Here is a 144,179-nt window from a genome sequence, read left to right as displayed (position 1 = left end):
ATATAGTAATTATCATCGTAAACTGGATACTGATTCTTGAACTTCAGATGATTCAAGGCTTTGCAGGATTAATGGTATACACAACACACCAGTCTCTAATCTCCTATGTGTAATTTAGGGCTGAAAATGCTTTTTTTTTTGGTGAGGAAGATTGGCCCTGAACTAACACCTGTTGCCAATCTTCCTCTTTTTGCTTGAGGAAGAGTCCCCCTGAGCTAACATCTGTGTCCGTCTTCCTCTATTTTGTGTGTGGGACGCTGCCACAGCATGGCTTGATGAGTGGTGTAGGTCTGCGCCAGGGATCCGAACCCACAAACCCCTGGCTGCTGAAGTGGAGCGCCCTGAACTTAACCACTATGCCACCGGGCCAGTCCCTGAAAATGCTTTTTTAACTGTTAAAAGAAATCAATCTGCGCTTGTCCTCCAAGGGAAGATGTTTGTCTCAGTTTACCAATGAAGAATGGCTTCAAGATTTGGCTTTTTTGGTTGACATTACAGCTCATCTAAATACTGCAAATATTTCTTTACAGGAGCATTCACAAGGAATGCCACATTTGTATGATTCACTTCTCTCATTTCTAGTAAATATATGTTTTGGGCAAACATTTTTTTTGGTGAGGAATAATCTAGATCACTTTTAAATGCTGAAGTTGGTTTCCAGAAATGAAAATTATGGCCTTAACTTCATTTTCTTTGATTTTTACACTTTATGAAAATGAACTAACATTTCTCAACTGATGGCAATAATGTGAATGGATAGCTACAAATAAAAGTACTAAAAACTAAATATTATAACACCAGAGCACCAGAATTCTTCAAATGCCCTTGAATTACCCCATTACCCTAAATTCAAAACTCACTATGCAAAAATTTCATCTTTGAAAGTGCCTGTGTTTAAGTGGAGTTGTTTTCTCTTATGAAGTCAGTTAAAAAAACACTGCTCTTAGTTCAAGGATTCAGGGCTGAATTCTGTATTACACATTACATGCAACTTTACATTGACGTTTTGGTATAGGGGAAAGGGTGTAATGTTTGTGGTTTTAGATTAAATGTGTTATGAGCTACAATGAAAATTTAATAATTAAGTGTTCCTATCTTTTAATTTGTATTTTTTCAGTTTCAAATTTATAATCTCTGCTATCATAAATGCTTATATTATGTTACATGCCTAAATAATAGTTCATTAAAAATAATGTTTGATTCTATTTCTCACACTTGAATTTTCTTTTATCTTGATCACTTCAACTATTTATGTTACTGGCTTGTCCTCTATGGCTATATGAGTTTGTGACCCTTGTTGTAGGTGAAAGGTAAAATCTTAGCTATATCCTTAGGGAAGATGCCTATGAAAATATAGTGATCACATCATTCTAATTAATTTTACACTGTTTCCGCTTTTCATTAATTTAGGCACTACACATATTTTCACGGTGGTTTGTTTCATGGTGGCAGTTTCAAGAAGTGAAAATTGAAAATTTCTGCTTATTTATTGCAACATTGTAAGTACATGTTAGACAGCCCAGGATCATGTAATAAGATGTTTTCCCTTCGCCCTTCTCACACCCACTGCAGAATCTTCAGTGAGAATTCCCTGTGAAAGCATCAGGGCGAAGCATTAAAACAAAACAAAACAAAACAAAACAAAAACATAAGCTTTGATAGCATCAGAGGGTCCACCCAGACTCTGTTTAGACATGTAATTCAGTTCAGGTGAGGAATCAGAGGCTCTACTTTGTTTTGTAATAACTCTTGAGTTTCTGTTGTTGCCTCATTGAAATTCTTTGGTTTGGGGACAGATGTCTGCCGTCTGTGAGAAGCTGCCTGGTACTCCCTCTCCCTGGCAGTGCTATCCTCACCCTGGCTCGGATGCAGCTATGGCTCTGCCTTCTCAATTGCTTGCTGTGTGTGCCTTTTCATAGATTTTCAGACCTTGAAGACTCTCTAGTAAAGCTTGCGACCATGGAAAAGAATTTTTTTTCTAAAGTTCCTCAACTAGCCTGAGAAAAAGAGAACAACAGAAAATGTTTTCCTAAATATGAAATAATTTATAGCTACTGAATTGTCACTGTTAATATATCCTTTTCCTCCTTAAAGTTCGGTGTCTATTTGGGTGTTTAAATTGTAATTTTGCTGAATGTTTGGAAACAATATTTAAAGAAGTGACAATGTCAAGGTGTGAAAAGGCAACTCTCCACTCTTCACGTTTCTCCTTGCTCCCTTTTGATCCTTCTTTGGGGTCAGATAGGTATAATGGGAGTTAACGTTTCTGAATATGCTCTTCAGTGGTTCTCGTGTGGTCCCTGTGCCAGCAGTTCCCAGAATTGACTGGGAGCTTGTTGGAAATGCAAAATCTTGGGCTCCATCCCAGATCTACAGAATGAGAAACTCTTGGGGAGTAGGATGGGCCACAGCCTAGGTTTTAACAAATGCTTCAGGTGATTATGAGGTACGCTGAAGTTTGAGAACCACTGCTCTATATTACTTGAATTGTACCTGTCTTAGATTTGTACATGGAAATCTATAAAAGTTTTCAAACTCCTTTAGTGTCTCCCTGCTTTTCTTTCATTGCTTTAGGGGTCTAGGATAAAGTATATATTGTGATGAACTGCAAACCTTTATCTCAGCTGGCTGGGACTTTTGGTAGTTACAGTCAGTTAACTGCCTTAAATGACAACTACTAGTTGTTGAGGTAATGGGTGAGACAGAGATGCCTTGGGCACTTTCAGAAGTTAGTTAGATCTGGCATCCCAGGAGCTACTGATCAGAGGGAACCTAGTTTTGAAATGTGGCCAATAGCAATTATTCTCATCTTGGTTACTTAGTGTAAGTAATCCACTGGAGGAAAAAAAAGTCTGAGTATATAACTTTGTATGTGAAATTGTGTGTTCAATTTTTTTTATTGTGGTGTAATAAACATAACATGAATTTACCATTTTAACCATTTTTATGTATACAGTTCAGTGGCATTTAGCCCATTCACATTGTTGTGCAACCATCACTATTATTCATCTCCAGGACTTTTCCACCATTCCAAATTGAAATTCAATATCTATTAAACAATAACTTAATAGCCTTCCCCATCATAGCCCCAAATAACTGCTATTCTACTTTCTTTATCTATGAATTTGACTATTCTAATTTCCTCATATAAGTGGATCATATAATTTTTGTCCTTTTGTGTCTGGCTTATTTCACTTAGTATAATGTCTTCAAAGTTCATCAATATTGTAGCATGTATCAGAATTTCATACTTTTATTATTGAGGTCAAAATAGTTTATAACATTGTGAAGTTTCAGTTGTACATTATTATTTGTCAGTAACCATATAAATGTGCCCTTTCACCCCTTGTGCCTAGCTCCCAACCCCCTTCCCATCTGGTAACCGATAAACTGTTCTCTTTGTCTGTGTGTTAGTTTATCTTCCACATATGAGTGAAATCGTATGGCATTTGTCTTTCTCTGTCTGGCTTATTTCGTTTAACATAATACCCTCAAGGTCCATCCATGTTGTTGCGAATGGGACAATTTTGTCTTTTTTTACGGCTGAGTAGTATTCCATTGTGTGTGTGTGTGTGTGTGTGTGTGTGTGTGTATACACACCACATCTTTATCCAATCATCAGTCAATGGACACTTGGGTTGCTTCCAATTCTTGGCTATAGTGAATAATGCTGCAATGAACATAGGGGTGCATAAGTCTCTTTGAATTGTTGATTTCAAGTTCTTTGGATGAATACTCAGTAGTGGGATAGGTCATATGGCATTTCTATTTTTAATTTTTTGAGAAATCTCCATACTGTTTTCCATAGTGGCTGCACCAGTTTGCATTCCCACCAGCAGTGTCTGAGGGTTCCCTTTTCTCCTCATCCTCTACAACATTTTTTATTTTTTGTCTTGGTGATTATAGCCATTCTAACGCATGTAAGGTGATATCTTAGTGTAGTTTTGATTTGCATTTCCCTGATGATTAGTGATGTTGAACATCTTTTCATGTGCCTGTTGGCCATCTGTATATCTTCTTTGGAAAAATGTCTGTTCATATCTGCCCATTTTTTCATCAGGTTGTTTGTTTTTTGTTGTTGAGTTGTGTGAGTTCTTTATCTATTTTGGAGATTAAACCCTTGTCAGATATATGATTTGCAAATATTTTCTCCCAGTTGGTGGGTTGTCTTTTCATTTTGTTCCTGGTTTCCTTTGCCTTGTAGATGCTCTTTAGTCTGATGAAGTCCCACTTGTTTGTTTTTTCTTTTGTTTCCCTTGTCTGAGTAGACACGGTATTCGAAAAGATCCTTCTAAGACTGATGTCAACGAGTATACTGCCTATATTTTCTTCTAGGAATTTTATGGTTTCAGGTCTTACCTTCAAGTCTTTGATCCATTTTGAGTTAATTTTTGTGTATGGCAAAAGATGATGGTCTACTTTCATTCTTTTGCATGTGGCTGTCCAGTTTTCCCAACACCATTTATTGAAGAGACTTTCCTTTCTCCATTGTTATGTTCTTAGCTCCTTTGTCAAAGATTAGCTGTCCGTAGATGTGTGGTTTTATTTCTTGGCTTTCAATTCTGTTCCATTGATCTGTGTGTCTGTTTTTGTACCAGTACTGTGCTGTTTTGGGTACTATAGCTTTGTAGTATGTTTTGAAGTCAGGGATTATGATGCCTCCAGCTTTGTTCTTCTTTTTTTTTTTAATTTTATTTATTTATTTTTTTCCCCAAAGCCCCAGTAGATAGTTGTATGTCCAGCTGCACATCCTTCTAGTTGCTGTATGTGGGACACGGCCTCAGCATGGCTGGAGAAGTGGTGCATCGGTGCACGCCCGGGATCTGAACCCTGGCGGACAGTAGTGGAGTGCGCGCACTTAACCGCTAAGCCACGGGGCTGGCCCCCAGCTTTGTTCTTTTTTTCCCAGGATTGCTTTAGTTATTCGGGGTCTTTTGTTGCCCCACATGAATTTTGGAATTCTTTGTTCTATTTCTGTGAAGAATGTCATTGGGATTCTGATTGGGACTGCATTGAATCTGTAGATTGCTTTAGGTAGTATGGACATTTATTCTTCCAATCCATATGCATGGAATATATTTCCATTTCTTTATGTCATTATTGATTCCTTTCAATAATGTGTTATAGTTTTCATTGTATAGGTCTTTCACCTCCTTGGTTAAATTTATTCCTAGATATTTTATTCTTTTTGTTTCGATTGTAAATGGGATTGTATTCTTGAGTTCTCTTTCTATTAGTTTGTTATTAGAGTATAGAAATGCCACTGATTTTTCTAAGTTGATTTTGTACCCTGCAACTTTGCTGTAGTTGTTGATTATTTCTAATAGTTTTCTCATCAATTCTTTAGGGTTTTCTATATTATAAAATCATGTCATGGGCAAAGAGGGAGAGTTTCACTTTTTCCTTGCCCATTTGAATTCTTTTTATTCCTTTTTCTTTCCTAATTGCTCTGACCAAAACCTCCAGTACTATGTTGAATACTAGTGGCAAGAGTGGGCACCCTTGTCTTGTTCCTGTCCTCAGAGGGATGGCTTTTAGTTTTTCGCTGTTGAGGATAATGTTGGCTGTGGGTTTGTCATATATGGCCTTTATTCTGTTGAGGTACTTCCCTCTATGCCCATTTTATTTAGAGTTTTTATCATAAATGGATGTTAGATCTTGTCAAATGCTTTCTTTGCATCTATTGAGATGATCATGTGGTTTTTATTCCTCTTTTTGTTAATGTGGGGTATCACATTGATTGATTTGCAGATGTTGAACCATCCCTGTGTCTCTGGTATAAATCTCATTTGATCATTGTGTATGATCTTTTTAATGTATTGCTGTATTTGGTTTGCCAATATTTTTTGAGGATTTTTACATCTATGTTCATCAGCGATATTGGAGTATAATTTTCCTTCTTTGTGTTGTCCTTGTCTGGCTTTGGGATCAGGGTGATCTTGGCCTCGTAGAATGTGTTAGGAAGTGTTCTGTCTTCTTCAATTTTTTTGAATAGTTTGAGAAGGATAGGTATTAAATCTTCTTTGAATGTTTGGAATAATTCTCCAGAGAAGCCATTTGTCTTAGACTTTTATTTTTTGGGAAGTTTTTGATTGCTGTTTCAATCTCTTTACTTGTGATTGGTCTATTCAGATTCTCTGTTTCTTCTTGGTTCAGTTTTGGGAGGTTGTATGAGTCTTAAGAATTTATCCATTTCTTCTAGATTGTCCAGTTTGTTGGCATATAGTTTTTCATAGTATTCTCTGATAATCCTTTGTATTTCTGTGGTATGTGTTGTAATTTCTCCTCTTTCATTTCTAATTTTATTTATTTGAGGCTTCTCTCTTTTTTTCTTAGTGAGTCTGGCTAAGAGTTTGTCAATTTTGTTTATCTTCTCAAAGAACCAGCTCTTAGTTTCATTGATCCTTTCTACTGTTTTGTTGGCTTCTATTGCATTTAGTTCTGCTCTAATTTTTATTATTTCTCTCCTTCCGCTGACTTTGGGCTTTGTTTGTTCTTATTTTTCTAATTCTGTTAGGTGTAGTTTAAGATTGCTTATTTGAGGGCCGGCCCATGGCTTGGCGGTTGGGTGCTCGTGCTCTCCAGCTGGCGGCCCGGGTTTGGTTCCGGGTGCGCACCAAGGCACTGCTTCTCCCGCCATGCTGAGGCTGAGTCCCACATACAGCAACTAGAAGGATGTGCAGCTATGACATACAACTATATACTGGGACTTTGGGGGGAAAAAAATAAATAAATAAAATCTTTAAAAAAAAAAAAAGATTGCTTATTTGAGATTTTTCTTGTTTGTTAACGTGAGCCTGTATTGCTATAATTTCCCTCTTAGGACTGCTTTTGCTGCATCCCATATGAGTTGGTATGATGTGTTTTCATTCTCATTTGTCTCTAGATACTTTTTGATTTCTCCTTTAATTTCTTCACTGATCCATTGATTGTTCAGTAGCATGCTGTTTAGTCTCCGCATATTTATCACTTTCCCAGCTTTTTTCTTGTAGTTGATTTCTTGTTTCATAGCATTATGGTCAGAAAAGGTGCTTGATATGATTTCAATATTCTTAAATTTATTGAGGCTTGCCTTGTTTCCAAACATGTGGTCTATCCTTGAGAATGTTCCATGTGCACTTGAGAAGAATGTGTATTCTGCTGTTTGGGGATGGAGTGTTCTATATATATCTATTAAGTCCATCTGGTGTAGTTTTTCATTTAAATCCACTATTTCCTTATTGACTTTCTGTCTGGATGATCAATCCATTGATGTAAGTGGGGTGTTAAGGTCCTCTACTATTATTGTGTTGGTGTTAATATCACCTTTTAGATTTGTTAATAGTTGCTTTATGTACATTGGTGCTCCTTTGTTGAGTGCATATATATTTATAAGTGTTATGTCTTCTTGGTGGAGTGTCTCTTGTATCATTATATACTGACCCTCTTTGTCTCTCATTACCTGTTTTGTCTTGAAGTCTACCCTTTCTGATATAAGTATGGCAACATCTGCTTTGTTTTATTTGCTGTTAGCTTAGAGTATCGTCTTCCATCCCTTCACTCTGAGCCTGTGTTTGCCTTTAGAGCTGGGATGTGTTTCCTGGAGGCAGCATATTGTTGGGTCTTGTTTTTTAATTCATCCCACCACTCTGTGTCTTTTGATTGGAGAATTCAATCCACTTACATTTAGAGTGATTATTGATATATGAGGGCTTAATGCTGCCATGTAATCACTCATTTTCCAGTTCTTCTGCATTTCTCTTGTTTCTCATCTTGTATATTTTGGACTACCAATTCAGTTTAGTAGTTTTCTATGATGGTTTTCTTAGTTTTCTCTTTATTTATCATTTGTGTCTCTATTCTGATTATTTGTCTAGTGATTACCATGAGGTTTGTATAAAAAATCTCATAGATGAAATAGTCTATTTTCTCATAGCCTCTTATTTCCTTAGACTAAGCCAATTCCATTCCTTTCCTCTTCCCCTTCTAAGTTATTATTGTCACAATTATTCCATCTTGTGTTGTGAGTTTGTGGTTAAAGTGATGAGATTATATTTATTTTTGATGCTTTCTTTCCCTTTATCTTTAATGTTGTAATTGTTTGCTAATCTGTTCTGATAGAGATTTTCTGATTTTGTCTACCTATTTATCTCCTTGTTCAAGGCTTTGTAATCCCTTTCTTTGTTTTTCAGGCATGAGGGCCTTCTTGAGCATTTCTTGTACGGGGGTGGGTGGGTCTTGTGGCAGTGAACTCCCTTAGCTTTTGTTTGTCTGGGAAAGTTTTCATTTCTCCATCATGTTTGAAGGATATTTTCGCTGGACAGAGTATTCTTGGCTGAAAGTTTTTGTCTTTCAGAATTTTGAATATATCTTTCCACTCTCTCCCAGCCTGTAAGGCTTCTGCTGAGAAATCTGCTGAAAGCCTGATAGACGTTCCTTTGTAAGTTATTTTCTTCTGCCTTGTTGCCCTTAATATTTTTTCTTTGTCATTGACTTTTGCTAGCTTTACTACTATATGCCTTGGAGAAGGTCTTTTTACATTGATATAATTAGGAGTTCTATTTTTATTTTTATTTTATTTTATTATTTTTGTGAGGAAGATCAGCCCTGAGCTAATATCCGTGCCATCCTTCTCTTTTTGCTGAGGAAGACTGGCCCTGGGCTAACATCCATGCCCATCTTCCTCTACTTTATATGGGATGCCACTACAGCATGGCCTGACAAGTGGTGCATCAGTGTGCGCCCGGGATCCGAACCTGGGCCATCAGCAGCAGAGCATGCACATTTAACCACTATGCCACTGGGCCGGCCCCTAATTAGGAGTTCTAATAGCTTCTTGCACATGTATTTCCAGCTCCTTCCCCAGGTTTGGGAAGTTCTCTGCTATTATTTCTTTGAATAAGCTTTCTGCTCCATTCTCTTTCTCTTCTCCCTCTGGAATACCTGTAATCCTTATTTGCATTTCCTAATTGAATCGGATATTTCTTGGAGAATTTCTGCATTTCTTTTTAGTCTTATTTCTCTCTCCTCCTCCACCTGAAGTATTTCTATATTTCTGTCCTCCAGACTGCTGATTCTCTCCTCCATAATATCAGCTCTATTATTCGGGGAATCCATATTTTTCTTTATCTCCTCCATTGTGTTTTTCATCTCCAACATTTCTGATTGTTTTTCTTTATAGTTTCAATCCTTTTTGTGAAGAAGTTCCTGATTTCATTGAACTGTCTATCTGCATTTTCTTGTAACTCGCTGAGTTTTTTTATGATAGCTATTTTGAATTCTCTGTCATTTAGATTATAAATTTCTGTGCCTTCAGGATTGACTTCTGGGCACTTGTCATTTTCCTTCTGGTCTGGAGTATTAATATACTTTTTCATACTATTTGATGGTGTGGTTTTGTGCCTCCACATAATGATAGTATGTGGTCGCAGATTCCACCTGCCGCCACTGGGTGGGGGCCAAGAGCTGTATATTCTGAGCCCACTGTGATCCCTGGTTCACTCGCTCACAGCTGCTGCTTTTCTATCGTATGTACCAGTGCTCTGGCCAACCAGCTGAGCTGGAGCGCTGGGCAGGGGGTGGGGTGCTTTCTTTTGCCTGCTTGATCCTGGGGGCGTTTTCACTTTACCCTTGCTATCTGCTCTCCTGGGGTGCTGGCTTGATGAAGACACCCCAACAATAGCTTAGCCACCTCTGTGTGGGGCTTTCCCATGGGCTGTGAGGGAACTTGGAGTGTGAAGGTGTTTCTGCAGAAGGCCACCTCTCCCCGCTCTCCTCTCAGAGCCATATGAGGTCCCACACCCTGGATCGCTGCTGTTGGGGGAGGGAGAGGAGATCCTCTTACTTCCTTCCACTTCCTTGGGGGGGGGTCCAGCACCTCTACCTTCAGACGTATGACTGCCTGGGTCTCTCAGACGTCTTTTGTGTTGTGTGAATGTCCTCTGTTGGTATACGAATGTCCTTTTTGTTGGATCTTAGAGGGGAGAGTCTAAGGGAAGAGCTCACTCCACCATGATGCTGACATCACTCTCCCAGGATTTCATACTTTTTAAAGGCTGAATAAAATTCTATTGTAAGTATATACCACATTTTCTTTATCCATTCATCTGTGGGTACACATTTGAGTTGTTTCTACCTTTTGGCTATTGTGAATAATGCTGCTGTTACTGCACAAAATTGGGATTCACTTGCCTGATGCCTGTAAACAGCCAATTAATTACAACATCAGCCTTTGGGAAAAAAAGATCAGCTTTATTCTGTGAGATTGACCTGAAGGGAGACAGGATGTGTGCCTTCAGATCTGTCTCCATGATTCAGGATTTGGGGTGAAATTTAAGAGGTTAGGGAGAACAGGCTGGCATGCGGAAGTGCTGGTGGGACAGGTTTTGATTGGTGGGCTTCAAGAATTTATGGTAAGGTTTTAAACATTTATGACAGTGTTCTAAACATTTATGATAGGCTTCTAAACATCTTTGATGAGGTGGGCAAGGAATTTTAACATCATATCTTCCTAAATGAGGGACCCCTTGCTTCTGATAAGAGTCTAACTTTCAAGTTCTGGTTGTGTTCAAGTCCTTGGGTTCTGTGGGAAGGAGAATCTTTGGTTCCATGGTCATTTAAGGTCAAGCTTTCTTCTTTTGTGTATGCACGGCTGCGTGAGTTTGCAGATTTTCTGCAAGGCAATTCTTAATCACTCTGTTGATAAGAGATGGAGTCAGTTGAACTGGCCCCAGAGGGCCCACAGTTACAAATCTCCCCTTTTTGTTGTTCATTCCTCATTCTTGAGGGACATAGGGTGACGACTACTTTAGCTTCTTCCTACTGATAAGGGGCAGAGGTTGTTCCATCTCGTTGAACCAGTCTCTTAGTAAGACAGTGATACAGGTGGGCTCCCAAATTTAGGCCTATATTGTGTAAGCAAGTAGCCAGGTATTTAATAAGAAGCATTTCCAGAGAAACAAAAAGAAAAATGAGGTTACTGCTTGGAGCAAATTATAAACCAGTTTCTGAAGCCAGGGGGCAACTGGTCAAAAAGATTTCAAGATGTCAGTGTTGAAGCATCTTTTGCCATTTGAAATGTCTCTGATGATGTCATCGGGTGTTCAGGTATCTTTCTGAGTGGCTTAAACAGCAACAGACATGAATCTCTCTTAAGTTTATATCAAGTTGTCCAGCTTCAGTTTGTAGGGCTTCAGGAAAAAGGGCCAGTTTAGTTCTCAGTGATTCCAAATGAAAATGATAGAAAAAAATTGGAAATGTTAGTTTGGAGATTTGTAGCCAGGTATTTCAGGAGACTAGAATTCAGGATCTGGTCCAGTTTACAGATAGACGACAAAACCTCAAAGACAATTAACAGAACTAGAATCTAATATCTATGCATGTGTACTATAGTTTCTATTGAAACATAATTTTTTTCTCTAAAACCACCCTCATTTTTACCAAAGATAGCCAAATTAAGACTCATTCGTTTGCAAAATAAGTCTAGTTTCAATAAACTTGGCCCAACTATTTACATGAGTACAGCAAGAATAGCAATTGATTATATAGGCTCTTTCAAATCTGCTTTGCAGAACTTTTCATATGGAATCTCAGATTGAAATTTAAAGGCCTCTTGAGGCCAGGAAAACCAACCCAAGGACTAGTCCTCAGACTCCGCCTGCAATACCTGCAGATTTGGGTGAATTCCTCTCTTTTCGAGGTCCCCAAAATATGCTGAGGTTCTTTGTACCTGCCAGGGAAATTACCTTATTTATTCAGCTGGTAAGGTTGCTCAGAACCCTGTAAGCAAGGCCAATATTTCCATGTGGCTTTATTCCATAAAGTCACATTTGTTCCTCAAAAGCTGTCTTATCATATCTGAGTCTGCATATTTCTCTCAAATATGACATTCCACATTGGAATGTCATATATCAATATCATTGATATATTATCAATGCTTTGGTAATATAACCAGTGTTTCCAATTGTGTCATTTTATAAGGAAAACAGATTCTTATTGAACTTATGCAAATAACAATATTACCATGAAAACAGTACTCACTCACTAAGAGTTTCCAAATTCTGTAAGGATCAGGTAGGGAGAAAAAGATAAATGTTTCAATTCTGCTTACAAAGGTATAATTTACCAAATTGCTATAAGTTATAGTTAGCTTAAGAAAAAGAGAAAAAGGTTTCCTTAAATCTGGAAAAAAAAACATTAAAAATCAGCAATATCTCAAATAGAAAGTCAGAAAAATTATAATCATCCTCATCAGTTCATTCAGTCCTGTGTAATCAATTCTTGATCTTAATCTTCCACTAGTAGTTTTATGAGGCCATCAGTTTCTCCATTATTGTTGTGTAATTTCTTACCCAGCACAGTTTTATAATCTGAAAGTTTACCAGAAACCTGTGTTCTAGAGCAAGTGTCAGAGTCCTTTCTATGAATCTCTCTGAGGGCGAAATACATCTGCAAAAACATCAGAGTAAAACAACTATCTGCAAATGACAAAAGATTCAAAAAGGGCAATTGACGAGGAAACTTGGCTATTTCTGTCACATACAACACTTCAAGATAATAACTGGAATTATGGCTGACAACCAAAACAGATGAGAATTTTAGGAATGTTATGTAATTTTTAAAACACTTATATCAATGACATTTACCCACATAATATCATAGGTGCCTATGAAACAATGCTTAGTTATCCATTTAACTGAAGTGACAACAGAAGATGTTAAGGCAAACAGAAAATTAAACAAATATTTTGAAACCTTTGTTTCTTTAGTAGAGAGACCTTAGCTTTTTGAGCATAGGAAATTATTTTGACAAAACATAAAACTTCTGTCTTTTAGGTAGACTTGCTCAAAGGTAAAGAAAAATCTTTTATAATCTCTTTACCAAGAGCAAACTAAAAGTTCAAGAAAATTATCCTTCTTAAGAAAGAGAAAACCAAATTCTAATTTTTACACCAGGTTACTTTTTATATTTAAGCTCGTTTACTTAATTAAATTCATTTTAATCTTAGCCAACTTGATCATGCACAGAATTCTTTCCTTAGGTTTCCTCTTCCACAAACCTTCTGTAACTTTCTTTTTTACATTCAAAATTTTTCCCATACCTTCTTTCTTCTCTTCTAGTACTCTAGGACAAATTTATCTTTCTTAACAAAACAAACAAAAATATCTCTTATTTATACCTTCTTTACTGAAAGCATACATCTTACTTTCCTTGAATACAAAGATGTTTTCCTTATTAATTTTTAGTAGCTTTAATCACATATATGAATTAGAATTTTTAACCCTTACAGACCTTAATTTTTAGTGAAAACTAAGAAGTGATTATGAACTGTCTTTTACATTAGCATTCCAAATACTTTTCATGAAATTTCTAGAAACACACTATTTCATCATAAAATTTTTAATAAAATACAAGACGTGTTTACTAATAGACCCAAACATCTTTTAGTTTCTCTGTAATAAGAAGCCAAAAGTAGATAAACTTAGACATGTTTAGTGATAGTGTTTCAGTATTTTATCTTATTTGAAAATGACCCAGATATTCAGTGAATTTTTTATCATTTAATTTCACCTAGCAAAACTTCAAAGTTTCAAGTTACCAGAGAGTTATCTTAAATATACATGCCGTAACACATAATTATTGTTAAAAAGTTCACCCAATGCTTTTATCTTTTTCACATCTATTTAGTTTACTCATTCCCAATAATTATTTAGATTGCCTACAAAACTTTATGAGACATTAGGCAAAACTGGCCATCATTTTAAGTTGTTATTTTTGCTAACCAGTTTTGTAATAGAGATAACATCAGCTTATTTGACCAATAAATGTAGAATAAAAGCTGCATGTCTACATGATATCCAATGCTGATAACTCTGAAGACATGTCCATTTTAATGAAACCAACAATCTTAAATAAGCTTTCATTTACCAAAGATTAATTTTATCATGTTAACTTGAAAGACATTTGGATTAGTTGCTATTACCTTTAGAAATAATTTATATAAGCACTTACTAATTAAGCAAATTGAATAGAGCTCTTTAGAAAGTATACCATCCAGAGGTAAGACATCACACACACACACACACACATATATGTATAGAGACACACATACACAGTGACTCCACAGCTATTGTTTTAAAATTACTGCTATGAATCAGGTACAGTGATACAAGGCTCCCTGGTTATGAATCCAAATTTTGTTTTAAGCTTTTTAACTAATAAGAAGACACCTAAGATGCTAGATTTTTGGTGAGGGTGCTCTTATGGCAATTTTTCTTTCCTTTTTTCCTTTTTTGTCCTTCAGTCTTAGGAATTGGTGACGGGATTAGATAATTCCTGGAAAGTTTGCAAGCTCTTTGAGATAAGGGAAATGGGTGGAGTCTGAACTGCCTCTAGAGCTGCATTTCTAGTCTTGGAAGGATTTTTTAAGGACAATTGTTCTTAATTCCTCAGAAATTGGGCTGTAATTTAAATGACATTATCGCTTGATCTATGTGTCCAACTACATTACAAAGGCACAGAGAAACCATTCAAGTTTTCTCCAAGATGGAGTTTCTGGAGCATATTTGCCTTATCAGTTTCTAACATCCCAATATCTACAAGCATTTGGAGAGAAATGAGAGGCTTTGGGATTGGAAAAAGTACAAGTGAACTTTGAATCACCTTCTAGAGCCATACCTCTGGCCTTGCAGGGATTTGCAAGATAAAGGTGGTTCTTTCCAGTTCCCCAAAGAACTGGATTACAGTCTGAATGATAAAGGAAATTGAGCCACCCTTTTAGCTACATTTTTACAATTTAGAAGTTTTTCCAATTTAAGGATCCATCCTCTGACCATTGACAAGTAGGATCTAAATGGTGACTCAAGCTAATAAGCATTTATGGCTTAACTTTAGGTGTCCTAAAGAGAGCAAAAGAAGCAGTCCTCACAAGATCCAGAAAGTTCACTCCCAAAAATAGTCCAAGAAAGCAAAGGCTGCTGCTGCCCAGGCAGTAGTGCACTAACAAGTGATGAAGGTTGAGACAATAAAGGCCCCCGATGGGCTGGGACCCATCCTGACAAACTCCCCTGAGAGCTGATACAGCCAGACAAAGAGAGTACATCTCGGAACCCCAGTCTACTCGACTGGCTGCCAGGATGCATGCCAGTACCTGCGTCCTCCAGATGGTGGAGACAAAAAAAGTCACAAAGCCAAGCTAACAAGACAAAAGAAAAAACCTCATGTTATATGCACATTACCAGCTTTAGCTAAGCCTTGGGTTTCTCAGAGCCCAGGAGGGAGGTGCTGTGGGGTTGGGGATCATGTGTGCTTTACAGAGTACCTCGTTGCATGGACATTTTCTTGAAGTTGGCAGGGGACTTATCATCTACCCCATTCCATGACCAACCTATCCTATTACAGGAGTCTTCTTGAGGTGGCGAGTGCCCTAGTGGCGCTTAACTGCTCAACCCATGCCCACCAATTTTGCAGCCTTTTTTGGCTTCCAAGATGTCCCTTAGGAATAGCTTCCACCTTATGTGCGTGCTCCATAGGCAGGCCCTACAGCAAAGTTTACTAAGAGCTGCCCAGACAACAGGCTTATGGAGATGTCTGCGTCTTGCCCTATGATTTTTTTCCTTTTAATGACAAATGACGCAAAAGATGGAGACAAGGAAAAATAGTGACCATTTCTGGGAGAAGAAGGATTAATAAACCAATGAGTACTCAAACCAAATTTCTCAGAGTTGCTGAATGATCCATCATTTGGCCATTTTCTCCAGAGTTTAAAGAATATTGTGGACATGCAGTGTTATAAAAGAATATCACCTTTTCCTGTTTCATGGGCTTGTAGCTAAGAGTTGCCCAGTTTGGGAGAATGGCCTACAGGGCTACAGGTGGGGATCAAATTAGTGTTTCCCATTGTTTCAGAATTTAGACACAGCCGATCAAAAGCACATTGATACTGCAGCTGGAACCAGATCTTGAAAATTTTGGGCATCCCTGAACCAAGACCCTCACAATGATGGGAAAACCAAGGCTTCCTTCTAATGGCCAATGTAACTCTCCTGAGGCTGATGGCAGTTTGGTAGGACCCTTAGCCATAAACGGGAGTGTACCCTGCATTTCTGCCCAACCATCTCTGACTGCAAAACGGAGTGCAACTGCATTTTCGCCCAACTGTATTTTGGGAACACCCCCAACGTGACGATTACCAAGCCAAGCCCTCAGGACACAAAACAAGCTTGGTAAGATTCTGCAGTTCTTTGTAAACATTTACAACTTCTGGAACCTTTAGGTTTTAAACAATTATGCCAGAAGGTGGCAAGCTTGACTCTTTAAAAAATTTCTCTATTACCTGGCTCTTAAAAAGGAGCCCCAAAATGGCCACTGTAATTTTAAATAATCTCAGGTTATTTTGCCAGCTGCTTACAGTTATCCCCATTTTAAGGAGCTTTTCCCAAGGTGGCCGCAACAAACAAGGTAATTTCTAAAGAGAGTTTGTTACAGTCACTGAGAAACTCAGTCCCCGAACAGCCAATTTTTAACAAATAAAACATTCAGACATAGACAAACATGGACAGACACAGAAATCCAATACCCTGGTACTCTAACTCTGGGACCCTACCCCAGAGCTCAGGACCCTAACCCAATCCTTTGAGTGCCCCAGCAGCTGTAACCCTTTTATATTGTCTCCCTTGGATCCACATTCCTAGCCTTGGGACTTTAACCTAGCAAAAATATCACCAGGGGGGCCTCTAACCCACCATCCTGATGAGATCTTATACAATTTTAGCCAGGCATGTTTTAATGAGGTCATTCACCCCAAAGACATGTGATCCTAGACCTGTTTTCTTCTCCCAAAAGGAAAAAAAAAAAAACGCCTTGGGGCCTGGAGCACCACAGCAGGGAAATGGGAATCGGATCAGTCAAGCCTCTAGACAAAATTGTCTAGGCAGCTGCTTAGAGTTGATGAAAAGACCCCACACCCCACTGGGCGTTCCAGAGTCTCAGGCGAGTGGTCACAGGACCTTGTCCCTTCGTGGTCGCCAATTTGTTACCACACAAAGTTGGGGTTCATTTGCCCGATGTGCATCAACAGCCAATTAATTATGGCACCAGCCTTTGGGAAAAAAGATCAACTTTATTCTGTGAGATTGACATGAAGGGAGAGGGGGTGTGTGCTCTCAGATCTCTCTCCCTGATTCAGGATTTGGGGCAAAATTTAAGAGGTGAGGGAGAACAGGCTGGCACGTGGAAGCGCTGGTGGGGTATGTTTTGATCGTTGGGCTTCAAGCATTTATAGTAAGGTTTTAAACATTTATGACAGGGTTCTAAACATTTATGATGAGGTTCTAAACTTTTATGATAGGGTTCTAAACATTTTTGATGAGGTGGGGAAGGAATTTTAACACCAGATCTTCCTGAATGAGGGACCCCTTGCTTCTGATCAGAGTCCAACTTTCGAGTTCCAGCTGTTTCCCGGTCCTTGGGTTCCGTGGGAGGGAGGATCCTTGGTTCCATGGTCATTTCAGGTCAAGATTTCTTCTGCACATGCTCTGGCTATGTGACTTTGCAGATTTTCTGAAAGGCAATTCTTAATCTCTCTGTTGATAAGAGATAAGGTCGGTTGAACTGGTCCTGGAGGGCCCACGGTTACACTGCTATCTATGAACATTGGTGTACAAATATCTGTTCGTGTCCCTGCTTTCAATTCTTTGGGGTATATACCTAGAAATGGAATTGCTAGATTATATGGTAATCCTATGTTTAGTTTTTTGAGGAACCTCCATATTGTTTTCCACAGTAATTGTGCCATTTTACATTTTTACCAGTAATACACAAAGATTCCAATTTTTCCACATCCTCACCAGCACTTGTTATTTTCTGTTTTTTTGATAATGGCTGTCCTAATGTGTGTGAAGCAGTGTCTTATTGTGGTGTTGGTTTGTATTTCCCTAATGATTAGTGATGTTGAGCACTTGTGCTTATTGGTCAACTGTATATCTTCTTTGGAGAAATGTCTATTCAAGTCCTTTGCCAATTATTTTAATTAGGTTGTTTACTTTTTGGTTTTTGAGTTGTAGGAGTTCTTTATATATTCTGGATATTAAATTTATTTATTTATTTTTTTATTTTTATTTTTATTTTTTTTTTAATTTTTTGTTTATTGCAGTAACATTGGTTTATAACATTGTAAAAATTTCAGGTGTACATCATTGTACTTCTATTTCTGCATAAATTACATTATGTTCACCACCAAAACACTAATTACAACCCATCACCACACACATGTACCGAATTATCCCTTTCACCCTCCTCCCTCCCCCCTTCCCCTCTGGTAACCACCAATCTATTCTGGATATTAATACCTCATCAGATATACAATTTGTAAATATTTTCTCCAATTTTTTGGGTTGCCTTTTTACTTTATTGATACTATCTTTTGATGCACAAAAGTTTTTAATTTTGATGAAGTCCAATTTATATGTTTTTTCTTTTGTTGCCTATGCATTGAATATGTAGATCACTTTGGGTATTACTGACATTTTAGCAATATTAATTCTTCTGATCCATTTATTTGTTGAGTATTATTTATCATGAAAGGATGCTGAATTTTGTCAAGTACTTTTTCTGCATCAGTTGAGATGATCACGTGGTTTTCCTCTCCAACTCATTTTATGAAGCTAGTATTATCTTGATACCAAAACTAGACAAAGAATGAAAAAAAAAAGTACAGACCCATATTCATCATGAATATAGGTGCAAAATCCTTAACAAAATATTCACAAATAGAATTCAGCAAGATATAAAAATAATTATACACCATGACCAAGTGGGTTTATTCTGGGGGTGCAAGGCTGGTTTAATATCTGAGAATTAATCAACATAATCCACCATATTAACAGGATAAAGAAGAAAAGTCACACAGTCATATTAATTGATGTAGAAAAAACACTTGACAAAATTTAACATCCATTCATGACAAAGACTCTCAAAACATAGGAAAAAAGGAGAACTTTCTCAACTTGGTAAAAAGCATGTACAAAAAATCTACAACTGAAATCATACTTACTGATGAAAGACTGAATGTTTTCTTTTTCAGAGTGGGAACAAAAACAGTGGTAGAAGTTATAGCAGAGAATGAAAGGCATACAGATCAGAGAGGAAGAAATAAAACTGTCCCTATTTGCAGATGACATCATTGTCTTCATAAAAAATCCCAGGTCATCAACAGAAAAACTCCTAGAACTAATGCATGAGTTCAACAAGGTTGGAGGATACAAGAAAAACATACAAAAATCAATTGTATTTCTGAATACTAGCAGTGAACATGTGGACACCAAAGTTAAAAATACAATACACTCCAAAAAAATGAAATACTTGGGTATAAATCTAACAAAAATTGTACAGGACTTGAATGCTGAAAACTATACAATGCTGATGAAAGAAATCAAAGATGATCTAAATACTTCTTTGGAGAGAAATACTGTGTATTGGAAGACTCTATGTAGTGAAGATGTTCATTCTCCCCAAATTGATATATAAGTTTATAATGCAATTCCTATCAAAATCTCAGCAATATTTTTGTAGCTATAGACAAGATTGTGCTAAAGTTTGTATGGAAAGGCAGAGTAACTAGAATAGCTACAACAGGACCAGCCCCATGGTCTAGTAGTTAAGTTCGGTGTGCTCCGCTTCGGCAGGCCAGGTTCAGTTCCTGGGCACAGACCTACACCACTCGTTGGCGGCCATGCTGTGGTGGTGACCCACGTACAAAATAGAGGAAGATTGGCACAGATGTTAGCTCAGGGTGAATCTTCCTCAGCAAAAAAGAAAAAAATTTTAAAAAATTAGAATAGCTACAGCAATTTTGAAGTAGAATAATAAAACGGGAGGAGTCAGCCTACCTGATTTCAAGACTTACTGTATATAGCTGCAGTAATCAAGGCTGTTGGTATTGGGGGAAGGATAGACACATAGATAAATGGGACAGAATGGAGAACCCAGATTCAGACCTACACAAATATACCCAACTGATTTTTGACAAAGATGCAAAAACAATTCAATGGAGGAAAGATAGCTTTTTCAACAAATGGTGCTAGAGAAATTGAATACCCACTGGCAAAAATATGAACTATAGCCCAAATCTCACATCTTATACAAAAATTAACTCAAAATGGATCACAGACATTTAAACGTAAAATTTTAAACTATAAAACTTTTAGAAAAAAACATATGAGAAAATGTTCAGGATCTAGGGCTAGACAAAAAGTTGTTAGAATTAAAACCAAAAGCACAGTCTGTGAAAGGAAACATTGATAAATTGGAATTCATCAAAATTAAAACTTCTGCTCTGCCAAAGACCTTGTTAAGAGGATAAAAAGAGAAACTACATACTGGGAGAAAACATTTGCAAACCACATGTCTGACAAAGGACTAGTATTTAGAATATATAAAGAACTTTCAAAACTCAATAGTTAAACAAAAACCAATCAAATTAGAAAATGGGCAAAGACACGAGGAGACATTTCAACAAAGAGAATTTACAGATGGCAAGTAAGCACATGAAAAGGATGTTTAACATTATTAGCCATTAGGGACGTGCAAATTAAAACCACAGTGAGATATCACTATACAATTATTAGAATGGCTAAAATATAAAATTTTGAAAATACCAAATACTGACAAGGATGCTGAGAAACTGGATCACTCATACTTTGCTTGTAGAAATGTAAAATGGTACAGCCACTCTGGAAAACAACTTGGCAGTTTCTTATAAAACTAACCATGCAGTTACCATCCAACCCAGCAATAGCACTCAAGCATTTATTTATCCTAGAGAAATGAAAACTTTTGTTTACACAAAAACCTGTATACCAATGTTCCTATCAGCTGTATTTATAATAGCCAAAGACTGGCATCAGCCTAGATGTTTTTCAAAGGGTGAATATTTAAACTATGGTACATCCATACTATGGAACACTATTCAGCAATAAAAAGGACTGAAGTATTGATACATGCAACAACCTAGGTGGATTACCAGACAATTATGCTAATTGAAAAAAGCCAATCCCAAAAGGTTACATACCATATGATTCCATTTATATAACATTCTTGAAGTGACAAAATTATAGAAATGATGAACAAATTAGTGGTTGTCGCATGTTATGATGGAGGCGAGTGCAAGAGGGAAGTGGATATGGCTATAAAAGGGCGATGCAAGGGATCCTTATGGTGATGGAAATGCTCTGTGTTTTGACTGTATTGATGCCAATATCCTGGTTGTGATATTGTACTATAGTTCTGTAAGATGTTACCATTAGGAAAAACTGGATAAAGATACAAGAGACATCTCAGTATTATTTCTTACAACTACATGTGAATCTATAATTATGAAAAGTTTAATTCAAAAATTTTCCATAATTGAATTCAGCAAAGTAGCAGCATATAAAGTCAACACACAAAATCAGTTGCATTTCTATATGTGAACAGTGAACAATTTGAAAAGGAAATTACAAAAACAATTACATTTACAATAGCATCAAAAAGAATACAATACTTAGAATTAACTCAACCAAGGAGGTGAAAGACTTGTACAATGAAAACTGCAAAACATTACTGAGAGAAATTAAAGACATAAATAAATGAAAACACACCCCATGTTCATAGTTTGGAAGACTTAATATTGTTAAAATGTCATTACTACCTAAAATGATCTACACATTTAATGCAATCCCTAACAAAATGCCAGTGATGTTTTTTGCAGAAATAGAAAAACCCATCCTAAAATTCATGTGGAATTACAAGGGACTCCACATAGCCAAAATAATCTTGAAGAAGAACAAAACTGGAGGATTCACACTTCCTAATTTCAACATTTACTACAAAGCTATATAATCAAAACAGTGTGGTATTGGCATAAAGACAGACATATAGACCAATGGAATAGAGAGCCCAGAAATAAACCCTTGCACATATGGTCAAATGATTTTTGACAAGGGTGCCAAGACCATTCAATAGGGAAAGGACAATCTTTTTAACAATCGATGTTGGGAAAACTGGATATCTACATGCAAAAGAAGGAAGTTGGGGGGCTGGCCCTGTGGTGTAGCAGTTAAGTTCGCGTGCTCCGCTTCAGCGGCCTGGGGTTCGCAGGTTCGGATCCTGGGCGCGGACGGACGCACCACTTGTCAAGCCATGCTGTGGCGGCGTCCCATATAAAGTAGAGGAAGATGGGCATGGATGTTAGCCCAGGGCCAGTCTTCCTCAGCAAAAAGAGGAGGATTGGCATCGGATGTTAGGTCAGGTCTAATCTTCCTCACAAAAAAAACCCAAAAAACCCCACAAAGAATGAAGTTAGACCCTTACCTACCACCGTATACAAAACTTAACTCAAAATGGATCAAGGACCTAAAAGTAAGACCTAAAAAAATAAAACTCATAGAAGAAAATCGATGGCAAAAGCTTCATGACATTGGATTTGGCATTGATTTCTTGGATGTGACACCAAAAGCACAGATAACAAAAGAAAAAATAGACAACTTGGTCTTTGTGAAAATTTTTACAACTTGTGCATCAAAAGACACTATCAATAGAGTGAAAAAGCAATCCACAGAATGGGATAAAATGTTTGCAAATCATATATCTGATAAGGGATTAATATCCAGAATATATAGAGAAATAACACTCAACAACCAAAAACAAACAACCCATTTCAGAAATGGGCAGGGGCCGGCCCCATGGCATAGCGGTTAAGTGTGCACGCTCTGCTGCTGGCGGCCCGGGTTCAGATCCCGGGTGCGCACCGATGCACCGCTTGTCAGGCCATGCTGTGGCGACGCCCCATATAAAAGAGGAAGATGGGCACAGATGTTAGCCCAGGGCCAGTCTTTCTCAGCAAAAAGAGGAGGATTGGCATGGATATTAGCTCAGGGCTGATCTTCCTCACAAAAAAAAAAAAAAAGAAATGGACAAAAGACTTAAATAGGGCCGGCCCCGTGGCTTAACGGTTAAGTGGGCGTGCTCCGCTACCGGCGGCCCGGGTTCGGATCCCGGGCGCACACCGACGCACCACTTGTCCGGCCATGCTGAGGCTGCGTCCCACATACAGCAACTAGAAGGATGTGCAGCTATGACATACAACTATCTACTGGGGCTTTGGGGGAAAAATAAATAAATAAAATTATTAAAAAAAAAGACTTAAATAATATTATTTCTCCAAAGAAGATGCATGAATGGCCAATAAGCACATGAAAAGATGCTCAACATCACTAATCATTAGGGACATGTAAATCAAAACTATTATGAGGTACCACCTCCCACCCATTAGGATGGCTACTACCAAAAAACAGAAAACAACAAGTGTTCGTGAGGATGTAGAGAAACTGGAACCCTTGTGCACTGTTGGTGGGAATGTAAAATGGTACAGCCACTGTGGTAAACAGTATGGTGTTTCCTCAAAAAAAATTTTTTTTAATTACCATATGATCTAGCAATTCCACTTCTGAGTATATACCTAAAAGAATTGAAAGCAGAGTCTTGAAGAGATATTTGTTCATAGCAGCATTATTCGCAGTAGCTAAAATGTGGAAGCAACCCAAGTGTCCATCAACAGATGAAGGGATAAGCAAAATGTGGTATATACATACAATGGAATATTATTCCTCCTTAAAAAGGAAGGAAATTCTGTGTATGCTACAACCTGGATGAAGCTTGAGGACGTTATGCTAAGTGAAATAAGCCAGTCACAAAACAGCAAATACTGTATGATTCCACTTATGTGAAGTACTTAGAGTAGTTAAAATCATAAAGACAGAGAGTAGAATGGTGGTTGCCAGGGCCTACGGGGAGGGGAGAATGAAGAATTCTTGTTTAATAGGAATAGAGTTTCAGTTCTACAAGATGAAAAGAGTTAAGGGGATGCATGGTGGTGATTGTTGCACAACATTGTGAATGTATTTAATATCACTGAACTGTACATCTAAAAATGGTTAAGATGGTAAAGTTTATGTTATGTGTATTTTACCACAATAAAAACAGGAAAAAAATTCCATAAAGAAGGATTTAGGTCCAGATGGCTTCATTGAGGAATTCTTCCAAACATTTAAGGAAAGAATAACACTAATCTTTCACAAACTTTTCCAAATAATAGAAAAAAACAGGAATATTCCCCAACTTATTTGATGAGGCCAGCATGACCCTGATACCAAAACCTGTCAAAGGCATTTTGGTAAAATTACATACCTGCAAAACATAGGAACATAGATGGAAACTTTGGAACATAGATGCAGAATCCCAAATAAATATTAGTAAACCAGATCTAGGAATATGTAAAATAGAAAATAAATCATGAATTGGTGTTCCAATTAACACCAAGGAATGCTAAGTTGATTTAACATTAGTAAATCAATTAGTGTAATGTTCCATATCAATAGAGTAAAGGAGAAAAATCATATGACCATCTTGATAGTCAGGAAGTACATTTGATGAAATTGAATATCCATTGATGAAAAAGTTCTTAGCAACTAAGAAATAGAACTTCCTTGATCAAATCAAAGGGATATACAAAAAAAACCCTGCAACAAACATCATACTTAATGTTGAAATATTGAAAGCTTTCCTGTTGAGATTGGGAATGAGACAATAATGCTCCCTATTACCCATGTGTTCAGCATTGTACTAGTGATCCTAACCTGTGCAGTAAACAAGAAAACAGAAAACCCTAAACTGTGCTAAGGGTTGGGAAGGAAGAAATAAAACTGTGATTACCATAGATCAAATGACTGTGTATATAGAAAATGCAAAAGCATCTAGAGATAAATTATTGGAATTACTAAGTAAATTTAGCAAGGTTGTTGGATTCAAGGCCAGTATACAAAAATCAATTGCTTTTCCGTATTGCTGCAACAAGCAAATAAATTTTGAAATAAGATAGTATTTTCAAAAGCATAAGAAATATTAAATACCTAGGAATACATCTACCATAACATATGTACTGTCTATGCAGAAAATTACAGAAGGTTATTGTGAGAAATTAAAGAGTGTCTGATAGAACCGTAAACCGAACCCTAATTCTAAACCTAACCCCAATCCACACCCTTACCCTAACCCTTACCCTAACTGAACCCAAACCCTAAGCCGAACCCTAACCCAAATCCTAACCCAAAACTGAACCCTAGCCTGAACTCTAACCCGAACTGTAACCCTAACCTGAACCTGAAACCAAACCATAAGGGTGACCTGAACCTTAACCCTAATGTGAACCCAACCCTAACCCTAACCTGAACCCCAACCCTAATCCTATTGCTAACCCTAACGTGAACCCTAACCTTTACCCTACCCCGAACGCTAACCCTTACCCTAACCCTAACGCGAAACCTAAGCCTAACCTTAACCCTAACCCAAAGCCAACATTAACCACGAACTGAACCCAAACCCTAACCGTATCCTTAAGACTAACCTGAACCCTAAACCTTACCCTAACACGAACGCTAAACCTAACCCTGACCCTAACCATAAAGGCTAACCCTAACCCTAAAAATAAATAAATAAATAAATAAAAATAAAATAAAGAGTGTCTGATAAATGGAGGGATATACCATGTTTATGGATTGGAAATCTCAACATTGTAAGGATTTCACTTCTTATCAAACTGATCTATTGACTCAATGCAATCATAACCCAAAGTCCAATCAGTTTTTTTGAGAACCTGACAAGCCAATTCTAAAATGTATATGGAAATGCAAAGGGCCTAGAATAGGCCAGACCATTTTGAACATGAGAGGACTAGCTGTATTGGATATTAAGACTTTATACTATAAAGTTGTAGTTATTAAGAAAGTGGAATGTTAATGGAAGGGTAGAAAAATTGACCAATAGAATAGAGAGCCCAGAAAGAGACTCACATATATCTGGACACTTGATATACGACAAAATTGACCCTAAAGAGAAGAGAGGAAAAGACTAATTTTTTTCAGTAAATGGTGCTGAGACAATAAGATATTATTATTTTAAAAAGAAAGAAAGAGGGGCCGGCCCCGTGGCTTAGCGGTTAAGTGCGCGCGCTCCGCTGCTGGCGGCCCGGGTTCGGATCCCGGGCACGCACCGACGCACCGCTTCTCCGGCCATGCTGAGGCCGCGTCCCACATACGGCAACTGGAAGGACATGCAGCTATGACATGCAACTATCTGCTGGGGCTTTGGGGGAAAAAATAAATAAATAAATAAAATTATAAAAAAAAAAAAAAAGAAAGAAAGATACAAAATAAACAAACCAAAACTTGAACAAAGCTGACACTATTAAAAAAATTAGTTCCAGGTAGCTTGTAGTTTTGAATGTGAACAGCAAAACAATAAAGTTCCTATGTGATAATATAGGAGATATCTTCATACCCTTTGTGTAGTAAAAGACTGTTTAATAGGATGCAAATAACACTAATTGTAAAGAGAAATACAGATAAATTGGACTACCTTAGATTCAAAATATCCTGTTCATCAAAAGGCACCATTAAGACAGTATAAAACACAAGCCACAGTGAGGGAAGAAATGTTAATATTTGAAAAACTCTAACAGATAATACTAAACATTAGAATATAGAAAGAAGGTTGGCCCCGTGGCTTAGTGGTTAAGTGCTTGCGCTCCGCTACTGGTGGCCCGGGTTTGGATCCCGGGTGTGCACCGACACACCGCTTCTCCGGCCACGCTGAGGCGGCGTCCCACATACAGCAACTAGAAGGATGTGCAACTGTGACATACAACTATCTGCTGGGGCTTTGGGGAAAAAAAAAGGAGGAGGATTGGCAATAGATGTTAGCTCAGAGCCGGTCTTCCTCAGCAAAAAGAGGAGGGTTGGCATGGATGTTAGCTCAGGGCTGATCTTCCTCAATAAAAAAAAAAAAAAAAGAATGTAGAAAGAATTTCTATAAGTCAATAAGAAAAAAGTAGACAATCCAAAAGAAAAATGGGCAAGAGACTTAAACAGGACTTCAGAAAAGCTATCCAAATAGCCAATAAATGTACAAAAATTGCTTAGCTTTGTTAGTAAGTAGGGAAATACAAATTAAAACCTTAATGAGAAATCAATACACATTCACCAGAGTGGCTAAAATGAAAAAGACAGAACTCCAAGTGTTAGTAAGGGTGTAGAGAAACAGGAACTCTCAGAAACTACTGGTAGGGTATAAACTGGTAGAAAGCACTTTGGAAAGATGATTTGGCATTATCTACTAAAGTTGACCATATGCATACTCTTTGACCCAGAATTTTTTATATTAGGGTTTTATATTATATTTTGTTTATATTTGTTTTATATTAGGGTAATCAACCATTCCAGTTTTCCTGGGACTGAGGGGATTTCCCTGGACATGGGAGTTGTAGTGCTAAAGCTGGGAAAGTCCTAGGCCAACTAGGGGGACATTTGGTCTCCTAGTCTATACTCAACAGAAACACATGCACCTGTACACAAGGAAACATGCCCAAGAATGTTCAGAATATCATTATAATAGTTCCAAACTGGAAACAACCCACATGTTCTCCAACAATAGAACAGATAAATTACAGTCTGTTCAAACAATGGAATATTATACAGCAATAAAAATGAACCATGAAAATGTAACTATATAGATGAATTTCACAAACATAATATTGAGTGAAAGAAGCTATATACAAAAGAATACATGCTGTATGATTCTATTTATATAAAGTTCAAAAAATAGAGAAACTAAAATGTTTAGGAATGCAAAATTAGGTGGTAAAACTGAAATGAAAAGCAGGGAAGTAATTATCGTAATAGTCAGGATAGTGGGCCTTTGAAGGGCGGGGGGTAAGGGGGATGTTTTTGAGAAAAGGCGTAGATGGTCTTTGCAATGTTTAATTTCTTTTTTTTTTCCCCCTGGGAAAGAGTTGCCCTGAGCTAACATCTGTTGTCAATCTTCCTCTTTTTTTTTTCCTTCCCAAAGCCCCAGTACATAGTTGTATATTCTAGTTGTAGGTCTTTCTAGTTCTTATGTGAGCCACCACCACAGCATGGCTACTGACAGACAAGTGGTGTGGTTCCACACCTGGGAACCAAACCTGGGCATCTGAAGCGTAGCACACCAAAATTTAACCACTAGGCAATCAGGGCTGGCTCTGCAATGTTTAATTTCTTGACCTGCGTGAGGTATATAGATATTTACTTTGTCATGAATGATTAAGTTTGTACATTTTTGTTTTGTGGTTTTTTTCCTGTATGTATGTCAAGTTTCTCAAAGAGCCCCTCCTCCTTCCTTCCTTCCTTCTTTCCTTCCCTCAGAATTATTAGAGAGCAACAATAAAAAGAAATTATTGGGGCCAGCTCCATGGCATAGTGGTTAAGTGCACGCACTCTGCTGCTGGTGGCCTGGGTTCAGATCCCTGGAGCACACCGATGCACCCCTTGTCAGGCCATGCTGTGGCGGCATCCCATATAAAGTGGAGGAAGCCCATCTGCCCACACAGATGTTAGCCCAGGGCCAGTCTTCCTCAGCAAAAAGAGGAGGATTGGCATGGATGTTAGCTCAGGGCTGATCTTCCTCACACACACACAAAAAAATATTGCTCACCAGGAATACTGTGGTAGTATTCTCTCACTGGTATCCTCACATAAACTATTGTGATCCTTCAAGCCATTCTCCACAAGATAGCTAGAATGATCTTCTCAAAGTATACATCTAATTATGATACTCTTTGGCTTGAAATCCTTCCACAAAGACTGGTTAAATAAAGTCTAGGTTATCTCCATAAGTGAAATATTCTGTAGTCGTTAAAAAGAACGAGGTAGAGGGGCCGGCCCGGTGGTGCAAGCAGTTGGGTGCGTGCGCTCTGCTGTGGCGGCCCGGGGTTCGCCGGTTCGGATCCCGGGCACCCACCAACGCACTGCTTGGCAAGCCATGCTGTGGCGGCATTCCATGTAGAGTGGAGGAAGATGGGCAAGGATGTTAGCCCAGGGCCAGTCTTCCTCAGCAAAAAGAGGAGGATTGGCGTGGGTGTTCGCTCAGGGCTGATCTTCCTCACAAAAAAAATAAAAATAAAAAATAAAAAATGGTAGAGGAATAGATACAGTGGAATTTCATCATATATTCAAGTTACTCAAAATCAACAAATTCATTTGGGTAAAATGAAGAAAAATGTATATTATTAAATAGCGGTAGGGGACTGCCCTTCCCTTTTTTCCCACTTTGTGAGTGTGTAGTCCATCCCATAAGAGTCTATGGAAATAGTCTGCCAACAATTTTAAGGGTTTTACTGATCATTTATAGAAAAGAGTTAAGCATAATTCAGGAGACCAGACAAGTGAACAGTAGTGGTTTTCTTAACTATCAAGCAGAACAATTTGTTTAAGAGAGTGTCTCATATATTGCAGGATTTTTAGCATATTTGGCATTCAACCATTAACTGACAGTCGTAGTTTCTGAGTTACTGGGTCAAACGAAGAACTGCCCCTACAGATCTTCAAACATCACTGGGCGGGGCAGGGGCTAGGAGTATACTGTCTCAGGTTGAGAATGCTAGAGGAAAAAAACAGAAATAATATAGGGTCAGAGAGAAAGCTGAGTGAAGAAGAATTAAGAGGACTGACAACCTGGTCTTTAGGATTGGTTGCACAAAGAACTGTATGTGTATGCTGTATTTGAATAAGAAATTAAGAGCTTTTCAAAGATTATTTTGACCATAAGCAAGGCAGGAAAGCAGGTAAGATGGGTGCTCAAGTCCTATCTGGGGTTTTAAGTTGGGCTCTCAGTTGCCAGTAGCAGGGAGCTGCCAGGAAGTGGACATGTGCCTTTAGGACTCCTCAGTCTTCCCCTCCGACCCTCACCCTGAAGTGTTCCCCTGGGATCTGCACTTGCCTTATCTCCCCCGGGCCAGCCTCTCTCTCCTCCCTCCCAAAGGAGGGGAAGGGGAAATGAGAGGGGAGACCAGCCCTGAGGTGAGGAAATAGGATGTGACTAATTTAGGAATTGTGAGGTGAGGCAATGTCTTACTGGATTAGACTAAGAAAACCCAGAATGAATTTAGCATAAAGAACTGTCTTAAAACTGTAATAACTGTGAAAAGTTAGACAGACTTCCTCTCAGCAGCCGCTTGGCTAGACAGTGTTCCTTAGACAGCTTTTGGGCATAGCCAGCCTTGGTCTAGCACATCAGTAATAGACTGGATTGTGCCCAGTTTTGGTCACCACACTTTAAAAAAGATGTAGAAAAATTCAGGAGCCCACAGAAGGTAACCAAAATAATCAAAAGCAGAGAAAATATCAGCCCTAAAATTGTCATTGGAATTCTTTCTGGAGCCCAGACCAGAGGCCTTTCAAGTTTTCAGTAGTAGTACTATAAAAGACCACAAGATGGCAAAAGAACTCTAAAATGACTTTTTTTTTAAACCTGGGTTTGGGAGAGGCAATTATCAGGTAAGATGTTCCCTGATGAAAACAAGGAAAAGAAAGTTTAAAAATGTCTATATTTCAAAACTTATGGAATGATCAAAATACTTGCTCTGGCAAACTTTTGCAATGCTTGCTTATTGATTATGTGAAGGATTTCATACATGTTAAAGAGCAATACTGTGGTATCATTTATATGTGGAATCTAAAAAAACCCTCATACTCATAGAAATAGAGAGCAGAAAAGTGGTTGCCAGCAGCTGGGGGGTGGGGGATATAGGGAGAGGTTGGTAAAAGGGTACAAACTTTCATCTAGAAGATGAATAAGTTCTGAGGAGCTAATGTAAACCATGGTGACTATAGTTGATAACACTGTATTATATAATGGAAAATTGCTAAGAGAGTAGAACTTAAATATTCTCACCAAAAAAAGTATATGTGTGTGTGTGTGTGTGTGTATCTAATATATATATAGTTAATTAACACATCCATCACCATATTTATATATATATGAAGCCACATGTTGAGATGGCAGTGTTGCAAGAAGATGGAGCCACTCGCAGCCAGGGACACTGTGTGACTACTTGGGACAGAACCCCTTTACCAAACTGCATTGCACATGTAGCACAAGCAAAAAATGAACCTTTGTTGTGTTAATCTAAAATATATATAGACACACACATACATATATATATATAAATATGTGAGGTGATGGATGTGTTAATTAACTAGATGGGAGGATTCCCTTCACAATTTATACGTATATCAAATCATCACAATGTACACTTTAAAGATCTTACAATTTTATTTGTCAATTATACCTCAATAAAGTTGGAAAAAAAAGCAATATTGGCAAATGAGTGAGATATTTGTCTCTCAGACTTTAACAGACATGAATTTTTCCTCCTTAGCTTTCTGCCCTCTTTTTCTCTGTCTCCCGACCTCTGTCCTTCTGTGTCCTTCCACCAAGACGTTATAATGTGAGGAAAGCCATATAAAGTAGTGGTTAGGGGCGTGAGTGTGGAGCCCTACTGCTTGAGCTCAGATAGAGACTGCCAGTTGTTAACTGTGTGACATTTAGCAGATTATTTAACTCTGTGCTTTGGTTTCTTTTTCTGTAAAATAGGGATAATAATAGTACTCACTTCATTGGATTATTCTCAGGATTAAATGAATCCATATGTGTAAAAGCACTTAGAACAATGCCTGGCATGTAAAAATGTTAAATTTCTATGGAATTAAAGTTTCAAATATTTTCTATTCATTTATGGAGTTACTTTGTTTTAATTGATTAAGCAGATGAGTGAGCTGTTTGAGGATTTTCTTTTTTCTTTTCTTTTTTTTTTTTGCTGAGGAAGATTTGCCCTGAGCTAACATCTGTGCCAACCTCCCTCTATTTTGTATGTGGTCCAATGCCACAGAATGCCCATCGATGAGTGGTATAGGTCCTCGCCCAGGAACCAAACCCGGGTCACCAAAGTGGAGTGTGCCAAACTTAACATTTAGACCACCCGGGCTGGGCCTGAGGATTTTCTCTTGTTAAAAAAAAAACTACCGGAGTCAGCCCTGATGGCCTAGTGGTTACGAGTTAGGCGTGCTCTGCTTTGGAGGCCTGGGTTTGGTTTCCCTGTGCAGAACCACACCACTCATCTGTCAGTTGCCGTGCTGTGGCGGTGGCTCACGTAGAAGAACCAGAAGAACTTACAACTATACACAACTATGAACTGGGGCTTTCCGGGGTGGGGGGGAAGGAAGAAAAAAGGAGGAGGATTGGCTACAGATATTAGCTTAGGGTGAATCTTCCTCAGCCAAAATTTAATAGCTTTTTTTTTCTGTCAATCATTTCCCTATTTCCCACCCTTTTATTAGTAACCGGAGAGATGGCAGGGATTTTGTTTGTTTATATGGAGGATTTTTATTAGAGGGTATATGGTTGTTATGTTCCCAGAAAATGAAACAAGAAAAAAAAAGAAAAGAAAGAAAGATTAAAGCAGGATAGATTTTTATTTTATAAATATTTGCTGTCTGTGTAGAAGAAAGACCTTTTCAATAATCAAGAGTTTTGGGGTTTTTTTGCTGAGGAAGATTTTGCCCTGAGCCAACATCCATTGCCAGTCCTCCTCTTTTTTTGCTTGAGGAAGATTAGCCCTGAGCTAACATCTGTGCCAGTCTTCCTCTATTTTTTTGTATATGGGACACCTCCTCAGCATGGCTGATAAGTGGAGTATGTCCTTGACCGGGATCTGAACTTGTGAACCCCGGCCACCGAAGTGGAGTGCACAGAACCTTAACCACTTGGTCACGGGGCCGGGCCCAAGAAGATTTTTTTTAAAGGATACTGTGCTTTACTTATTTAACCATTTCAGAATCGTATTAAAAATATCTGCTAATGAAATTGAAACTTGTACATTCATTCTTTAGAAAACAAAAGAGGAGGTTATTTATTTTAAAATAAAATACTTCAAGTATCCAAAAGATGATATATATATTTGTATGGTAAATATATATTTGTATGATAAAATTAATGTACTTACCACTCAGTTGAATAAATAGAACATTAATAATACCTTTGACGCCTCATCTACCCCTGCTGATCCCATGCCCCTCCCTGAACTTTCCCCATTCCGACTTTTTGATTTCTTAATTTCTTACATTAAAAAATATTTTCCCATTGATGAACATATTCATAAACCACATATTGCTGAGATTTGTATGTTTGAAAACTTTACATGAACAGAATCATATTATAGGTATTCTTCTGCAACTTGCTTTTTTTGTCAGCATTAAATTCCTGACACTCATCCATGTAGATACATTTAGCTGGAGTTCCTTCATTTTAACTACTGTGTAGTATTCTATTTTGTGAATATACCATTTATTTTGCCATTCTTCTGTCAATGAAGAATGGTATTAAAATCAAGAAGACTTTTAATTTTCTATTAAAAATCAGTGCTGGTACGACCATTTTGTACCTATTTCCTGGTAACATAACATTTAAGAGTTTTTCTAGGCTACATGCTTAGAAGGGTAGTGCTGGAAAGCTACAAATAGTTTTCCAAGGTGATCATTATCCACATACCTTCCCATCAGCAGTGTACAAGAGATAATGTTACTCCATAGCCCCACCATCAAGAAGCCCCATTTGGGGCCGGCCCAGTGGCTTAGCGGTTAAGTGCGGGCGCTCTGCTGCTGGCGGCCCAGGCCCGAATCCGGGGTGCTCACCGACGCACCGCTTCTCCGGCCATGCTGAGGCCGTGTCCCACATACAGCAGCTAGAAGGATGTGCAGCTATGATGTACAACTACCTACTGGGGCTTTGGGGGCGGGGGAATAAATAAATAAAATCTTAAAAAAAAAAAAAAAGGCCAGCCCGGTGGCTTAGCGGTTAAGTGCCCGCGCTCCGCTGCTGGCGGGCCGGGTTCGGATCCGGGCGCGCACCGACGCACCGCTTCTCCGGCCATGCTGAGTCCGCGTCCCACATACAGCAACTAGAAGGATGTGCAGCTATGACATATAACTGTCTACTGGGGCTTTGGGGGGGGGAAATAAATAAATAAAAAATTTAAAAAAAAAAAAAAGAAGCCCCATTTGGCTTCTTAGGTTTTGCATGGTGTATACAAAATGGTCTCTACTCCAGTCACTCTGGCCTCCTTCGTGTTCCTTAGGACCTTTGCACTTAAACTCTCCTCTGCCTGCAATGTTCTCCCACCTGATATCCCCATGGTTTGCTCTTTCACCTCCTTCAGGCCTTTACTCAATTGTCAGTTTCTCTGTGACACCTTCCCGGAAGTCCATCTCTTTAAAAATTTGGCACACAGCTTCTGCACTCCCCATCTCCCTTCACTGCTTTACTTTTCTCCATAGCACTCATTACCACTGCCTTTCCCCATGGGAACCTAAACTCCACAAGGGGAGGGATTTTGTATTTCCTGTTCACAGTTGCATCCCTAGAGCTTAGAGCACTACCTTGCACATAGTAGACTTTAATAGATACTTGTTGACTGAATGGAATGAATCTCATTGAGGTTTCATTTGCATTTTCTTGATTATTAATGAGATTGAGCAGATTTCTATTGGCTATTTATATTTCACCATCTGTGAAATGCCTCATCATATCTTTTGCTCATTTTTCTTTTTTTTTTTTTGAAGAGGAAGATTGGCCCTGAGCTAACATCTGTTGCCAATCTTCCTCTTTTTGCTTGAAGAAGATTGTCCCTGAGCTAACATCTGTGCCAATCTCTATTTTTTATGTGAGATGCCACCACAGCATGGCTTGGTGAGTGGTGTGTAGGTCCGTGCCCGGGATCCAAGCCCACAAACCCTGGGCCACTGAAGCAGAGCGTGTGAACTTAACCACTATGCCAGCCCAATTGTATTGGGCCAGCCCCAATATAGTCATACATTTTGATCTATGCTAATCTGATAGGGAAGGTATGATATCTTTTTTTTTTTTTTTAAGATTTTATTTATTTATTTTTCCCCCAACGCCCCAGTAGATAGTTGTCTGTCATAGCTGCACATCCTTCCAGTTGCTGTACGTGGGACGCGGCCTCAGCATGGCCAGAGAAGCGGTATGTCGGTGCGATCCCGGGATCCGAACCCGGGCCGCCAGCAGCAGAGCGCACGCACTTAACTGCCAAGCCACGGGGCCGGCCAAAGGTATGATATCTTCATGTAGTTTCAGCTTACATTTTCTTATGAGTCAAGTTGAGCATCTTTTCATATGCTTGACAGCAATTTGTACTTCTTTTTTCTCACATCCTTTACCCATTCTACTGAATTATTTTTTTTTCCTTATTGATTTGTAGGTGCTATATAGGGGAACTAGTCCTTTGTAATATGAGTTACAAATATTTTCCTAGATACATTTACCCTTTGGTAATGTTTTTCACACTTTCTGATTTTTTGAATTTTTTTTTGTAAATTCTTTCTTTCCTTGGTGCTAGTATGTAGTTGTGATAAGTGCCAGGCCAGAAAAAAATACAAATTTAGCATGTGGGAGAGATTGTATTTTCAAAGAATCTTTATGTTACTTTGGCAATCTTGAGTCAAAACTTGAGGGCTCTTATTTGATATATGATCTGTGTTTCAGGTAAAATTTTAAATCTGAGAACTGTATCCTGACATGCACATAAATTTTTAAAAGTTTGCTTTGGCACGAGGAAAAAACCGTGGTCATTGTAAAACAAATAAGAACGTAGAAGTAAAAATAAACAGGAAAAAAACCCCTCAATCTCTCCCACTGTTAACACCAGGCTTTTTATGACATATATGTTTGGATATATAATTACATATATGTATATTTTTCCTGGTAAAAATGGGAACATACTATAAATACTTTAAACTTTTTCAGTTGATCTTACAAATCTAAAAATATTTGCTGAATAATATTCTATCATATGGATATAAAACAATTGTGTGGTTTGTTCTCATTTCTGCAAGCTCACCCTTTTCTTCACAGTCATTAAGTATTGCCTATTCTCGACACTTGGCCTTGACTATCTTCTCTTCCCACTCAGTATCTCCCCAGGTAATCTCATGGATGGCTCACAGCTTCTATTTTTAGATATATGCCAGTGACTTCCAAATTTACATCTTATAAGCCTCTTCTGAGCCCCAGCCTAGGTATCTAACTGCTTCTTTATCAGTTCTGCTTGTGTCAAAAACACCTCAAACTCTACACATCCATGCTAGACAGAACTAATGAATCCTCCCTCCCCCAAACCTGGCAGTTTTCTAGGGTTTCCTATCCAAGTGAATGGTAAGATCATCTGTCCCACAGAGTAAGCCATAATCTTAGGAGTCACCTTGATACATCCTTCACCTCTCCCCCATATCTACTGTATTACCAAATCATACCAATTTTTCCTTCTAAATATCTCAAGTCTTTCTATTTCTTAGTGTCTTCACTGCCAACATCTTAGTCTATGCTATGATCTTTGGCCAGACCAACTGGTTTCCTGCACCCAGTCACGTCCCCATCTCATAAATTCTCTATACCAATGCTTCTCAGAGTATGTGTGGTGAAGAAATAGTTTTTAAAAATTTCCAATCTGTCATAGGCCAATATTTTTGTAAAACACAATAAAAATAAATTACTAGAAAAAAATGAAATAAAAAACAAAGATATACAAAATACAAGCCTCATATTTTTATTAGATTTAACAGACGTAAAACTGCTCTGTCAAACTGGTATAAAAGTTTCTGAACATGCTCAATTTTTGCACTTAACTTGTTGTGTACTGTTGTATCCCCAGTGCAGAGGACAATTCCTGGCATATAGAAGACGCTTAATAGATATTTGTGAAATGAAAGACAAAACTTTGGCAATTTAGGGACATTCAAGTTGTTTCCAGTGCGGTTCAAATACCACATGAATATATTTGTAGTTAAGTCTTCATTTCTTTAGGATTCATTCCTAGATATAGAATTGCTATATCCGGGGTAGAGACATTTTTTAGAAAGGTTTTTGTTAAGCTAAATTGCCTTCCAGAAAGATTATATCCCCATCAATATTGAATGTGCAGGCTCATTTCTGTTCCTTAGGAATAGGCCTCTTTCTCTGTTAAGCTCCTTCATTCAATTTAACTGCTTGAGTCTTGACCTCTGTCTTGGGGCATCTTTGAGATGGGGAGGCACAGCTTATCTTCCCCTTGTCCCCAGTCTGCATCCCGGAGACTGGTTCATTACCGCTTGGTATCTGCCTTAGTCTCACCTAGAGTAGTTTGGGGTGGGGCGGGAAGAGGCATGCGGGACCTTGGCCCTTCAGGCTGTCCCAGTTCTTTGGGTCTTCCTGGATCCTACTCAGATCTCCCATTGTGTCTCCTTCTTTAATTTAGCTTGCGGCAGAAATTTTGGCTTTTGCAACCTAGTAAGGATGGTGATTTTCTGACTCACCCATTTTGGAATTACTGTCTGTAGACCATAAAGGTACCTCTTTGCAAGGCTCTATGGTATTTCCTATTTGCTTTCAGATGGACCAATTTGATGGAAGCTTGTTCTTTCTTGCAAGAATTCGATGTCAGAAGTAGCCAATTATATGACTTCAGATACTTTTTTGACTTTGAGATTAAAAAAACACCAATTCAAACAAATAAATTTATTGTCTTGCATAACTGGAAGTCCAGTGGTAGAGTGGGCTTCAACCTGGTAAAGATCAGCAATGGCTCACTTATGTCATTATAGACCCAGGTTTATTCCTCTCTTCATTCTACTATTCTCAACAGAGTCATCCACCTAGGGCTGGCTTCTTGTGGTGGTAAGAGAGCTGCCAGTAAATGTAGAGGACAGAGACTTCCTTGGTGATGTCTTGGAGTAGAGGTGGAGAGGGGCCCTTCACTGAAATGAAATAAATCTTTTCTCTTAGTCTGATTAGACCAACTTAGGTCATGTGTTCACATCTAAAATGTTTCTAAAAGTCTCTAAAGCTTTAGGTTTGATTGGCACAAAGTCCGTGATCCAAGTTACAGCAGTTTAACCAGCTCTTTTATAACCACAGAATAAGGATTGTTACCTCCCAGCTAGGGATAGAGGGATCCTCATGGCATTCCATATTTTAAGGTCTATCATTGCCATCCCTCCTCTTGTCTGTTATCAATTTATACATTAGTGAGGACTCTGGTTTGCAAGTGACAAATACCTAACTCACACTGGCTTAAGGAAAATGAGAATTTATTGATACATGGAACTGAAAAGGCTATGGAATAGTCTAGCTTTGGGCATGGCTGGATATAAGGGCTCAAGTGATATCATCCATATCCTTCTTTTCTCTCTAACAGGTTTTCTCCATTTAGTAGTCTTGAGGTCACCAGAAGCCCAAGACTCACATCTTATCACCTTAGCAACCTTGGCAGAAAGAGATTGATTCTCTGATAACTCAGACAGGAAAGATTCTGATTGGCTACATTCTCATTCCTGAATCAGTTACTGTGGCCATGGGAATGGAATATTCTGATTGGTCAGGTCTGGGTCACGTGTTTGTTATGTCAGGGGAGGCAGATCAGCCACACCTAAAGTACTTAAAAGTAGCTCCCCTCTGATTCTATATGTAGAAAACCCTAAAGAACTCACCAAAAAACTGTTAGAAATAATCAACGAATACAGTAAAGTTGCAGGGTACAAAATCAATGTACAAAAATCAGTTGCATTTCTATACACTAATTATGAACCAGCAGAAAGAGCAATCAAGCATACAATCCCATTTACAATTGCAACAAAAAGAACAAAATACCTAGGAATAAATTTAGCCAAGGAGGTGAAAAACCTATACACTGAAAACTATAAGACATTACTGAAAGAAATCAAAGAAGACATGAAGAAATGGAAAGATATTCCATGCTCATGGATTTGGAAAATAAACTTAGTTAAAATGTCCATATTACCTAAAGCAATCTACAGATTCAATGCAATCCCAATCAGAATTCCAGAGACATTCTTCACAGAAATAGAACAAAGAATCCTAAAATTTATATGGAAGAACATAAGACTCTGAATAGCCAAAGCAATCCTGAGAAAAAAGAACAAAGCTGGAGGTATCACACTCCCTGAATTCAAAATATACCACAAAGTTATAGTAATCAAAACAGCATGGTGCTGACAGAGAAACAGACACATGATCAATGGAACAGAATTGAGAGTCCAGAAATAAAACCACACGTCTATGGACAGCTAATCTTTGACAAAGGAGCCAAGAACATAGAATGGAGAAAGGAAAGTCTCTTCAATAAGTAGTGGTGGGGGGGCCAGCCCCGTGGCGTAGCAGTTAAGTGCATGTGCTCCACTGCTGGCGGCCCGGGTTCGGATCCTGGGCGTGCACCGATTCACCACTTGTCAGGCCATGCTGTAGCGGCATCCCATGTAAAAAGTGGGGGAAGATGGGCACAGATGTTAGCCCAGGGCCAGTCTTCCTCAGCAAAAAAAAGAGGAGGATTGGCACAGATGTTAACTCAAGGCTGATCTTCCTCATACACACACAAAAAAATAGTGTTAGGAAAACTAGACAGCCACATGCAAAAGAATGAAAGTAGACCATTATCTCACACCATACACAAAAATGAACTCAAAATGGATTAAAGACTTGAATGTAAGACCTGAAACCATAAAACCCTTAGAAGAAAATATAAGCAGTGTGCTCTTTGACACTGATCTTAGCAGTATCTTTTCGAATACCATGTCTGCTCAGGCCAGGGAAACAAAAGAAAAAATATACAAATGGGACTACATCAGACTAAAAAGCTTCTGTATGGCAAAGGAAACCATCAACAAAATGAAAAGACAACCCATCAACTGGGAGAAAATATTTGCAAATCATATATCGGACAAGGGGTTAATTTCCCAAATATATAAAGAACTCATATAACTCAGCAACAAAAAAATGAACAACCTGATCAAAAAATGGGCAGAGGATATGAAGAGACATTTTGCAAAGAAGATATACAGATGGCCAACAGGCACATGACAAGATATTCAACATCATTAATCATTAGGGAAATGCAAATCAAAACTACAATGAGATATCACCTGACTCCCATCAGAATGGCTATAATTAACGACAAAAAATAACAAGTGTTGGAGAGGATGTGGAGAAAAGAGAACTCGCATACACTGCTGGTGGGAATGCAAACTGGTGCAGACAATATGGAAAACAGTTTGGAGATTTCTCAAAAACTTAAAAATAGAAATACCATATGATCCAGCTATCCTGCTACTGGGTATTTATCCAAAGAGCATGAAATCAATAATTCAAAAAGATTTATTCACCTCTATGTTCATTGCAGCACTGTTCACAATAGCCAAGACTTGCAAGCAACCCAAGTGTCCAACAATGGATGAATGGATAAAGAAGATGTGGTATGTATATTATATATATATATTTATATATATATATACATATAACATTATATATAATATACACAGACACACAATGGAATACTACTCAGCCATAAAAAAGACAAAATTATACCATTTGCCACAACATGGACGGGCCTTGAGGGTGTTATGCTAAGTGAAATGAGTCAGACAGAAAAAGACAAATACCGTATGATTTCACTCATATGTGGAAGATAAACAAACACACACATAGATAAGGAGAACAGATTAGTGGTTACCAGAGGGCAAGGAGGTAGGGAGAGGGCCAAAGTGGTAAAGGGGCACATGTGTATGGTGATGGATAAAAACTAGACTATTGGTGGTGAACATGATGCAGTCTATATAGAAACTGAAATATAATAATGTACACCTGAAATTTACACAATGTTATAAGCCAATATAACCTCAATAAAATAATTTTTTAAAAAAAGTAATTCCCCTCTGGAAAAGTGTTTGGTTACTGAAAGAAGGGAGGACAAATGCTGAGAAGGCAAAAATAACAGCTGCTCACTATAACGGTATTTTAGCAATTCAAAAGAGGTTAATTTGGCTAGAGCAGTAGCTCTCAAATTGTGGTCCCCAGACCTACTGAATCAGAAACTCTGGGGGTGGGGCCAGCAATCTGTGTTTTAATAAAACAACACGTGATGCAGGATGAAGTTTTAGAACCAGTGATCAAGAGGTTTCCCTCAGGGGCTATGGAAGTGCGATGGAACTAGCAATTGATTCTGGGTATAGGGGAAGTTTCTTAGGGAGTTGGAATCTAATTTGGGCCCTAAAGGAGGAGTGGACCTCACCGTGTGAAGAAGTTCCTATTTATTTCTTATTCTCCAGCTTCCTACTCTTCTCTTTCATTGAAGCCTGGCTAATGCCAATTTACCGTATTTATTATGCCTCTTGAGCCACTATATCTCAGCTTTTCTTTCTCCGTTTTGTTTTTCTCTCTTCTCGGATTCAAACCCTAGGCATCCTTGAAGGTTCAGCTTGAGCCTTCCTCTCTTCCAAAAAATCTTACCTGATAATCTCAATTCTCACACACTTATTAATTCCTTATATACCAAGTACTATGGTAAGTACTAGAGTTGCATAAATGAATTATATTATCTGGTTTAAAGGATATTTGCATATTCTTTAAGATGCCATCAGAATGCCCTCTAAAAAAAGTTTACATATTCATCAACATTGTGAGACTACTTGTTCCCCACATCCTCACCACCACTAGATACTATCAGTCTTTCTCATTTTTGCCAATCTGATAAGTGAACAATATCTTGTTGCTCTTTTAATTTGCATTCCTTTGATTACTAATAAATTTGAACATCTTTATTGGCTATTTCCGTTTCTTTTTCTATAACTTGCTTGTTAATATTTGTCTTAGTTTGGGCTGCTATAACAGAATATCAGAGAATGAGTGACTTATAAACAACAAAAATTTGTATTTCACAGTTCTGCGGGCTGGAAGTCCAAGATCATGGTGCTAACGTGGTCGGATCTGGTGAGATTCCTCTTCTGGGTTGCAGACTGCCGTCTTCTTATTGTGTCCTCATATGGTAGAAAGAGAGCTAGAAAGAGCTCTCTGGGGTCTCTTTTGTAAGAGCATTTATCCCATTCATGAGGGCTCCGCTCTCATAAACTAATTACCTCCCAACAGTCCCACCTTCTAATATCGTCACATTAGGGGTTAGGATTTCAACTTACGAATTTTGGGGGAGGGGGACACAAATATTTAGTCCATAACAATATTCTAAGCCCATTAGTTTTTATTTCTTAGATTATCATACAGAAAAATTGATTTTTCTTTTGTTTTACCATTCTTTGCATTTTAACACATATATAGGTTTTTTTGTTTTTTGTTTTTTTTGTGTGAGGAAGATCAGCCCTGAGCTAACATCTGCCAATCCTCCTCTTTTTTGCTGAGGAAGATTGGCCCCGGGCTAACATCCGTGCCCATCTTCCTCCACTTTATATGGGACGATGCCACAGCATGGCTTGACAAGTGGTGCATCGGTGCACGCCGGGGTTCCGAACCCCACGCCGCCACAGCTGAGCACGCGTGCTTAACCACTAAGCTGCTGGGCCGGCCCCCATATGTAGGTTTTTATAACCACCACCATAATCAGAATAAAGAACAGTTTCATCATCAGAAAAACTCCCTTGTGCTAACCCTTTGTAGTCACACTTTCCCTCTACCCATAGCTCCTGGCTACTACTGATCTACTCTCCATCACTATAGTTTTATGGGTTTGAGAGTGTCATATAAATGGAATCATATAGTATGTAACCTCTTAAGACTGGATTTTTTCACCCAGCATAATGTCTTGAGATTCATCCAAGTTGTTGCATGTATCAGTAATTTGTTCCTTTTTATTGCTGAGTAGTGTACCAAAGTTTGTTTATCCATTCACCCTTTGAAGGACATTTGGGTTGTTTCCAGTTTGGGGCTATGACAAATAAACCTGCTATGGACATTTGTGTACAGGTTTTTGTGTGAACATAAGTTTTTGTTTCTCTAGAGTAGTTACTCAAGAGTGGGATTGTTGGGTTATACAGTAAATGCATGTTTAACTTTATAAGCAAATGCCAAACCATTTTCTAGAGTGTCTGTACCATTTTGCATTCCCACCAGCAATGTATCATATTACCCTACTGCCTTTGCCATAGCTAACTAAATTAGGGCTAAGTGCCTTAGCTAAAAGGCACATTATGTTAACCAGGCCAGTGACTTATGAGTGGACTAGTATGAGATCTCTGCCAAAAAGGGGACAAAGGGACCCAAACAAATTTGAATTTGAGACTCTCAAAAAAGAAGTGAAGCAGAAGCCAAAATTAGAGGTAAAGCAGAAACCTAGAAATCCTGAGTCACCTGTATGGTAGACTAATTAAAGTAGAGAAAACAGTTGCCTGTTTCAGAGGGAGTGAGGGGATGACTAAGTCAGCAGAGCTGCTGCTGGGTCATGAATGATGAAAAGTTCATATTCCATTGCTCTTTGAAAACTGGCTTCCAGCAGCTGAGCTGGAGCCTAGTACTTTTTTCTTTTCTATGAGCCTTAAAGTAAACTCTCATTAGTTATGGAAGGAACCTTTAATATAAATCCTTTATTGAAATATAATTCATATACCATACAATTCATCCATTGAAAGTGTACCATTCAGTGGTTTTGGCATATTCACAGAGTTGTACAGCCATCAATATTGTACCACAATCAATAATAGAAACATTTTCATCACTCCAAAAAGAAACTCCATACCATGCCGCTAGTCAATCAACCTTTCTTATCTTGGGGACCAGGTGTAGTTCCTGCTTATATCTGAGTAACAGGTTTCCATTCCCTGCAAGTCTACAAAAGTATTCCAACAAGACAGTTACAACTTACTGCAGGAACCAGGTATCAACCTACCCTCTTGAAATTACAAAGCCTACCTCCCACATGTGGTTGTTCATTCTGTTCCCGAGTACAACTCCCATAGGGCCATGAGGTGTGTGAGGTTCTCCTCCCCTAGGCTGTAAGTATGTGTGACAAAAAACTGCCATCAATCTCATTTTTCCAGTGTTGGGTGTCATGTGTTCAGCCATGCCCATAATCCTAGAGTAGGAGTCCCACCCTCAGTAATGCAGTGAATAGGAGGAAATTAAAACAAGGTATCCAATAGCAGATTTGATCAGGAAGAAGAAAGAATCAACACACTGAAAATAGTTAATTGAGATTATCTAGTCTGGGGAGCAGAAAGAAAAAAGAATGAAGAAAAATGAATGAAGCCTAAGAGACATGTGGGACACCATCACACATACCAACATTTGTATAACAGGAATTCCAGAGGGAGGCGAGAGAGAAAACAGGGCAGAAAGACTTTTTGAAGAAATAATATACAAAGACTTCCCAAATTTGGTGAAAGATGTGAAACTACACATCTGAAAGGTTCAATGAACTACAAGAAGGATAAATTCAAAGAGATCCATGTGCAGGCACTATATAGTCAAATTGTTGGAAGACAAAGACAAGGAGAGAATCTTGAAAGCAGCAATAGAGAAGGGACTTATCTTGTACAAGGGAGTCTCAATAACACTGATGGCCAATTTCTCTTCAGAAACCATGTTGGCCAGAAGGCAATGGGATGAGATATTTAAAACGCTAAAAGAAAAAAATTGTCAGCCAAGAATTCTATATCTGGTAAAACTATCCTTCAAGAATGAACAAAAACCCCTCTCCTTTGATCTCTGTCACCACAGTCATCACCACTGCTGCCACCTCCCAGGAAGAGAGAAAGTGGCAGAAGAGCCCACGTCGCCTGTCATCCAAGTCCTCCAGCTGCACTGCCCAAAAGAGTGTAAGATGTTTGCCTGCACCAAGCTTGCCTGCACCTCCGCTCTGATCCGAGCTGAATCCAGAATTCCATCTAGACCAATTTCTGCATCAGTGTTATCTTGACTGGAGAGGGCTCTGTAGTATTTAATGGGGCCCAGAATGGTGTGTCTCAGCTAATCCAATGGGAGTTTTAGACCAGTGAAATCAGCAGAGGCATTGATACTGCTGCCAAATTTATTGGTGCAGGTGCTGCAACAGTAGGAGTAGCTGGTTCTGGTGCCAGTATTGGAACAGTCTTTGGCAGCATTATCATTGGTTGTGCCAGAAAGCCTTCACTGAAGCAGCAGCTGCTCTCATATGCTGTCCTTGGATTTGCCTTATCTGAAGCCATGGGTCTCTTTTGTTTGATGGTTGCTTTCTTGATTTTGTTTGCCATGTAACAGAAATTATTCCTTGAAGTGTTGTCATTCTTATTAATTAAGGATGTAATTCTATGTATTTTACTGTGACTCTGAAAACTATAGTGTTGGCATCATGGAAATGTACATTATTTCCAAAGTCATTTCATTAAAGATGAAAACTTTAAAAAAACAAATGAAGGAGAAATTCATATTTTCCCAGATAAATAAAAACTGGGGGAATTTGTTATTAGTAGACCTGCCACATAAGAAATGCTAATAGAAATCCTTCAGGGTAAAATGAAAGTACACTAGACAGTAACTCAAAGCTATATGAAGAAATAAAGAAACAATGGTAAAGGTACCTAGATAGGTAAATATAAAAGCCAGTATTATTGCTAGTTTGGTTTATAACAGTTTTTTTCCTATATGATTTAAAAAACAAATGCATAAAGCAATAATTGTAAATTTATATTAATGGGCACACATTGAATAAAAATGTAGTTTGTAATAATACCAATAAAAGAAAGGTGGAGCTGTAAAGAAGAGAGATTTTGTATATTATTAACACTGAGTTGGTATAAAGTCTATTTTGTCTAATATTAGTATAGCTACTCCTGTTTTTTTGTGTTTGTTTTGGGCGGAATGGTTTATTTACTTCAGGTCTGTTGAGAGAGTCAAAGTGTGTGTTTGGAGATGTGTTCAGATGAGTAGGTGGGGTGGAAAGACATGGCTGTTGCTTGTAGAGGTGTCATTTGGAAAGGGTTGGAAGAGAAGAGAAGAGGAATTTTCTGGCCCAGACTATTGCTTAATGATTTTAAAGAGATTATCTCCTAAGAAAAAGTATGTAAGGAAATAGGTCTAAGAAAGACCAAGTCCTTCTCTACAAAAGTATGAATTTAACACCTTTCACAGAAAGAAAATCATAACAAAGGGTAAAATAAAATGTTTCATCCAGTTTTTTAGTATATTTATTTACTTGATATATGTTTTCCCATTCTTGCACTTTCAACCTATTTTTGTCTTTGAGTCTAAAATGTGTGTCCTGTTGACAATATATAGTTGGACATGTGTTTTTATCAAGTCTAACAATCTCTGCTTTTTGATTGGATTCTTCAGTCCATTCACATTTAGTGTGATTATTGATATGGTTGGATTTATGTCTGCCATTTTACTTTTCATTTTCTGTTCATCTCATGACTTTTCCCCTCTATTCCTCCTTTATTGCTTTCTTTTGCATTGTGAATATTTTTCTAATGCATCATCTTAGTTCTTTTAATGATTTTTTTTAAATTTCCACTTCAGTTTATTTTTTATTTTTATTTTTGTGAAGAAGATCCGCCCTGAGCTAACATCCATGCCAATCCTCCCCTTTTTGCTGAGGAAGACTGGCCCTGAGCTAACATTCATGCCAATCTTCCTCCACTTTATGTGGGACGCTGCCATAGCATGGCCTGACAAGTGGTGCATAGGTGCACGCCCAGGATCCGAACCCGGGCTGCCAGCAGTGGAGTGCAGGCACTTAACCACTACGCCACGGGGCCGGCCCAATGATTTTTTTCATTATATAGATATTTTTGAATTATTTTCTTAGTTGTTGCTCTAGAGTTTACCATATACATCTTAACTTTTCAAAATCCATTTTAGATTTATACTAACTTAATTATAGTGATATTTAAAAGCATGATTATGGTATAGCTCTATTGCCTCTTCCCCTTTTGGGCACTATTTTTTTTTAACACATATTACTTGATGTATGGTACAAACCCAAAAATATATTGTTATAAATATTACTTTATATAATTTTATGTCTTCTAAAGAAGCTGAGAGAAGAAGAGCAAGTATATATTTATAGAGTTTGTTATAGTAACCTTCTTATTTACCATTTTTGGTTCTCTTCATTTGTTCCTGTGTTTTCAAGTTACCACCTGGTGTCCTTACCTCACTGCAATACAGATTTGCTCCCACTCACCTCCTTTGTGTTATTATTGTCAAATGGATTACATCTCTATGCATTACATGCCAACAATACAATTATATACCTGTTGTTTTTTAAGTTCCTTTTTAAAATCACTTAACAGAAGAAAGGAGATGAAATATGCACTCATGTTGTCTTTCATAATTGCTTTTACTTGTGTCTTTATTTTTTATAAGGATTTGAGTTACTGTGTGCAGTCTCTTATTTTCCACCTTAAGAACTTTCTTTCGGGGCTGGCCTGGTGGCGCAAGTGGTTGGGTGCGTGCGCTCCTCTGCGGCAGCCCGGGGTTCGCCGGTTCGGATCCCAGGCACGCACCGACGCACTGCTTGTCGAGCCATGCTGTGGCAGCGTCCCATGTAAAGTAGAGGAAGATGGGCATAGGTGTTAGCTCAGGGCCAATCTTCCTCACTAAAAAGAGGAGATCAGCATCAGATGTTAGCTCAGGGCTGATAAAAAAAAAGAACTTTCTTTAGCATTTCTTGTAAGATAGATCTTCTTGCAACAAATTCTCTCAGTTTTTGTTCATCTGGAATGTGTTTATTTCACTTTCATTTTTGAAAGATAGATTTGCTAGATAGAAGATTCTTGGTTGACAACTTCTTTCTTTCAGCACTTTGAATATCATTCTACTGCCTTCTGGCCTCCATTGTTTCTGATTAGAAATCAGTATGTATGAGTCATTTTTCTCTTGCTGCTTGCAAAATCCTCTTTGTCTTTCAGCACTTTTACTATAATATGTTTGTGTGTGGGTCTCTTTGTGTTTATATTACTTGGTTGAGCTTCTTGGATGTGTAGGTTAATGGTTTTCATCAAATTTGGGAAGTATTTGGCCATTATTTATTCAAATTTTTTCTGCTCTTTTCCTCTCTCCTCTCCTTCTGGTACTTCCACTCTCCATATGTTGATGCACTTAATGGTATACCACATTTCTCGGAGGCTCTGTTAACATTTCTCCATTCTTTTTTCTGTATGTTCTTTGGGTTGCATAATCTCCATTGGTCTATCTTCAAGATAGCCGATTCTTTCTTCTGCCAGTTCAAATCTATTGTTGAACCCCCTCTAGTAAACTTGTCATTTTAGTTACTGTACTTTTTACTGCCACAATGTCTATGTGGTCGATTTTAAAAATTATTTCTCTCTCTTTATTGATATTCTCTATTTATTGCAACATTGTCATACCTTCATTTACTTCTTTTAGCATGATTTTCTTTAGTTCTTTCAAGATATTTATAATGGTTATTATGAAGTTTTTGTCTGGTAAATCCAATATCTGGGGCCTCTCACAGGCAGTTTCTGTTGCCTATCTTTTTTCCTATGTATGAGTCACACGTTCCTGTTTCTTTGTATGTCTTGTGATTTTTTTTTGTTGAAAACTGGACATTTTAGGTAATATATTGTAGCAAATGTGGATAATGATTATCTCCCTCCCCTGGGGCTTGTTTTTATTGTTGTTTGCTTGTTTATTTGTTTAATGACTTGACTGAACTATTTTCTTGAAGCCTATTGCCCCTGCAATGAGCAGCCTCTGTTCTTGCTCCTCCAAGGTTGTAGCCTTGGATGTGCACAAGTCACTCTGGGATGACAGTGTTTTAGCAGGGCTCTTTTTCACTGTCTCTTTCCTTGATCTCTCTGTTAAGCTATCTGCCTCTGTTTGTATCACCCCTTGCTTTTAGGCTATATATATATATATATATATTTTTTTTTTTTGTGAGGAGGACCAGCCCTGAGCTAACATCCAATGCCAATCCTCCTCTTTTTTTTGCTGAGGAAGACTGGCCCTGGGCTAACATCCATGCCCATCTTCCTCCACTTTATATGGGACGCCACCACAGCATGGCTTAACAAGCGGTGCGTCGGTGCACACCCAGGATCCGAACCGGCGAACCCCGGGCCGCCACAGCGGAATGTGTGCACTTAACCGCTTGTGCCACTGGGCCGGCCCCATTTTAGGCTATATTAATTGCATGCTGATTGCCCTGTTGCTTCTAACCATGCCCTGAGGCATAAATTTCTCCACAGTCTGATCCAATTAAATTTGGACTCCTTTGCTTGCGTAGTTTTTTTTGTGTGTGTGAGGAAGAGCAGCCTTGAGCTAACATCTGCCAATCCTCCTCATTTTGCTGAGGAAGACTGACCCTGGGCTAACATCCATGCCTATCTTCCTCTGCTTTATATGGGATGCCCCCACAGCATGGCTTGACAAGCAGTGCGTCAGTGCGCGCCCAGGACCCGAACCTGCAAACCCCCGGCTGCTGAAGCAGAGCACGCGCACTTAACCGCTTGCCCCATCAGGCCGGCCCCTGCTTGGGTATTTAAGACCAATCTCTGACATTTGTTCTGTCCTCAGGAGACTCTTTTAGCTTTTTCTTTCCCTGATTCTCTCTTTTAAACCTGCTGGCCTACAATTTAGCTTGTTGGTATCATGAAACTATCAGCTTCCTCTTAATTTCTTATCCAATTTTTCCATTGTTTCTGAGATCACCCTTAGGCTTGAACTTCCCTATACTCTGTTTTAAATAAAGTTATTTCCTCTGAGGAGAGCTTAAGAGCTCTCTATTGTTATGGCCTGCCTCTTTCCTTGGCCAAAATCTCTGAGCCACTGCTCCAGAGCTGGTGTTGGGGACAGTGGCCCACTTCTTTTGGAATGACGACCCTGGTTTATGAGCAGGACTCTGGGTAGGGGTAGTAGCCTCTGGTCTTCTTGACTTGCCTCTCCTCGAGTTGAACCTCTGCCCTGCCAATATGTTGGGACAAGGCCAATCAGGGTCATAGTATTTTTGGCCTGCTTTATCTGGGATTGAGCCTCCACCTTATGAGTGTGGGCTGGGTATAAGAAGGGAGCCCTTAACTTCTCTGCTGCACTTCCCTGAAATTTAGCCTCTATAACATGGAACTGGGAGGGAAAAGTAATGTTGATGGCCTATATTTCTGGATGGATACCATATTCTTTGGGAGCTAGGGGAAGGGGGAGCCCCATCTTATTATCAATACCAACTGGAGTAGAGCTTCCATCACACTGAACTTGGTGGTGGTGAGCAAGCAGGTTTTGGCTCAAGTGCCACAGATTCTCACTGTTCTTACTGAGATTTAGTAGATTTTCTTGAATAAATGTTTCTTCATTTGCTGTATGCCCTTAGGACAATTTATAGAGACTTTAAATGGTTGTTTTTTAGTAATAATTTTCACCAGTATGGTTAATTCACTGGGGAGTGTGTCTATAGAACTCTGCATGCTTCTATTCTCAAAGTGAATCTTTCTCTTGAATTGCTTTTATAGCTAGTATGTAGACTCTATACATAGTGCTATAGCAGTAAGGAGTTCATCCGATGAAAATCCTGAAGGTAAAGGATTATTCTCATTTTATGCTTGAGGAAGCTATTAATATTGCTTAAATTAGAGTTCAAGTCAAAATTCTATTGTTTCTAAATCCCAGGTCATTGTTCACTGATTAATATATCATGCTTTTGATTTGTATTTTTAATGAATTGGGACCCTAATCGTCAGATAACAAGTGCATTAGTTATGCAGTGCTGCATAAAAAATTACCCCAAAACTTAATGGCTCAAAACAACAATATATATTTTTATCCTTACCATTACTATGGGTCAGGAGTTCAGCACTGACTTAGCTAGGCAGTCCTTGCTCAGCGTCCCTCATGAGATTGCTTTTAAGATATTGACTTAAGCTGCAGTCATTTGAAGGCTTAACTGAGGCTGGAGGTTCTGTCTCCAGAGTAGCTCACTGCAATGGCTGCCAGTTTGGTGATGTTGTTAGCATGAGTGAAGTCGGGTACCTGCAGGTTACTGTAAATATTAAGATTACCTTTTGACCTTGTTCCCAACACAGACATAAATGAAAAGAAGTTAATCTTGTCAATTTGCTATTTTTTTGTCAAGGGTTACAAGGATTTATGAGCTGGTTTTACACAAGAAAAAGAATGCCTTCAAGGATCACCAGATAACCAGCCCCCAGCTGCTGTTGACGCCCAGAAGTCAGATTGCCCAGGGGCTTATCATGAGTGAAAGAAACACGGATTACCCCTTTGTTTCTATGAAACTCCCCCTGCCAAGCCCCTTAGCTCTCTAAAACACCCTGCTCTCTTCTCTTGTGAAGGTGGATTTGAGAGACCTATTGTCCCACCTACTCATTTTGGCTAATTTGAATAAACTTTTCTCCATCTCCAAGCACCCGATGTCTCAGTGATTGGCTTATTGTGCATCTGGCACACGAACTTGAGATTAAGAGGTTCAGTATCAGGAGGTCTTAATTCCTCCCCTTATGGGCTTCTCAACAGGCTGTTTGGATGTACTCATGGATGGCAGCTAGCTTTCTCTAGTGTGAGTAATCCAAGAAAGAGAAAGGTGCGTCAGGCAGAAGCTATCCTTTTTCTGATCTAGCCTTGGAAGTCACACAGCATCACTTCCACCACATTCTGTACATTAGAAACAATTTGCTTGGGGGCCAGCCTGGTGGCATAATAGTAAAGTTTGCACGCTCCACTTTGGCGGCCCAGGGTTCGCAGGTTTGCATCCCAGCTGCGGACCTACACACTACTCATCAAGCCATGCTGTGACGGTGTCCCACATATGAACTGAAGGAAGATTGGCACAGATGTTAGCTCAGAGACAATCTTCCTCAAGCAAAAAGAGGAAGGTTGGCAACAGATGTTAGCTCAGGGCCAATCTTCTTCACCACCTCCCCCCAAAAGGAAACAATTTGCTAAGTCTGCCCTACATTCAAGGAGAGTGGAATTAGGCTCCACCTTATGAAGTGAAATGAATCAAAGAATTCGTGGACATATTTAGAAACCACATTTACTAGAAGAGGCAAACTGATTTCTGGTCACCATTGCGCTAGCTTTGATAAAAACTCAAAAAAATAACTGCTTGTTCTTGAGTTAGTTTCTGAACTTATATATATTATACCTGCGTACACCTTACAGTCTGGCACAAATGCTGCAAAATTCAAGTATTAGTAAGAATCAGGTTTGCTTGATGTTTATGTTCTTTTTCAGGACATGAAATGGCTGTGGGATTTCCCAAACTTTCATCATGCCGTGTGTCTTTCCCAATAGGTAGATTTGGATTCTAAAGACAGCAGGGGAGCAATAGTTGTCCCCAAATCCTATTTATTAGGACACTTGCACTTGAGATAAAATGATGATGGGATTCTTTATGTGACTGAGACAAAGCCTCATTTATGTGAACAAATCACAGGAAAAAGTTTGTAATGACTATTCTTTTTTCTAATACTTTCAGGTATTAAGCTGTGACTGTGCTGAGCAGGCAGAAGCTGAGCTCTGGATAGAGCTGCTCGGTACTTTTTATCTGGCCAATCAGAAAACAGAATGGGTAAAAGAAGAGGATGGGGAATTGTGGAATAGACTGATGGCAAGAAGAGGATGTAGGTAGGATAGCTTTTCTTCTGTCAAGAATATTGACATTTTTAGATGGGAATGAAAATTTCTGTAAGTGCTCCTAGGAGACTGGAAGACATAAAAGCTTGGATATAGTAGCATGGATATAGTAGACTCTAAGATAAAGAAAATATTTTTCTTAGGAATGCCATAAATATTAATGAGCATCTTTCAGTTTACAGGAGATTTCCAGACTCACATTTTATGGGAAAGCTAATCTAGTCTCCTCTCATCCCCCTTTGTAGTTGTGAGACACTGAAATCCAGTGAGGTTCATATCACAGCAGGGGCTAGAAAGGTAACTCTTGTGATTCCTAATCCAGTGTTTTATTCAATGTTCTATATTGCCTTAAGTGGCTTATAAGGCTTTGCATGCTCTGGTCCTTTGCTACTTTGCCATCCTCATCTTGTCCTTCCTCTACATCACTCCACCTCAAAGGAGCTGGCCTTCTTATTATTCTTCCAACACACCCAACATGCTCCTTTTCTAGGGCCTTTGCACTTGATGTGGCCTCTAGCACAAAGCTCTTCTTCCAGATATCTGTATGACTTTCCTCCGTCTTCTTTTATATCTCTGCTCAGATGTCACCGCATCAGAGAGGACTTCCCTAACTATCTAAAGCATTACCCAGCCCTTGCTTCATCATTTTCCTCTTATTTGCGTTATTTTGTTACCACATTACATATTTCTTTGTTTATGGTTTTTTTCCACTAAAATGTAAATTGCACAAAAGCAGGTACTTGATTTTTGTTGACTGCCGTATCTTCTAGCGCTTAGAATAGTGGTGCAGAGTAAGTATTCAATGTAATGTGAGTCCAATTATGTCACTCCTTTGCTCAAAACCTTCCCAGCTCATTCACAGTAAAAACCAAAGCCCTGAAAATGGCCAATGTTATGGACTGAATTGTGTCCCCCTGCACCCAATTCATATGTTGAGGTCATTCAGAAACCTGATTGAAGTGTGTGAATAAGCACTGGAGATATCTGGGAGGAAGAGTATTCCAGGCAGAGTGAACATAAAATACAAAAGCTCTGAGGTGAAAGCCACCTTGGCGTACTTGAGAAACAGCAAGAAGACCAGAGGCTGCAACAGCATGAGTGAGAGCGGACGCAGGAGACGAGGTGAGGGAACCAGGAATACTTACAGGCTGTATTAGTCTGCTCGGGCCGCCAGAACGAAACACCACAGGCGTGGCTTAAACAACAGGAATTTATTTTCTCCCAGTTCTGGAGGCTGGAAGTCCAAGATCAAGGTGTGGACAGGTTTGGTCTCTCCTGAGGCTTCTCTCCTTGGCTTGCAGTTGGCCATCTTCTTGCTGTGCCCTCACATGGGCTTTTCCCTATGCACACCATCCCTGGTGTCTCTCCCTCTTCTTATAAGGACACCAGTCATGTTGGATTAGGGCCCACCCATCTGACCTCATTTAACTGTAATGACCTCTTTAAAGGCCCTATCTCCAAATACATTCTGAGACATACTGGGGGTTAAGAAGCTGCCTTCTTAGTGATTCTTTCTTGACCATCCTGTCTAAATTGCAGCTTCTGTCACCTCCTCATTCACTGTGATGTTGCTTTGTTTTTCTCCATAGCACTTATCACCATCAGGCATATTGTCTATTTACTTGTTTATTGTCTGTCCCCTCCATCAAGGCTGTACATGCCATGAGGGCAGGACTTAGTGTTGCCTTGCAATTTGTCACTGACTCTTTGGTACCCAGAAGAGTTCCTGGCACAGAGTAGGTCCTGAAGTAATATTTATTGGATCAGTTGATGAATGAACAAATGGTCCTGACCCATGGGTGGACACATAGATCGGTAAGACGGACTAGACGGTCCATAAATCCATTTCTCACATGGAAACTTAATAATTTGCTGTTATTTGTTTTTTAAAGGGAAGAGGCATTTCAATGAAGGGGGGGAAAGAATGATTTACTTAATATCTGGAAACTTCATTACTGACAATACATTTGGAAGAAAACAAAGATCCGTACTTCATATCACAAAAATAAGTTTTAGATTAATTAAATGTATCACTAAAAAATAAAATTATGTACAAAAATTTAGAAAGCTTAGGAAAATTTTTGTATAATTTCTGGGTGTGTATGCTTCTGGGGGGTGGAGTGAGGCTTCTTAGTTAAAAAAAGGACTCTCAGGAGTCAGAAAAAATTGACAAATTTGATTACATTTACAATTTATAATGCTAAAGACATTAAAAAAAATCAACGGGGAGAAACCAATTGCAAAATATTTGACAAAGGGTTAATATTGCTAATATGAATATGTTAATATTGCTTATATTTACTAAGAACTATCTCCTGATTAAAAAAGAGACAATCAGCTCATTAGAAATATAAGCAAAGAATATTAAAAAGTTTTTTTGTGTGTGAGGAAGATTCACTCTGAGCTAACATCCGTTGCCAGTCCCCCTCTTTTTTTGCTTGAGGAAGATTAGCCCTGAGCTAACATCTGTGCCAGGCTGCCTCTATTTTGTACGTGGGTCACCACCACAACATGGCTTGAAGAGTGGAGTATGTCCATGCCCAGGATCCAAACCTGTGAACCCGGGCCACTGAAATGTAGCCTGTCAGACTTAACCCCTATACCATGGGGCCAGCCCCTAAAAGGTTTTTTAAAAGGAGGAAATGCACATGACCAGTAGATATGAAAAGATGCTCAACAATTTCATACACACACACACACACACACACACACACACTAATTTTTACCCATTAGGGTCATTCATTCTTTCATCAAATATACACTGATTTTCTACTGTGTGCCAAGTATCATTCCAGGTATTGGAGATAAAGCAGTGAAGAAAACAAATAAATATCCCTGACATCATGGAACTCATGTTCTAGTGGAGAGTGATAGATAACAAATAAGTTATATGGTATGTTAGAAGGTGATAAGTGCTGCAGAAATAAAGCCACATTAGGGAGCAACATAAGAGGTTGCTTTGCCCAACTCTAGGGAAATGAATTTGAAAACCTTGGATGCTCTTCTAGGAGAATATAAATTACAAAAATGATTGTGGAGGAGAGAGAGAAATTCTAATCAAATTATATATCATAAAATATTTAGAGAAAGCTGTTCAAGAGCAGCCCATAGAAATAAAGCACCAGACAAGATATTTCAAAGGTGAATTCTACCAAAGCTTTAAAGAAAAGACAAATCCAATGATATTTAAATTATTTCAGAGTTTGGAGAAAGAAGTGAGGTTGTGGAGAAATGGTCATTCTCCTACATATTTGGTGGAAGTGGGAATTTGTGTAAGCTCTTTGGAAAGTATTCTGACAATATCTATTAAAATTAAATATATATACACACATATATATTTTTAATGTATTTATATACATATATTGTGTATATATATATACATATATCCTTTAATCTAGCAGTCTCACTATTGGTATTCTAGCCTTTAGAAATAAAAATATCATTTGGTAAGGCTGTTTGCATATGGCAATGTTTGTAGTATCAAAAAGACTGAAAAAAACTTCAGCCTTCAACAACAGGTTGAATAATTGAGGATGGAGCCATACTATGAATATTATGCAACTGTTAACAAGAGAGGATATATGTGGTTCACTTGGAGAAATGTCAGTAATCAGAAAAGCAAATAGCAGGTTAATGTGTACATTTTTGGAAAAAAAGAATAAAGAACATTTCCCCCCATTACTTGCAAATAACATGTTTATGTATATTTGTATGAATCTAAAGAAATGTGTGGAAGGAAACACATCAAGCTTTAACATTGGTTATTTGGAGCTTTGGGAGAGCTTGTTGGCTCTTTGTTGTTTTTGACTTGTTGCCTTTAGCAAGATTTTTAGTTTGAAATGAAAATCCGATAAGATAGATTTTATAACAGGCTTTTCTTTCAGCCTTTTCTATGCTTATTTTAATGTGAATACAAGAAATACATCTGCTCGGGTGCTAGGTAAAGTTGATGCATGAGACTCAAGGTAGATGGAGTGGTATCTGTAAGGGAGGACTTGTGAGTTTTACCAGATTTTGCCGAATGATTGTGTTTTTATGCTTATATAGTAGAGTAACCTTGAGAAGTTACTCAAGTTTTCAACCTAAGGGTTTTCATCAGTAAGATGAGGGCTAAAAATATTTACCACACAGGTAGGTATTTTTATTGTGAAATGACATATGAAAGGATTTTCAGCGTTAAGTTTTTAGCTCAATAGGGTTTAACTGAATTCTAATTTCCTGATATTTTGAGTGGCTATGACATAGATCACATGATTGCTATAGGGATGCAAAAAAGAAAACAAAACAAAAGGCGAGAGGGTAAAATCTTAACGGGCAAAAATCTTAACCATACAAAGTATTATGATATCAAGTGCCAGATGAATACTATCTATTTTAATGTATTATTGAAGGCAAAAATGATCAGGGAAGACTTCATGGAGGAGGCGAGACAATACAGGTCTTACGGATGTGCATGACTTGAATAGGACCGGCAGGAAACAGGCAGAGGCACTGATGCGGGTGCCTGAGTTTTGCGGTAGACGCCTGGAACGCCACCCGCGAGAGCGCCCTCTCCCGGAACCAAACTCCTCTGGCCCTTTCTCGTGCCTCCGGGCGAGCGCGGTGCCGGCGGTACGCAGGCGCCGGGAGTCGACGAGGGCTCGCAAAGGCTCGACAGGCGCGCATGCGTGTAGCTCCCTGGAGGCGGTAGCTTCTTCGGCATCGAGACTGGAGGCTGAGTGCTAAACTGTGTGGGGCGCAAATGCGATCCGGCTGTTAGTCGGGTAGGCATAGGTAGGACCGCTGCCTGGTGGGGAGTAGGGGGCTGGAAGGCGGGAGCCCATAGCGTGGGGGTCCCGAGCCTTTCCTGAGAGATCCGGGCCGACTATTGTATCTGTGTCGCAGCGGCTGCGCACAAAATGGCGGCGGGCAGACGGCGGGGGCGGGAGGAGCTTGGGGGACCCCCGGGATGGGAAGGGACGCTCGGCTGCCCCGCCACCGCGTCGGTTTACCTCACCGCCCCAGAGGGCCGGGTCGGGCACCGGTGTGGACCCTGCTCCAGGAAGAGCCGCCGACGCCGCTGCACCGGGCCAGGACCGAGAGCAGCCCTCGGCAGGGCCGTGGCGGCCCCTTCCCCATCGGCGCGGGCTGCCGAGGCCGCCGGGCCTGACGGAGGAAGCGGTGGTGAGGGAGCGCCCGTTCCCGTCGGGCCTCGAAGAGGCGGCGGAGCTTGAGCTGAGCCGTTTGGCAGGCGACGTTGTGCACGAAGCGTGGCGAGAAGAGCGTATTTGTGTTTGGGGCTGGGGAAGGGGGAGTGTTAGGATCCAGCGGCGTCTGCTGGTCCGTGTGTCCTGTGCCTGCCTTGTGCGGGGGGTGAAAAAAGCAAAGAAAATGCCACTTCTGTGCGGGATATGGAGGGCTCGTAAATGGCTCTGCTGCTTGCTTGCAGATTCCTCCGAGGAATCGCGAAGACGATCAGTAGTGATTTATTTTTGTGTGATGCCTAGCTGGGGCCCCGTTCTGTTAAAGGTGGGGGGAGAATGTAAACCACGTACATGAATCCTTGAGGACGTTTGAAACGGATCTTTTGTTGTGCGAGCTAATTGCGAATGAGGGAGACTTACTCCCAAAATCTTTACTTGAACTAGACAACGAAGGCTGCTCTAATGTTAATTTTTCTTAACCTGAAAATTTGCTTTTAGGAGAAATTTTGGGGGAAAAAATACTATTTTAATCTGAAGGAGTTCTGAAGAAAAACTTGTTACCGGGATCCGGCGATTTATGTTGGTTCAAATTCTTTTTCTAACCGGCTCTGGAATGGTGCAGAAAATATTTTCTTCAGTTTTTTTCCTCATTTGTTGTAAAGGGTTAACTTATTTTTCAGGGATGATGCCTGGTTCAGATTTGCGATTAAAATTGATGCACTGGAAACAGAAATTTACAAAAAAAGTGATGAGTTTAGTGAAGCTTATACAGAAAAATAAACGCGTAATTTACATTATTTCAGCATAGCTTTAAATTTTGTTGACTGTTAGGCATTCTAAACGTAGTGGTCTTTTGTTGCATTCTTTTTTTTTTTAATTTGACAGCATTTCATATACACTTTATTTTGTATCCTCATACTCTGTAATATGCACTTTTAAATAATTAAATGGACTCCAACATGTTAATACACTAAAATGTGCTGGGCCATTCCCTTCTTGGTGGTTTGTGTTGGAACCAAGTAAGGATAAAGATAAAACAATTGGAAGAAATCACAAAATCTTATTCGTTTTTGTTAACTAGTTTTCAGAGTGTGTTTATTCATGTCACACATATCTATTATCTTGAATATTGGATATATTTTAGTTTTGTAATCTCTTGTATTTTGTTAGGGAGGGTGTATACAGCAGATACTCTGGTTTAAAAAACACTCCTTAACCTCAGTGATGGCTGTGTACTTCGTGCCTGTCTTAAAGATTTTCTCCTGGGTGCTCTTAAGAAGGTGATGTCTGGAAATTTTGTTTTTATGTAGTGACAGAAAATGAGAGACAAATAGTTTAGTGGAAAGAGAATAGGCTTTGAAATCAGAAGATCTGGATTTGAATCCCTGTTTTCCTCTTACTGTGTGTGGGAGGTTTGGGGTAAGTTATTTTAGTCTCTCTGAACTTTTGTTTTCTTATCTGTAAAATGGTGATAATACTGCTTCTTGCTTGGGCTTGTTGTGAGGATTAAGTGAGACAATGTGTAGAAAGCTCCTATCCCTTGGCACATACTAGGTGTTTAATAAATGTTAACTGTTACCTTTATTACAAATTTTTAAGTGCTTAGGCAGCCATCTTTTGATAGAAAATTGTAACCTGTGGATACTCCCTTAGAGGAGTTGGCCTTAGAAGAGGCTCAAAGGAATTTAGATTAAATTGATAGAATTGTGGAGCTGAAAGATCATCTAATCTTTCCTTAAAATATTATGTGCATCTATAAACTTTATAAATGCCTCTCTTGTAGTACTTATCGAAATATTGTAACCATTTATTTATAGGATTGTTAATGTTTGTCTTTGTATCTGTCCCAGTGCCTGGTATGTATGAGATGCGTATGTTGAGTGAATGAACTCAGCTGGTAGTTGCCAGAGCCTGGATAAGAATACAGGCCCTTGGAGTCCAAATCATGATCTTTCTATTGTGGTTTAATGTATACTGGTCAAGGTTTGAATGAATCTGTCTCATTAATTCTTAATAAAGTGCTTTATATACTAAGAAACAGTGCTTACGGTATGGATACCCAGTAACATAGTTTGGGCTGTTTTGCAAAGGAAACAGGAGCTACTGGATGTTGAAATGTGGTGGTTTAGAGATCCTCTAAACTGAAAGTAATTATATTTGTGCTTAAAGCCAATAAGCCCCTGTTTGTACCCAACTTTACCTACTCTTTCCTTGCTTCAGCTTTATTTACTGTAGTCTGAAATTTGTGGTTGAAAATGGAAGGAACATAGGCATATGGAAGATAAGAGAATAATGGAAAGGAAGAAGGGTGAGGAAAAGTTGAGGTGTCGAAATAAAACACAGAGCTATACTAATGATCAGCGAGGGTCAAGAGTAACAAGGGATTTGTTTGAAAAGAAAAAAGTTCAGGGAGTATAGGAAAAAGTTAAGGTATACATATTTTGATATTCTCTTAGTGGTTACCTTGGGATACATATATTTTGGATTATTTTTCAACTCTTTTGAACCCCTTAGATACCAAAACATATTTATTCTTCCAGTCTTTTAAAAATTTCTATACTTTTTTTGTGCTTTATTTCTACATTCTTCATTTTATTAAACTTGCAACTAATTTCCCTGTTGATGAGTGAATGTTGCCAACTTTCTTTTCTTTTGAGTTTCTTGACTTTAAAAAAATTATTATTATGGAAAATTTTAAACATACACAAAAGCAGAGAGTATTATATAATGATTGACCCATGTACCTGTCACCAGCTTCAACAATTACAAGCTAATGGTCAATTTGGTCTTCTGCCCCCTACTCTATATTGTTTTTAAGCAAATCCCATATATCATTCATTAATTTATAGGTCAAAATTTTTCTATAAAATATTTAGAGAAAAACATATGCTTATCACTCCTAAAATAATAATTCCTTAATGTCAGATAGTATTCACATTTCCCCAATTGTCTCATATACCACCCACGTACGTGTGTGTATACCTATATTAATTTAATTTGTATTTCTTCTGCAGTAATGAAATTTTCAGAAATTACCCAAGTCAGAATAAAAGGAGCATACACCTACCTGCTTCTTAAGTAAAGCATTTTGTTTATTATCTAACATTTTTTGAGTATTTTGAGTTAGGTGTAATTTTAATTAATTGTCACATCAACATTCTGAAGTGAGTACTGTTTTTATTCCCATTTTTCATATGAGGAAACTGAGGCTTGAGTTAACCAGCTTGCTCAGGGTCACATTTTTACCAAGCAGCAGGACCAGAGTTAAAACACTGAATGTAGGGTCCAAGTGCTTGAAAAACACTATGCTACTTTATCGTTAAATTTTACTTATGGGAGTTAACCAATTTTGCATGAAGTCATTCACTGGCACCTCTCCTTGCAGGGTGGGTATCCTCAGATCAGTGGAAATTTCGCCAAAGATGAGATTATTATGGGTTGCATAGTAGGCTGACTAAGTCAATAGTTAGGGAGTAAACATGATGCAGGAAAAGAAGAGCCAAATCCAAAAATGTGTTTAAGGCTCATGCTCTTTATCATTTTGCAGGTTTTCTGCCTGTTGCCATGCTTATAGTCCTTTTTTTAACGTAGTAAATAACGAAGAAGTTCAGTAGTCTGGTGTTAGACTTAAAGGGTTGGGCCATTAACTATTTCTCAATGGGTGAAAGCTGTGGCAGACAGGAAAATTCCTTGTCTCCTCTTTCCCTTCCCTCTATCCTTCTACACACACACACACCCACACACCCACACCACACACACACACACACCTATTTTTTTTCCTGATCTATTTGAGAGTAAGGTGCTCCTTTACCCTAGTTTATTTCCTAAGAATAGGATATTTTCCTTTGTAGTCATAGTACAGTTATCAACCTCAGTAAATTTAACATTGATAAAATTCTTTAATCTACTGTATTCTGATTTTGTTGACCCAATAATGTTTTTTTCCCCTCCAGTACAGTCAGTCTAGGATCAGACAGTTGCATTTAGTTGTCATGCCTCTTTAGTGTTCTTTGCTCTGGAACGTTTCTGTAACCTTTATCTTTTGTGAAGTTGACATTTTTGAAGAATAGATTTTTTTTTTTTAATAGAACATTTCTTATGTGGAATTTGTCTGATGTTTCCTCTTGATTAGATTCAAATTATGTGTGTCCCTGGCCAGAAAAAATCACGTAAGTGATGCTGTCCCCCTATGGTATCAGATCTGGAGGTGCATGATGTCCTTCTGCCCCTTATGGATGATATTATGTTTGATAACATATTTGGTCAAAATGTTTTGATTTTTTTTTTTCCCTCTTGAACTAATTGATTTGTGGAGAGACATTTTAAGACCATGTGAGTGTCCTACTCCTCATCAAAATTTCCCTCTAGATTTAACATGCACAGGTAATTTTTGTCTGAATTATGTCTGAATTTGTCTGAATTTTGTCTGTATTATGATGGTTACAAAATAATGATTTTCTGACTCAGCAGTCCCTCTATATTTACATTGATTGATTGGTATGGTCCTGTTTTTTTCAGTGGTTTATAATTTATTACTGTTCAGTTGTTTCTTGCTTTCTCATATTTCATATTTATGTATCTTCCACAGCAAGGTGCCTGGTTCCCAGTGCTATCAACACATTTACTTATTGGTTCAATCCTGTGATATATCTAAAGTAATTAAGAATTGCTTCACCCATACCACTACAAAAAAACAACAAACTACTCAAAAGAGTAAGAATTTATTTGTAGTTCTCTCCTTTCTCCTAGCTCCACCCAAGCTGGATATCTAAATCAAATAGTGGGTTCATAAATTAGTTGCATTAGTTTTCTTTTTCCCTTTCAGAGATTATGGTATTCATTTGGAAAACGACTGAATTAGTTTGCTTTCAGTTTTAGATTTTTTTCCCTTCTTCCCATCCTCGTTTTAACTTAAAAAAAAAACTTAAATCATTGCTATATTGGGTTGTTAATGCATGGTTCTCATGGTGATTTGTTCCTGGTGTTGTGCATTAGCAAGTTGATCTTTCATTATTTTTTCAAATCTGAAATCATAATGTTTGTCAGTCCTTTCAGGTAGGTGAAGTTTGTTGATACCCTTCCTGATACCAAATAATGTTTCTAATTGTCTGCTTATTTTTTCTTTCTGTTTGACAATTTCCTTGAGGTACCCACATTTTGGCATTTTAACATCCAGTGATCCTCTCTATCCATACTTGTGGCACCTTCAGAATTATGACTTGCATGTCTTTTGTGAGACATGAGGGGACAAAACTAATGGTAGAAAGGAGTTGTCTGAGTGGATCTATCTAGATCCTAGAAGTGATTAGCAGGTTGAGTGCCAAACTGAGGAAAGCACAGAATGACAGGTACTCCCTCTTGTATTGATGGGCCAGTGTAATACCTGCCTTAGGTGCGAAAGTGATTTTATATATTCTGAGACAAACAGTTGCTCTAACAAAGCAGTGCCAAATGAGGTATGTGGTTATATATCTAGAAAAATAATGGTGGTTTTTTCCTTTATGGTATAGAAAACTGTTTTTATTCTTTTTGACATGTCGTAAGGGTGATTTTTCTTTCTTTTTGGGGAGTAGTAATGAACATGTATTACTTTTTTTATAATGAGAAAAAACAAAGCTATAAAATAAATTTTAATTTAATGTATCTAGAACACAGCATGGAAAGAACACCTAGAAGAGCTGTAGGTGCTAGTTGTGATCTTACCGCTTAGTTCTAAGGCTTTACTTAATCTGTAAACGGGGATTTCCTTCCTCACAGGGTTGTTGTGAGGCTTAAATGAGATAATGAATATTAAATTACATGAAGTGCTGTATTCACGTGTGGGGTTTGATATAAATCTTTTCATTATAAATCTAATGGAGCCATTATGATCTGGCTAATTTTTGATGATGCTTTTAGAGTTTTAGATTATAGATTTCTTTACCAATATCTATAAAGAAAACTGAGAGACTTCATCAAAATAACGGGCAGTTCTTGATTTGTCCATGGTAGTGGACATCTCAGAAATAACTCATGGGATCGAATGGCAGTATCTTTTTAATCCATCAAGCCATTTCTTCACATCTGCCTCAAAAGCTCAGTTTCTAGGTGCTTGTAAAAGAATTTTTATGGTTGACATTTTATTGAATATTTCTTGTTTCAGAATGGCATGTTTTAGTTCTTAAAAGGACATAGAAAAGAGTTTTTAACTGCTCCTTGTCAAAATAATAAAAATTTCTTCAGGAGTTTAGAATGTTTTGTGACCATTAAACATTCTGGTTTTGAAAAATATTAAACATAGGAAAATAAAATGTTAATTGAAAATAGTATAGTTCTAATTTCATACAGTAAAGTTTGATGTACCCTCCTCCCCTTCTCATCCATGTGTGCAGGCACATACACAGAACTAGAAGAAATTATATCAAAATATTCACACTAAGTGATAATTTTATTGGTTTTATTGGTAAGGATTTAATTTACCACTTTTTATTGTTTTCTATATCAAGCATATATTATTTATATAATCAGGAATAAGAATTTATTTTAAAGGGTTAATGTTATTTAATTGCAGTTGTTTTCAAAGGAGTTAATAATTAAGAAATCAGGTTTCAACTCAGATTTTTCCAAGTTAGTTTAATGATTTCGTAAGTTGGATATCTTTAAATTCCTCTTGGTGAATGAACCTTTTTATGGCCAGAGCTCCTGGAGTTAAATGAAAAAGGCTTTATAATGGCTGTCTTTGTTTGTTTTCCAGGTGTTAATGCCAAATTTACCCTTGTGTTCCTGGTTCCTGTTTCTTATCACATTGTTTTCAGGTTATATCGGTATCACTCTCAAAAGACAGAGGGTTTATTTTCTTTGGTGTGACATAAGCTAATTCTTTTTTTGTGTGTGTGTGAGGAGGATCAGCCCCGAGCTAACATCCATGCTAATCCTCCTCTTTTTGCTGAGGAAGACCGACTCTGAGCTAACATCTATTGCCAATCTTCCTCCTTTTTTTTCCCCCCAAAGCCCCAGTAGATAGTTGTATGTCATAGTTGCACATCCTTCTAGTTGCTGTGTGTGGGACACGGCCTCAGCATGGCCAGAGAAGCGGTGTGTCGGTGCGCGCCCGGTATCCGAACCCGGGCCCCCAGTAGCGGAGCACGTGCACTTAACCGCTAAGCCATGGGGCCGGCCCTTCCTAATTCTTAATCAGAGGTTTCTTATCAAGAACCCTTTGCTTGTTTTGCTTAATTTTACCTTCATTTCACAAATTAGTTTTTTCCACCAAAAGGTATAATGAAACAGAGAGTGAAATATAAAACTATTTAATCACGGATAAGTCAGTTAAGTCAAGTGGAAAGGAACAGTGTAAGGAATAATAAACTAAAATGAGATGTTAGGCTTAAATCTGCATTTATTATTTTATATAGCCTGTTAATCACAGCAAATTAGCTGATTTTGTCTTTTGTTAGACCTTGGTGTGATAATGTTAGATTAGATTGAGAAATATGAACTATTTTTTTTATACCCCCCCCATTTCATTTTCTGGTAAAAATCTCATACTTAATATTTAGCATTTCCACTCTTTGTTTTGGAAATGTTCAGACATGTAAAAACGTAGAGAGGAAAGGTAATAAATCTAATGGACCTGTCACTCAGCCTCCACAACAAATATTTTTGCCAGTCCTGCTTTATGAAACTTCCCTCACCCACTGCTCACCTCAGACACACACCCTTTTTTTTAGATTATTTTAAAGAAAATCCCAAATTCATCATTCCACTGTGAAAGTACTTTAGTCTATAACATTTGACTCTTTATGTCAGTGCATCAATGAATTTGTGCACATAAGTGTAGATTTTCAGTTAATATTAGCCAAGGAAAAAGTGTAATGTTACACTGGCGCATACTGTTGTGCAGTTGAGGAGCTTACTTTTTTCTGGTCTCTTTGCATTTTGAGTTTTCTTTTTTTTTTAAGATTTTTGCACTAGTAGAAATTATCGCTTCAAAACACTAACAGCTGACTTGTTGGATTTCTTTTATCTCTGGGTTTCCAGAGCACCTATTATATTGTAGTTCTTCCAGGGCAGGTTTTATTTTCTAGATATTTAACTGTTATTCTTGTGAATCTGTTTATTTTATTTTATTTTATTTTATTTTAATTATTTTATTTTTGAGGTAGAGAGGCCCTGCACTAACGTCTGTTGCCAGTCTTCCTCCTTTTCTTTTTTTTCTCCCCAAAGCCCCAGTACATAGTTGTGTATCATAGTTGTAGAGTTGTAGCTCTTCTCTGTGGGACACCACCTCATCATGGCTTGATGAGCAGTGAGTAGGTCTGTGCCCAGCATCTGAACCGGTGAACCCTGGGCTGCCGAAGGGGAATGCGTGAACTTAACTGCTGAACTGCTGTGCCACCGGGCAGGCCCCTGTGAATCTGTTAAGAGAGAAAGAGGTTGTGTGTGAATTGGAATAGGAATTATTTTTATGATTTCTATTGTTGCTCATCTCTTATCCTTTTTTTCCTCCCTAAATTTAACTACCCTATCCTTTGCAGAGGCAGAGATTTAAAAAATATTGATGCTCAGGAGTGTGATCTGCCTGAAAAGCCGCTGCTCAATGAAAGAGTGAGGAGAGGGCGAGTAGAACTAACATTTATTGGGCTGCTCTTTTGCCAGACATTATACATGTTTATATTTTATCTAACTCAGTTCTTAACAATAATCCAAGGAGGAAGATACTTTTCCCATTTTATAGATGTGGAAACTGACGTTCAGAGTTTTGAGTAGCTTATCCAAGATCTCAGTTGTAAATGGCGAATCTGATATATTTCACACCCTTCTCCTCTGGTATAAAGAGATATATTACTAGCTTAGAAATGAGTTTGAAACATTGCATATGTTATTTACTGCATTTATTGAGTTGTGTTAGATTAATAACTTAATGTGTGCCATAGGAGATAATCAACGAGATTCTTGTGGGGTGGGCCTTGGAAAAAATCTTGAGGAATGGGTTTGATTCAGAGAGAGAGGAGTATTCTAGGTAGTGGGGTGTGAATAAAGAGTGGAAGCAAGAATGTGTTGGAAGAGGTAAGGAGATAGCAAATAGACCAATTTTGCTGTAACAAAAGATGTTAGTTGAGTATTAGCTAGTAAGATGCGAAAGGTAGATAGGTATCAGGTTATACCTTAAATGCCAGTTTGATGAATTTGGATAATATCTTAGAGGCGGCAGTAAAGTGAAGATTTTTATGTAGAGGAGTGGTACTAAAAGAAGTGTTTTAAGGATATTTATCAGTTAGTGATAGAATGAATGGGGATGGAGGTCAGCTGTGGTGTAAAGTGATGAGGGCTAGTAATAGTGTGGGGATGGTGGTGAGAGGAAAAAGAAAAGTACATATTGGAGATACTGACAGGACTACATAGAATTTTATGATTAGTTGGAGATGGAGAATAAAATATTTTTGAACCTTTTTGACTAATGCTGTAGAGAGCAGAGGATTGCAAATGGATAATTTTTGGAGAAAGTTCAAAAGTCAGTAAAAACAGTAGCTAATAGTTGGCATAAGGTTCCTATCAAATATTTTTTTTCTATCTTCACACATGATTTTATCAGATGGTCCTGAGGTTACCAAATATTCAAAGGTTTTAACTGAAGCTATATCTTATCTTGGTCCAGAATTTTATAGCTTTGTCAGAAATAAGCAGTCAGTAGGTTTATTCATTTATGATTTTTAAAATCATTCCAGGGCCGGCCCCGTGGCTTAGTGGTTAAGTGTGCGCACTCCGCTGCCGGCGGCCCGGGTTCGGATCCCGGGTGCGCGCCGACGCACCGCTCCTCTGGCCATGCTGAGGCCGCGTCCCACATACAGCAACTAGAAGGATGTGCAGCTATGACAGAAAACTATCTACTGGAGCTTTGGGGGGAAAATAAATAAATAAAATCTTTAAAATCATTCCAGCGCAGCTGTCTTATTACAGTATTTTATTCAGAAACTTTAACCGAGCCTATTCTAAATTTTCTAAAATTTGATAAACACGTGTTTAGTAAGACCTTGTTATCTGAAATCTCACTTCTCCCAGTTCCCTCAAAACTCTAGAAGATACTCATCCTACAGAACTCAACTCATGCATTACCTCTTCCAGAAATAAATCTTTTTCTATGTTAGCATTGTCATAATACTGACAAACTACTGCAGTTGCTTTGCTTTTTATTGCTAGATTGCTTGCACTTGGCTATAAGAATCGTGTTTTAGTCGACTTTAAAACTCTAGGGACTAGCATAATGACTGTCATGTTAGAATCTCAAAAAATGTTTAGTAAATTGAATGAATGATTTTGAACTTATTCCTTTCCACTAAAATCAAAAACGGGGGGAAAAAAGAGATCTATAGGGATAAAGAAACAACCTCTGAGAACTTTTTGACCACAACAACTGAATACCTCCTCACCCCATCTTCCAATGGCAGGCAGGATTTGGACAATTTTCTAAGAAGTGTTTTAGTGTTTTCTAACTTACTGACATTGCCTTTTAAATGCTTCTCTCCACCAAAGAACCAAAACAACAACAACAACAAAAGGTGAGATGTACAGTAGTGATAGCAGCAAAAAGCGTCAGGCTTGTGGCATTGTAGGAGAGTAGTAGCTAAAAATTGGATAGGGGTAGAGAAGTACATAGGGAGTTATCACAGCCACCTAAATTTAGGCCTTGAAGACCTAGATTCTGAAACCCCTGAATAGGATTTGTTAACCTTTTTGGGTCATAGGCCTTTTAAAAAAATTAGATGACAGTTTCTCTCAGTTTGAATTTACTATTCCCTGCCTTCCCCCAACCCCCAAACAAAACAAAACAAAACACTTTTCTGGAGTATTGTTCCATCTCCTGGTTTCAACATTAACAACTTTTTGTCTCCAAATTCTGAAGCTCCTCTCCAACCCAGAAAGAGCTTTATCTTTTCTATGGTTCCTAATCCTAGCCATTAAAAGCCTTTCAATAGTGTTCTGTGTCTGAAAAAAATTCATTTAGAACCTCATTTTTTTTTTTTTTTTTAATCTTAAGCTGTCTTTCTCCTTAAGGCGGTAGATGCTGTATATTCCATGGCTGGGAGAATAAGAAAAATGAAAAACTCAAAATTTTTTGCTGAGTCACGTATTAGGAAGTATTTGTTTTAAAAACATCTAATTGAAATGTAAAGGATTAGCTTTTCAGCTACTAGGAAACTCAGTTATCCAGAAAATGGCATATTCTTTAATGGTTGTGGATAATAAAGATTATATTTACTGTATCAAGCATTTGTTTTGAGTATAAGTTTTCCCCACTAAAAGAAAGTAGAGCGTTCTGTGAAACATTTTGTAAGCCGGAATGGGGTACAGCGAAGGAGCAATTACCATTAATTTATATGGGGAAATCTTTTGAACATTCCAAGACCCAAAAAATAACCTGCCCACGTTAAGTTGAGATAAGGCCAAATGCTCACAAACACAGTTCAAGTTGTGGTGGCTTGATGCTGAGATGCTAAGTGTAATTCCCAGGAGGGAGCTTGGCGGCGCCCCGTTTGCTGCTCGGGATGCTCGCTGCATAACAAACGCTGAACATTATTTTTGCTTTTCGCCTTTTTTTCATAAAATCAAAAATCTTCGGATTTCTTTCAGTAAGTGAAAACATACTAATTTTAATGTAGGTCTTCTGTAAAAGTGAACTGGTGTAAAGTGAACTTTTGGATAGTGGGGGAAACCTGTATCTGGCTATCATTTGTTACCTTGATTGTATAAATTCTGTGATATTAACAGTGTTTAAAAATTATTGCTAAATCAATGAATGCCATTGTTGGTGAAACCCCTGGGGTTTCTTTACTTCTAGTAGAAGATTTGGAGTACCTAGGACTCTTACGTTTTGACTCTATTATATTTCCTATTTTGGGGTTAGAAACCAGCTTGACTTTCGACATAGGTGATGGTAATACTGTTTACATATGTAATACTATTGTACAGGCATTTTGGCTTTAATCAGCATTTTATATTTTGCCCTTATGCTAATTTAAAACGTGAAAGTAATTTGAAGGGTTTTTTAATCCACTAGTTCTTATCCTTTGGGTATATCCTACCAGGGATGTATAATACCATTCCTTTTTACACCTGCAAAATATGGATATACCATAGTTTATTCAACCAGTTTCCAGTCTCTGCAAACCCTCTTAATTACAGAGCCCTGAAAAGGGAAACTTCCAGGAGGTTTGTAACTGTATTTTATCATTTTGGTTTCTCTAGTTTTTATGAGATACTAGCTCCATCTTAAAAACTGCGGGAAAGGGTCTGTTCTGGCTTAATTACTTTGCTCGTTCCCCACCCAGAACAGCAATGTCAATTATTTGTAAAATGGATGAATAACAGCTGCATTTGAAGTTACTTTCTGATATATTTATTGCTAAGAAGACAGCTTCTCTAAGTATTTTAGGAGTACTTAGCATTTTTTTAAAGATATCCTAAATGACCTAGTATTTGATTTTGGAATTTTTTCCCCATAAATTGATTGAGAAGGCTATAAATTCCTAGCTTCTGTTAGGTGTTAGCATTTGCATTAAGTAGTTTTACTCTGGGGTGTCATTGATAGGGCTGAAGTTTAAACAAGAGAAAGTGGAGAAAAGTTAAGGGACAAAGAAAGAAAAGGATGCTGATGGTGGGACTTGCCTCCCCTCAAGTTAGAAAGCTTGAAATATAAATACAAGCTTCGTTTTAGTCAAAACATTTTATTTGGAGTGAATTTGAATGATAGTTGGTAAGAAGATTAAACAGTACCTGTCCTAAATGATTAAAAATGTGCTTACATTTTTAAAATAAAAAGGAAAATTATGCAAATAAAATATGAATATGCTCCTTAAATTTCCTTCACAAAGAAAATACAAGATTACCTAAAAAACTTTTTTTAACCATTGAAGATACGTTATTTGACGTATATATTGTAAGCAGACTTTTCATTTTAAAAAATGTCGGTTCTTAACAGTGCCCAACGTTGTGTTTCATGCTTCGAATTTAAAATTCACGTCATTGTAATGAGAATAGACCTGCACACAGTTGAATGCATATATAGTAAAGTAATTTATCATAATTCCTCTTTTAGTGATAATACTTGGAAGAACTACCTTGTTAGAAACTTCTCTACCAGGATTAGAAATGATATGGTAGCATAAGAAGGGGTTTGATGATTTTGTGTTAGTGGATTACTGTCTGAAAATGTTACTAAATACAAACTAAAATGAGATAAAATATACTAGACTTTAAAGCCTGAAATTCAGAAGGAATCTTGGGGTAAAAGTTAGGAGAAATTGTTGGCTTAAAGTTCATCAGGATTAAAGAAATTTGTTCTCAGAAAGGAGATTAGTGGAAGAGACCTATTGAAAGAGTGACATTTGCTTATAATGATGGATTTTCCAGGCTATACATGCCAAGAGAGAAACTTAGTTACCTCTAGCTAGCAGGTTCTGGAATTAGAATGCTTAATAAATAACCTTGGCTGAACAGGCCTCTAACTTGTCTTATTAAGAGAGAAGGGAAAGAGATCTCTTTGGGAGAGCCAGGGCTGTTAACTTATTACTCTGTCCTCATTATATTAGATGGCACAATGGTCATTATATTAGATTGCACAGTGGGACTAACCATATAGGAGGTCTAGGGTGATTTTTTTTTTGACGCTCCTAAAAAAATGCAAACTAGCCAAACCTCTGCTTGTTGGTTAAATTCCTTCATTAGAAAAAGGACTTTTTGGCTCGGCCCCGTGGCTTGGCAGTTGGGTGCGTGCGCTCCGCTGCTGGTGGCCCGGGTTCGGAACCCGGGTGCACACCGAGGCACCGCTTCTCCGGCCATGCTGAGGCCGAGTCCCACATACAGCAACTAGAAGGATGTGCAGCTATGACATATAACTATCTACTGGGGCTTTGGGGGGAAAAAAATGGATAAATAAAACCTTCAAAAAAAAAAAGAAAGAAAGAAAGAAAAAGGGCTTTTAATTCTTCTCTTCATGTATGTTTTAGACTGTTCTGTGAAAGACTGGTGTCTTTTCAGGACTGATATTCAGTGACTGTACATCAATACAGATGTGCCATTTGTTAAAATATGGAAATAGTTCTGCCCTGATTAGTAAGTAGCTGCTGCCTCAAGGGTGGACCTCCACTTCCCCCACTCGTCTAGTTCCTCCCTGAGGACTGCCCCGCCACCACCTTGTGTTGTAGCATAAGCTTATGGGGGTAGAGGAAGGAGGGGCTCAGGACCCTACTTGTACACTATAAAGCATAAGTTACTGTTCTGATTGTTAATTGCTTGTGCTTTACCAGTTACTAAATATTTCACATATCACCCCATTTTCTTCATATGCTTGAAGAAAAACTCAAGTTTGGGAAGTACAAAATGAAAAAGAGTTTTTTGATAAACAACAGGGCATCTCAGCCTTTGATATGCACTAGAAATTGTACCCCTCTGTTAGGTAGCAAGTGCATCCATTTCAAACTTTCTTGACCAGGGAACTCTTGTAGAAGACCTGGAATCTTACAGGACACTAGTTTCTGCAGAATGCAGTTTGTGAAGGGCTGCTCTCTTGCGTTCTATAAACGTATACTTATATCCATGTAAGGCAGTGCTAGGCACATTAGGAAATACCTAGATAGGTTTTTGCCTTTAAATAACTTAAAACATAGATACCTCCAATTGATACTTGTTCACAATTCCATGTGGTAATTAGATGACTAATTGAAATCTGTTCTCTTTTGGTTTTATTATGGGAGAGAAACAGTATTTGGAAGAGTTTGTGTTCCTGAAGTTGTGAGAGAAGTCTTCACCAAATAAGAAAAATGGTGCAGAGTTTGAGTAACTAGATGACAAACTGTTTACAGAAGCAATGATTGTCTTTAAGAACTGGGTAAAGATGCTTGTTCTTGGAAATATTTTTATTTTGTAGAAGGTAGACACAGTTTCATATGATTTATGATTGTTTAAAAAGACTTGGAGTTTGTTATAAATGAACATTATTTACAGAGAATTTGATTATCATTGTTCAGTAAACTTGTGTCTGCTGCTTGTATCTGGTGAATCAGAAGTATATGTGATTTTTGTTGTGTTTTTGTGTTTCATTCTAATTTGAAAATTAATAATCTATGTGTGTTAACAATGAAGACTTTGGATGTGATCATTCAAATAGCTTAACAAATATTTGAGGGTATTTTGAGTAGAAGTAGAGTTATATGGTTGGGAGATAAGACAATAGTGAACATATGCCTTTAATTGACGCTAGATTGTTGAAAAAGACCACACGTATGAACACAAAAACCTAAGATAGTCAAAGGTATGAGTCCCCAGATGGTACAAGCAGCAAATAAAAAAGTTTGTTGCGAGACGCCCTCTGGGCCTCAGTGCTCAAGAAGGTTTAATGGAGGCTGACCTTGAAGGATGAGTAAAATCAAATAAGTCAGGTCCAGACTAAGCTTGTTTCGTTTGTTTGTTTTGATTGGAAGAGATAAAGGGAGGTGGGAAGAGAAGAACAGGAGCAAAGCCTAGCTGGAATAAGTGCTTGGTAAAATTAGAAAGGTAGAGATTGGCTAGATTGGTTGGACCTTAAACGTAAAGCAAAGAAGTAAAGGGAATGAGATACTTGTGGATTTTCCAACAGAGGAGTGATGTGGTAAAAATGCCATTTTGAGGAGATTAAATGTTGTGGCAGCATGCAAGATGGTTGGAAGGGAGAGTGTTAGGCAAATAAAGCCCATTTCTCAGCCAAATTAACATTTCACTAACATTATGTATAAATAAAGAAAAAAATATGTAGTAGAGTTCTGGATGAGATTGTAGCTTGCACCAGAAAGTGATGATCAGCAAATAGGATCCGTAGTATGGGTTTCCCGAGTATGGGTAGATGCCTCAAGGCCTCAGGTTTCCCATCCTGCATTTCTATCCAGTATAAAAGTAGGGACCTGGTAGAAAGCATAAGTGTAGTCTGTGTTCTTTTTTTTTTGTTTGTTTAAACTGGGAGAGGGAAGACAAGTTGTGTGGCTGCTGACCTTGGTCCTGAATGATAGCTAAAGTACTATTTCTCTTAGAAGTGGTTTGAAATGAGTTGTACTGCACTCTCATGGGCTGGACAGCAACCAGTTTTAACTAATACAATGCCTGAGAACTGCAAGATGATCTTACTCATTATTAGTGGTTAAGAGCATGGATTGTGGGGCCAAATTACCTTAAGTGTAAATCTTTGCCCAGCCACTTGTTATCTGTGTAAGTTACTTAACTTCTCTGTGCCTTAGTGTCCTCTTTTGTAAAACTGCACATACCTCAGGGGATTTTTGGGAGAATTAAATGGATCAATCCATGTGAAGCACTTAGAATAGTCATTGGCACGTGGACAATACTCTATGAAGTTAATCGTTGTTATCCATATATATTTGTCTGTACTCTCACTATAGTGGGAATCCAAGAGAAAGGTGACTGGTTTTGTTATGTATTATGTTGTATGTTATAATCAGTTCCATGCTGCTGCACACTCTTTTGTCAGACTCTGTACTCAAGTTATTGGTGACAGATTTTTGTTTTAAAAGAAACAACTGTTTAACAACAGAAACCTAAGCATACTCTAATTGCCATATGGAATTTATTAGATGTGATTCCAAGGAAGACTGTGTCTTGGAGAAATGGGTCTTGTAAAATTTTAGTCTTACAGTTCCTGTTTTCATTGTATGTACATCTGATAACATGCATATCATCTCTAACTAGTTTAATGCCTTCCGTCTTTTTTTCCAGTATTAAAACATGAATAAATCCCCAGTGTTTTTCAAGATTATTTAAAGGGAGTTGTAATTACCACTCAGCACCTAAGACAGCACCTAGTACAACACAGTTTACGTGAACTCTGGCTTGAGGTTTGAGGTTTGTGTTCTGGATTCGAGAAAGAAGAGGAAGTTTTGGGGAAAGTTTAAAATCCTCGTAAACACTTACTCTAAAAGTATATGAAATGCAGAATGGTTTCATGGCTTTTTTTCAAAATGTTTTACACTGGCTGTAGAACCCACTTCATGAAGTAGTTTGAGTTAAAATGATCTAATATTTGTGTTTTAACTTTCAGCTTTGTGTTATTCTTGGAAAATTTCGCACCACTTGTGAATTCCTTGAACCTGGGCATTGCAAACCCACTTCTGTTGGGCCCATCTCCTTTGCACTTTGCTCAGATTAAGACTCAGTTGGCTCTTCAGCAGCTGAATGCCGTTGCCTCACATAGTTCAACACCACCTTATACTTTATTAAATCAGGCTTTCTTGAAAATAGCCATGTCGAGACCCAGGTTTAATCCACGAGGAAACTTTCCACTTCAGAGACCACGAGCACCTAACCCTTCTGGGATGAGGCCTCCAGGACCATTTATGAGGCCTGGATCTATGGGTCTTCCAAGATTTTACCCAGCAGGGAGAGCCCGTGGAATCCCACACAGATTTGCTGGCCATGAATCTTATCAGAACATGGGACCACAGAGAATGAATGTTCAGGTAACTCAACACCGAACTGATCCAAGATTGACCAAAGAAAAATTGGATTTTCATGAAGCACAACAAAAGAAGGGGAAGCCTCATGGTAGCCGGTGGGATGATGAGCCTCATATATCTGCGTCAGTGGGAGTGAAGCAGAGTTCTGTAACACAGGTTACAGAGCAGAGTCCGAAAGTGCAGAGCCGCTATACAAAAGAGAGTGCCTCAAGTATCTTAGCAAGTTTTGGATTATCTAATGAAGACTTAGAAGAACTCAGTCGCTATCCTGATGAACAGCTAACTCCTGAAAATATGCCATTAATTTTGAGGGATATAAGGATGCGAAAAGTGGGGCGTCGATTACCTAATTTACCTTCTCAGAGCAGAAATAAAGAAACGCTTGGTAGTGAGGCAGTTTCAAGTAATGTGATTGATTATGGGCATGCAAGCAAATATGGCTACACAGAAGATCCACTTGAAGTACGTATTTATGATCCTGAAATTCCTACTGATGAGGTCAAGAATGAATTTCGGTCACAGCAGAGCATTTCTGCATCTGTTCCCACCCCAAATGTGATATGTAATTCTATGTTTCCTGTTGAAGATGTGTTTCGACAGATGGACTTCCCCAGTGAGTCCTCCAATAATCAGTCCTTTTTCCCAGTTGAGAGTGGAACCAAGATGTCAGGCTTACACATTTCAGGCGGACAGTCAGTCCTTGAACCTGTAAAATCTGTCAGCCAATCCATTAGCCAAACAGTTAACCAGACTATGAGTCAGTCTCTCATTCCTCCTTCGATGAACCAGCAACCTTTTTCACCAGAATTAATTTCAGCTGTAAGCCAACAAGAGCGGATGCCACGTGAACCTGTGATTAATTCATCTAATGTACACGGATCAGGAGGAAGTAAAAAGAATTACCAGTCAGAGGCTGACATTCCCATTCAGTCTCCTTTTGGGATTGTGAAAGCATCATGGTTACCAAAGTTTTCTCATGCTGATGCCCAGAAGATGAAGAGACTTCCAACTCCTTCTATGATGAATGATTATTATGCAGCATCTCCGAGAATATTTCCACATTTGTGTTCTCTGTGTAACGTAGAATGTAGTCATTTGAAGGTGAGTGTTTTTAAAGATCACTGTATAATGATACTCAGCGCCCAAGTTTCCTCTAAATTCTCATTTATGAGAATGAGAATATGTATGCTGGTGTTAACGAGGCATTCAGAAATGACAGAAATTAATTTCAGTTGCAACATCAATGCTTACTTGTAATCTCAGTAGCCCTGGCCTAAGTACTGAATTGAGTGTTAGGCTTTCTGTGTTCCTGTAACTGGGTGTACCACACGGTTTGTCCATTTAGTTTGAACTTTTGATTAGTTACCCCAGAAAATTGATGCAACATAAATTTACATAACAAAATTTATATATAACAAACATAAAAGTTATATAACATAAACTATGTACTTATAAAAGTGTCATGTGAGTCACCTTTATTTAAGAGAATCTGTTAGTATAAAAATATAAAAAGTTGGAATAAAATATTTGTACTGCACACTTTTAAGAGACAATATATTGTAGCTTTACACGTCTTGTCTTGGGCTAAAAGACGGTTAATGTCAATTTAAATATTTTCTAACTCTATCTGTACTAGAATTTTTAGTGTTTCCTTAGAAGCAGCTTCTTAAAGTAATCCATAGCAAAATTATTTTGGGACCAGCTGTGAGCTCAGAGAATAAAGTGTAAAATGCTAAAACTTTAGAGAAAAAAATCTCTTAAAAATAAAGAAGCCCTAGGGTACCTTCATAGTTAGTATAGTTAGAAGGAAGTATTTTACAGAGGTGCTGAAGAGTAACGTAGAATATACTGTTTGATAGCAGTCATTGGTGGATTTGAGTAGTACTTTCCAAGTATGTTTTATTTATTATATATGTTTGTAAACCATGTTTCTTCTATTTACTAATGTGATTTGTAGATCTATGTTATAAATGGTCAGGAAGGAGTATACTTCCCATGGGAACAAGCTATGATTCAAGGCGTTAGCATTGACTATACTTTGAATGGGCCTAAAAATCTGTAAGTGTTAATTTTCTTGTTTTTTCTCCTTCCACTGCTGCCCGTTTATTGTCTTTCTATTACCTACTCACCAGGTTTTAGCCAACAAGAATCTGATACCTAGAGGGGCAGGCCCCGTGGCATAGTGGTTAAGTGTGCATGCTCTGCTGTTGGCGGCCTGGGTTTGGATCCCGGGCTCACACCAACATACCGCTTGTCAGGCCATGCTGTGGTGGCGTCCCACATAAAGTGGAGGAAGATCGGCACAGATGTTAGCGCAGGGCCAGTCTTCCTCGGCAAAAAGAGGAGGATTGGCATGGATGTTAGCTCAGGGCTGATCTTCCTCACAAGAAAAAAAGAATCTGATACCTAGAGCTGATGCTTTTTCTTAAGGTTAACTCCAGCAAAGGAAAGCAGCATTCTACCTCATTTTAGCCAGACTTGTTAAGTTCTAGTAAAATAATAATTGCCTTACCCTGTGAAAGGGGATAGCAAAGTCTTGAAAAATCTCAAAATAATTTATAGCACTTAATTATAATCTATAAGTAACCCTGGCCTAAGTACTGAATTGATTGTTAGGCTCTCTGTATTCTATTTATTTTGAACTTTCAGTTAGTCATGATGAATCCAAGAAAAATACCTTAAAATAAAGAACTTAGGTTTTTTTATTCTGTAGAATAGAAAAGGTGTACATTTATTCAGTAGGTATTGACTGATTACTAGTTTTGTACTTGACTATATTAGGTGCTAGCACAGAAATGAAGAACTATATAAAATGTAAACATTATTCTTAAGCAGTTTATACAGTCTCATTGAGGAGAAAAGTTATACACCTAAGCAATTTAAAAAAAGATTAGAGGGCAGCAAGCAGTTCAGTGATTGTATTTAACTTATTTGGGTATGCTGTAGGGGAGAAATATTTAATATTTCTGTCTTGATTTTAGGTGTATATCAGGTTAGGCCAGCGTTATCAGTTTACCAACACCTACTGTGTATTTAGCAGTATGTAATTAAAAAGAAGTATAAATATACTTTCTGGTGTGAAAAGACTTCTATAGTCTAGTTAGATAAGATTAATTGAGTGACAGTGACTGACTTCACAATGTCCCTGTGGACTAGAATGATGTGGGAGGGAAGATTTCATAGAGTAGGTTGAAGATGGGTCTTGAATGATGAGTAAACTTGAGATATACCTAGGGGACAAGAGATGACATTTCAGATGGGGGCAACAACAGTAAGTACTCAGGGTCTTGAAAAGCTAGCCTAAGGAGTTTAGGCTTGAGGTGAGAAGCCTTCGGAAGCTATTTGAGGTTCTTGATAGTGAAGTGACATGTTGAAAGTGTGTTTTAGGGAGATAAATCTGGCTTGCCTGTGCAGGGTGAATAGGAATGAGAAGAGAGGGTAGGGCACCTAATATGAGGCTTTCCTAGTTATTCAGGTGTAAGATGGTGAAAGTCTGGGTTAATATAAAAGTAAAAATTAGGAAAAGAAATCATTTAGTGATCATTAGAGTTCACAGAGATTGCCATTTAAAACAAACGCACACACCTTTTAACAGTCAAACAGCACAATGGACCTAACTAATGAATTCTTCACTACTGGATGACCAAATGATAGGGATTTCTGAACATGGACTTGGATGGTACAAACTACCTCTCGTTTCTTTGATTTATCTTGCTGCCTTGTAAGTGTACATATATATGACATTTTTAGTATGTAGCCAATAAATGGAAATTACCAATTGCAAACTTTTTCTTACTGAGTAACGTGACAATATGTTCCCCACCTCCCAGTGTTTAAAATTATAGCCTGAAAAAAGGCAACAATAGAATGTGAAATTTCTTTTTTTATTTTATCTTATCTTTTATTTCTTTTCTAAATTGGGATTCAGACATTAGAAGAAGAGCTGTCCGTGGTTTAGAAGTTATGCCTTTTTGACTGTCCTTGGTTTAGAAGCTATGTCTTTCTCACTGAAATAATTCAGTTCAAGAAAGTACTGACTGACATAAAAGAATTTTGAGGTGGTTGGGGGATAGAGAGTGAGCTGTGGTAGGGGTAGGTATTTTCACAGTTTGATTCTGGGCCAGCTCAAATCTACACTCCTTGCAACATCTTCTGCTTAGTAGGTAATTATCACTTTTTCTCTGGAGAGGCAGTACTGCTTTTGGACCCTTATCTAATCTGGCTGTTGCTACTAGAGAGTCTAGAAATTGGCATAGATATATTTACTGAGCTTAAAGCAAGTAACGTTACTGACTGAAGTGGGCCTGTTAAAAGATAGAGAGAGAAAGAGAGAGGAGAGTGTGAGAGTGTGTGTGTGTGTATGTGTGTGAAGAACTGGAGAGAATATGCCTAAAGTAGGGAAGCTGTCAGCATTAGCTGATGGTTGCTACATGGAATATATATTCAGTATTATATTTTCTTATTTTTTCAAGAAAAGCTGGAAATCTGGATTTGGGGTAAAATTTCTGGATTTTTAAATGTTTGCAACTTATTCAAATAAAACACTTTATGGTCCAAATAAATCATACCTAACCCACTACCTGCTAGTGTGTCTGTCTGAATGTGAACAATGTCCAGTTAGTGTCAAAGACATGCGTTTAGTAGTAGTAGAGACTCTTAACTGCCAGTCTCTTCTAGCTTTCCATTTCTCTCACTGAGCAGGATGTGCAAACATTTCTTTTTTGAAATCCACAATCAGTTCCATGGCTTAATGAAATAGTTTAGGGTTTGTCATAACTTGTGTTGAGTATTGCAAGTAGTATGCACTTATTTTCAGATAGTTCTTGAGAGGGCAGATTCCAAAGTTAGTGTCAACTGTGGTTTTAATTGTGGACACTTCTAGTTCATCTTTAGCAATGACAAACTAAAATGTTTTGAAATGGAAATGAATAACGTTTTCCTCAAGGAAAATTTTAAAATACAGAACTGTTTAGTGAGTTTTCTGTTTATCCGAATGCTGGAGAAACAATAAAACATTGAATAATAATACATATTGCTTTTAACTAATTGTTTTACTTGGGGGACTGTATCTTTGAAACTCGCATTGCCTCTTTTTTTTTTTTTTTAAATCAGATGTATCTTCCAGGAGCTATTTATAAGTACAGAATGTAATTTTAGGACAGATTTGAAATGACGTAATGTATAAGAAAGCATTTTGTTCGTTGTAAAGCTCTATATGTAAGGGATATTGTGTCTTTGAAATGGTGTTACCCTTAAATCCTGCAAATAAATTAGATTTGATCAGCAACAGTTTTTCATATATTTACTAATTTTATCCTTTGCCAATATAGTGAGTACCTTGTTTGGAATGGTACTGGCCTAAGAGGTAGGATTTTTTGTTGTTAATGTTGTTAGCTTGAATTTTAGAGCTGTAAGTCATTCAGACTCTCTATTTTGAAGATGCCATTTCAGATACGATTGGTGTTCCCTATAGTGTTTTTATATTTGAAATGAGTTCTTTCTGATCCGTGCTTTTATTTTCTCCAAGTTTAAATATATATTTGATTTCAAAATGAGTATCCATGTGTATGATTTTTAAAATGTTTTCTATATTAAAATGTTTTAAAATGGCATCAATGAGGTATGGTGTTAAGTGCCTTTGTTTGGAGGCCTTTTATTTTTGTTTGTAAAAATTTTATTGAGTAGCCAAATGCTACTTATAACTAGATTTGTTTAATTTTTGAAAAAAAAAATTTATGCTGTGTCATTTTAAGAAGCCTAATTTCATTAGTCAGCATGAGCAATATTCTAATATCAGCACTTTTTTCCTTTTACGATAGGATTGGATTCAGCATCAAAATACATCTACTCATATTGAGAGCTGCCGACAGTTACGTCAACAGTAAGAATAATCTTTTATTTTTTATAGGTAGCAAATTTATAAAATATGTTCAGGTATGTTCAGGTGACTGTTTAATACCTTTAATGTGGTACTTTGGAGAAAAATATTTTTAGAAAGGTATTGCCTATTTGAAATATTAATTTTATAGGAGTATATTTACTCTTTTTCCAAAAGGAGAGAATTAAATATGATCCTTTCTTCTGACTCCTTCCTAATTTAATCCTAGTAGGTAGACTTTTTAATATCATTGGTTCATTCCTTGCTGGCTTGCCTTCCTTGTGATGGTTTATCTATTTCAGAGCAGAGAGTCTGCCCTTCTCTTATCTCCCCCCTTCCTCAAAGGATAAATAACTAAAAAGCGCCCAAACCAAACACCAGTATTTAATTTCAGGTCTAAAGCTCTCCTCTGGCTTACAGCCTATTTCAGAATAAACCCTTAAGTAGGAGGTGAACAAGCTAGATGTATCAATTCCTCAGCACTGGTTCTTCAATTCTTCCACCTATTCCTTCTTTAAGACAGAGCACCTGTGAAGGTGAAAAGTATGATTTTAACAGTTTTCTCTTATATCTCTTTGAGTAACATAAAATTAAGTTGCATTCCTCCTAGCCTCATTAAACATGCTGATATAGTTGAGTTTCAAGTTCCTGGTCACTAGACTAATGATAGTAACGTGTTCTTAGGCAAATGGATTTGTGGCAGCTGTTTGGTTTTTGATCTTGTAACAACTTTATGAAAACATCACCAAAATTTTTTGAGATTATTTAGAACTCTTCTAGTCATAAGTGATAAACCTAACTCAAGTAGTTTTTAAAGTAAGGGAATTTATTAGCTCATTTAACTATGAAGCTTAAGGAATGGTTCTAGTTTCAGGAGCAGCTAAGTGGGATGCTCAAACAAAAATCAGTGTCAGAAATATTTTTGTTTCTTGGCTGTTCACTTCTGCTTTGGCCTCATGAGATCCCAGGCACACTTCCGCCACAAAGCAAAATGACCACCATAGTCCTGGACTTAAGTGATCTGTATATCTAGCAATTCCAGGAGTTAAAAAAAAAAAAGCACCTCTTTCTTCATAACTCCTGCAGAAGTCCTTGGTTTGATGCTTTTGGTCCACTTTGTGTTAGTTGTCCATGTCTAAACCAACTATAATAGTTGTGGAAATAGAGTACTCTACCTCGGTTGGTGTCATGTGCCTACTCCTGGTATTGAGTGTGATGGAAGTCCTAGCTGAATCATATAGACTAAGAATAGAGATTGGAGTTGCTTCCCTATATAGATGCTATGCAGACAAACATAGGTTATCATGCAGAGATAATTTGTTACCTGAATTGGATAGACCTTACTGTCGCTGTAAATGGAAAATCTCTCCTGATCCATAAATTTTTCCCACAGATACCCAATGGGATATCTAATTTTTGTGAAGATGAGGGATTTACGTGGGAGTGAGTTATTTGCTATAGGTAGACATTAATGCCAGTGAGAGGATTTTAGCTACATGCGCGGCCATTAATTTACTAGAGCAAATGGTATGTATGCCTATTAAAGCCTTCTATGAGATAAGCATATTTTTTTCATGCACATAGGAACTCTGATTTTAAAGCAGGTGCTTTTCCTGCCTGCCACTAGCTTACTCTATCCTGCATTTTTACCTTTTTCAGGTTGTGTGCTCTTGAATAATTCTTTCATGGCTTTCTCCACTGGAAAAAAATCTGACAAATAAATTAGATTTGCTTTGGTACTTGGCATCCTTACATGGCAAAATATATCCTACTACCTTCTTTTTTTTTTTTTTGGTGAGAAAGATTAGCCCAGAGCTAACATCTGATGCCAATCCTCCCCTCTTTTTTTGCTGAGGAAGATTGGCTCTGGGCCAACATCTGTGCCCATCTTCCTCTACTTTATATGGGACGCCACCACAGCATGGCTGGACAAGCGGTGTGTTGGTGCACGCCAGGGATCCGAACCTGTGAACCCGGGGCCGCCATAGCGGAGCGCACGCACCCAACCGCTACACCACCGGGCCAGCCCCTACATTCTTTGTTTTTTAAGCTGCATTGTGTTCCATTGTGTTTCTTAACCTTAATCTATTTAGTTATTCCTCTACTGATATGTGTTTTGGTTCTTATTCTTTCTCTTAAGGCTTATCTCTTCCCTCTCTTTGTGTTTGTTGGATCTTTCTGGATTATAACACAAGAATAGTTGGTTAACTTGAGAAAAGATACGATGCATCAGAGTTTTAGTATTAAAAATAATAAATAATAGCTGTATGTTTATTGTGTGCTGGGCATTATTATAAACACTTTACATAATTTATTTAATCTTCAAAGCAGCACTATGAGATATATGTATAGTGATTGTTCATGATTTTACCAGTGAGGAAACTGAAGCATAGAGAGGCAACTTCCCTACTCTCACACAGCAAATAATTGGCACAACTAGTCTGTCTAGCCCATGTCTCTTTGCTCTTTTTTCCCCTCTTTGTCCTCTCAACAGTTTACTCTGAAAAATTTCTAAGCTGCAAAAAAGTTGAAAGGATAGTAAACATTCATATATTTTTCTTTATTCACCAGTTATTAACATTTGCTGCATCTATTTTATTATATCTTTATACATTTTTTGAACTATTTGAAAATAAATTGCAGACGTTATGACACTTCACTCCTCAATTCAACATCTATCTCCTAAGAATAAGCAAATTTTTCTACCTTGGTTATCTGTGATAACCACAATATAACACATTTAAGAAGAGTGATGATAATTTCATAATGCCTTCTAATATATAGGCCAAGTTCAAATGTTCCCACTTCTTTCCAAAATAGCTTTTATAACTATCCCTGCATACCTCCTACCCACACCCCTAATCCAAGATTCACGCATTGCAGTCTCTTTTAATCTAGAATAGCCCACTTTGTGCCTTTTTTTTTTTTTGAGGAGGAGGAGGAAGAGGATGTTTTTGTAATGTTGGCTTCTTTTGAAATGTCTAGGAAAATTGGCTTGTGGAATGTCCCACATTATGTACTTCTCTGTTTCCTCATTAAATTCAGGTTGAACATTTTGTCACAAAACCTTCATAGGTAATTGTATACTTAGTCTATCACATTGAGACACAGATAATTTAAAGATAAGTTACTTAGGTCCTTGTTCTTAGCCATTATGTTAGACTGCCTGTGTAAGAGGTATTATGCTTCTGAAACACATTTTAAACTAGTTAGGCAGTATACTGGTGGTCCAGACTCTACTTTCAGAATAGTATATGTGCTTTATCTTTCTGCCCTGGGCAGCAGAGACAAGAACATGTATTCTGCAATCAACCTAGTGAAGATTTAAAATATTATTACCAACTCTTGAATAATAGTTCTCAAGCTCTTATGAATCCATAAACTGGACAGCTCTGGAAATTTAAGGACTTCTGTGTGTTGACAACCAGCTATGTTTCCAGCGTTATGCATATAAGGAAGCTAAGGCTTACTTATATTAAGGAACTGGCCTTCAGATACATGGTTGTTAAGTGGCAGCACCTACACTTAGACCCAGCTTGCTTTGATCCCAAAGGTCTTGCTTTTAAATATTATACCAAAAGACTAGAAATTTATCTTGTAATGAAATGAAAGTTTTAAAAAGTGTAGGAGTAGATGAGACAAAATTATTCATGTTTGACTATTGTTAATGATAGGTGATGGATGCATTGGATTAAAGTTAACTTCTTTTTTCTTCATAGTTTGTTACCTTATAGTTACAAGATGCTCCAGGCATTATGTCTGCTCTCAAAGCAGGAAGAAGGGAGCAAGAAGTAGAAAGAAATCTGCCAGTGGTTTTGCACCTATGTATCGTCGGTTAGAACCTGTCACCAGCTAGCTATCTTCTGAGAGGCTGAGAAAGCAAATATTTAGCTTTTTTAGCCTTTGTACTAGAGGCAGGCAAGGGAAAAGGGAGTTGAGAATTGCTTTTGAGTTAACCTGCTAACAATATCGGAGACAGATGGCAACAAATAAAAACCACTTTACCTTTACAGTCATGTGTTGATTAACGATGGGAATGCGTTCTGAGAAATGCATCGTTAGGCAATTTTGTTGTTGTGCGAACATCATAGAGTGTACTTACACAAACCTAGATGGTATAGCCTACTACACACATTATGGTACTAATCTTATGGGTCCACCGTTGTATATGGGGTCCGTTGTTGACTGAAACGTGGTCAAGTGCATGACTGTACTAAGGTTTTAACTTAACACTATTTTCCTGCCAGGTGACTTGTTGAAAGAGTTTGCTGCCTCCATTTCCTTACTTGGCTCTCCTCTTGGTTACTGAAATTGTATTCTTGAATATTAGTGATTTGATGATTTAATCACCATTTCCAGTTAACATTTAGAGTCTAGATTCTCTAGAAAATTTGAGGATGAAGATGTCTTTTTCTTAGGCTTCTATCATGTTACTGTTCCTCCTACTTATTCTTTCTGTGATTACCCCTTAATCTCTTTCGTTGGTTTATCTTTGTCTGCTTTACTGTTAGCTGTTGGTGTGCATAAGATTCTGTCCTCAGCCCTCTTTTTCTCCTACAAACTCCATTCTGTGTTAGTCTTACTTTTAGTACTATAGTTGTGGCTTCTACATGCCTGATTTCTAAATATCTCAGCCCTCATCTTTTCCCTTAATTCTAGATATTCATTTTTAGTTGTTCTGAAAACATTCCTATGTTCACTTCAGAAATGTTTATTGATTCCCCATTGCCTTTTACTTATGTACAACCTCCTTACCTGATTTCAAGGACCTTCATAATTTGTCTCTGAGCTCACTTTCCAGGTTTTCCCCCTCATAATTCCTTTTCATCATTTCCATGCTGCAGACCGGTTCTTGAATAGAACACGTGCTTTGCCTCCAATCTTTCTTTTATGTATTGCCACTGCATGAAACCTAACCTGATACATGCCTATTCATAGACCTTTTTAAGGGCTCCTTGGAAAGCAACCTGTTCTGTGAATTCTCCCCTGATTCCTCCAGCTAGATGTATCTCTGTGCGGTACCTCTTGGTACAGTGTAACGGGCACCATTCATGTTGTGTTCTGTAGAATGGTGTCCCCTGGAGTTCTTCCAAGTGGGGTGAACTGTCTTCCCTCTTTTAACCCCTACCTAAGCTTGTGTCTTATACCTCTCTATACCTCTTAGCACTTTTATGTGTACTGCCTGTTTTACTTAAATAAATTTTGAAGTCTTTAAAGTATGGAGAATGTGTTTTTTTTCCTGAATTGCTTACTTGCATAATACTTTGATTATTTATTAATTAGACCTTCAAAATATTTCACTTCCAAGAAAATTTTTCGTATTTTAATATACTGATAAATCACTATGTAAACTTAGGTTTAAACAGTCCTCCTGATACAGGGAAAGATTAATTGAGCCTTATAGTCTATTTTAACTGTTCATTAACGTTGTTTATTCTCAAAATAGGTACCCTGATTGGAATCCTGAGATCCTCCCATCAAGAAGGTAATTTTTTTTAATAGTGGTGTTATTGAAACTTGATTTTCTTTTAAAAGTAAACAAGTACTTTTGTTTTTTGAAGGTATTGTTTTGAGTTGAGTACTGTTTTTCCATTTTTACCTTTAAACAGCAGGCAAATGCAACAATCTGTATGAATCTTTCTTTAATTACCCCAGCTTAAATGTCATAGCTCCCCTCTGTGAACTTTGACTGTTTTTGGTCTTTGCTGATAGTACTTTATGCTTTTATTATTATTTTATATTTGTGGGATCTTAGATTTTAAATATCTTGAAGGCTGGGAATGGTTTTATTAAGCTTTGTATACCTTAGGAGGTCCCCATTCAGTGTGTATGTGTACAAGTACAGCATTCAAAGAAATATTTGTAGATTGCAAGATCTTTTAGAAAAAAATTGTTGAAAAAGATGTTTATGTAAATCATTTCCTAAATTATTTATATAACTTAATACTTTCAAAACATAATTGGATATAATAGTGGTAAAGGAAAAGCACAAGAAATTGATGATGATATTCTTCTTTAAATTAGCAAAACAGAGGGATCCAAGCAGTTAGAGGACTGATCATCTGTTCTGATTGTTTCTTATTTATCTACAGGGCTGAATTGCATTATAACAAACAGGTTTTTGTTTTAAATAAGTACATGGTGTCAGAGTTTGTTATTGTTAATAGACTGTTTTTAAGAAGGTACTTTTGTCATTTGATATAATTTAAATTTACATTAAATTGGTGAATCTTGTGGGATTTTTTTCCATACTTGTAGAAATGAAGGCAATAGAAAAGAAAATGAAACTCCAAGACGACGTTCTCATTCCCCCAGCCCTAGACGTTCTAGGAGATCAAGCTCAAGTCACAGATTCCGTCGATCTCGAAGCCCAATTCGTTATATATATAGACCAAGAAGTCGAAGTCCAAGAATTTGCCATCGTTTCATTCCTAGATACAGATCCAGATCCCGTTCACCGTATCGAATGAGAAATCCATTTAGAGGTAGTCCAAAATACTATCGATCAGTTAGCCCTGAAAGGACATCAAGGAGATCAGTGAGATCAGCAGGTACACTTATGATCGTGAATAATAAATCTACTTATTTTGACCAAATTTTTTAGGGTTTTTTTGTTTGAATTTTTTTATTTCTAAATTTCTAATAAGTTTGAAATAGTAACTTATATACTACTGTCAAGATTTAACAGAAGTTAACATTTTGAGCTGTTTGCCTCAGCTCTTTTTAAACTTTTAAGGTTTTTAACAAATGAAATGTTTTATTTTACTAGATTTTAAAATTGCTATATGAAGTCTGACCCACATCCCAACCTGGTCCATTCTTCTTCCCTTTATTAACTAGCAGAAGAAATGTGGGAGAGTATATCTATCTACCCAAAACTTAAAAACCAAGGATATACAAACATCTTAAATTTGCCCTGATAATTGATTGTAGACTTTTCTTCCATTAGTTAATTTAAAACTTTTTAGAAATTATTCATATTTTCAACCGGTGTCTTAATATTGGTTTAGTGACCTTTCCAGGAATAGTTCTTATGTGTATTGTATATATTTTCTCTGAGATCTTTTCAGAGGTCTGCGAGGTCTTCCCTTTTCCAACTACATGTCCATGTAAAACAATTTTCTTTATATTTTTCAACCAAAATAATGTATCCAACAGATTGGATGCAGAAGCAGATATGAGAATTTTCAGGTGTCTTCTTTTAAGCCCAACGTTGAAGTGTTTGGAAAAATATATAATGATGCTACTCATTTAACTAATTCTTTTTGTTTGAGGAATTAAAGTTGTTTTTCCTAAAAATATGTTATTTATGTTAACATAGGAGTTTATTATTATTAAATTAATTAAATATTTTTAAAATTGTATTTTAATTTCTTATATGGTAAATATTTATAAATTTAACACAAACAAAAGCTCTTTGGAGTCCTCAACTTTTAAGAGTATTAAAGGGATACTGAACCAAAAGTTTGAGGACCACTGGTATAAGAGAAGCTCACTGAATAAAGGAACTTCATGTAAAAACCTTTTGAGTGAAGAATTAAAGACTAAGCACTTTTTTGTGTGTAGTTGCTCCCTATTTGGCCTAACAGTGGCTCTGTGTGCTAAGTATTTGGGCAGTTGAGGGATTTTTTTTTTATATAATGTGATGAGATGGTTCTTACTGTAAGTTCTTTTTGATTGAAGTTGTATTTATGTCCTTTTTACTAGATAGAAAAAAAGCATTAGAAGATGTGGTTCAGCGATCTGGGCATGGATCAGAATTCAGTAAACAGAAGCATCTTGAAGCAGTTGATACGGGACACTCACCAGCACAAAAGCCTAAAACTGGCAGTGGATCAAAGCCATCAGTTAAAACTACAAGCTCTGCAAAGAGTGATTCAAATTTAGGAGGACATTCTACTCGTTACAAATCAAAGAATCTTGAAGATGATGACACCTTACCAGAATGTAAACAGTTGTCTGATAAAGCTGTTTCTCTCCAGCGTAAGGTCAGTAGTTCTTTAATTTGTTAGTGCAAATGTGTGCATCCATTTGTTATGATGACAAAGAGAAAAAGTTCTCTGAATTTTTTATTTTCATATTCTAAAAGTTTGAAATCATAACTTGTTAAATTATGTTGCTATATGGAATATTTTATTGGTTTTTCTTAGGAATATAATAAAAGTTCAATAATTCAAAATCTTGTAGTTTACAAATCCTAAAGATTTGGTATTTGATGTCTGAAAAGTGAGAACATTTTGATGGTTTGGTGTTTTTGTCTAGCCACACAAGCAGATTGTTGTGATGAGTTTTGCTATCTGATTGGGGAAGTGAATGTAATCACCAGCATTAATGAGCTTTTGTAATCTTTGTTAGTAAGCTATAAAAGTGATGAGTCTCTACTGAGAATTGATCATTTTTAATCTGTTTTATAGTTTTTGCAGTACAGTTCAGAAGTCAAGTACTTTGTTGTTCAGTGCAGAATAGTCTGTTTTCTGGGCTGATTTATCGGTGTATTTTGACTGTAACCCTCTAGTTACAATACTGAGGTATTATTTTATTGTATTTGTTAAATTACTGTTATAGTAAATAATGTATGAAGCATCCTGAGAATATCAGAGTAACTCCTAATAGGCCCAGATTATTAAATGTTTAGTGTATTAACTAACATTTACTAATATACTGTGTAACTAATATACTAATAAAAACTATAATGTATACTATATACTAAGATAACTGTAGTATATTAACAAGTCTTGAAGTATGTAGGTACACATTGTTCTTAACATTGTCTAAATAAATACTTTCAATAAATACTTTCAACAACTACAATTCCCTGCTCCAAAGAGCTTATATTTAGAAGAATAAACTTAAAATAACCTATAATTACAGAATTTTGAAGACCATTGGGAAGAAAGAAATGCTGAGTACAGGGAAAATTGTGGAGAGGCTGAATTAGTCTAACATTCTTTTCATTTTGTTTCAAGACTTCCAGATGGTGGCAGTGGAACTTTTTAAAAGTTTTTTTTAAGTCAAATTTTAACATCAGTGGTAAATTTGATATTACAGTGTATTCAAATTGTATATATTACATATGAATCTTTTAAGGTATTACACCTATCTAGATATCATTTTCGATTAGAAGAACACAGAGTGAATAGAGCTCTAATTTCTGCTTCACTAGTGACGGACCACGCAGATTCATATAGAAAAATACTCTTTAATAGTTTTGGACCATTCCATAGGTCTTGTTTGTTACAAAAAATTAAACAGAAAAGCATTTGTAGTTGGTTACCTATAAACTCTGACCACTGATGGGTTTGAGTGGTAAAATATAATATTTCTTACCACCCTTCTTTAGTATTTAAAAAAATTTTTTTAATTTGTGCTAAAATACTTAGAAGATTTTTAAAGGACTAAGATTAGTAGTAGAAGAAATCATATTGGAAATTATTACTATACTTCATGTCTTAATTGGTTTATTTTTAATTTTCTTTCATCCCAAAAATAGCTTCGGAAAGACCAGGCGTCACATTATGATTCAGTTCTTCTTGTATCTGAATTACCAGAGGATGGCTGTACTGAAGAAGATATTAGAAAAATATTTCAGCCATTTGGAAAAGTTAATGATGTCCTGATTGTTCCGTATAGAAAGGAGGTGAGCCATTCACTCTGTTCAAAAAATGCATACAAAGTCATTACTTATAAAGACTGTTGTTGGATGTTTTAGCTGCTTTTACTACATGTATAATTGTTAATTGGGAGTTATGTAAATGTTTAGATGTAAGTAGACTAGTTCCCAAAATGTTATTTTATATCCTTTAGAACAGAGGTTGACACACTTTTTCAGTAAAGGGCCAGATAGTAAATATTTTAGGCTGTGCCTACCATAGGATTGTAACTAGTCAATTCTGTCGTTGTACTAAAGCAGTCATAGATACATAAATAAATAAAGCATCGGTGTGTTCAGAAAAACTATTTACAAAAACAAGTGGCAGGCTGTGGTTTGCCATGCATTGCTTTAGCACACCTGTAAGGTTATACTGAAAAAATGATTTTGTTTGTACAATATTTTTTACATGTAGGTTGTATTCCTGTAACTCACATAATAAAGTTCATCAAAACTACGTACAACCCTAGACTAAGCAGAGCATAAAGGTGTGAGATAAGACAAGGAAACATAGTTAGTAGTGTTTTCTTTGTTGCAAGAAGCCTTAAAAATGTTGCTGCTAGACCAGATCCTGCCTTCTGTCTGATTTTTCAGTGAGCCCTGCCTTCCCATTTCTTATTGTTCCATGAGCCTGCCGTGGACCCCTGTTTCCCTCTTTTTATCTTGGTAATGGTATAGAAATTCTATAAGGTTAAATGTCCATTTCAGATTACATGTTAGCAAAACAAGAAGAAAGGTAAAAACAACCAGGACTTGAGGTAATTTCATAGTTTTATGTTCCACAAAGAAGTATTAAGTCATGCAGAGAATTTTTACGATAGATTTTTGACCAAAAATGGAATATATTTCATTTTAGGCTTACTTGGAAATGAAATTTAAAGAGGCAATTACTGCGGTTATGAAGTTCATTGAAACGACACCTCTTCTGATAAAAGGGAAAAGTGTGAAAGTATGTGTTCCAGGAAAAAAAAAATCACAGGTAAACTGGATTTAGATTTTACGTGTTTCGTCATTGTTGTGGATTAGTTTAACTTTTTGTTCAATTATGGTGCTTACAGAAAAAAATGCATAAAACATAAATGTTCGCTCAACAGATTATATGTGTATAAATTTGAATACACTGAAATTAACAGCTTCTTTATATAAATGGAATATAGCACTATAAACAGTATTAAATGGCAAGCAACAGACTAGGAGAAAATACTTGACAGAATTAGCAAACATCTGTGAAACTTCTACCTGGGTCACAAACTATAAATTGACAACATCCTGGAAGCCCTTTGCATGTTTTTTCTTAATCCTTATACCCTCCCTTCTGCCCAAAAGTAACCCCTAACTTGATTTCTAATATCATAGTTGAGTTTTACTATTTGGAACTTTATTATAAACAGAATCACAGAACTTCTTTTGGGCCTTGTGCTTTCTTAGAAGTATCAATGTTTATGAGTTTAGTCTTTCTAGATCATTTTCTATGCTTTAGTTTATATATCCATAGATAATGTCTATAGAAGTACTTAAAGATATCTAATAGGTTTGCTTTGTGTATGTGTGTCCTTTTCATTGTTAGTACATATAGATTTTCCTCATTCTTTTTAACTGCTTTGTGGTATTACTTTGTGTGAATATACCACAGTTATTTTACCAGTTCCTTATGGATGGATATTTAGGTTATTTCTAATTTTTCATTACTATAAACAGGACTTTAGTTAACTTTCTTATGTGTGGCTTTCACAGGCCTTTCTTAGGCATTTATGATAGTGTGTTTTAAGGAGATATCTACAGTGAAATTGCTGGGTTATAGGATATATAGTAATAATAGGTAGGTAATACCAAATTGCCCATTAAGTAGCTATAATAATTTACAGTCTGATAATTTATGAGAGTAGTGGTGTTTCCGTATTATCAACAACATCTTAATATTTGCAGTTTTAAAATCCAGTATGTCAACAACGGTATCTAGTTTTAATTTGCATTTTTATGATTATTATTGAACTTCAGCATCTTTTAATATAATAATTAGCTATTTCTCTTACTGTTTTAGTGAGTTGTGGTTATCTTTTTCCCATTTTTCTGTTGGGTTATCTGTCTTTCTAAAAAATTTCGTCTGAAGGTGTTCATTACTACATACTAATTTTGTATTATATGTGAGAAGTATTTTGTTGCTTGTATGTATGTATATATATAAAGTTTTGATTTCAGTGTAGTCAAGTTCATTGATTTTTTTTTCCTCTTAATGACTTGCACTTCTTTTCTTTTGTCTCGTTTTAGAAGACAGTCTCTGTACTAGTGCCAAAAAAGATATGCTTCCATTATTTTTTTAATGTATAATTTGTGGTATAATGTGTGATTGGGATCAATATTATTTCCAAAATAGGCAATTAGTCCAACACCATTTGTGCCTAATTTGTCCTTCCTTGTTGATTTGAAAAGCTGTTTTTATGTGTATAAATTACCATATATACCTAGATCTATTTCAGACTATTCTGTTACATCAGTCTGTTTATTTTTGTACCAATACTGTGTGGTTTCAATTATAACAGTTATAACTTTATAATATTTGCCTGTCTTTCTAGTAGAATCCTTTTTCTTTGTTCCTTATTTAAATTTATTTTGGTTGATCTTGAACATTTATTTCTGCATATTAGTTTTAGAATCAGTTTAGGTTCTCTGAAAAATCTTATTGGAAGTTTAATTGATAGTGTATTGAATTTGTATTGATGTTTTTATAATACTAAGTCTGTCAAAACATGGTTTATCTCTTCATTTTTTTAGATTTCATTTAGTATCCTTCATCAAGTTCTATATTTTTTTCCTTAACATTGTTTTGTAACTTTTCTATAACATACATTTTGGAGGAGTTGTTTATTTCTTATTTATATTTATTTGTATATATCATAAATAGTATTTAAATTGCTATTAGAGAAAGGATCTTTATTTTTTATTTCTCTTATGTGTTCTGATTAGTTACTGCTAGAGTAACCCATTATCCTAGTTTACACCTGCTTCATGCCATCCATTTAATTCCCATTGTCCTGATTTGAATAATGTTATCATATGGTGATCCTAGTTATTAACCAATTTTCTCATTTAGGATTTCTCTCATTTTCAACTAACAGAAAACTTCACCAGTGGTTTATTACACAAATAAGAGGTTTATTTATCTCATAATAGGAAATCTGCAGGTAGGTGGTCCATAGCTGGTGCTGGAGCTCCATGATATCTTCAGTAACCCAGCCTTTTTGTTTTTCTGCTCCACCATCTTTAGCATGTACTTTTCATCCTCAGTTATAAGATAGTTGCTGTACCTTCTGGCATCATTTCTATCTTCCAAGCAGAAATGAAGGAATAAAAATCAAGAGTAAAATGGATTTTGATTTTCTTTTTTGCTGGGAAGAATGAGTTCCCCAGTGACTTTTCCCTGCGTTTGATTTACCAGAACTATGACACATAGCCATCTCTAGTTGCAGAGGAGGTTAAGGGGAAGCAAGAATTGAGTGCATAATTTAAGAACTTAAACTTTATCCTGTAGACAGTTAAATATTATTCAAGGTTTTGAACAGGGCTATGACATAATGAAATAGATGGATTAGAAAAATTCATCTGGAAGCAATCTACAGAATGAATTAGTTGGGCAAATGACTCTGAAGGGGAGAAGAGAAAAGATGGCTGAAGTCCAGTTAGAAGACTCATCTAGTCAACCAATTGTTACTACAATTATTATTATTACAGTTACAATTATTATTGTAATAATAGTAATGGTTTTGGGTAAATTAGTAACCTTGAGAGTAGAAAGGAGAAATTGTTTATACCAGTAACTCTCAAGTAAGACCTGGCTGATCATTAAATTTGGACAACTGGGGAGAAAGTCAGTCTTCTTTAATTCTGAAAAGTTTAATCTGGGAAAATAGGTGAATAAGGATACGTTCTTCTTGGAATCAATAAAGAAATGTTATAGAAAAGGTAAAAATTTCCACATCCTTGTATTTAAACTTGAAGGATTAAAGTATGTGCCTGTACAACTCTGACAAACTCAATTACCTTGTCTTTAGTTATAAGCCAGCATAGACCTCAATCCTCAACAATCGTTTTTAACCTTTTTTCAGCTGCTCTCCACCACCACTACCAATAATCTGATGAAAGCAAGCGGATTTTTTCCCCAGAGAAATGGACACATGTCCATATTCACAGAATTTTCCTTCAAGGAGCAGGATCTCTTGATCTTTAGAAAAAAGTATGAGCAGATTTCCTGACAAACAAAACCCTTGCAACTGTGAAGTAGTGCTGTAGCTCAACCCTCTGCAAAAATAAAACAAAAAAGCAAGACTTTAAAAATTCTGATTTAGTGTTTTCAGCAAGATTCGTAGGGACATTATATCTAAAACCTAGAGCAAGCAGTCCGCCAGGATCCAAGAAGACTGCATGGAAATGAAAAACAGTGCTGGGAAGCAGTGAACAGTGGTTTGTACATTATGGAAAATCTAATAAATAATAAAAAGATACAACTGAAGAGATACAACCAGAATTCAGATGAGAATTTAATTTCATTTTAGTTTAGAAACTATTTCTTAAACATCTGTTATTTGCTCGGCATTGTGCTATCTGTAGAAGATGCAGTGGTGAACAAGACAGATGTGCTTCCACCCTTCTTGGAGCTTATAGTCTTATTAGTGAGGGTTAAAGTACCTAAAATGGTGAAAAGGAAAGGCATAGTGGATACATCTAGGAGACCCAATTCGCATATAACTGGAATTCCAGAAAGAGAACACCACTGAATGCTGGTGAAGAGTTTAAATTTTGTAGTTATGGAGGGGCAACCTATAGTGATCCAGTATCTAAGTGTAAAAAGAAAAAATCTAGCATTAGAAAGCAGAGCAATACATTCTCAAGGTGGAATGGCAAAAAGATTGATTCATTGTAATTCAGTACATCCATTTCAAGTCAAATCCTAAAATGTGCCCTAGGACAGTATTCTCAGATGTGCCTGTGCTTAGAAAGTATTTCATCTGTATATCTTTCCTAAAATATTACTGTCAAAACGAAGAACTTAAGAAACAGAGAAGTTATGATCTAAAATGATTGGTAATGAGCACTGAAATCACTTAAACATAGAGTAAAATCTTAAATAATCATATTTTTATAAAATAAAGTAAATTGCAAAAGATGTGACTCAAAATTACAAAACAGTAATAATTTTGGTCTAAAATGTGTCATCCAAAATTGGCGTGTAGCCCAAAGGGTAAGGGCTAAATTTTTAAACTTACACAGAGGACATCAGTAGTTTCAACTTTCTTTTAAAATTGAGGATAACCGCCAGCAGAACAAAAGTTAGGAGGATGAATATCTCCTAAATCATTTGGGTGAGGGAAGTGTTTGGGATAAAATCCCACATAGCACAAAAGGAAATGGCAAGGATGCCTAAAAAGAACTGAAAACATAAAATAACATGACAAGAATTATTATGAAGTTCAGATCAATTTAACATATATTTATTGCATGTACACTAATTGCCAAGCATGATTTTAGGCACTGGAGATATGGTAGTGAATAAAAACAAAGTCCCTGCTCTCACTGAGTTTAACTTCAAGGGATAGGGAGAGAAAGACCACAAGGAAATTAAAACTATATACATATTGTGTCTGTTAGCGGCAAGTGCTGTGGAGAAAAATAACAGAAAAGGGAAATAGAAGTGCTCTTGTTGGGGAATGAGGAGGTATGTAACTTTTAATAAGGTTATGGAAGGTCTCATTGAAAAGATGAAATTGGAGCAAACACCTGAACAAGGTGAGGGAGCGAGTCATTCCCTGGGTTGAGAACATTTCAGACAGAGGGAATGGCAACTGCAAAAGGCTTTTAAGATCCGTGCCTTTGTAGCTTGTTTGAGGAGTATAAAGGATGCTTGGGGTTGGAAGTAGAGAAGGATAGGCAGAGGTATGTGGTGGTTTGAGGGTAGAGAATGAAGGGAATGTGTGGTATAAACTCTTATAGACCATTCTGATTATTGGCTTTTTCTCTTAGTGTGATGAAAGGTGTTGAGTTTAGGAATGGCAAGATCAATCTGGTTCTGTGTTGTGAATAGACTGGAGGTGGGTGAACAGGCAAAGACAGAAGCAGAGACACCTTCATGAGGCTGTTGTAGTAATCAAAGCAAAAGATGGTGGTAGATTGGATCAGGGTAATAGCAGTTAGACATCTGAAATATCATAACACTATTTGAAGTAATATTTTTGAAAGTTAGTGCTAAGAAAATGTAGGTGAGTGGTAAAAGGTGTACAATTATGCTGTTTGATCACAAATTGAAAAAATATTTTTATTCTATCTATAAATAGCAAAAGGCAATAAGCATTTATACTTCAGGGTAGGAAGATTTTAGATGTTTTTTGTTGTATTTCTTATGCTTTTGTGATTTTTCTAAATTGCATTTTATATTTAGGGAAGAAACTAAATTTTTTTTTTCCTTCATAGAACAAAGAGGTGAAGAAAAAGACATCAGATTTAAAGAAAATATCTGCATCTACTTTAAAGTAAGTAGTTCCCTGATTTCATATGTGAGAATGAATGTGTGTATGAATTAAAAATTTTTAATTTTTATAACTGCATTTTTAATATATTTTATCACCCTGACTCCAGTTTAAATGGGACATTGGTCAAATTGAATGATTTTAAACTTCTTTAGGTTTAAGCTTTGCATCTTTAGAAGTTTTAGAACGTAGAATTTCAGTCTTTGCTAAATTTTTTTTCTTTTGCGTAGAAAAGATACAGATACTTCCAAAGCGGTTGAAACTGTGACTACAGCTTCTGCTAGTAAGTTGTTAGTTTTAATACTTCTTCTCAAAATGAGTATATTTTGTCAATTTACTAGAAACTTCTTTTAAGATGATGCTGGAAAAACATTATTTTCTTGTGCTTCAGTAGAAGAGACCCACATTGGCCCCTGTATTAAGCCAGTGGTTAATATTTAGTACTGTGTAATTATGGAATCTCTTCTGGAATAAATATAAGGACTCAATGAGATAATGTATGTAAAATGCCTATCAGAGTTTCATAGTTATTAGCTGTTTAGGTTAATTTTGCAATATCTCCCTCCATTCCCTCTCCATAAACCCACAAGACAAAACATAAAGAAAGGTATGTTACGATTACTTGCCTGGTCCCCTTTGATTTTGAAAGTCTGCTGAGAGGGCCGGCCCCGTGGCTTAGCGGTTGAGTGCACGTGCTCCGCTGCTGGCGGCCCGGGTTCGGATCCTGGGCGCGCACTGACACACCGCTTCTCGGGCCATGCTGGGGCCGCGTCCCACATGCAGCAGCTGGAAGGATGTGCACCTGTGACATACAGCTATCTACTGGGGTTTTGGGGGGAAAAAATAAATAAATAAAATCTTTAAAAAAAAAAAGTCTGCTGAGAGGCAAAAAATAAACAAAAAAGACTAAACAGAAATAGATGTTATTATAGTCATGTGCTAAAAGTTGTTTCTTTTTTTCTTTTTGCTGAGGAAGATTCTCCCTCAGCTAACATCTGTCACCAATCTTCTTCTTTTTGCTTGAGGAAGATTCTCCCTGAGCTAACATCTGTACCAGTCTTCCTCTATTTTTTATATGTGGGTCCCTGCCACAGCATGGCTGATGAGTGGTGTAGGTCCTCGCCTGGACACTGAAACCAGGCCGCCCAAGCAGCGCGTGCCGAACTTAACCACTAGGCCAGCCCCTAAAAGTTGTTTCTTTACACTCAGGAAAACACTTCAGGTCTTTATTATGAATCTAGCTAAATGAATTTTGCATACAATTTTAATCAACTGGATTATCTTTTTTCTCTGTTCATTTAGAATTGAAAGGTGGAGAGAAAGAAGTTGTTGCCAAAACATACACTCTTGAGTCTAGTAAGAATAAACACCTTGATGGTGAAAGACAAGACAGAAAAGCTTAATTAAAGTAGACATAAAATATATTCAGAAAGTTAAATTGTGTTTTGTATGTTCTGTTTTGGAAAGGCAGGTGTATAGTGTGTTCTGGATTTCTATTCAGAGTAGATTAAGAGTTTTTGGTACTAAAACTGTAATATTCATGTGACTGGAAAATTGGATTGTATAGAATATCTCGTTTTCCCATAATGTTTAGTTGGAGAGTGTACTGAAGTTTTTGGAAGTTAGTGGAGGTGACTATGGGTGGCTTCTGGAAGGCAGTAAATTTTCACTAAAGTTTTAAATGTGAACATATAAACAGATAATATATGGTTAGGGAGATGATATAACAAAAGTAACAGAATTGAAGAATCACTTTATAGAAGGTCTTGAAGAGTCAAACTGGGAAGTTTTTGAATTTGAACCCGCTAATAGCATTTATCAAAATGTGATGTGTAGAAGACTAATTCCTGGAAGATGTTTGGATCAGATAAAGTTTGAGATATGTATTATACCTTTTTTGTTTGTTTGTTTTCCTTAAATTTCACAGAACACATTCACTTTATGAAGGCCTGCAGGAAAGAAACCTATTTAGCTTTGTTTAACCCACTGTTTCTGAAGCTTGGCTGAAGTGCACCCCATTTTTTCTTTGTGAGACCTAGTAATACTTGGTACAGACTCTGGGAAATTGCCATGGAGAATAAAGAACCTTTAGTTGTTTAGGATTCTCATATAGATTGGATAAATGGAGAGACTGAAAAATCCAATTGAGAAAACATAGTTGCAGTTACTTTAAGGTAATTAGGACCTGATATAAAAAGGTTAATTAAAATGATGTGGGATGGTAAAATCTGAATTTTTGTTATATAGAATTTTTTAGTGGATAAAATATAAAAATTCAAAGAAAATAATTTTATAATTTTTTTATTGATTTTTTTTTTCCCCCCAAAGCCCCAGTAGATAGTTGTATGTCATAGTTGCACGTCCTTCTAGTTGCTGTATGTGGGACGCGGCCTCAGCATGGCCGGAGAAGCAGTGCGTTGGTGCGCGCCCGGGATCCGAACCCAGGCCGCCAGCAGCGGAGCACGCTCACTTAACCGCTAAGCCATGGGGCCGGCCCAAGAAAATAATTTTAAAACTTCAAGGTTTCAGGCTGGATTTTACTCGAAGAGTGTGGTGATATTGATTATAATAGCAAAACTTAGATGCAGTGATTTCTTTGAATTTGGGGAAAACCATGAACTTAGATTTCAACATTGCTGAATTTCAGCTATCAAAGAATGTCTATTGGCGATATCGTTTAGTCAGCCAATCACGTGGCATTGCCAGTGGGGTAATTAGGAAATTTTTTGTTAAGTTTAATGTCTAAGTTTTGGGAATAGTCCTAACATAACAAAAGTAATGAGGGAGAAGTGCTTCCAGCTAAGTGCTTCCTCCATTCCAGTATAAATGTAGAAAGAAAAAAGAAAGAGGAACCTGTAAATAAGACTGAGAAAGTATCAGATGAGAAAGATAAGGGTGCACGGTATCTTTTTGAGTTCAGCAGTGTCAGATTAAAGAGTGATAGGGGGGCCGGCCCCATGGCTTGGCGGTTGGGTGTGCGTGCTCCGCTGCTGGCAGCCCAGGTTCAGATCCAGGGCGCGCACCGACGCACCGCTTATCTGGCCCTGCTGAGGCCACGTCCCACGTACAGCAACTAGAAGGATGGGCAACTGTGACATAGAACTATCTGCTGGGGCTTTGGGGGTTGGGGGGGAAAGGAGGAGGATTGGCAATGGATGTTGTCTCAGAGCCGGTCTTCCTCGGCAAAAGGAGGATGATTGGCATGGATGTTAGCTCAGGGCTGATCTTCCTCACAAAAAAAAAAAAAAGAGTGATAGGAAGTTAATTAGGATAGTTTTAAAGAGAACTTTGGTTATAAGCACAAATCAAAAAGGGAGAAGTACCGGGAGGAAGGAAAAGCTTAATTTTATCAGAAAGGAAGACTTTAGAACTCTTACCCAGTGCTTATTAAAAAGAAATAAAAATACTTACTGAGCACCTACTATATGCCCGTAATTGGAGGTGTTTTTATTTTTTTATTCTTTTTTTTGTGATGAAGACCAGCCCTGAGCTAACATCCGATGCCAATCCTCCTGTTTTTTGCTGAGGAAGACTGGCCCTTGGCTAACATCTGTGCCCATCTTCCCCTACTTTATATCGGACGCCACCACAGCATGGCTTAACAAGCGGTACGTCAGTGTGCGCCCAGGATCCGAACCGATGAACTGATGAACCCAGGGCCGCTGCAGCGGAGTGCGCACACTTAACTGCTTGTGCCACCGGGCAGGCCCTGGAGGTGTTTTTAAAGTGTTAGGATACACCAGTGAACCAGATAGCCAAGAGCTCTCTTGCTAAGTAGCTTACATTTTAACTTGAGGTGACAAATAATAACATGAAATAATATGTGTTTTAGAGAGTGAGACAGGAAAAAAAGAGAGTGCTATGACAGGATAAAGGTGATGTAGGGTTAGTTTGATTTAGAGTTAGAATTTAGCGTGCAGAATAAGGTAATGATTTGTTAAGTAGAAGGGTCTGCTAAGGGGCATAACCTGTGCAGAAGACAGAAAAGGGAAAGAAACCTGCCATGGGTTACGCTATTTATACTAGGCAGTTTATGTTATCTCGCTTAATCTTTCAAACCACACTGCGAGCATAGTTAATACTGTTCTCATTTTATAGTTGAGGAAACAGATTCGGAGAGGTTAAATGAATCTGACTTACTCAAGGTCATGTGGAAGAGTTAGGATTCAAACCCAAAACTGTATGATTCCAAGGCTTTTCACCTATACTAAACCACGTCTCTGAGAATGAGACTTGTTCTTAATCTCCTTTGATTGCTCTTCTTTTATCTTCCCTTAATGTTTTCCTTAAAAGTCTGTTCCTCTTCTGTTGTCATACTCTTCTTCCTGGGTGATTTCTTTCCTCCTGGGTGATTTCTTTCCTTCTCACATCTTTAAGGACTAGTGACATCTCCCATACGTACATAAACCTCCTACCCCTCAAATTTACTCCTCTCTTTTTTTTATATCATCTGACAATCACCACTAGGCATCCAATGTAGAAATCCATTAGTAATCCTTTACCCTGTCTTGTCTTCTCTTCTGTCCCACCCAGTTCACATTTAAATAACATCTTTCTCTTTTCATCCAATCAGTGGCTGATTCAAATTAGTTCTCTCTTGAATCTACCTCAAACTATGTCTTTCTCCTTTGCTCCATCATACCTGTAACTTTTAATTCAGACTCACATTTGAATTTTTGAAGATAGCCTCCTGACTGGTGTTTTTTTCTTCCCCTCTCTGCTCCATTATTCACACCGTTGCCTTGAGGTCTTTTTAAAGCAGATCTGATCATTCCATTCTTAGGGACCCGCAGGAGAAAGCCCAAATTTCTTCACCATTGCATAAAAGACCCTTTACTCTTTGGTTCCAGGTTACGTTTTCAGTCTCTTGTCACTTAACTGTATGTTATGTTCCAGCCACTCAGAACAGTTTATTTTCCAGCTATACTATACTATTTCATTTCTCAGTTCTTTATTTATGCTGTCCATTTGTGTGGAATTGTTGTCTGAATTCCAGTTAATTTTACTTAGTGAGCAGTTATTAAGGACCTGCTTAGTAGATGCCAGCCCTTGTGCAAGGTACTGAAGATACAAAATCAATTAAGATGCCTTTTTGGGGGCGTAGGTAGGGCAAATCCTCATTTATCCTTTAAGGCCCATCTCAGGTGGAACTTGTTTGTGATACCTTCCCTGACTCTCCTAGGCAGTTAGAAGCTCCCAACACCCTTCTAGTAATACTGTGTACATGATAAGTCTATCTCTTTCACTTGGCTGGGTGAGGGAATATTCCTAGTTTTATTTTTCCATCCCTTAATATCTCAAGTAGTGTAAGAGTTAATGAATAAACATTTGCAGGAGGAAGAGTACAGGGATACTCACACCAAGTTTGTATTAATGGTATAACTGAACCCATGGAAAAATACATGGTGAACCAAAATTTTCTGGTTCATCATCCTTGACTTAATGATTTTTTCCTGTAAGATTTTATTGGATTCTTTTTTTTTTAAGTAAATGTATCTTTTTCTTTTTACCTTTCCAATTCCCAGATGAAAATGACTCTTGAAGTTAGTTATTTCCCCAATAAAAGCACTCTGCCCAAATAGTTCCCACATGTGAGTTCTTTCAAACTTTAAGGAAGTGATAACTCTGGTTCTATTTCAGCTGTTCCATAACATTCAGAGGAAAGGAAAACTTTCTTTAAAAGGGGGGGTGGTGAGAGGACAAACAAGAAGAAAAAAAACAGGCTAGTACATCAAATGCTGACAAAGATATCAGAATGGCTAAAAGAAGAACATAGTAACACCAAATGCTGTTAAGGATGTGGAGAAACTTGTACATTGCTGGTGGGAATGTAAAATGGTATAGCCGTTCTGGAAAAGAGTATTGCAGTTTTTTAACAAAATGAAACGTGCTTATAATAGGACGCAGCAATTACACTCTTTGGCATTTATCCCAAATGAATTACGTTCACACAAAACCTATTTGCACAAAAACCTATACATGAATATTCATAGCCTCTTTATTCATAATAGCCAAAAACTGGGAATAACCCAAATGTCCTTCAATGGGTGAATGGTTAAACAAACTGTGATATGTCTATAGCATAGAATACTACTCAGCAATAAAAAGGAATGAATTATTGATGCATGCAGCAACTTGGATGGCTCACAGAGGAATTAGGCTGAGTGAAAAAAAAAAAATCAATCTCAAAAAATTATATATTGTAAGCTTCCCTTTATATAACATACTTGAAATGATAAAATTATATAGAGAACAGATTAGTGGTTGTCAGAGGTTGAGAGGGAGGGAATGAGGTGGCTGTTATAAATGGGTAATAGGAAAGATCCTTGTGATGGAACTGTTCTGCATCTTGACTGGTGGTCGCAGTAATCTACACTTATGTGATAAAATTTCAAAGAACTAAATACACAGTAATGAGTGCATGTAACCTGGGTAAATTTAACTGTTGGTAGGTTGTATCAGTGTCAATTTCCTGTTTGTGATATAGTACATAGTTATAAAAAATATTATCATTAGGGGAAACTGGGGGAAGTATATATGGGATCTCTATTATTTCTTACCACTCCATGTGGATTTACAATTATCTCAAAATTAAAAGTTAAAGAAATGGGGGCCAGCCTGGTGGCATAGTGGTTAAGTTCATATGCTCTGCTTTGGTGGCCTGGAGTTTGCGTCTTCAGACCCCGGGCGCGGACCTATACACTGCTCATCAAGCCATGCTGTGACAGCGTCCTACATACAAAATAGATCAAGACTGGCATAGATGTTAGCTCAGGGCCAATCTTCCTCACCAAAAAAAAAAAGTTAAATGTTTTAATATGCTGATAAAGCTATCATAATAAAACTACAGAAGTTTCACTTATGAATCTTAATGTAAAATTTTTAAGTAAAATTTTAGCATATAGTGTCTGAGAGCACATTAAATGAATTATGTAGTGTGCCCAAGAGGGGTTCATATCAGAAGTATAAAGATAGTTCAAGATTAGGAAATCTGTTAATTCAATTTACCATATTAAATAGAGAAAGATAAATGTTGAAGGATATTTGGTAAAGTTCAACATCCGTTTGTAGCATTCAAAAAAAAATTCTTAAAGTAGGTGACTACTTCTTAATATTATAGTGTTTGTGTGTACGTAAATTTTGTTTCTATATATACAGACATACATAATATCTCAAGTCAAAAGTCAGCATATGCTTAATAGTGAAACAGAGGAAGCATGCCCATTAAGATTGGGAACAAAACAAGGGATACTCATTATCACTTCTGTGAATTAACAAATACTGTTCTAAAATTAGCCAGTGCACAAGTCAAGAGGCATAAAAATTGGCAAGTATGGTACAACATTATTATTTGAAATATGTGTGTATGATGAAAAACCCAAGAGAATCTATTGAAATGCTGTTAAATATAATTAGCCATCTTATTTAATTCTCTAAATATAAGATTTTAATTGCTTTATTATATGAAAAGAGTAACCACTTATATATAATCTAATAAAATATTCCATTTACAATAATAAAAAAGGTAAAAGCTATGAAAAGAAAACTTGAAATACTAAGGGACATAAAATAAGGCTTAAATGAGTAAACAGCTCATTCTTGGATAGAAAGCCTCACCATTGTAATAGGCCCTTTTTTCTTATATTAAAACATAAATATTATGAACCTAGTAAAAATAGCAATAAGATTTTTTTTGTGTGAGGAAGATCAGCCCTGAGCTAACATCCATGCCAATCCTCCTCTTTTTGCTGAGGAAGACCGGCTCTGAGCTGACATCTATTGCCAATCCTCCTCCCTTTTTTTCCCCAAAGCCACAGTAGATAGTTGTATGCCATAGTGGCACATCCTTCCAGTTGCTGCATATGGGACGCGGCCCCAGCATGGCCAGAGAAGCAGTGCATCGGTGTGCGCCCGGGATCCGAACCCGGGCTGCCAGTAGCGGAGCACGTGCACTTAACCGCCAAGCCACGGGGCCAGCCCCAGCAATAAGATTTTTTAAACCATATAGCTGATTATAAAAGTTTACACACAAAAAATTAACAAAGAATAAACAGGAAAATTCTGCAAAGAAAGAGTAATTAGGACAGACTAGGACTAACAGATATTAAAATACATTACAAAGTTAAAGATTCATAATAGCTTCATAAATAGACAAAAGATCAGTAGGACAGAGGAAATTCCAGAGATATTCCCCAAAACATATGCAACATCAGTAAATCATTATGGTAACATTTCAGATTAGCAGGGAATTATTCATTAGATTGACTAGCCACTTTGTAAAAGTAAAGCACTTATGCCATCAAAATAAATTACAGATGGATCAAAGATTTAAAGTAATATATATAAGGGGGTAATTAAAAGTATTGAAAGAAAATATGGAGAATTTGTTTGTTTTCAATTTCAGAGTGAGGAGGTCCTTCCCTATCAGGAAGACATTTGACTACATAAAAATTTTTGCATAAGTATTTGCATAACTTGTTTTTTAAGAATTGTTACCTGTGTGATATAGACTAATTTTCATAATATGTAGACTCTAATAAATAATAAGAAAAACTGCAACAACCCAAAAGATAAATTGGCAAATGCTAAGAATAGGCAGATCACAGAGAAAGAAATAGAGATGAATTAAACATATGAAAATCGATATAACTTGACTCATAATTAAAGAAATAAAAATTAAATCATACTAGTTTCCATCTCAAATTGGAATGATTAATAACTTCTCTTACATACTGTGTTTGTGTTGAAATGGGGAAGCCCCATTCTCATGTACTATTGATGAGAATATTAATTGGTACAACTTTTGTGGAGGACAATTTAATGTTAATTGTTAAAATTTACATATATGCCTTTTGTGTCAGCAAGTCCACGTCTAAGAACTTATCTGTAGTTATAGTTCTATGGGCATACAAAGATGAGTATAAGATGTTTCTTGCAGTGTTTTTTCAAAATCATCGCCAGGTTAGCTCTTTCCTAAATCTAAATGATGTTATTTGTAATGTTTTATTGATAATATTTTTTCTTGTTATTTTAGCCAAAACTGGGCAAGCCAAGACGTCTGCAGCCAAAGTGAATAAATCTTCAGGTAGGTCTTTTATTAGGATTCTATACATATTAGTTAACTTTAAATTATTTAAGAAATATATAGCAGTAATCTCGTATTTCATGTGATATAGTATAGTATGTGCCGAGTATATGCTAATCTTTGAAATTTATAGTCATCTAGAAATTTTGAGAAAGGAGATATAGTAGATAATGTTCTTTCCTTGTAGTAATTTAAGATTATTTAAAGATAATTTAACTGGGAAACTGTTTCTCATGATGTGAATATCAGAGATATTTCCCTCTTTCTCTTTTATTGAGGTCCTCTCTTTATATACTTTCTTTTATAGAGAAAGTCCAGATAAACTTACAGCAAATTATGTTCTCTTTGTCGTTTTTATGGACTATAGTGGATTTTAAAGTAATTATTAATTTTTTTCTCTTACCCCTAGCATTATCCTTTTTACTTTCCCTCCCATTTATGCTAAATACTGGTTAATTCAGGGTCATCTTTTTAAGTGGTTAGAGATCAGTGTGTTAAATTGTCTTCCCTATAATGGTAGAAAGGAACAGAAGCAGCCTTGAACTAGCAAATACCATTGTTGGTGGCAGATCTAGAATTTTCATATAGTAGTTCCTTAGAAGCAGTAATCAGAAGAGGTCAGGGGTGGCTAGAAAACTTGTTTTGAAGGTACATTTATTTAGCCGTTTGATACTACTTTTATAGTAGGTTTATGAGATTCACTGGTGGCGATTTAGGGGAGTGGGCACTAAAGCCACTAGCCACCACTTAACTGTTGGAAATTAATTCTAGATATTTTTTCCTTAAGTTTTGGCACCCTAGAAGTAGTAAAGTGGATTGACTTGTGGTAATAACATAGGGGTAGTGGAAGAAATACCTTAAGGGCCCATTGGGGCTCAGATTACTGCAGTCTGGCAAAACTTGGAATTGACTAAGAAATGATTAGTTAAGTGACGGTCTGTATAAGGATTCGTGTTGCTCTTTTTGAGTGAAGATTAGGGTCTGTCTTTGGATATAAAGGGTAGATTTGTGAACTATTTCGATTGATTTTTGTGGCTGTCAATAATTCTTTTTATTTGTATGATAACTTTTCAAAAGCATACGCATATTTTCATAAGAGTCTGGTTAGGTAATTATAGTGATCACCACCCTTGTTTATAGTTGGGGAAACGTGCACAGAAATCAGTTAATGCCCCAAGTCTTCACAACTTTACTTGGAATTCAACTTGGATCTACTGACCTGATCCTGGGCTTTTTCCTCATACTACCTTGCTAGTTGTTATGAATCCTAATTTTCAGAGCTAAACCTCCTGTTCTCTAAATGGAAAGAGTTTTGGCTCTCTGGTGATCTTTTCAGTGACACTTTGATGACAATAAACATCATCTTGAAAAATAAGCAACAGTAAGTAATAGATGTGTATGTACAAAAAAGGGTCACAGCAATTTAAGTAGTCCTGTTCAGATAGGGCCCACTAGGAATGAGTCAAAGCAATATTTATGTGACCTGACCACGATGTAGGTGTTCTTGCATGTTCTTCAGTCAAGTGGGAGCCAAGGAAGCATGGGCTGGGAGGCCCTAAATAGAACTGCTTTTGGAATCATTAAACGCATCATGGGATTGTTTTTATATTCTTGCAGTTAGTGAGTTTGCTTCTAGTTGATCCACATTTGCCTGAATGCTCTTTTTAAGTACCCCAGTGGGGAGGTGAATTCTTATTTCAGTGATGTTTTTCTTCCTGAAGAAATTATCGTCATTGCTAGATTTAGAAAATGACCTGTGTCGCCAAAGGTGGTAGCATTTTATGTTTTGAGTAAAATATAGTCTGTTGCTCTTAGGTTCTTTGTGAGGTTCTTTGGGGATTGTTGATACTAGATAAATAAACCAGTTTTGACTGCAGCTTTTATCATTTAGGGAAATCAGCAGGTTCTGTAAAATCTGTGGTAACAGTAGCTGCTAAAGGTAATAAAGCTTCAATCAAGACAGGTAAGACTATTGGGAAGGAGAGGTTTTATTAAGCTTATTCTTAATTCTGCGTTAAAGAATATAATAAACATAATATCAAAAGCAAGTTTTAAATTCATAATTTGCATTATCTAATATCCTGAAAAGTTTGGTAGATACTTCTTTGATATTTAAAACCTGACACATACAGGACTTTTAATTTTTGGTACTTTGGTCTTTGACAGTATCTGCCACTGCAGATATGTTTTTGTGTCAGAAACCTTTTTTTGCTGAGGAAGAGTCACCCTGAGCTAACATCTGTTGCCAGTATTCCTCTGTTTTGTATGTGGGCTGTCACAGCATGGCCACTGACGAGTGGTGTAGCTCTGCATTCAGGAACCGAACCCAGGCCACCGAAGCAGTGTGTGCCGAACTTAACCACTAGGCCACCTGGGCTGGCCCAAAGTAGGAAACATTTTTGACAGCTATGTAATCACAGGCTGTTTTATCCCCCACCCTGACCCCCAAACAAATTGTTTGATCTTTGTTTCCCTTTTTTAGAGCTGTCACTTCATACTATCTTCCCCAGCCTGTACAATTCCTCTGATATTTGTTACTTCAAAGATTTTTCTTTCCATGTTGTAAGAATGTATTTCCTCCATAAAGAAATGGAACAGTATTTTAAATAAATGTAACGTATTGAAACTAACATGATCTGTTAATTATAAATTAAATATAAATTAATACATTTTTCCAATAGACTAATGTAATTTTAAAAAACCCTTGTAGAAATTATAAAATATGATTTTTTTGTGTGATTATGATGTGCTTCTGCCACGTGAGAGTTAAACTTGTGGCTCTAGTGGCTCATTAATGGCCATCAACAAAAATTGTATGCACTTTTAATCTTATTGGTGCATAGATACTGAAAATAAACGGAAATAATAAATAGGTGGAAAAGAAATGCTTTTATAATAAAGTTGAACTACTTATTTACTAATACGTTAGTATGAAACATGCTAAATGATCAAACAGACCTGTAGAATAATGGTTCAATTCTACTTTTAAAAGCAAAATCGAGTGGAAAGAAGTCTCTAGAAGTCAAAAAGGCTGGCATTGTCAAAAACAAAGACGCCAATAAACCTGTGATTATACAAGGTAAGCTTGAAATGCTGTCATTCAGTGCTTTCTTTTCTTTAGATCCTCTTGGTGTACATTTGAGGTATATTTTGAAATTACTGCTTAAAAATCTTCAAAGGGATTGTTTTGTTTTTCTAAGAGAAGTTTATATTACCTTTGACTTAAATCAGGTCAGCCTAAGGATACTTTAAGTGACAAAATATAAACTAGTTTAAGTTCCGTTTTAGTTTCATTAGTTAATTATATTAGCGTGTTTTTCTAGACTATTAAAGCAGACTATTTCCTGCAGAAAACTCTGAAATAAAGACCAGTATGGAAGTCAAAACCACTGAAAATAGTGCTAAAGAAACTATTTCAGGTAGGTCAATACAAATTTTATTTTGTTCTCTTATGTGTAAAGATAGAAAGTTAAATTTTAAGAAAATAAGGTATTTAATTTTGTGTCCCATATATACTTTTTATAACACCAAGGTCATACCTAAGTGAAATTAAGAATATTACGATTCTGGGCCGGCCCCATGGCTTAGCGGTTGAGTGCGTGTGCTCCGCTACTGGCGGCCCGGGTTTGGATCCCGGGCGTGCACTGACGCACCGCTTCTCTGGCCATGCTGAGGCCACGTCCCACATACAGCAACTGGAACGATGTGCAACGGTGACATACAACTATCTGCTGGGGCTTTGGGGGAAAAAAAAAGGAGGAGGATTGGCAATAGATGTTAGCTCAGAGCCGGTCTTCCTCAGCAAAAAGAGGAGGGTTGGCATGGATGTTAGCTCAGGGCTTATCTTCCTCACAAAAAAAAAGGATATTACGCTTCAAATCTTCACCCTGTCTCTTGATTACTCTTAAATTTTGCTCTCAGAAGGAATAAAACTAAACATAACGATTTAAAAGCCAATTTTACTTCTTTTTGTGTGTGTGTGAGGAAGATCAGCCCTGAGCTAACATCCAATTCCAATCTTCCCCTTTTTGCTGAGGAAGACTGGCCCTGGGCTGACATCTGTGCCCATCTTCCTCTACTTTATATGGGACGCTGCCACAACGTGGCTTGACAAGTGGCGTGCCCGGGATCCACACTTGTGAACCCTGGGCCGCGGAAGCAGATTGCGCGCACCTAACTGCTGCGCCACCCGGCTGGCCCCTCAATTTTACTTCTGTAGCTATTTCCTACTTAAATTCTCTAGACTTTTGTCAGTTGTATACATTTTCATGTAGCTACTGTTTAATCCATTACGGAATAAAGTGGGATCTTGATAAATAAAAATCTGCATGAATTCTTACTTTATTTTGTGTCTTAAGAAGCTGCTTTGGAGGCTGCAGAAAATGAACCAGTTAACAAGGTCAGCTTTTATTTTTCACTTACTTTTTAAAAGCCTAAGAAATTTTAACACAACGTTTTTCTTAATAAAAACCTAGGTAAAGAATGTATAGGATTTGGCCTGGTGAAAAATCCCAGTCATTTGTGACTTTTAAAATATGGTTTGAGTTCAAAAATCTCAAGTTACAAAGTCAGTCACAAAAATTTACGTGCAGATTATCGTTAAATGTGCATGTTTTTGAGGATTACTTTTCACTAAGATCAAAATTTTAGGCCAAAATGGGTTTTTGAGTAGACAACAGGTTTTCATTTTAGACACAATAGAATTTTGTGAATTCTTTTCTTCTTTTTTTCTTCGAGACAAATGGGAGATAATGTCTCTATTTAGAATGTCAGTTGTTCTTTGCATTTTTTAGAGAAGCAAGTGAGGTTTGTAGTTTTCTTTGAAGGGCATAAAGCTCACTTTATTGTTTTCCTTTGGTTACATTTGTCATTATGAATGTATTAAAATCTCACTAATTTAGATTTTGCTGGTTAAGATCTTGAGATCATTCAGGTGCTAAGCATAAGTTTATTTTTGACTGGTAGATCCATTCTTCAAATAGTAACTAAGTTTTGTTTTAGCAAGAGTATTTTAAAGCACCAATAGAATATTTTAGATTCACTTAAAGGACTTTAGAAGAAACCATTTATGAATACAATTGACGTGCTAGTTAAAAATCATTCTCAACTAGTTTATGAAAATTATAACTGCCCACCCTTTTTTTTTCTTCCAAAAGAAAGTCACAAGTTGCCAATTTATTATAGTACACCTTTGGGGATTTCCCTGACATCCACTAAAGGAAAAATTGGCATTGATGAGAGTCATCTTGAAGAATAAAATAGATGTGAGAGAAGAGAAGGCAGAAATGAAAGTATTTACTTTGTAGTGGGGATTGGGTTATGGGCTAAGGATCCTAAGAGACTGGTAAGCTTTTTTTTATTGCCTAAGTGATTATTTTATTCAGTAAGATAAAAGGATATGCACTGATATGGAGCTAGGGGGTGTTCGCATCACAAGGCACAAGAATGGCAGCAGTATATGAAAGGAAGGAGTTGTCAGAGACACGTAATTTGTGTTTTTAAACTTGTATTTTTAAACAGCAGTTGAAAAAGAGAACTAAAGATCTTGACTAGATGACAGATGGTATGACTGAAATTATTCTATGTACTTGAAGAGAGGAAATTTGCATTTTGTTTTGTTTTTAATTTGAGATTCAGACCAACCTTCTGAATTGATCAGATTTAGTATTAAATGGAATTTAAATACTAACATAACTTATGATCTGCAGTATAAACTTAAGTAAATATAAAAGTAGTTAAAGAAATTTTAATGTCAATTCTTAAATTTGTTTTGAAGGAAACAGAGGAAATGTGTGTGGTACTTATTTCTAATTTGCCTAATAAAGGATATTCTATAGAAGAAGTTTACAACCTAGTAAAACCATTTGGTGGTTTAAAGGATATTTTGATTTTATCATCTCATAATAAGGTAAGGGTTGATAGTAGCTGTTCATGTTGTCTGTAAGCACATTTTGAAAAACATTAACGTTCACAAAACTAGAAAGAAAGGGTTTAAAAGCAGCACCTCAAAATAAGCTGTCTCAAGCTAAGGGATTTTTAAAATATAAAACACAGATATCGCTTATTTTAGTAGTATTCTAATCATAGTTTTAATAATGGGAGGATGGCTTACTAATTTGTCAAAGCTTTGCTCAAAATTCTAGTTTAATAGAAAATGTTTTACATCTTTAGTATTTATTAATACAGAGTTTTTTAAATGACTTATGAAATTTTGTGGAGTACTCTTTTACTGGTATTTCTTTTACCAATTATACTTAAATTGGGAAGTAACCATTTTCGGACTCAGACTAATGATGTCATCAGTACTTACAACAGCCTAGTTTTATCTGTATGTTTTAAGTTTACTGTAATAAGTATATTGCTTTTGTAATTTTAAAACAAAACATATTGTTAATAATGAACAACTTGTGTAAGGTATTTTATCGGAGGTGAGATTTCAGGAAAGTTTAAATAATGGAAATGACATCATTAGGGGGGTGGTTAGTAGTGTTCTTACAATATAAAGGAGTTGGTGATCACTGGAGACCTTGAGAGCAGAGTAGGATATATATGTTTGATGGTCGTTAGAGCCAGTGCACTTAAGAAAACAGTAGGAGAGAAGAGTGAATAGAAGTGAGTTATATGCAATTTCACATCATGTTAAAAGTATACCGTCTGAGTGGTTGCACAACTCTCTAACTATACTAAAAACCATCGAATTGTATACTTGAGTAGGTGAACTTTATGTTATGTAAATTATATTTCAATAAAGCTGTTTTTAAAAAGCAGATTATTTGTAATGTTTAGAAACAGACAAGAATAAAAAGGAATGCATTTTTTAGTGTAAGAATTTTTTTATGTGACAATACATTGAAATAGGGGAAAATTGTGGGGATCTGGGAAGAAATAACTCAAATACGTACTTTACATGATATACCAAAGTAGATATATAATTAGATAAATATAAAATCCACATGCAGAAAATCTAGATTATTGTCTGTCCAGGTTTGATTAGAGTTAAATAGAATTATGATACTTTTCTAGAAATTATATGGAGAGATACCAGATTCAGTCATATAAATAAACATTCTAAACATTTGTAAAATTAAAATTAACATAATCAAAGAAAAATGGAAATAAAACATTAAAAATATTTGTGTAAAATGGGAAACAATTCATATCCACATTATGCTATAAAATATTAAAAGTTCAATAAATAAATTGGCAAATGACATAGATAATTCATTAAAAAAAAGTTACAACTATAAACAAATATGTGGAAGGTTTCCACCTCGTTAACTATCAAACATACGAAAGAATGTTCAACCTCTTTACTTACCCAGGTCTGAAAATTAAAACCAAAATATATGGAGCTACAGTTTTACACTTATGAAAACAATAAAATAAAAAATAACTTGGGAATCATTACACATTTTTTTGGTTCTTTTATTTCTCTTTATCAATCATTAAATTTATTCACTTAACAAATATTCATTAAAAGTCTTCTATATGCTAGATACTGCTCTAGGTACTAAGGATACAGTGATGGTTAAGATAAATGAGATTTTCCTTAATGTTGTTTACTGTGATGTCCACTCCTATTTCTCTCTTTTGTATTGACTTATGAGTTTAGTCATTCATTATTTCATGCTTATGGTTGTAATATTCTGAGTCTGTTGGCCTCACCTTTCTGAAGAATGCATTTTTTATCTTAAAAATGTTTACTAAATTATTCAGTTTATTTATTCTTAAGTATTAAATCTTTTCAAGAAAAAGCAACTTAAATAAGACATTTTTTTTGTTCTTGTGATTTCTATTTTAAAAGGCATTTATAGAGATAAATAGAAAATCTGCAGATTCTATGGTAAAATTTTATACCTGCTTCCCAATATCAGTGGATGGAAATCAACTCTCAATAAGTATGGCTCCTGAAAACATGAATATAAAAGATGAGGTAAATAATAGACTTGCCATCATCTTTACTAGACTATTGTTAAATTTTCTTATCAGATTTCTTGTAGTCTGTTATGTTTTCTGGTTTTCTTCTCTGGGTTACATGTTTTCTTTCAGACCCTGAGAAAGCTTCCTTTCCCTCCAGTCTCCCATCCCACTGTTAAAGAGTTACTTCCATATTGAGGGAATCCAATCCCTCATGTATGTTGGAATGGAGAAAAAGTTGAAAACTATTGTCTGTAGAGAGCTCTGTTCTTATCTCACTGCCATTATCTGTTATCCAAACTAGAATCCCGGAGATTATCTTTAATTTTTTTCTCTCATTTCTCAACAACCAGTCCGTCACTAGGTCCTGTCTATTTTAACTCCTAAATATTCTGGAGTTTGTTCCCTCTTCATCCCATCCACCATTGCTTCACCTCTTAAAAACTCCTACTGAACTAGTTGTTCTTTATATTTTTTCTACCTTCAGTTTTGTCTCTCTTAAAACCTTTCTCCACAAAGTCATGAGACTGACATAAAATTCAAATTCAACTGATTTAGAAACCCTTCCTTATTTCCGTGTGGCCTACAAACATTTACTGTCAACTGCTAAGAGACATGAAGCAGAGATATTAGAATCTCGAGAGGAAGGTGGAAGTGCATGTAATTTGGAAAAGCCTTCCGTTGAGAATCACTCTAACGTGATATAATTGCTGAGATTGTTTTACACGTCAGTAGTGTCGAAGAAAAAAAAATGTTTAAGAACCATAGTCTCGTAAGATAAAGTTCCTTTCCTATACATGTGACCTTTCCATTAGCTAGTCTCTCCCAGCTTTGACATCCTTGTCTCATGCCATTCTTTGCCTTTTTCTAATTCAATAGCACCAAATTGCTGTACACTTAATACCGGTTCTGTTTTTTCACTACCCTACATCTCTGTTCTTCCTCATTCCCTACTTTGCTTAATTAACTTTTTGTTTTATAATTTGAATTCTCTTACTGTTTGCTAAATTAAATCTCTTATTCTTTGTATGTTAATTTGAGTGTCCTCCCCTAAATGGTACCACTTTTTTAATCTTTAATGTACTTAGAGGAATAGGAAGAATTAAGGTGTATGGGTAGGATGGGACTTCGATAACTTGTTTAGGAAGAGAGAAAGATTTTTGGAAGGAACAGAACTTTTGCTGATTCTTCATTTTATGAAATAGTGCTTAATGCTTATTCATATAGGTTATTTTGTTATAAATCTTGACTAGTTAAATATATGAAGGAAGAAGAGCTTACACCTCCCATCTTCGTCTATTTTGCCTTTCTAGGAAGCTTTATTTACAACCTTGACTAAAGAAAATGACACAGAGGTGAGTTTTGCATTTAAATGCTTTTGTACACTTGTTTAGTTGATAGAAACATTGGTTGGTTTATTTATTCACCTGTTAGGAATTAAAGAAAACCTGAGTACTAATTTTAAAATATTGAGGTGATGGAGGTGTCAGATGGATCTTCTCGGTAAAAATAAGAAATGTAAGGGTCATGGTAGTCCCTCATGTAAAATATTTTCCAGATACTGGAGCCATATTAGTAGCTTGGGTATATTAAGTGTTTTGGGTAAATACTATGTTGTTAGAAGAAAGATTATACTTCCTGTTCTGGTATATTGTTTCCCTCATTACTCAAATCTAAAACTAAGACCTCACTGTCTTCACCCACATAGTCACTTTCTTACTCTTGGGAGAGGATATCATCTGACCTCTGAAAAGTTAAGTTGCTGTTAATCTGTGTTTTACAGTCTGATACTTCAGCTGTGTTTCTTTTTTTCTGTGCTGTTTTGTTAAAAAAAAGCTACAGGCAAATGTGGATAAAATTTACAGTCGATTTGTACATCTTGATAACTTACCAGAAGATGGACTTCAGTGTGTACTTTGTATTGGACTTCAGTTTGGAAAAGTGGATCACCACATATTTATAAGTAATAAAAACAAGGTAACAAGGTCCTAATTTTAGCTGTATGTTCTGTCAAGAATATATAACTGAACCCCATAGTCTCATGGTCTGCAACTTTTAATTCAGCTTCTGACCTGAAGCACCTATAAACATTATTCAACCTTTTAGCAGAATTATGATAGACCAGCATATTTTCTCCTGGACTGTGACAAGAAGGAAGAGGTGATCTCTCTCTCCTCAGAACTCCTAGTTTTAAGGGGCAATAAATGTTGCACAAGGGAGAAAGGTAATGTATGCAAAAAGCATTATGTTACAGGGAAGTTTGTTTATTTTTTTTGTGAGGAAGATCAGCCCTGAGCTAACATCCATGCTAATCCTCCTCTTTTTGCTGAGGAAGACCGGCTCTGAGCTAACATCTATTGCCAATTCTCCTCCTTTTTTTCCCCAAGCCCCAGTAGATAGTTGTATGTCATAGTTGCACATCCTTCTAGTTGCTGTATGTGGGACGCGGCCTCAGCATGGCCAGAGAAGCAGTGCGTCGGTGAGCGCCCGGGATCCGAACCTGGGCCGCCGGTAGCGGAGCGCGCGCACTTAACCACTAAGCTACAGGCAGGCCCTACAGGGAAGTTTAGACTTGAATTCATTTAGTCTTAACTACCTATGTGACCTTGGCTAAGTTGGTTTACACTTTTAGTGCTTAATTGTACAATAAAAGGATGTTACCAGGTATTTTCTAAAGTTCCTTCTAGCCATAAAACATAGAGAGTTAGGTCTCTTTGTGCAGTTTATATGGAAAGAAGTATAAAATGATCATTCCGGGGCCGGCCCCCGCTTCTCCCGCCATGCTGAGGCTGCGTCCCACATACAGCAACTAGAAGGATGTGCAACTATGACATACAACTACCTACTGGGGGCTTTGGGGGAAAAATAAAATAAAAATAAAATTATTAAAAAAAAATGATCATTCCGTCCTTACATGATGTGGCTTCTTACAAGAAATTGTCCACCTCTTTACATTTTCTTTTCCCTCCTTGTTTAATATTTAATTCAGATATATGTTCATTATAAAATTAGATTTTGATCAGTCATATATTACCTAGAAAGATAGGGTTTCATGTCAAAGTTGACGTTTGCTTCATAAAAAGTACCTAACTGACCAACAAGTAGGTATTAATTTTTCTGACATGCTTTTAACTGGTGCATAGAGCATATCTGGTACTTTAGAAATAGTGTGGCATAGTATGGAAGGGAGATGACAGATGGCATAAGGAATTCTGAACCTTTACTTTAGACATCTTTAATCCTGATGTGAAAATACTGACCATCCTTTTCAATTTTGCCTTGACTTTGCAACACTTTAAAGATTGTTTTCTCTTGTTTACTTTGAAATGAGGTTTAACCTTACTTGTGTAATCATATATTTGAAGTCTGGAAGAAAAATTATTGATACTTTTAAAAAGTTGTAAAGGAATTTTTTTATTGTGGTAAAATATTTAGAACAAAACTTACCATTTTAATTATGTTTAAGTGTCAGTTGAGTGGCATTAAGTACATTCACATTGTTTTGCAACCATCACCACTATCCATCTCCGGAACTTTTTCTTTCTTCCCAAACTGAAACTCCATGTCCGTTGAACAATAACCCTCCATTGCCCCTCTTCCTAGCCCCTGGCAACCACCATTCTGCCATTCTACTTTCTGTCTCTATGAATTTGACTACTCTAGGTACCTCATGTAAGTGGAGTCATACAATATTTGTCCTTTTGTGATTTGCTTATTTCACCTAGCGTGATGTTTTTCAGCATGTGTTGCAGCATATGTCAGACTGGTCCTTCCTTTTTAAGGCTGAGTAATATTCCATTGTATGTTTATACCACATTTTGTTTATCCACTCATCTGTTGATCAACACGTGGATTGCTTCTACCTTTTGGCTATTGTGAGTAATACTGGTATGAACAGGGGTATACAAATGTCTGTTCAAGTCTCAGCCTTCAATTTTTTGGGGTATATACCAGAAAGTGGAATTGCTGGATTCATATGGAAATTCTACTTTTAATTTTTTTAGGAACTATTGATACTTTTTTTGTCTTCTCCAAAAGGCAATTCTTCAGTTAGATAGTGCTGAATCTGCTCAGTCAATGTACAGCTTTATGAAACAAAATCCACAGAACATAGGTGACTATGTATTGACCTGCACATTATCTCCAAAGATGGACTCATCAGAGGTAAGATTGTTTTGTATTGATTTTTGTGCTTTTAGAAAATGAAGAAAGCTGTAAAAATCATTCTCCCAAAGCTAGAAGATGTACTCTGAAGGTAATTTTAAGAATTATTCTTGGGCAGTAGCCAAACTGGTTCTGAGTTTAGATATTCTTTCTTGTAAAATTATGTTTTGCAATCACTATTCCAGTTTTCGTGTTTTATGGAGCACGATAAATTTGTCTAAATGAGAATAAATTGAGGTAATTTTGAAAAATGTGACATATTCCTTCTGATACTTATGGACATAGGTGTAGAGTGAGTCCATCTATGTAACATGATTATCTCCAGAATGCAGAGCTTACTTTGCAGAGTGTTTTGAGGCCATTTTGGCTTCCTTCTGATAGAAAGAAGTTTTATTCTTTTATTTGTTTAAATTATATTTATTATAAACTCTCTTGCATAAGAAATAAGATTTGACAAGTTGTTGGCTTACACAGTAATAATACACGCATGCCATCTATGAATGGTCCACCTTTGAGAGAATTACATTCAAACTCGTTTATTTTCTCTTAGTTTCATTATATCTCAATAACAGGAGGTAAATAGTAGGGTCTTATATTTGGTTTCTGCATGTTTTTGTTTGTTAATCTGCCAAAAATTTTGTGTGCGCTCAAGAAAAAGAAAAAATTTCATCATCTAAAACCAGATTAAATAGAGCTCCTATAAGTAAATGCATCATAATAGATTTCAGCACAAATTTGAGTGGCTTATTTAACCTGATAATTTGGAAAAAATTTTTAAAGTTTTTAGCAATTTTTTTTCAGTAGAACATTGTATTTTCTAAAATTTGTGTTTTTGATATTTTTCAAGTTATTACTTTGTTCAGCTATGTTAAGAATTATAGTAAACGCTGACTATACAGAAATTTTTCTTCCAGAAATATGGTCTCAAATTCTTGGACTTAAAATAAAAAATGAAACAAGTGAAAATTACGTAAAACCTCTGCCTGTTGACAGGACTGGGGAAAGGATTGGGATGAAGAATATTGAGTTCAGTTTGGTTAGAGCAGAGGATGGGTGAGGGGAGTAATGGGTGATCAAGTTAAAAAGCAAGGTTGGGCCCATGTGGAATATCTGTCAATTTGCGTGTCTATATTATCTATCATGTGATATTAATTGACATTCATGATAGTAATAAGCTACTACAAAATTCAAGATGCGTTGTAAATTGCCAAAGTTTAAATAACATTTAATATGATTGCAATGCTTGTATTGATACTTAACTTCCCAAGCCCTTACTCAGAACCTTATTCTTACAGCTCATTTAATTGGAGAGCACATTAGGCTTACTGTGAAAAACTTGGCTTCACCACTGATAAGCTAGCCTCATAATCTCTTGCACATGCCACATAGTGTCCGTTATATCCGTTCAACAAATGATGTATTGTATCGTAGAGGCAGGTAGACTAATTTCAAGGTATTGTAATGGTCTGTCTGAGAAGTAATGAAAGCCTGAGCTAGACTATGAAATGGAAATAAATCCTACCCCCAGATTTTTTTAATAACAGTTTTTAATTTATCGTGTTTATAATGAGTTAATTAACATCTTTATATTACCCTCTCTTCAATACTACCCCGCCATTTTTGTTACCTGTAATGTTACTTCCACGTGTGGTATGGTACAACCTTCAGTTCTATAACTAAAGGTTCTAAAGTTATAAAGGTTCTATAGTTACCCTGCACATGGAGCACGAAGGCTTAATTCTAAGTACTGAAAACCAATATGTACATTTTTGATATCTTGGTTATGAAGATATTTACTGCAAGATTAAGTAGTAACAAGAATGAGTCTATGAAGAAGGAAATACAGTTTGTGTCTATAACTTGTACACTTGGACGTGACTTTGTAATATTCTCAGTCATTTCTCAAAATGATGTTATGGTTTTTTTTCTTCAGTATTTGGTTAATGGCTTTCCTATACAGTTAGGAGTTGTTTTTTGTGGTTGAGAGGAAAAAAGAAGACTTTCTTCATGTTACTCAAGTCATATAACTTAATTAGTATTTGTTGAATAGAATCTACTCTCTTAGAGCTATTCTTCTGACTCCTTGTTCTAAATTTATGGCTTTTAGCTTCGTAAAGCAACTACAGGTCCCCGACTTAACGATGGTTCACCTTATGATTTTTCAACTTTACGATGGTGTGAAAGTGATAGGTGTTCAGTAGAAACCGTACTTTGAATTTTGAATTTTGATCTTTCCCCAGGCTAGCAATATGATACTCTTTCGTGATGCTGGGCAGCGGCAGCAAGCTGCAACTCCCAGTCAGCCACGTGATCGAGAGGGTAAACAGCCCATACTCTTGAACCATTCTGTACCCATACAATCTGTTTTTCACTTTCAGTACAATATTCAATAAATTACATGAAATATTCAACACTTTATTGTAAAATAGGCTTTGTGTTAGATGATTTTGCCCAACCGTAGGCTAATGTAAGTGTTCTGAGCATGTTTAAGGTAGGCTAGGCTAAGCTATGGTGTTCAGTAGGTTAGGTGTGTTAAATGCATTTTTTTTTTTTTAATTTTTTCCTGGGAAAGGTTTGCCCTGAACTAACATCTGTTGCCAATCTTCCTCTTTTTTTTTTTTTCCTCCCCAAAACCCCAGTACATAGTTGTATATTCTAGTTGTAGGTCCTTCTAGTTCTTTTATGTGAGCTGCCACCACAACATGGCTACCGAGAGACGAATGGTGTGGTTCCTCGCCCAAGAACCAAACCCGGGCCTCCGAAGCAGTGTGTGCCGAACTTTAACCACTAGGCCTTCAGGGCTGGCTCTTTTTTTTTTTTTTTTTTTTTGGCTGAGGAAGATGTGCCCTGAGCTAACATCTGTTCCCAGTCTTCCTCTTTTTGCTTGAGGAATAGTGACCGTGAGCTAATGTCTGTGCCAGTCTTCCTCTATTTTGTACGTGGGTTGCCGCCACAGCATATCTGCCGACGGGTGGTGTAGGTCCATGCCCAGGAACCAAACCTGGGTCACCGAAGTGGAGCGTGCCGAACTTTAACCACTAGACCATCAGGGATCCCCCCCCCCCCCCGAGGAAGATTGGCCCTGAGCTAACATCTGTGCCCGTCTTCCTCTATTTTTGTATGTGGGATGCCACCACAGCATGGCTTAATGAGTGGTGTGTAGGTCCATGCCCGGGATATGAACCTGTGAACTCCAGGCCTCAGAAGCAGAGCAGGCAAACTTAACCACTGTGCCACTGGGTGGGCCCCTTAAATGCATTTTTGACTTAACGATATTTTCAACTTAGGATGGGTTTGTTGGGACATAACCCCATTGTTAAGTCAAGGAAGATCTGTATACACTTTTGATTTTCTCTTTATTGCTCTTCTAAGTTACTTCTGTTGTTTCTTAGATTCTGTGTCTCCCACTCTTTTGGATTACTTTTCAACTGGCTAGAGTACATTGTTAAATAATTTTCCCCAGAAAGTATGTGTGGGTAGTAAACTTTCTGAACCCCTGCATATTTGAAAATGACTTTATTTTGCTCTTACATATTTTGTTGATAGTTTATCTAGGCGGAGATTTCTGTGCTCAGATTGTTTTTCCTTTCATCGTTTTTCTTAACTAGTATTGTTAAGGAGAAGGCTGATGCTAATCATACCTTGTTGTATTCTGTGTTTTTCTCTCTGAAAGCTTTTAGCGTTTGTTCATTAATTCATTAAACAAATATTTATCTAATTCCTTCTCTATGCCAGCGCTGTTTTAGACATTAGAATACGTTGATAAACAGGAGTCAATGTTCCACTTCTCAGGGAGCTTATATTTTAGTGGAAGAGCCAGACTATAAATAGAAGAGAAATATATATGTATTTATTTATAATCCTTTTATATGTATATATGTGTTTATATAATGTCAGGTGGTAAAAAATGCTATGAAGTGCTATGGAGAAAAATAAATCCAGATAAAGGGATAGAGAGTGATGGATGAGGGGATGTGTATTTTGGAGTGGTCAGGGATAGCCCCTCTGAGGAAGAGTTGTTTGAGAGACCTGAAGGAAGTAAGAGAGCAAGCTCTCCGAATATGTCAAGAAGAGGTTTTTAGAAAAGCAAGAGCTAAGGCCTTAAGGACGTATTTGGTGATTCAAGAACTCCAAGGAGGATCGGTATGGCTGATGCTTTGAGCAAGGTTTTATCTTGGTTTAGGACTAATTTTTTCCTATAGCCTGCTTAGAGCACTGAGTGAATTTATAAAATCTAAAGATTAATATGTTTCTTCACCTGAGGAAAAGTTTTCCTCTTATTTGATTATTTCTTCTTTTAAATTTTAATGTTTTATCTTTCTGGAAATAACACCTGTACTGATTTTGGGGATCCTATTGTATTGAATTTTCCTTTATAAAAATTCTTTAGAGTTGTTTTTAAAGCTCTTCAGTTCTCTGAAATATCTTCAACCAGTTTTGTATGCTTATTTTCTCTCTTCTGCATTTGTTTTTCTCTTTTATTCATTTATGACTAAAGAAGCAAGTTAGCTAATACACATATCTAGTATAGATTTTCTCTACTATCATATACGGCTTTTTTTCTCTCTCTCTAACAAGCTTCTGTGAATGGGAAGACTACTTGTGAACGTTGTGGATGGGGCTTATCAACTGCCGTCTTAATTTCGGTTATATACCATTATGATGTAGACTGGATGCCCCACACCCCAGTAAAAGGAGGCCTTTACTCTGGTGGAACTCCCAACACCCATCCCAGGAATCCTCTCTAGGCACATTATTCAATTTCTTTAAAGTGAAGTTCTTGGTTTTTAATCTTAAAAAATCTAGAGAAGGATAATTCTCAACTCAGAGTATACGTGATTCCTACAGAAAAAGCCTTCAGTTAGTATATATAAGCTCTAGAGGGCAGACGTTTTTGCTATTTTGTTCACTGATATATCCTGAATGCTTAGACCAGTACTTGGTTTATAGGCACTGAATTTTAACTCCTGCTTCCATTTTGGGCTCCAGGACATTGCTTTTCTTGGTGATTCAGATATATGTTTAAAAGGATTATTGTTAAAGTTTGTTCAGCACTTCTAGGTGTTTTGAGTAGAAAGCTTTTTAAGTCAACTAGTCTCCCTTATAAGTAGAAGACTTTTTAAGTAATAATTACCCAATAAAGATGTTGATTTTTCAGGTTCTTTTTATTCTTAGCAAAAGGTGGTGTTTCTAGGCTTTTAAAGTTAGAAAAATTTCTTATTTATATGAAACTTATTTTTCTCCTTAATTGCCATGTCAATTATTTGGTGTAATCTAATTAAGAGCTCTTTATCTAATGAGAAAAAAATTCTAGAACCTGGTAGTTTTGTGGACACAGAAAACTAGCTCTTTTGATTTATTTTTAAGGTATGGTCCTGATTTTTAGCAAAGATTTTAAGAACTGAGAGCATTGCATTGATGGATTAAATATTTAAAATCCAGTAGAATAGCCTCTAATAAAATGTGGAATTATGTTACAGGCTCAAGCTGAGAAAGACCCAGAACCAGGAAAAGAAAGGTATGTTGCTTTAAGTTTGCTAACATTTTCATATACTATTTAGCTAATTACTGAATTTATTTCTGTATTTTATAGTCATTGTTCACTTGTAGCAAAAGTTCATATCTTTCATGTTCATTTCGTGTGTGTGTGTGTGTGTGTGTGTACACACACACACACACACACACGAGTCTTGTGGGTTTTTTTGGCTCTGTTTGACCTAGGCGTTTTTTGTTTTTTGGTTCCTTTTTAAATTTCATTGGCTTAAAAACAAAAAGATAGTATTCAGTGTGTTTTTTGATACTTTTTGAAAACAACCGGGATGTGGAAGGGATATTTATAAAACAAAATAATATGTACATTGCTTTATATTTTCAGAGGATGAAAGCTTGTTCTTCAGAGTGTACACAAACTAGTGACTCACAATTTTGTTTTGACCACATATAGTACACCATCTTAGTAACATTCTCATCCTGATGAATACTACCCTTATCACCACCTTTTCCCCAATTAATAACTTCTCTTCTACTGCTCTTCATTGGGAATCACTGATTAAGAATTCTTTTCCCTCTTTTTTGCTAAGTAATTTACCCTTGTTGGTTAGTCAGTGTAGCAAGAGCTTATCAGTTTGAAAGAGCAGTTTAGAAGTATTTAAATATGGAAAGTTTAATTATTTTATTTGATGCACTGTCTAATTTTAAGATGCCTGAAAACATGATGTCTTATGGATTTTTCTTCTCAGTAGTTCTTACAAAATGAGACTTATAAATGATAAAGATGATTATGAGTACAGTAAAACATATTGGTAACTTTAAACAGTAGGTTTGCCATGTGTCATCATAGACTTTTTTAAGTTGCATATCATCATACCAATTATATTCACATGCCTAAGAAGTAATACCAACAGCAGTGTTTATTATAAAACCCCACAAAGGGCTTAATAAGTAACAATGCCACATGTAGTATAGATAGACCTACAGTTTGGCCACGGTAACTCTGGCTGGTAAGTAAATAGGCTCTTCCAAAAATCATTTTATATATTTCATTTGACAAAGTTTTCTTTCAGGTCTGCAAGAATAGCTATTGTCTGTGTTTCAGTCATTTTTTTCCTCTCATTGTTTTGACATGCTTTAAAATCAAAGATATCTCTTAATTTACACAGATAGTTGTCTAATCTTATAAATAAATTTAATTTTAAAAATTCTAGTACTAATAACTTCTTAATTTCCATTTCACAATCATTTTTTTCTGACTTACATGACATTAAGGCGTGAGATGTGGCCCGAATACTTCACATTTCTTTATTGGAGTCAGCTGATCCTGAGAAAATACTAGTGCTTGTTGTGTTGGTTTTATTTTTTTAAAAGCACTTACGGGTGCTAATTCATCATGAATATAATCTTTTTGTTTATAGTTAATGTAAAGTATTTAAATATATTTCCAATTTAAAGGCAATCTCGTGTGAATATATTAATAATTTAATAATACTCTACACTTTCCTGTTCTCATCCCCCTCCATGTAAACTTTTTTATTTATCATGTGATTAAGGCTCCAAATAAGGATGCTAGATGAAATTTTCACCAATTCATTAATAATGTTGGGCAGTACCCAGTGGCAACCTGAAATAAATACTAATCTTCAGTGTTGTTAAGTCTCTGTCTAAAGTTTCTCAGAAAGTTTATGGTATAGTGTTAACTTTTGTTCTCATGCCCAGCTTTCATTGTATGCCTTTTCTGAAGGTTTTGAAACCCTGAAATTATTGGGGGCGGGGGGCGGGAGTGGGACCTGGGGTGGGAAATTAGATACCTTTATCCTGAATGGCTTCTTGAAATCCTTTTTTGCGCCATTTCCCAGAATATGGCTATATTTTCCTTTGATCTTTTAAAAGACTTTTTTTTGACTCTAGTGTTAATAATTTCATTTATTGGACATTTCAAACTGACTTTCCAAGCTAACTTGATGAACACTGATGCTTTTTCTCGTTAGTGAGAAAACTAGATATTAATTTTTGGTAAGTTAACTCTATGAAGGAAGCACTATAATTTTAAAAGACTGACACACAAGAACAAATAGGGAATTAAGCCATGTTTCCAAATAGGTCCGTGCTCTCTGTTTGAAGTGTGGATCTGCATAGTGATTCATTTTGTATAAAAGATAACAGCTTTTTTTGTTTTTTAGTGACAAATTTTAACTATGGTAAAGGGGAAAGACTTGCTGTATCCTAGAGCCAGGAATCAAAATCTCTGTTACCCTTCTGGCCCAGTAGATTGGTGTTTTTATATAGCCCTAATTTGTAAAGCCTTTAGGGTTAATGTGCAGTTCTCTAATGAGAGGGGAATTTGAATTTAATCTTCATTATTGGAAAGAGTCTTGTAATTTAAAAATGAAAGCTCATATTTTGAGCCATAATATTTACATAACAGCTGTAACTGAAGGTCACAACTTTTTTCTTACCTTTGTCATATTTGTGCTTGGCCACAAGTTTTGGTTTGACTAGTCCTAAGAATTTGGAACACTTAAAATCAGTCTTTGCTATTTTTGAATATAAGGAATGTGAATCATTTCAAATAAAAACCTTTAAACCCTTTCACCATACAAAGGGTAACTTACACAAATGCATAGAATATGTATTGATTAAGGTCTATGGTTACTGGCTGTTTAACTTAAATAAATTCTCCAAACTGTGCCTTTACAACTTTTCATCAAGAAGTGTTTCTCTGATCTCTTAGAAGTTTTCTCCTTTGAAAGTTTAAACTTACCATCTTTGGGGGGAGGACCAGTTTATTGGCTCAAGTAATTAGACCCTAATGTGGTAACACTTAACTTTTTCCAAAGTTCTGAAATATTATTAACGTCTCAGGACACAGATAGCCATTCCTTGCTTTAACTAAAGGATATGTGGCTACTCTTTGAGAAGCATATCAAGGGGGATGTCTTATTCCCTCCTCTTCCTTGAAAAACGGGAGGAAAAAGGTTAATACTCTTTATGAGGTATTGCTATGACGTGATCACTTTCTGGTGTCTTCCTCCATCCTCCTGCTTTTAATGTAATCAAGTGAATGTATTTGTTAAACTTTAATTTGTGTTGATAGCATGCTAGACATTGTGTTCGGAAGCTAGGATTTTCTTTGTTACTTTTCAAGATAACCTCTGATCTGTGGAGCATTCATTTAAAAATAGTTTATTTTGTCTCTGTTTCAGTGAAAGTAGTTGAATTATAGAATCACACACTTGTTTGCTTTGGATTTGGGAAGACTATGATGAATAAGATCAATTGTGTATACTTGTCATGTATTTCCTCTATTTCTTCTGAATAATTTTACTTAAAATTTTAAGTTGTGTATTAGAATTTTGAATTATTCTATGTAACTAGAAAGATTTCTTTTAACTTATTCCTTCTCATAATGTAGCCAGAGGCAAATATTTTATAAGAAGATTACATGTTTATGTTAAGGTGATTCTGTCAGTTTTGCCTCTAACTTTAAATCTTAAACAAAGTATTTAAAAGATACTTCCAAAGAAAGTTTTCTTTTAAGTATTATTAATAAATACAGTTCTTGGAAAATTAAAAACAAATCTGTCTCACATCCAAAAAAAGAGGTGACATGGTTACGAGTATGGAGTTTTCTCCCTATTAGTTTCTGTTTATGTTCCTTTTAGGTAAGGTTCACTTATAAAATTTTAAATTTCAGTGCATGGATCATTAGTTTCCTTGTAGAACTATACACATAGTTTATTATTTTGGTTACCTATGTGGGAAGATAGGACCTAATAATAATTTGAGATGTTTCAAATTCACATTCAGCCTTCTGATGTCAGGTGCAAACTTGACACAGAAGGAGAAACAATAGTTATAACGTACATGAGTAAAAGGATCGTATCAATGGTCATAATTTTGCCATTATTTCCTTTGAACTAAAAAGAAATCTTCAGTGCGATGGAGGATCTCTTTAAAAATTTTGTATTGTTTACATATTTGCGTCAAATCACCTTAACCATTTTAATGCTGATTGGCTGGATTTCCCAATGCTTATCACTAATGCATCAGGAAGTCTTAACAATTGGCATCAACAGGATTATTTATAATGGTTGAATTCTCATCATAGTTTGATTTTTGTTTGTGTTTTTGTTTGTGTTCTTTTTTGTTTGTTTTTAAATACTTTTAGCCCTGACTTGAAAAACAGTCCAGTTGATGAAAGTGAGTTGCAAACAGCAGCTGGTAGTCCCTCTGTTAAACCTAGTGAGGTTGAAGAAGAAACTATTCCCAACATTCAGACAGAAACTTCTGTACAGCAGGAAGAGCCTTGTGAGGAAGAACCTGAAAAAGCACTATGTGACTCTGACTTTGCTATTGAAACTTTGGAAGTTGAAACTCAAGGAGAGGAGGTCAAAGTGGAAATTCCTCTTGTAGCATCCACTCCAGCTTGTATTGAATTATTCACTGAAAATTTAGAGGAGTCTGTTTTAAATCAGCAGATGTATACCAGTGACTTTGAGAAAGAAGAGGCAGAAATTATTAACCCTGAAACAGAATTATCCATGTCTGACAGTACATTTATAGAAGAAAGGAACATCAAAGGAATTCTAGAAGAATCTCCATCTGAAGCAGAAGATTTCTTTTCTGGGATTACAGAGTCTATGATAGAAGCTGTAGCTGAAGTGGACAAACATGAAACTGTTTTAGAAATAGTACCATCTACTTGTGTTGTGGCCTTAGTACCAGGAATTTCCACTGGGGATGAGAAGGCAGTGAGCAAAAAGGGAATTTCTGAAAAAAGTAACATGGATGAAAATGAGGACAATGAATTTAATACTAAGGAGACCAGAATGGATCTGCAAATAGGAACAGAGAAGGCTGAAAAGAATGACGCTAGGTTGGTTGCAGAGAAATTGGAAAAGATTGTGGCAGCAATGAAAGAAAAGCCTGCAGAAAATGCTGTGACTAAGGCATACCCAAATAAAGGAGTGGGTCAGGCCAGTAAGCCTGATGAAACTAGTAAAACTAGTATGCTGGCTGCATCAAATGCACCTAGCAGTAAATCAAGCATCAAGGCTGGTATAGTCTCTTCTCCAAAGGTAAAAGCTACAGCTTCAAAATCTGAAAACCAGAAAAGTTTTCTAAAATCTGTACTCAGAGATCAAATAAATGCTGAAAAGAAACTTTCAGCCAAGGAATTGGGTCTACTTAAACCTACAAGTGCCAGGTCAGGCTTGGCTGAAAGCAGCAGTAAATTCAAACCCACTCAGAGCGGTGTTCCCAGAGGAGGCAGTGGAAGGATCTCAGCCCTGCAAGGCAAGGATTCTAAACTGGATTACAGGGATATTACAAAACAATCTCAGGAAACAGAGGCTAGATCTTCCATCATGAAACGGGATGACAGCAACAATAAGGTGAGGAGGGTAGGAAGAATGGTTCAGTGTATCTTTGAAGTGATTACTTCTGCTGTTGTAGCTATGGAGTAGGAGATGTAATCTTGTTTTCTACTTTCATCTCCTCACTCCACTGGCAAGCTCCTACTTCCCCTTTCTTAAACAGTTCCATTGACTTAAGCCTATAGACATTTAGAATAATAAGCTCAAGTTCATAATTTATTAACAGGTTTGAAAAACATTCTTTGAATAAAATGTGGTCATAAATATAACTGTGGTTTGAAAAAAAAAAGTCTGAAGTGAATCTCCTGAGATGATTTAACACTGCCTCTGAATGGGAAACTGTTTTCTCTCATAAATTGAAGCTTCTTTTATCAGCTTACCGATTTTTGTTAACTTAGTTTGGTATACCTGTTAAATATTTGCATAGTTGAGTGGATAATATTTGCTGTTTGAATTCTTTTTTTTTTTGTTAACATTAATAACTTAGTTGTAAATTCTGTTTTTCTGTATTTCTTACTTAATATTTCAGACTTTGGCTGGGCAAAACACTAAGAATCCTAAAAGCACCACTGGTAGAAGTTCCAAATCTAAAGAGGTAAGAAACAGTCCACTAACACTAACCCTTCTATTCTATTCCTCCATAGAAGAGTTCATCTACCTTATAACTTGTGTCTCTCCTATAATAATCAGTTTGATATGGAGCAAGGGACAGGAATGAGATGTTTTATTTTTGACCCTCCCACCAATTCATTTTTTGACCTTTAGCTAGGCTATATAGTTTGTGTTCTTGATGCAGGGCAAAAAGTTACACAGGGATGGAAAGAGAATTAGAGTAGGAAAATACCTCCAGTCTTGTATTGACAGAAATAGGTTATAAACACAGAATAAAATCAGATGTGTAAAGGACACTGGTGTTTGACTGGAGTCCTCCCCATTTTGTGGAACTTCCAAACAAGTGGTCCTTTTAGGTATGGCTCAATTTAACCTACCTGGATGAGCTCTAAAATTTACTTTCCTGGTACTGAGTTCTACTGCCAAATAAATGTGTTACATTTTATATTTGGTTGTTGGTATTTTAGATTTCCACCATTCATAGAATATTTTTTCAGTCATTTTACTTTTTTCTACCACTAGGGGATGAATTTGGGCCTATTTTATTGAGGCAAAGAGAAGTATTAGTAGTTTAAAAAGCAGAAGTAAGGATTATGGTTAGTTCCATTGGCTCAAGTTGATAGTACAATTGCTTACAGATTTTTTCCCCCCTGAAATTACTGGTTATATAGTCTAATGTTATTATTATATGTACTAGTAATTGATCATTGATAGCATACTAAATGTGTAGGCTGCCTGCCAGGAATTTATTTTCTTAAGTATTGGCATCATTTTTCAAATTACAGGTACTGTTTTTTTGAAGTGCAGTTATATCTGGCGTTAAGTCTTAGTAACAGCAGGGCCGGCCCTGTGGCTTAGCGGTTGAGTGTGCACGCTCTTGCTGCTGGCAGCCCAGGTTCAGATCCCGGCCGCGCACCGACGCACCACTTTCCCGGCCATGCTGAGGCCGCGTCCCACATACAGCAACTGGGAAGGATGTGCAGCTATGACATACAACTATCTACTGGGGCTTTGGGGGAAAAAATAAATAAATAAAAATTATTAAAAAAAAAAAGTCAGTAACACTTTTTCATATAACTCTCAAAATATAAACTTCCTCAGTGTTGCATATCTTAAATATATATATATATATATAATTGGTCAATGGAACAATCTAGTTAACTATTTACTTTCTAGCTACATATGAGGTGCTTTTGGTAGTCTAAGTCTCCTATAACACTTGTTAGATATTATTTAATATATGGAACAGTAAATTCTTTACATTATATTGATTGATAAATGCTGTAAATGTATTTTTGTGCATGATATTTCAAAGATCGTACATCATTTAGGAAATAATTGTAATCTTATTGAAATTAAGTAAAAGTGGAATTAGATTGATATTGTTAGGATTTTCCCTTTGGCATTGTTTATTTTGTAATTTAGAGCTAATTCATTTGTGGGACTTTTAAAAAAACACTAATTTCAGTCTTTAGGAAACTTCCCTGCACTGAAATTCTCACAAATGATACTTCAGGCACATTTACTGGGACTGTTTAGAACATAGCTAGTTATCAGTTGTTCACAATTCAGTGATTTTTTTTTTTTTCCTTTCCAATAGGAAACATTATTTCCATTTAATTTGGATGAATTTGTTACTGTGGATGAGGTTATAGAAGATGTGAATCCTTTTCAAGCCAAGCAGACTCCACTAAAGGGAAAAAGGAAAGAGGCTCTCAAAAATACACCTTCCTCTGAACTTAACTTGAAGAAGAAGAAGGGGAAAACTTCTGCATCTCGTGTCATTGAGGGAGAATTATCTTTTGTAACATTGGATGAGATTGGGGAAGAGGAAGATGCAGCTGCACATCTAGCACAAGCTCTAGTCACTGTGGATGAAGTAATTGATGAAGAAGAAATAAATATGGAAGAAATGGTAAAAAATTCAAATTCACTTCTTACATTAGATGAGTTAATTGATCAAGATGATTGCATTTCCCACAGTGAACCTAAAGATGTTACTGTACTGTCTGTGGCTGAAGAACAAGATCTTCTCAAACAAGAACGCCTGGTAACTGTGGATGAAATTGGAGAAGTAGAAGAGCTACCTTTAAATGAGTCGACAGACATAAGTTTTGCCACTTTAAATACTAAAGGAGATGAGGGAAATACTGGAAGGGATTCCATTGGGTTCATTTCTTCGCAGATGCCTGAAGACCCTTCTACTTTAGTTACTGTAGATGAAATACAGGATGACAGCAGTGATCTGCATTTAGTGACTTTGGATGAAGTAACTGAAGAGGATGAAGACTCTCTGGCAGATTTTAACAACCTTAAAGAAGAGCTTAATTTTGTTACTGTTGATGAAGTTGGAGAGGAGGAAGATGGAGACAATGATTTAAAAGTTGAATTAGCACAAAGCAAAAATGACCATCCCACAGATAAAAGAGGGGATAGAAAAAAGAGAGCTGTGGACACGAAGAAGACAAAACTTGAAGCCTCGTCCCAAGTGGGTCCAGTAAGTGAGACTGTTATGGAAGAAGATCTGAAAACCATGATTGAAAGACACTTAGCAGGTAGATACTTAGAAGTGGTAGTCTTTCTGTTTTAAGAGGGGATTACATTTAAAATTTCAAAAATATATGTTGCAGCATTGCTAATAATTTCACCCTATGTTGATATAAGAAGCCAACAAATAGTTATGGCTAGTGATATTTTCCAAAGAAATGTGTACAAGTTTGACAAATTTCTCTTAAATTACAGAGCAGGCCTTGTCCCAAGTTGTTATACCTCAAGAAAGATGGCAAAATCAGAAAGCGAACTAGAGTGCCCAAATAAGAATTGGAGTGAAAATGGTATATTTGTATTTTTGGGAAAATACACCTTTTGATGAGTAGAAGGATGTTTATAGTAGACTGCCTCCCAATTCTTGCTTAGACTTAGGATGTAGAAAAATTTGTGAAGTACCATTTCACTTTTAAGTAAATATTTTGGTGGTATAGAATAATAGGTGAGCTCACTCTCAGGACTTGAGGGACATGAAAATAATGTTCAATAAGAAATCTTGAACGATTTAACTAAACTAAGAGTTAAAAATACTAGGAAGGTCCCACAGTCTTAAGGAACAAAATAGAAAAATATGTATGGGCTCCTTGGGAAAAAGCAGGTAGGAAGGTATAGTTTGGAACAAGATAAATGGGAAAATAAAAGGAGAATGTTTAGACTAATGCTGAATATTTTTTAATAGAATTCTCATACTTTATATTAGAAATAGGTTTCCTTCCCAAATTTGAGTGTTATTTTGTTTGCAAAAAAGGTGTTAAAATTGTTATTCAGAATTAAAAGCAATTTAAATGCTGCTACTATAGCAATAAATTAGACTTTCTCTTTAAAGCTAAAATGCCAACCAAGAGAGTTAGAATTGGGAAAACGCCACCATCGGAAAAAGCTGTCGTGACAGAACCAGTGAAAGGTGAAGAGGCCTTCCAAATTAGTGAAGGTAAAGCAGATGGAAGTGGGGGGAAAAGAGTAACACAACATGGGTGGTGGTTGAAGTTCCAAAGACCTACCATCTAAGAAGAAAAGTAGAAAAACAATGAAATAGAGTAGGAGGAGGTGGGAAAGATAGCCTTATAATGATTAGATCTGGATAAATGTTTTTATTTTTATAATTTAGAGAGATAATGGAACATAATGGAATGGGATAAGAGAATAATAGGTGATCCTATTATAATAGAATGTGACAAATTTATGGAAATGATCTGTGAAAGGTTATTCTTAACCATGTTGCAGCCTCAAGTAGGAATGATGTATTAACTAGCTCTTATTTGTGGACCAGATCCCTTGCTTTGTGGATGCTGCCAAGCAGTCAGCCGATGAATTACATAAGATGTCTTAATAACATTAATAAAATTTATGTTGAAACTAATAGAGAACAGTGTCTAGTGAGGGAGAGTACTCTAGTCGCTCAATAAATATTTGTCGTTGTTTCCATTATATTGATAGCAAAATGCTAAAAAGGGTAGAAAAAAAGAAAAGCACACAGTTCCAGATCTCAAGTTTATTGATTCAGAGAGGTAAAGCAAAAAATCGACTACCAGTGTGACTTAAAGAGTACTATACCTTTCTCTTTGCAAGCATCCTCCTTTCCCTCTTGCTTTTCTGTTCTGTCTACTCTAAGGAGAAATTACTGACTAGGATTCAGTTCAAGTACATTGAATCTGATCTCAGCTGGGCCATCAGTGCTGCTCCACAACCTATTATAGGCCTTCTTCCTTTCCCCATTTCCTAACTAAATGTAACATAAGTCTTTTTCCCTTTCTGCGTCACCTAGCCCATTCCTTACTGGATAACCTTGCTTTCGTTTCTATTTACCAGAGCAAATATAGGATCTGCCCTGTCTGCCAGCTTGTGTTTTACCTACTTTGTCTCTGCACACATAAAGTATAGTCAAGTCTTTCCCGTTTGAAAAACCATACCCTTAACTTTGGAATCCTTATAGCTCCCATCTTTTCTCTTTGCTTTCAGAGCAAAGCATCTAGAAAGAACCACTTGTTTTTCATTTCTTCATCTCCCATTGAACTGGATGTATTTTGGCTTCTTTCTAAACCACCTTCCTGAAATTGATGTTGATAAAGATCCCTCGTTGGGTTGTTGTCAAACTTGATTCATTATGGTTTTTTTCTTCTTAATTTAGTCTTATTTGACTTCTTGGCATCATTTGTTACTATTGATCATGCCGTCTTTCTTGAAGCTGGCTCCCATGGCCAAGTGGGTACTCCTCCTCCTTTGTCTATTCTTTTCCATAACTTTTCCTTGGTACTAAACCATAGTGGTTTAGTAATCTGACAAATAGCTCCTAGCATGATTTCGTGAGGTTTTTTTCCCCCCAAGATTTCTCTTGGAGTAGGGCAACTTCACCTGCCAGCTTGCGTAGAACTGCCTCATCGCAACTGAAGAATAGAGAAAGGATGATTTATTTACTGCTTATGTAACAGTTATTTCCATTAATGGACAATATATTTGACAAAAGGACCTAGCTTAAGAAAAGGGCATCTTTTAAACAAATTTAAACTTAAAATATTTATTTTAATCTATTTAAGTTGTTATATAATCATTATATGTAATTTATTATCATTACATAAGTGTGCCTTTGGAGTGGCAGGAGCAAATGTGTTTGAGAAAGTTTATTACTCTGGTGAGGGAATAAACTTTTGTAGGAAGAGACTAGAGGCTCTTTTAACCATCAAGTTAAGAAAAGAGAGAGAGCTTTTTTTTTTTTTTATCAACTCTTTAGGACTTGATGACTGGTAAAATGCAAGAAATAAGAGAAGAGTAAATAATGATTTCATAGTTCCTAGCCATCCCCTCAGGTTACATAAAGAGTAGTCCAGTTGCAGGGAGAGAGCAGTGAACTTGAAGTCACAAGTCTTGTTTCTCGCCTCTGTCACTTACTAACTATGCAACCTTGGGCATATCAGCTTCTTACCTCCCTTGGTTTTGCTTTCTCCACATGTGAAGAAATAGGGATACTAATGATTTGACCTGCCTATCTCACATGAGATAAAAGCTAAATGAATGATATATGTGTGAAAGGGATTTGTCAAGTACTATGCAACAGTAAGGTATTTCAGCTGCTGAGGATAACCCAAGTTGCTTGGAACCAGTTCCCATTTTTGTCATCCCCCAAGATCTTTTTATGCAGAGTCTGCTAACCTTGAGTGCTTTTTACATGTTATTCACTTTGCTGGGCTTTAACATTTGTAATTTCACTTGATTCTGTCTAACAAGGGTCTTAGTGTATAATTTTAGGCTCAGTTTTTCTTAGTTGGAGGGGCGTCAGTACAGGGCATCACAATTCTCTGCTCGCGTCCTTTTCATCTTACTTCATACTCTTCCCCCAAAGCAGCACTTTGTGTACACAAGTTAACTCTTGCCACTAATTATAGAACTTGAATTTTTTTTATTATCCTTTAAATTCTTTCTGGAACAATGTATAAATAAAATATACCCTTAAATCCATTTAATAAGGTTGAACAGGTTTACCCATTTATTCCTTTTCCAAGAATCTTGGAAGAGTGGTCAGGTGGGATTAACCAAGGAAGGTTTACTTAAAGAGATGAACCATAAATTAATCTTTGAAGGCAAGGGTTATCTCATGTTAGCTTCACAAAGTCTGTAAATGTATTTTGAATAACTTTTTTTCCTTGAAAAATTTAATGATTTAGTTGATGAAGAATCTGGATTAAAGGATTCAGAACCAGAACGAAAACGAAAGAAGATTGAGGACTCTTCTTTAGGGAAATCAGTGGCATCTGATGTCCCTGAAGGTAAAGTAAAAATGACATTTTTTTCCTTATCCATATGAAATAAAAATTCAGTACCATAGTAAGTGTTCTGTTGTTCAGTTGAGTAATGGAATAACCTTGCTTTAGATGATTATTTTAGAGTGTAAATCAGCAAGTTTTGCACATTGGCATTTCTGAAAACAGTTTATTAGGCTGTGTTTTTACCTGGCAAGGATATTTTTATTGCACTCTTAAAGTCGGATATGTCTCTTCTTTTTTTTCCTGGTACTTTCTTTGCTGCTTTGGTAAGAATTGAGTTATACTTGTCCAGGCAGAAATTCCAGTTAACTAGAGCATACTGAAAAGCTTAGCTAGCAAACTTTGTTCATGGCCAGCTAAGATGAGCTGAGGGGCACCTTATTTGTTTATTCAGCATATTCCTCAAGCAGCCAGTTGCCTATCATTCTGCCTCGTCTTCCTGTTTTATTTTAACAGGAGATTCCTAAGAGGTTTAATTTCAAAGACTCTCTATCAGTTTATTTTCCAAGGAACTGCTGCTCTGAAGGAATTCGCTGACATTCCTGGAGGCTCTGGAATATTACAGAATTTGTTAAAAAATAAAGATCTGGGTTTTGTGATTAAAGGCTTAATTGCTCTTGATCCCTAGATATATAGCACTATATATTATGTTTGTGTGTAAGTATATACTGTGCTTAGTAGGGTTGTCATGTTTAGATCAATTGATTAACACAGCTATAGATAAGTTATCATTAATTTTCCTCCTTTCTCTTCCCCCCCCGGTCTCTTGTCCTCTAGATTTAGACTTTCTTGTACCGAAGGCTGGATTTTTCTGTCCAATTTGTTCCCTTTTCTACTCAGGTGAAAAAGCAATGACAAATCACTGCAAGAGTACACGTCATAAGCAAAATACAGAGGTACATTTTTTCTATTCTTAACTCCTAAAATCTTCAGGTGTGGTATTGTAATCAAACTCTTTAAATGTCCACCCAAAATACACGTTCTTTTCTCTTTGGAAGAACTTCTGAAGGTTTGTGCCAGTTTATTCCTCTTAGGTCCAGAATCCCATTCCTCTCCTTCACTGTAACATACCAGTAACTTCCAGTCTTTATTCCTTTCCTCTGGCAGCATTTGCCAGAGTAAATTCTGCAGATCACTAGTCCCAGGTGACAGTCCATTAAAGTGTGGATACCTGTATATTCTGATGCCCTCTTTCAGTCATGGACACATAGTATATTAAAGTTTCTGAATTGTCTGGTCAGAAAGAATCCACTTAACTTTATTTAACCCATTTCCTAAACGGATTTAATCCCCATCTCCCCTGCAAATCCCACCCCCTCTTTTTTTTAGTTGTACACCTCTTTGGGAAGTGCTGCTAGAGAATCATTGTTAGCCATAGTTGAAGCAATAGTTCTGATTCCTCCTGACTGTTTGAGAGTTGTTTTATACATCCTCTATATTGAATTTGTGGCACAGATACTCATCTAACATTTATTGAGCTGTTACTTGCTGGAAGTTTATTTAATCCCCCCATCAGCTTTATGATGTAGATGCCATCGTTTCAATTTAAAGATGGGGAAACTGGCTTAGAGAATACCAAAACCCAAGCATCTAATCCCAAGGTCACAAGCTAGTGAGTGGCAGACCTAGGATTTGAACCCAGCTCTATTTTGTTCTAGGCTCAAGCCCTTAAACATTGTGCTATGCTACCTGTACTCTTAAGTTTTTCCTGTCATTTTTCCATTTAAAATCTTCCACTAGCTTCATATTACACTTGGAATAATATCCACACTTTTTGTGCGTGTGTAAGGCCCTACATGATCTGATTCCTTTCTACTTCTCTGACCGTACTGTTTTTTATTGCTCACTGTGTTCCAGCTTTTTTGGCTTTTTTTGTTTTAAATATTTTTCATAATGTGAAAGGCCCCTTTGCTGCCTTTGCACCTCTAGTGCTATTCTTTTCCCTTTTCCCAATCCCACTTGTATAGCTGGTTCTTCCTCTTCTTTTAGGTCTTGACTCAAATAATCAGCTTCCCAGAAAGGGCTTTGCCTAAGAAATACATAGCTAAGGAAGAATACTCTTTCTCACCCCAAAAAAGTGTCAGCCTCAATCAGTGACCTTATTATATTTCTTTGCTTTATAGTGCTTTCCCACCACCCAAAATTATCTTGTTTATTTGTTGTTGTATTATTTCTCTTCCCCTACTAGAATGTAGCTCTATGAGATAAAGGGCCTTACCTATCTTGTTGACCACTGAATCCCCAAGCACCAAGTGTAATGCCTGGTGTATCATAAATACCAGGTGACTGATGATGAATGGAAGGAAGGAATGTGAATATAAGACACTGTGTTTTTAATGACTATTTTATAGGATCAGGCTCTTTTAAATTGTAAATACAATGAAATATATTGGATATTTTGTACATACAGCAAAACATCTAATAAATATATTATATTGCACATTGCTTTTAACAGAAGTTCATGGCCAAGCAAAGAAAGGAAAAGGAGCAGAATGAGGCTGAAGAAAGAAGCTCTAGGTGATTGGGGGAAAGGGGAAAGAATTCATTAGAAATTCGTTTAGGGTCCAGTTGATTTGTGTATTTTTGTCACCATTTAATTTGTAATTTTTGTTTGAGAAGCAAATATTCATGTTGTACAAATTTCTGATTGCCCTTGATGTAGAGAGACTAATGGGAAAAGTATGATGGGTTTGATTTTTATATCAAATCATCAGGCATGGAGAAATATCTTTTAGAAGTGTTAAAATAAATGTTCCTAATGTATATTTAAAATACCATCTTGTGTTTGTGGCTGATTTATTAAAGACTTCCTTGCCTCTGATTGCATACAGGCTTCTTCTCTACATCTGCTGTGACTTGGGATGTTTGGGGATTCTTCATATATTACTGCAAGTCATAGCATGCCAGTGTTTCACTTTGCTTCAACCATCCGTGTACAAAGATTTTTTAAAATTCTCTGTTTTTCTGGATAAAATTAGATTACAGCATGTTTGGCCCAGCTAGGTTTGAGTAAAACTTTGCTTGAGTTTTTTAATGTGTTGGGAAGATATTTTTTCTGCTTCTGGTAACATCTACTCTTTCTGTCAGGACCCATTGGAAGTAGCTCCTAGAAAGTCATTTAGTATTAGCTTGAAACTACAAAGACAAAGCAGCCTTTATTTCTGTGGACCACTGGAGTTGCTTTTTAAACCATTTGAATTATTATTTAATATATTTCTAAGAAGTTGTAAAGGTACAAAAAAATACTTCAGTGGATCATTAGGTGCTGGACACAGCCCTGCACTGTAAATTTTTAGATTAGGCCATGCTTCAGGCATAAACTTGTTGATTTTGAATTGTTATAATATCTGATTCCTCAGCTCTTCGAAGATTAGAATGCACCAATTAAGGATAGAGGCTGAGTGGAGGGAAATGGAAAAACACTACTTTTTTGGATCTGTTACTCCCATCACAGCACAAGAGTCACCTCACAGCCAGCAAGAGTGTAATGAAGAACAAAAAGCAACTTTTTGTTGTTGCTCACCAAACTCAGTACACACTCAGTTCACACTTAGCCACATCCTGAGCAAAATGACAGAGTACTACATGCCGCAGACAAAGGAATGGAGTGAGGAGGAGGAGGATGGCTTGTGAGTGCCCAAGAGTCTGTTGTAATTAAAACTGTATAGGTGCGGGCCGGCCCCGTGGCTTAGCAGTTGGGTGCACGTGCTCTGCTGCTGGCGGCCCGGGTTAGGATCCCCTGTGCGCACTGACACACCGCTTCTCCGGCCATGCTGAGGCCACGTCCCACGTACAGCAACTAGAAGGATGTGCAGCTATGACATACAACTATCTACTGGGGCTTTGGGGGAAAAAAATAAATAAATAAAATTATAAAAAACAAAACAAAACTGTATAGGTGAATGAGGTAATGAGGGAAAAGAGCTATTAAAAGGTTGGAGAATAAGGTGCCAGCAAGCCAAAGCAGCACAGTCAGAGTAAATAAGAATATTACTTCTCAAGGATCTTCTCTGGGGCTGGCCCAGTGGCGTACTGGTTATGTTCAGTGCACTCCACTTTGGCGGCCCAGGTTCATGGGTTCAGATCCGGGGTGCAGACCCATACCACTCATCAAGCCATGTTGTAGTGGCAACCCACGTACAAAATAGAGGAAGACGGGCACAATGTTAGTTCAGAGCCACTCTTCCTCAAGCAAAAAGAGGAAGATTGGCAACAGGTGATAGCTCGGGGCCAATCTTCCTCACCAAAAAAAAAAAAAAAAAGAAAAGGGAATCTCTTCCTGGGATTGCCTCTGAAGCTTTTAAAGCCAGAGAATTTAGGAGCTTCTTTAATCTTATTTGGATCAACCTTGGAGTTTAATCTTAAGAATTTAAGTGTGAAACTTATTTTCTTTAAATTAGTTATCTGGAAATTGGGATTCTGAATTAGAATAAAAGGAACTGCTAAGGTATAAAAGTGATAGGGGTAATTTTTGTGTTTTATCTTAGTGACAGATGTTGATGGTTAGCTATACATAGTGAATAATGTTCCTCTCTGTTGCTTTTTTGCGCTTAGGACTGGGAATTTTTATCATAGGGCTCCAAATACAAAAGCTTTTTGTCTGTTTTTCTAAAAATAAACATATGCTCTTTGCATATAATTTTAGAATTGTTCTAGGCTTTTTCAGAAAACCTTGAAATGCCTCCTTCCTTTATTTATACTACACATATGGAATATCATATACATAGCAGTTTCTGCTTAGTAATTGGTTGTGGTGTGTAATTGGATTGCAGCTCACTTTTAAGTTTCTATCATTTTATCATCTAAATACCAAAGCAAGAAAAGATTGCATTCAACATCACCTTATAAAAGTTTTTAGATTTTATTACCCTTTCTGGCACAGAATGCTATATAGAAGTTTGCCTTTCCAAAACTGCCCTTTTTGAGTTCTTTAAAAAAAAAATTTCATTATGAGAGTCAGGTTTTAAAAGCTTTAAAATTTTGTTTTAATATTTTATTTGTGGAAAATATCAAGCATATTGAAAAGAATAGGATAATTTACCTATGTATACTAATTACCTAGTTTCAACAATTATCAACTCAAGGCCAAATAAATATATATATATATATCTTGACTCTAACCTCTCGTGTTATTTTATTTATTTGTTTTTCCCCCAAAGCCCCAATAGATAGTTGTATGTCATAGTTGCACATCCTTCTAGTTGCTGTATGTGGGATGTGGCCCCAGCATGGCCGGAGAAGCGGTGCGTCGGTGCACGCCCGGGACCCGAACCCGGGCCGCCAGCAGTGGAGCGTGCGCACTTAACCACTAAGCCACAGGGCCGGCCCTCTCGTGTTATTTTAAAGTAAATCTCAGCATGTCATGTTACCCGTAAATGTTTCATTATGTATTTCTAAAAGATAAGGATTCTTTTTAACATAACCAATAATATCATTAAAAATACTCCTTATTTAAATAAAAATCCAGTTAAGATTTTCTGTCTCATAAACGATTTTTGTTTTGTTTTATTGCGTTTGAATCAAGATCCAAATAAGGTCCATACATTGTGACTAGTTTGATGACTCTTTTAAATTATTTCTAATATGTAGACTCTCTCCTGTTAGGATTTATTTGATGAAGAAATGAGATATTTGGTTCTGCAAAGCCATGCTACTCAAAATGTAGTCTTTGGATCTCATGCTGGTCCACAAACTGTCTACCAGTTTGTGATGACTTGAGTACAGAAATTGAGAGTGTTTAGAAACTGTCGCAGTTTGACAGTGACTTTGTCTGTTTGTCTGTTGAATCTAATAATTAAAAAATTGGGGTTTGTATGTTTTTTGGGTTTTTTTCTTTTTATTTTTTTGTATTTTACAAAGTATTAGTCTGTGATAGATTGGAAGTTAGGGGGAAAAAGAAAAATAAACTGATCCCTCACATAGTTTGAGAAGCACTATTGAAGGGCTTCCCACAGTCTGGATTTTGTTGATTGCCACCCTATAGTGTAATTTTAACATATTCCTCTGTCATTTGTGTATCTTATAAATTGGTAGTTGAATATAGAAACTTGATCAGAATTTGGTTCTTTTTCTTTGTTTTTGGCAAGACTGCTTCAGACATCGTGTGACCTTCCTGATCAGGAGGTAGAAAATATCTGATTGCTTTCTTTGATCTTCTAGTAGCAGTTGATGCTTAAAGCTTTGATGCATTTATTCATTGGGGACTGCAAAACTGATGATATTTTAATTCTATATTCCTTTACGTGTAAGCTGGAATACTTTTCTGAAAAGAGAAACTTCCTCTCATCTGCTATTTGGTTACTCATTGGTGTAGTTTGTGTAAGAAAGACATGATAGGAGCCGGCCCCGTGGCTTAGTGGTTAATCGCGTGCACTCCGCTACTGGCGGCCCGGGTTGGGATCCCGGGTGTGCACCGAAACACCACTTGTCTGGCCATGCTGAGGCGGCGTCCCACATACAGCAACTAGAAGGATGTGCAACTATGAGTTCACACAACTATCTACTGGGGCTTTTTTTTTTTTTTTTTTAAAGATTTTATTTCTTTATTTTTTCCCCTCAAAGCCCCAGTAGATAGTTGTCTGTCATAGCTGCACATCCATCTAGTTGCTGTATGTGGGACGCGGCCTCAGCGTGGCCGGAGAGGCGGTGCGTTGGTACGCGCCCGGGATCCGAACCCGGGCCGCCAGTAGCGGAGTGCACGCACTTAACCGCTAAGCCACGGGGCCGGCCCCTCTACTGGGGCTTTGAGGAGAAAAAGAGAAAAACAAAAGGAGGAGGATTGGCAATGATGTTAGCTCAGCACCGGTCTTCCTCAGCAAAAAGAGGAGGATTGGCATGGATGTTAGCTCAGGGCTGATCTTCCTCACAAAAAAAAAAGAAAGAAAAGAAAGACATGATAAATATTTGATGCTTTTCCTTTATTTACCAGTTTTTTCTAAATGTGTTTTCTTGACATCTACCACCTATGATAAATTCTTTTTAAGTATTAATTTGGACTCATAAATTTTAATATATTTGATGTTGCAAACCTTTGCATTGTTAGCCTTCTTAATGCTCAAATTGTCTCATTTTTGGCCTTTTTGATTTGACTCATCATTCCTTTTAACGTGACACTACTAATTTTTATAGACTCCTTGCTATCTGTATATGAAGATGTTGCAGGCTCACCTTACACCCTTCCTGCCCCAGACCTGAAGTCAGCCATTTCTTTAAGGAACAGTGGCTACTTAGGATGTTCATTGCTTCTGCTGTGGTTTTCTTCAGTTTTTCTTTTGTCTTCAGGGTGTATTCTACTAAGGATATACATTCAGATTGTAGGCCTTTCAAGTCACTTGGAGTAGTTCTTCTTTGGTATTTATGTTACCATCTAGATTAACTTCGAGGTTCATTTGTTTAATTTCATTTTTTATTTTTAGAGGTTAATTTTTTTTTTCTCCCAAGTGTCAGACTATTCATCATCCAGACGTTCACAGGCCAGAACACTGAGCGTAGACAAGCCTCTTTTCTCTCTGCCACCTAATGACACAAACGTGACACCGCAGCCACATCTGCAACGCCTTTAGGGGCAGTTTTTTTGGTTTTTTTTTTGAGGAAGATCAGCCCTGAGCTAACATCTGATGCCAGTCCTCTTTTTTTGCCCAGGAAGATTGGCCCTGGGCTAACATCTGTGCCCATCTTCCTCTACTTTTTATGGGACGCTGCCCACAGCACGGCTTGACAGGCGGTGTGTCGGTGTGCCCCCGGGATCCTAACCTGCAGACCCTGGGCTGCTGAAGCGGAGCGTGTGCACTTAACCACTATGCGACCGGGCCAGCCTCCAGGGTTACATTTTTAAATTTAATTTTATGTTACATAAAACATATTACATAGTTCTCAAGTTACACTTATATAAAACAAGGTATATTCAAAGAAGTCTAGCTTCTTTCTCACTCCATCTTACTGCCTCCCTTCCTAATATAAATAATCTTTGTTAACTTTGTAATATATTTTTTATATATATAAAAGTAGATTTATATCCATGGGATAATCACTTTTTAGTACCTTGTGTCTTTTAATGATTGCTAACCTAAAAAAGGAACCAGTAACAACAAGAACAGAGGTTGAAGGTAGATGAGGGCCAGGAAATATCTGAATCCTGTGTAAACCTAGGAGGAGGGGATTTGCCACATGTTGAACCTTTTAATTTACAGGTCACAAAACTGATGGA

The 144,179-nt window shown here is 36.9% G+C and overlaps 1 protein-coding gene, 1 non-coding gene and 1 pseudogene across 9 annotated transcripts; 2 read left to right on the top strand and 1 right to left on the bottom strand.

Moving 5' to 3' along the window:
• Positions 1–44,352: 44,352 nt before the first annotated feature.
• LOC131411661 (ATP synthase F(0) complex subunit C3, mitochondrial-like) lies at positions 44,353–45,052 on the top strand (annotated as a pseudogene).
• Positions 45,053–56,994: 11,942 nt separating this feature from the next.
• Positions 56,995–138,751, top strand: ZNF638 (zinc finger protein 638). 8 transcript variants are annotated; one of them, XM_058550980.1, is made up of 28 exons: positions 56,995–57,090; positions 74,560–76,075; positions 80,794–80,855; positions 86,299–86,337; positions 87,111–87,403; positions 88,560–88,840; positions 90,343–90,489; positions 91,358–91,480; positions 96,964–97,022; positions 97,250–97,302; positions 106,054–106,104; positions 107,996–108,067; positions 109,097–109,183; positions 109,455–109,523; positions 110,466–110,503; positions 111,881–112,012; positions 113,909–114,037; positions 115,335–115,376; positions 115,858–115,998; positions 118,060–118,185; positions 123,666–123,703; positions 127,850–129,074; positions 129,586–129,651; positions 131,269–132,223; positions 133,027–133,146; positions 135,875–135,976; positions 136,751–136,869; positions 138,429–138,751. In XM_058550980.1, the coding sequence occupies exons 2-28, from the start codon at positions 74,762–74,764 to the stop codon at positions 138,492–138,494; spliced, it is 5,949 nt and encodes a 1,982-aa protein (XP_058406963.1). In that variant the 5' UTR covers positions 56,995–57,090; positions 74,560–74,761; the 3' UTR covers positions 138,495–138,751. The 8 variants fall into 8 exon arrangements, with proteins under 8 accessions (XP_058406963.1, XP_058406967.1, XP_058406964.1 ...); XM_058550984.1 differs by having other exon boundaries at positions 110,463–110,503; positions 115,864–115,998; positions 133,042–133,146; XM_058550981.1 differs by having other exon boundaries at positions 110,463–110,503; positions 115,864–115,998.
• A 4,660-nt stretch (positions 138,752–143,411) lies between these two features.
• LOC131412317 (small nucleolar RNA SNORA17) lies at positions 143,412–143,542 on the bottom strand. Its single transcript, XR_009221760.1, has one exon. It is a non-coding gene; the product is annotated as a small nucleolar RNA SNORA17 (small nucleolar RNA).
• Between the last annotated feature and the right edge of the window lie 637 nt (positions 143,543–144,179).

The sequence above is a fragment of the Diceros bicornis genome, chromosome 12 (genome assembly GCF_020826845.1).
Source record: "Diceros bicornis minor isolate mBicDic1 chromosome 12, mDicBic1.mat.cur, whole genome shotgun sequence".
Classification (NCBI taxonomy): domain Eukaryota; kingdom Metazoa; phylum Chordata; class Mammalia; order Perissodactyla; family Rhinocerotidae; genus Diceros; species Diceros bicornis.
This window is presented reverse-complemented; position numbering and strand designations above follow the sequence as displayed.

Bases quoted from the DNA above. Each gene is read 5' to 3' on its own strand.
- ZNF638 (XM_058550978.1), top strand. From the start codon at position 74,762: ATGTCGAGACCCAGGTTTAATCCACGAGGAAACTTTCCACTTCAGAGA. The intron at 90,490-91,357 runs GTGAGCCATTCA...ATTTCATTTTAG, and splicing joins TTGTTCCGTATAGAAAGGAG to GCTTACTTGGAAATGAAATT. The intron at 129,075-129,585 runs GTGAGGAGGGTA...TTAATATTTCAG, and splicing joins GGGATGACAGCAACAATAAG to ACTTTGGCTGGGCAAAACAC.